General features: G+C 38.1%; 1 protein-coding gene across 2 annotated transcripts; it reads left to right on the top strand.

Annotated features, from left to right (window-relative positions):
• Positions 1-64799: 64799 nt before the first annotated feature.
• SLC38A4 (solute carrier family 38 member 4) lies at positions 64800-132617 on the top strand. Of its 2 annotated transcripts, none has more exons than XM_029204557.1 (16): positions 64800-64887; positions 102241-102470; positions 106833-106923; positions 107431-107546; positions 110545-110618; positions 111082-111174; positions 115343-115424; positions 115511-115593; positions 115694-115752; positions 116637-116912; positions 117044-117123; positions 118454-118554; positions 120287-120411; positions 127466-127610; positions 128475-128572; positions 130076-130435. In XM_029204557.1, the coding sequence occupies exons 2-16, from the start codon at positions 102352-102354 to the stop codon at positions 130175-130177; spliced, it is 1644 nt and encodes a 547-aa protein (XP_029060390.1). In that variant the 5' UTR covers positions 64800-64887; positions 102241-102351; the 3' UTR covers positions 130178-130435. The 2 variants fall into 2 exon arrangements, with proteins under 2 accessions (XP_029060390.1, XP_029060389.1); XM_029204556.1 differs by lacking the exon at positions 64800-64887 and adding an exon at positions 92796-92943 and having other exon boundaries at positions 130076-132617.
• The last annotated feature ends 11562 nt before the right edge of the window (positions 132618-144179 follow it).

The following is a 144179-nucleotide window of genomic DNA, read 5'->3' as shown; positions in this document are numbered from 1 at the left end:
AGAAGCAGAGAGGTCAGAAGAAAGCCAAGAAAATGAAGTGAAGAGAAGAGAATGAAGTGAAGAGAAGAGACTTCTCTTGAAGTCAAGAGAAGAAAATGTTTGAGGGAAAGTTACAGTCTAGAGAGTCAAGTCCTGCTGAAATCTGATGCAGGGTAAGGCCTGTGAAGTGTTCTCTGGATTGGCCATAAAGAGCGTGTGGGAGATCTTCCAAATCATTTTCAGGGGTGTGTTGGGTACAGCAGCCAGCATGAGGTGAGCGGGAAGTGAAGACATGGATGACTATTCAACAAATGGTGTTAGAAAACGTGATAACCTTCTGGGGAGGAAGAATCAGCACAGGTGGCCAGAGTGTGAAATAAAAACAAACAAGAAATAAATTCAAGTGCTTGTCCTCCAGGAAAATGTAAGAGAAGACTTCATTTGAAATGCAGCCAAAAGTTCACTGACATTTTCAGGGGTTGAAATGTGAAGAAAGTATTTTCAATACCAGAAAGGGCATGAGTAGAGTGTAACAACGGCAAAGGGGGCTATGTACAGGGGAGCTGTAGTGTTTTAGAAAAATTAGCTAAGATTAACCAAGACGGAGGAAAGAGAAGGAAACCTGGAAGTAGGAACACTGGTTAAGAAGCTCTCTTCCACTGCTCTTTTCACCGAAGTTTCAACATCTTCAAGTCCATGCTGTTTGAAAAGCATCACCACCACCATCGCCACCACCATAAAAACCTCTTCCTGCGACTCCATATTTTTCTCTAGCTCTAGCCATAGTCTCTCCTGTTCACAACCAAATGTTTCAAAATGCTTTCTACCCATGCCTGCTGATCTCCTTAAAGCTTTCCAGAGTCAGTTTCAAGGCCCTATTATTTACCCCAACCTCCTTCTAGATTTTATCTCCGAGTTCTTTTCCACGGAGGAAGAGGAGGGGAAGGGGATGTGGATTGTTGACGGTGCAGTCACTGTACATGCACAAGACAGGCCTCTGTGGTTCCAGCAGGCAGAGCCATTCTCTTGGCTCCCCTTGGCTGCTGCCCACCGCCCCCAACACCATTCCTCCCTCTGTTTTATGTGTCTTTGAGCTCCCATCCTCTCTCAATCTTCCAGACACTTTTTTCCCCAAGGTTGAGGTTTTAAGATGGAAGTGTAGTTGATGTACAATGTTGTGTTAGTTTCAGGTGTATGGCAAAGTGATTCAGTTATACATACACCTATCTATTCTTTTCATATGCTTTTCCATTATAAGTTATTACAAGATATTGAATATAACAGGTCTCTGCTGTTTATCTATTTTATATATAGTAGTGTGTGTCTGTTAATCCCAAACTCCTAATTTATCTCCCCTTCCCCTTTCCCCTTTAGTAACCATAAGTTTATTTGCTGTGCTGTGAGTCAGTTTCTGTCTTGTAAATAAGTTCATTCGTATCATTGTTTTTAGATTCCACATACGTGATATCATGTGATATTCGTCTTCTCTGATTTACTTTACTTAGTAGATAATCTCTAGGTCTATCCATGTTGCTGCAAATGGCATTATTTCATTCTTTTTTATAGCTGAGTAGTATTCCAATGTATATGTACCACATATTCTTTATCCATCTGTCCATGGACATTTAGGTTACATCCATGTTTTGGCTATTGGAAATAGTGTTTCCAGATACTTTTCAAACCTTTGTTCAATGCTAATTTACTTTCTGTTCTCTTTGCTAAGTTTCTCCCTTTACTACAGAGTCTTGGGAGGGTTCAGTTTTATTTTTGAAACTAGTCTAAGGGAATAGAGAAATAAAAAAGAAAAAACATTTTCCCTGCCAGATTTTTATTAGCATACCTTAAAATGAATTTACATCCAAAGACAAAATTTGTCTTTAAGTTATGATTTATAGCATATTAAGTGTTCCCTCCCTAGGCCTTTGCCTCTAGCCAAATGTTCTGATCTTCCCTTTCCTTTCTCCCTCTTTCCATTCAGGACTCTGCTCATATGTCACATCCTCAGAGAGCCCTTCCTTAATGATCAGCCTATCCCGGCCAGTCACTCTTCCATCACCTGTGTTTGTTGTCTTCAAAGCATTTATCATTGGGTAAAATGAGCTTGCAGGCAACTTGCCTCTCTTATTCATGGTAGAATCTCAGGAGCCTTGAATAATACCTGACCCACAGTAAATGTGCGATAAATATTACCTGTATAATGTATTGATTCAATGAAGTACATTCACAATGGTTGTAGCTTTTATTCTTGAAGTGAGTAATATCCTTTCCCTCCTTTCTCAAAAATTAGCAGAAAATGTAGTTTAAGTAGTTACTTTTAGGTCCTATTTGTGGAATTTAAGTCTTTGAAAGCTTCCATCATCATGTCACATTTTGACTCAAGGAACATTTACTAAACACTTACTAAGGGCGGGTGTGGTAGAAGACACAGAGAAGTAGGTGGCAGTCCCTTTGTTCTGCTGAACTCACGTGGCTCCCTTAGCCTCATCACATCAGGTGAAATGTTCTAAACTGGCCTCTGAGAGCTTCCACCGTTCCTTTCTATAATTTGACCACATAGCACTCTTCTTCAATGAAGCTCATAAATTAACCATTTCTACGCTTCTGTTGACTCCATTAGAAAATACTATTTTTCTACATAATCAAATCTTGGCCATCCTTCGAGGATCAACTCAAAACTCTTTTCTCCATGTGTTTTTCCCCAAATCCCAGCTTTCATTGTTATTCTTTGGCTTGGAACAATCAGAGTACACAGTCTGTCACAGAACTTCAAATTTGTATTGTTCACTCTTTCCTGTTCTAAGTCCTGACTCCCTGCTGGATTATAAGCTCTAAGAGGAGTTTACAGTAGGTACTCCCCCTAAACACTGATCCACTGAGTACCACCTGCTTAGTGACCTGAGATAGATTTAAAGTTCAGAATCATGTTCATGAAATAGAATGGAAAGAGATCCTGAGAACTCCTCCAGAAAATCCTATTCTGTTCCCCACCCAAGCTAACAAAAACTCTTTGCCATGGTCATACAAGTTTTTTCTTCCATTATAGACAAACATGTTACATTTGGGATGATCCGGTGACCCCGTATGTTCCCCAACTCTCTCCTTCTCCCATCCTCCAACATCCAGGGTCCGTATGACCAAGATGATAGAATCTTTGGAAGGATGAATGTGACAAGGTGGAGGAAGGGTGAGGAGGAAATGTGATGGTTTGTATATTTTTTCATTTAGAGAAATGTGGAGGTGAATTAATTCATCCACCCTGTGCCTAACTTCTGAAAAATATTTCAGTGGGAAGAGAAATGGGATTGCAACCCCTCTCATCTTTCACAAGTCAAGCACTGAATCCTGTGTGTGTCTGTGTGTTTTCTGAAGAAATGAATAAACATCGCATTCTTGAAAGAAAATGGTGTACAGCAGGACAAAATTTTGAAAAGATATTTAAATAGGCCTAAGGAAAAAATGGGCAGGATACTGTTTATTAAATTTTCTCATATCAACATATTAAATTTTAGTAACACAACCTCTCTAAACTGGTCTATTTATGGACCAGTTCAGGAATGCTCTGATTTGGCCCCAACTATCCAGTTCCTCAAATGTCTGACACTGATTCCACAGTCCACCCTCGGTGATACTGGAAGAACTGGACACAAGAGTTTCATTCGGAATTTTGTGTCCAGTTAATCCTATCCAACTTCACATCCCTGTCATGCTGCGTCACTGCGCAGATGACAAAACCCTTGTGGTCATCTATCTTCTTCCTTACTTCATCCCAAACTGCTGTTTTTCTCTCTTCCTACACAACCTTTGAACAGTCTCCTCCTACTTGAATCCTTGATTGTTGGGACAGGGGAGGGAGGGGAGGCTAAGAGCAAAGGTTCTTCACTCTCACTTTTGAAAGAGCTAAGGTTCTTTTCAATCATGTTACCATCTATGTTTATTTTTTTAATATCTTATTGTCACTATGATTAGACAACCACGTGTTGTTTCTAAGGCACCCATGACTATCTTAACCATGTCCAGTTTTCCTCTGACAAGTTTTTTCATTTTTGCCTTCCAAAAATGGAATCCTAAATATGGAAAAAAATAATTCTCAAGCTATTTTTCATACCTAAAACGATTTGAGATTTCCCAGATGGCCCCTAAAAAATTACAAACATTCGTTCTTTCACAGTATAAAAAGAAAGGTGCTGGAAATAACTAGGTTTGTTTGATGAGTTAAATGGGAAGAGTTGTCAAATCACAAGAGACACTCAGCCACCCTTAGGTTACCTTTGTATAGGTAAAATTTTATTAATATAAATGTATCAGAAATTGTATGCTTTATGGGACATCCTTGGTTAAGTTGTCAGTATCATCACCATCCACAATATATTTTAACCTTCAGGGATAACACCTATCAAAACTCTAGGAAATAGCTGTGTCATGTGGTCCTGTTTATCAGAGTCCTGGTACTGCTTTGCCTGATGACCTGATCATCCTCATTCCTACTCTCATCTTCCTGGATTTATTTTAGCTGCTTCAACTCCCATCTACATGCTAATACTCCTCTAATTTATATCTTTCTCATGTTTAAACATTGTGCTCATGTATCTTAATTTAAACCAAATCAATTGTTAAAATGTTACTCACCATGTTTACAGGTCAGAGATTCTAATTATCTGCACTTTCCATGCAGATTATAAGCCTTTATAAGCCTTGGTTTATTTTAAAATTTATTTTATGTTACAATTGATTTTATTAGTAAAGCTTTAAAAAGTTTTAATCTGTGTTAGCTCTGGGACTGACAAATGGATAATTATCCTATGAAAGCTGTATTGCAAATTCAAGGAGATCTTCAAGATATTTACTTGTGAAGCATTACACGTATGTTTTATAAGTGGCAGTCAAGGAACACACTAATGGTTAGGATAGATGTGTCATTTCTATAGGAAATATTTTATTTCTGAGAGACTTTGCAACATTTGCAATATGGTAGAGCAGGTGTTACCTATCATTAGTCCAAAAGTCTAAAATAAAAGGTATATTGCAGTAATGTTACTATCACCAACGTTATCATCATAACCACAACACATGCAGCTAGAATATCTAAAAAAATTTCTTCTGTTTTGAGAGAGAAGATGGTTGGGGGGAAAAAGGAGGAACAAGTAAAAGTAGAGTTAAAGAAGCAGGGAGATCAGTGAAAATACCAAACTGAGAACATCTGGAAGGTACCAAGAAGTTAGGAAGATGCACACAGAGAGACAGAGACAGAGAGAAAAAAAGAAAGTGAGAGACACTCAGAAAGAGGATCAGAGCACACTTTCCAGGCAAAGCCTCTTACATTACACAGGACAGGAATCTGGTCCAGAATTATGAGGTTCAGGAATTAGAAATCCACCAGGCCAATAAGGTCTTGTCAAAACGAGCAAGTATAAAATGAACTGGAAAGAAAATCTGTCCATATTCCCAGTTTGTATTAAGTACAATATTTTTGTCACCACATTTTCCCCAACATATTGAAAAAAATCAAATAATAAAGTGTTTAACAAACAGCTTCACATGCTAAAAACTTAATATTTGTGTCACATGTAAAACTATACAAAGCAAGTAATAACAGACTAGACATCTATACAGTGCCATTTACAAAGGCCAAAGTATCCTTCAGAGTTTAAGATTACCTTAATCAATGGAAGCTTCTCCAAACTTTACTATACACAAGTCCCTCTAAACTTGCCTGTGGTTTTGAAAATAGGCTTATTAGAACTAATGTGAACTACTACTTGGGAAATGGGTTATTATGTATACAAAAAAACCTCAATTTTTGAGAGACATTTTTAAGAAATGTATTATTCTACTAAAACTTGTTCTGGAATTGCTCTGCTTTTCTCCCTAAAAGTATATGCCAGTCACTAAATTCGTCAGCATTGACATTTTTACCACACAATAAAAATAATATTAGTCATCACTTACTGAGCACTTACTACGTGGCTGGTATTATTCTAAACTTTTCACACGTCCTAGCTCATTTAATTCTCACAAAAGCCAACATGTTTGGTATTATTAACCCCATTTTACAGATGTGGAAACCAAGAGACAAGCTAAATAATGTGCCTCAAGTTACACAGCTTCTGGTAAATAGCTGAGCTTTTGCTCCTGCTATAACCTATGCCTACAATATCTATTTTAGCATTTCTGCCCATCACTATCCCACTTATTTTCAAGGTCTAGTTCAAAAACCAATATCCTCAGTTATGTTCTTCCGACACTTCCACCGTTGTTCCCACGCCCAGGAGAATGAATTATCCCCTCTTCTCCCATCTTCCAGCACTTTGACATTCTTATAGCCTAACTTTGTCTTTACACTTTTGGTTTCCTCTAATACAGCATCTAGTAAAGCACAGAGCAGATGCTTCCCAAATGCTGCGTAAAATTATTTAATAAACTCTGTACAAACCCCCTCCAACTACATATAATTTATTTTTCCTCAAACCACCACATTTAGCACTTCTCTTATACAATTTAACCCTTTTTCTACTATTTTAATCCCTTACCCTTGTCCAGTCTCTTCTACAATTTATAAATTCCTTCATGTTATGGGGCCTTATTTGATTTACAACACATGAAATCTGCATACAAGGAATGTACTTGGAAAATATCTGTTGAAGTGAATGGATGGGAATGACATCTGCCCCTCTAAGAGCATTCACAGTCTTAAAGAGGTGTATTTTAAAGACTCCATTCCTTAATTATATCCCCCGAGTTGGATTCTTAACAACTTTATGCTCTGCTTTGCTGGATAATTACATGTATGTTATAATTCTGCCCTTTCTGCTTTAGATGAGAACCATGCTACGAGGTTCTATGGACATAAGAATTTTGACGTCAGTTAATAATGTGGTGACCAGAGACCATCTGAAACAGGAAACCCAGGAACCCCAGAAAATAGAAAGTGGGAACCTGGCCTGAGAAGCTCACTCTTCGTTTAATAAAAGAGGTTAATAAGTGCATAAGACTAAGAATGTAGGAAACCCTGAGAATGACAAGATAGGACCCTAACAAGGGCAGGTAGATAGGGATCTTCCAAGAGTGTGGCACCCAGGAGATTAAGGAAAGGGATCAGAAACCACTCCCCTCCCAGTTTGGGAGCTATGGAAGTACCCACGACCAGCAATTCAGCCAAGGCAGAGTGGACTTGGTGTCTTCAAATTCTAGAGCTATGAGAACTGACCAGCAGGGCTTGGCAGAGCCAGATAAATGTGTTAGCTCCCACGAAGGCCAGATTCTTTATCTTGTGATCTGTTTAGTTGGATAGGGTTTGTACCACAGAACCCCTCTTGTTGTAGTAGAGTTGACTACTCTGTCCATATGCCTGGAGTTAGAAAGGATGGGACATGATTGTTGATCTAAGGTAGTTTCAAAGATTTGGTTGAAGGGGAAGGGTTCTATTGTCCCTTAGATGTTGGTCTTGCAAGGTTCAGAGGGGATGGGCCAGCCTCTGTCCTGATGCCTTTCGTATCTTTAACGCACAGCCCCTGGCAACACCCCCCAGTAGATTCTCCAGAGCTGCCCCAGGATACTCTCACTCTATCTCAATTACCTTTCCACCTGGCAGCTCCAGGCTTTGAGATTAGCATGGAAACACTGTCCTCTTTTCTTTTTTCCTGGGCTTCATTCCAAGGTACACTTGGCTGTGCATGTGGAACCTTCTTCTGGTCATAAAACATATTTGGAAAGTCGGTGTTGGGAGAGTTCTTGTTTCTCATGGAATATCTTTTTTGCAAGGTGGAACAGTTGTCTTTGGATGGCAAGGAAGTCTATAAAAGGTCTATATATCTTGCAGTTAAGGAGTTTTTCCAAGATAATTCAGAATTAAAAGGAACTATTGCAGTTTGATTTTCTGTGTGACAGTGGTCTTCAAAGAAAAGAATATGTCTTTTCTATACTCTGTAAGATTTCTGGCAGCCTGTGTCTATACCTCACAGTGCTATAAGTTTTTTCAGTGCTATAATTAAAAATGGATTTAAAAATAGTTTATCCAAATTAATACATGCACACGGTTTAAAAACAACAAGCAGTATTAAAACTTTTTTATTAAAAATCAGCAGTTGGGGCTTCCCTGATGGCGCAGTGGTTGAGAGTCCGCCTGCCGATGCAGGGGACACGGGCTCGTGTCCCGGTCCGGGAAGATCCCACATGCTGCAGAATGGCTAGGCCCGTGAGCCACGGCCGCTGAGCCTGTGCTTCCGGAGCCTGTGTTCCGCAACGGGAGAGGCCACCAGTGAGAGGCCCGCGTACCAAAAAAAAAAAAAAAAAATTAGCAGTTGGTTAACCCACCTCTCCCTATCACTGCCCCTTCTCAAAAACTTTCAATTTCTTTAACGGTCTTCTGGGTTTTACCATCACATTTTAAAATTGTAACATCTCTTATCTTGATTTATTTCAACTTTAGCCAATATTTATTGTTGAGATTATTTAACTCTCTTACAAGCCTTGCCCCCTTAGCCACTTCCCCTTGCCCCTTCTCCCAAGCTTCTCCCAGCAGTATCACAATTTCTAAAATTAAATGATTAGTTCACGATTGCACTATTGTAGCTATGTAAACACTGCTGAGTCAAACGTTATAGTCTGATGTGTTTTCTTTTTTGTATAATAGCTCTTTAGTTTTCCTCCCCCTTTTTCGTAGTTTATTGTGTATCTATTCAGCTGTCCCATGAAATCTGTAAAATACTTATTAAATTATCCAAATACCTACATCAGATATTTATCAATTTTACAACTGCTCCCTGAAACTCATACACAAATCTTCATTCCTGAGTCTTCTTTTGCTCTGTTCCAGTTTTTATGAATTACTTTCTAGTCCTGAGTTGAGATTTCATCCTGGTTCTTCCTTTTTCTGTTTTCCTGTGTTGGACCCCTAGTTTCCTGCGTCATATAACTTCTTTCTTGGATTATTTCCTCATTTTCTAAAGCATATTCTCCAGTACATTCCTAAGAAAGGGTGCAGGGGTGGTTATTTTTCTGAGCCCTAGCATATCTAAAAATATCTTTTGCTCTCATACTTCAATGGTAGTTGGGCCAAGTATAGAACTTTTGGCCTAACGTCTTTTTTTTTCCTCAGATTTTGAAGATATTGATTCATTGTCTTATAGCTTTCAGTGTTACAAATGAAAGGTGAGATGCCATGCCATTGATTTTATACATATATCTCCACATACATACATATATACACATATATGTTCATATTTGTACATATGTTCACATGTATATATGTTCAGGGTGTTTAAGTCTTAAGAATTTTACACCTATATTTTTGGTCTTCTTTAATTTGAAGATGCTTTGAAATAAATTTTGAAAAAAATTGTTATTCAGCGTGTTCTGTGGAGTTGTCATTCTGGAAGCTCATGTACTTTAGCCATAGAAAATTTTCTTTCTGTTTCTATTTTACCTTCCTCTACTCCATATTCTCTGCTCTTTCTTTCTAGAAACATTATTGTTGAAATTCCTGGTTGATCTTCCAATTTTATCTTATCTCTACTGGATTAAAACTCTTTGCCTTTTTGTTTCATTTTTCTGGGATAGTTCCTTTGATTTAGTTGTAATTATATTTTTATTCGGGGTTGCTCTTTATTTCTTCACAGCAGCAGCTTGGTCTGCTATGAAAATATCAAGATGCAATATTTTCTCTTATCTCTCTGAGGATACTAATAAAATATGTTTAATTTGACCTTTTCTTCTATTTCTTATATTGTGTCTTTTCCTTCCAAGTTTTGTTTTGTTTTTTGTTTTTTTTGTGTGTGTGTGTGTGGTTTGTTTCCATTACTGTGTTTAATGTTGGAAGCTTAACACAGATGTTTGGTCGTCTGTGGCTGACCCTGCATGTTTTTCTAACAGCTTTGTTGACATATACTCCACATACCATAGAATTCACCCATTTAAAGTGTACCCTTCAATGTTTTGTAGTATATTCACAGAGTTGTGCAGCCATTACCACAATAAAGTTTAGAATATTTTCATCACCCCAGAAAGAAACCCTAGATCCATTAGTAGTCATTCCCCATTTCCCCTTAACCAATCTCTCCCCTCCCTGCTCCTGAGCCAGCTCTAGGAAGTCACTGATTTACTTTCCATTTCTATATATTTGTCTATCTGGGGCATTTCATATAAGTGGACTCAAAATATGTGGTCTTTTGTGACTGTCTTTCTTCTTTTACTTATGACATTTTCAAGATTCATCCAATGTTGCAGCATGTATTAAAACATCATTCCTTTTTATTGCTGAATAATATTCCATTGTAAGGATATACCATAAAGTGTTTATCCATTCATCAGTTTAGGGACACTTGAGTTGTTTCCACTTTTGCCAATTATGAATAATGCTGGTATAAACATTCCTGTACAAGTTTTTATGTGGGCATATGTCTTCATTTCTCTAGGGTTTATATCTAGGAGTAGAATTGCTGGATTATATGATAATTCTATGTGTAAATTTTTAAGGAACTGCCAGAAAAGATTTCCAAAGTGCTGCTGTGCCATTTTACATTCCCACCAGCAATGTATGAAGGTTTCCATTTCTCTACATATCTTCCAACTGTTGTTATTATCTGTCCTTTTGATTACAGTCATCTTAGTGGATATGATGTGGTAGCTTATTGTTTTGATTTGCATTTCTCTAAAGGCTAATGATATTGAGCATCTTTTCATGTGCTCCCTGAATATGTGTATATTTTCTTTAGAGAAGTATCTCCAGATCATTTGTCCATGACAAATGATTGATTACAATGATTATTTTAATTACATTATTTATCCTTTTATTATTGAGTTGTTTTTTTTTAATGTATTCTGGATGTAAGTCTCTTATCAGATACATGATTTGCAAGTTTTTTTCTCCCATTCTGGGTGTTGTCTTTTCACTTTCTTTATGGTATCCTCTGAAGCACAAAAGTTTTAAATTTTAATGAAGTCCAATTTATCTATTTTTGTTTCTTTGTGGCTTGTGTTTTTGGGGTCATATATAAGCAGGCTTTGTGTAACCCATGGTCATAAAGATTTAATCCTATATTTTCTTCTATAAATTTTATAGTTTTAGTTCTTACATTTGGGTCTATGATTCATTTTGAGTTTTCTTGGTATGAAAAAGCAGTCCAACTTCATTCTTCGCAGGTGGATATCCAATTGACTCAGTCCCATTTGCTGAAAAGACTTGTTCATCCATATTGAAAAGTGAAATACTAAAAGACTAATTGGAAGTGATGTGTGCCTGAGAGGGATTAATCAACTGGTAGGTTTTACTCTAGGGTTATTGGGCAGTGAATTAACCTTTTCCCTGAGCTTCCTAGATAGCTAATATGCAAAGATATAGCACTGTCTCCTTAACCCTGCACCTTACCTGTTGCACATGCTGCTTTCATGTCCAGAACATCTCTTGCTTAATTCTTCCAAAGAGTTAGTCTGTGATCGCTTAGAGAGAGGTGATGGGTAGGTGGTTAGCAGAAGGTTGTCACTTGTCCAGTGTGGGTTGGAACAGATTATGTGTGGGCATTCAACCACTTCCAATGCAGACTTCCAACTTATTCCCCTGATTTTAAACTTTTGCTATATTCACACCTTGGTGCATCCGAGTTCTGAGACTTTATTAGTTTCAGTGCAGCAAATTGGCTTATTTCTCATTAGTGCCCCTTTCAGCAGGCACTGCAGTGTTATCTTCTTCCACTCTAAGTCACTTACATGCCTCTTTTTCACTTTATCATCTGAAAGTCTATTGAAATCTTCTGTCTGCTGGTGATTTGTCTCCCTTTCTTGCTTTGCTCATTCATCATTTGAATGGTGTTCAGGAGGAAAAGAAGATAACCATTGATAAGTATGCCACGTTAAGCAGGAAATTTCTCTTCAGTTTTTACTGTGCACAGCTTTCAAAAGAGCTTCATTTCAAATCAGAATACTGCTAGTTTCAGTAGGGGAATCTAATTTAACAAATGTAAATTTACAGTTAAAGAAAGTAAGAGAGAGTCATCTTTCTAAATGACAGTCCATAGTCCATATTAGATATCATCCCACTGACAAGTGTAACCTCCCTTGATGGCAGCATCATGTCTCTTTGTTTCACCATTGAGTTCTAAGAGTTTAGCACAGTTTTTAATGCATAGGGAGCTCTCTGTAAATGTTTTGTAAGTGGATGGACAGATTAATGAGCAACCATATGACACTGATAAAAAGTTTCCAACTACCATGAGTAGCCTCCTGTTACATAGTAATTTTTTTCAGCACTTACAGCACTGAATTTGACTGACTTTTACATCCCGACTTGGGGAAGTAGATGAAGTATATTAATTTCTCAACTATAGCTCCAAAGCTAAACTGTATTTTGCTTATATGCAAGTCAGCACAGACTGATGAGGTAAAATAATTTATTCCTAGTTCAAAGAAATCTTACTTCAAAGCAAATTAAACTTTTAAATCAACCTTCCGACATTCTTCCTCCCACCAGTTCCAGAAGACAGAGTGTTATTTTTCACCAACATGACTTAAATTGAATTAATAAATTCAATCCATTTTGATGGTTAAAAGGTAATTAAGTTTATAACAGGATGTTAGTATATTACCATGCTGTTTCAAACTTATCTTTTTAGGCCTACTGAGACACATAGGAGATGAAATGAATATTCCTTTAGAGTGAGCTTTGGTTTCACTTTATTGTGAAAATTCTAAAGAGATATTTAGCTTCATACCACCTAGAGACATTTGTTCTGAGTCTAATATTCTTCTTGTATAAGGTCACCAAAACACCATGATAGCTGAATAAAATAATAAGTTATTTGAAGTTGAAGAAGCAGGAGAAAAACAGGCAGAGAATATTATAATATTATATGGTTATAATTTTATATGGTTTTACTCAATATTTTTACTATTTTTACCTAAATTTAATCTATTAATAAACTCTGGAAATGCAAAATGCAAAATAGGAGGTGTTAGTGATTTGGCTTCTCAAACTGTTTAGCTTGCTGAGAAAGTTGCAGGTAACTTTTAGATACAGCACATCTAAATTGTTCAGTTGGTCTCAAACCATTGCCTGTGTCTTGGACTGCTGCCTAGCAATTTCTTTAGGTTTGCTGAAAGGTGTTGTTTCTTGTCTTTTTAAGAATAGTTGAGACACAATCAAGAAAAGAACATGTTTCCATTATTCTGAAAAAATATAGAAGCAAAGTGTTTTTCCCTCTAAAGTGGAAAAAAGGGTTGTTTGATCTCAATCAAGGTCTATTTGATAATTATAATACAACCTATTTTGTTTTTGTTCTTGTTTTTTGGGCTTAAATCCCTTTGTAACTACTGGAACATACTGTCTTCATTATCATTAATTAGGTATTTAAAAATTAATGAACATAATTTTTTAAAATCTCAAATAATAACAATTTGAAAAGTCGTTTACTTACATTGCTTACACTATGATTATGTAAATATTTTGCTGGTAAAACCAAATACTGGAGTTACAGAGAGGTAAAAATATTATTGTCATTTATATTTTTCTAAAGAGAACCTTTAGAATCCTGATGGGTTCTCTTTTAATTTTCTCCTAGAGTCTTTGATTTCTGCATCATACTCAATTGTTGATGTTCCTTGGATCTCACGTTCTCCTGTTTTTTAGAATCATTTTGAATGTTTGTATGCCCCCCAAATTCATATGTTGAAACCTAATCCTCAATATGATGGCATTTGGAGATGGGGCCTTTGGGAAGTGATTAGGTCATGAAGGTGGAGCCCTCATGAATGGGGTTAGTGCACTTATAAAAGGGGCTCCAGAGAAGTCTCTCACCCTTTCTGTCACATAAGGATGCAGAAAGAAGTGACTATGTAAGAACCAGGAAGTGGGCTCACCAGTCACTGAATCTGCCAACACCTTGGTCTCGGACTTGGCCCCCAGAACTGTGAGAAATGAATGTCTGTTATTTATAAACCACCCAGTCAATGGAATTCTGTTATAGCAGTCCAAACTAAGACACATTTTATATTTTGTTGGTTTGTCTGTTTAAATAGCAATGGACACTAGACTTTCTGAATTCTTGCATGTCCAAAAATGTCTTAATTTTCCATGACCATTTGATTAATATTTGTCTGGGTACAGAAGTCTAAATCCAAACTTTAGAATTTATAAACCATTATTCTATTGCTATATATGAAACATCTGATACTAATCCGATTCACAGTACCCTGTAGCTAGTTATTTTTTCTTTGGAGGTTTTTAAGTTTTCTCTTTATCTCAAAGTTCTAAAATTTCTTAAATATGTATCTAGATATGTTTTTTTTTAAGTTATTATTGTTGCCACTTAATAGGGCTGTTCAAATCTTTCTTCAACTCAGTACATTTCTACTCTTGCTTCTCAACTATTTCCTTCCTTTTATTCATCCTCAAATTAGGTGGCTATTGGACTTCCTAAATATATCTTCCACATCTCTCAACTTATCTTTTGCTTTTAAAATAGATGATGCAGAACACTAGTTAAGAGCAAGGTCTTTGGAGTCAAATTCCCTGGATTTGAATTTCAGCTCTACCACCTCATTAGCTGTGTGACTGGGTATGTTTCTTAACCTCTCTCTGTGTATAATAATAGTTCTCAGCTCAGAGAGTTGTTATGAAAATTAACTATGTTATCATAACTAAAGAACTTAGAACAGTTCGGCACATATTAAGTGCTACTATTATTTCCTCATTGACTCTTTGCTCATATATTCTAAAGAGTTCCTTGAATTTACTTTCCATATCATCAACTTTCCTAGGTGTCTAATTCATTATCCAGACCACTTGTTAATTTTTTTTTCATTTGGGCAATGGTATTTTTAATTGCAATAAAGTCTCTCCCATTTTCTGATTGCTCTATTTTCATAGCAGCTTGTTCCCATTTTTGGCTGCAAAATCTTTTAAACATTTTTTTAAAGTGTAAGATCTTTAAATTTTTTTAAATTTAAATATAGTTGATTTACAATGTTGTGTTAGTTTTGGTGTACAGCAAAGTGATTCAGTTTTATATATATATATATATATATATATATATTTGTTTTTCAGATTTTTTTCCATTATAGGTTATTACAAGATATTAAGTATAGTTCCCTGTGCTATACAGTAAGTCTTTGTTGGTTATCTATTTTATATATAGCAGTGTGTATATTTTAATCCCAAACAAAGTGTAAGTTCTTGTTTGTTCACCAAGTTATGTCCTTTTCCCTAGAGTTAGTATTTCTTTTGTTTACCTTTGTGTTTCTCTTCCATGGTGTTGATTTTCCTTAAATGCCTAGTAACCCTTGATTTCCTCTTTATGATTATGATTACTGATCAGTACATATGCTGAGTTTGTTTTCCTGTGTAGCTGTGTTCAGTCTGGCTCTATATCAGTCAGAGTTCAAATAGGAAAACAGCAACCACACTAGCTATTTCAAATATTAATACAGGTCAAATTTAATACAGAGATTCTTTACAAGATTGTTGGAAATTCTGGAGATGCAAAAGATGGTAAGAAGAACTTACTCAAAGATTAATAACTATAGGAGATTGCTACCATCTCTGTGCTAAAGAGGAAAAACTTTACCCGAAGGTCAGGTCAGATGTGCTGATAGGGCTCTTGCTACTGGAGCCCAGCTGCCTGAGTAGGAACCCGGTAATTTAATCTAAATTTTTGGCACTGGTGTCTACAAACTTAGATGACTTCAGGGACTTGGCAAGCCCTATAATAGTTGAAGCAGGTGGACCAGTGGGCATGAAACAGCAAGGGTGGTACTGTGCCTAGCTGGAGAACGCACACCCAGCCAAAAACCCAGTTGCATATAATTTTTACAAAATATTTTGCTGTCTAACATGAGTTTGTTATTATTTGTTGGGTTGAATATTAGCAACTTGTATCCTACTTTATCATTTTGTTATAGTCATATATATAGCTCATTTTGGATCATACTGTTCTAAACATTCAGGTTTTTTTTTGTTTTTTTTGTTGTGTTTGTTTTTGCAGTACGCGGGCCTCTCACTGCTGTGGCCTCTCCCGTTGCGGAGCACAGGCTCCGGACGCGCAGGCTCAGCGGTCATGGCTCACGGTCCCAGCCGCTCCACGGCATGTGGGATCTTCCCGGACCGGGGCACGAACCCGCGTCCCCCGCATCGGCAGGCGGACTCTCAACCACTGCGCCACCAGGGAAGCCCCAGTTGTTTTTTATTCAGTGCTTTTGAGGGTATAGGAAAATGATTCTGTTCCTTTAAATACTTTATAGTCTGTTTTTTGTAGCCCTGACAAACATGAGCTGAAGTATCGTTATGATTTGGATGCTTTCCAGATATGAATATCACTTTTCAGACCATAAACGGAGTGATAGGATCCTTGGCAAATGGACTAGAACTGACTGAGCCTCAGAAGAACTGGCTTTATGCTGACTGACGCAGCGCAAAAAGGAAACAACAGAAAGTAAAGTGGACCTTGAATTGCTTGAATTTTTGATTCAAGCAATTTGATTCAATGATTGCTTGAATTTTCCCACATACTATTACATTTATGGCGAAAAAACTCCCACCAAGACCAAGAAATTATCTTCAATACTAGGAGAAAGGAACCAAGAGGTTTTTATGTCAGATGCATGCCAGGCACTGTACATGCATCATTTTGTTTTTCTCAAATCAACCGCATAAGGCAGGCATGTTAGCCCATGTTACAGATGGCAATCTGAGGCTTAGAGAATTTAAGTCCCTTGACCAGTCAAACAGCTATTAAGGGACAGTACTGCTATTCAAACAAATCTGCTTGATTTCAACACTCAGCTTCTTTCCTCTACACCATATCATCTCTTTATGAAGTCAGAAGTTGGTAAGACATTTCAGAAGACCCTGGGGGAAGTTTTCACCAAAGGAGCATTTTTGAGTGTTGTCAATTTCCCTCCACGATATGTTGAAAAAAATGTTATAAGTTTTAGATATTTTACTGGTTAGTTTGCAAGCAGAACAATAAATGGGTAGAATTATCCAACTTCACCTCCACTTAGACAGCTCTTGAGCCATCAGGCATTGAGGATCACCTGGCAGTCTTTGCCCCATTCCACAAATAAAGCAGTGATGACTCATGCACACAGGGTTGGTATTAAACCCACTAGCTCACACACGTACCCTGAGCTGTGGTCCCCAGTGAATTACCGTGTTTCTGAATGTTGACATCCAGCCACATCTAAAACCCCAGCTAGGAATAGAAGGGGACTTAGAAATCAGACACCACTCACTACTTCCAGAAACCTCACAGCAGTATAATGGAAAAACCAGATTAGGGCTTCAATAGGCAGCTGAAAGATTAAGTTCTGGGATGACAGCATGAACCAACATGAAATGTAATTGATCAAGGGGCAATTGATCCTGTGACTTGCAGTAAATGAGAGGCCTCTGGAAGCCTGGCAGTTCACGAACAGTGTCTGGTGGTATTCATTCCCATTTAAGAGCAAAATGTTGATGTGTTTATGAGCATATAATGGGCACTGCCTAGCACCACAAATTGCCACTTAGTGTTAACCTTGGGCTTTAGTCTTGCTGTGTGCTCTATGATCCCTTAATTTGTTAATTAGACCAGAACTGGCTGTGAGGGAGGTAAGTTAGTGCTGCCTTCTGCATCTACTCATAAGAGACTGGAAGTCAGTGACCACTGTCCTAAGAAGACCACAGCTCGACTTTTCCTTTGCCACATATTGTCTTGAAATAGTTGCACCTAGAAAGCCCTTCGCAGTTGCTAATGTTAACTAAAAAGATCCTAAATGGCTTCCCAACATCCTCTCTAATCCAGTGGTCCTCAAACTTTGGCCTGTCTCAGAATCAACAGATTACGGGGCTTCCTGTTCACCAAATCTAGGGTGAAGCCCCCAACTCTGCATTTCTAGAAAGTTCCTATGTGACACTGATGCTACTGCACTTTGAGCACTCCTGTTCTAACTGGATATGCCCAAGCCACCCTAGAACACAAGACTCAGGCAAGTCTTCAAAGATCTAGGCTTGCAGAAGCCCAGCACGGAGACTCAAGGCTTTGTGAAAAGAAACAATTTGGAAAAGCCAAACTCTGGTTTTTGCATTAAATGGAGGAAATCCACAGTGGCCGTCTAATTTAGTGGCTCTCAAAGTGAGGTTCCCCAACCAGAAGTATCAGCATCCCCTGGGAACTTGTTAAGAATGCAGATTCTCAGGCCCCACCCAGACCAGCTGAATCCGATATTCTACAGGAAGAGACCAGCAACCTGTGTTTTATACACACACCCCTGCCTGCCCCACATTCTCTATGAGAAAGAGTGGTATTTTTCTTTTTAATTGAAATTTTTATTGTGATAATTGTAGATTTACCTGCAGATGTAAGAAATAATAGAGGGAGATTCTTTTCCCAGCAGAAAGATGACACTTTGCAAAAATGTCATAACAAGTAATATTTCTTTAGCACCTTTATTGGAGTATAATTGCCTTACAAAGGTGTGTTAGTTTCTGCTGTATAACAAAGTGAATCAGCTATACATATACATACATCCCCATATCTCCTCCCTCTTGTATCTCCCTCCCACCCTCCCTATCCCACCACTCTAGGTGGACACAAAGCACCGAGCTGATATCCCTGTGCTATGCGGCTGCTTTCCACTAGCTATCTATTTTACATTTGGTAGTGTATATATGTCCATGCCACTCTCTCACTTTGTCCCATCTTACCCCTCACAATCCCCGTGTCCTCTAGTCCATTCTCGATGTCTGCGTCTTTATTCCTGTCCTGCCCCTAGATTCTTCAGAACCATTTTTTTTTTTAGATTCCATATATATGTGTTAGCATACAGTATTTGTTTTTCTCTTTCTGACTTACTTCACTCTGTATGACAGACTCTAGGTCCATCCACCTCACTACAAATAGCTCAATTTTGTTTCTTTTATGGCTGAGTAGTATTCCACTGCATATATGTGCCACATCTTCTTTATCCATTCATCTGTTGATGGACACTTAGGTTGCTTCCATGTCCTGGCTATTGTAAATAGTGCTGCAATGAACATTGTGGTACATGACTCTTTTTTAAATTATGGTTTTCTCAGGGTATATGTCCAGTAGTGGGATTGCTGGGTTGTATGGTAGTTCTATTTTTAGTTTTTTGAGGAACCTCCATATTGTTCTCCATAGTGACTGTATCAATTTACATTTCCACCAACAGTGCAAGAGGGTTCCCTTTTCTCCACACCCTCTCCAGCATTTATTGTTTGTAGATTTCTTGGTGATGGCCATTCTGATAAGTGTGAGGTGATACCTCATTGTAGTTTTGATTTGCATTTCTCTAATGATTAGTGATGTTGAGCATCCTTACATGTGTTTGTTGGCAATCTGTATATCTTCTTTGGAGAAATGTCTATTTAGATCTTCTGCCCGTTTTGGATTGGGTTGTTTTTGTTTTTGATTTTGAGCTGCATGAGCTGCTTGTATACTTTGTCAGTTGCTTCATTTGCAAATATTTTCTCCCATTCTGAGGGACAAAGGTTTATGGTTTCCTTTGCTGTGAAAAAGCTTTTAAGTTTCATTAGGTACCGTTTGTTTATTATTGTTTTTATTTCCATTTCTCTAGGAGGAGGTGGGTTAAAAAGGATCTGCTGTGATTTATGTCATGGAGTTTTCTGCCTATGTTTTCCTCTAGGAGTTTTATAGTGTCTGGCTTTACATTTAGGTCTTTAATCCATTTTGAGTTTATTTTTCTGTATGGTGTCAGGGAATGTTCTAATTTCATTCTTTTAAATGTAGTTGTCCGTTTTCCCAGCACCACTTATTGAAGAAGCTGTGTTTTCTCCATTGTATATTCTTGTCTCCTTTATCAAAGATAATGTGACCATATGTGCAAGGGCTTCTCTCCAGGCTTTCTATCCTATTCCATTTATCTATATTTCTGTGTTTGTTCCATTACCATACTGTCTTGATTACTGTAGATTTGTAGTATAGTCTGAAGTCAGGGAGCCTGATTCCTCCAGCTCTGTTTTTCTTTCTCAAGATTGCTTTGGCTTTTTGGGGTCTTTTGTGTTTCCATACAAATTGTGAAGTTTTTTGTTCTAGTTCTGTGAAAAATGCCACTGGTAGTTTGAAAGAGATTGCATTGAATCTGTAGATTGCTTTGGGTAGTATAGTCATTTTCACAGCATTGATTCTTCCACTCCAAGATCATGGTATATCTCTCCATGTGTATTTGCTTTAATTTCTTTCATCAGTGTCTTATAGTTTTCTTCATACAAGTCTTTTGTCTCCATAGGTAGGTTTATTCCAAGGTATTTCATTCTTTTTGTTGCAATGGCCAATGGGAGTGTTTCCTTAATTTCTCTTTCAGATTTTTCATCATTACTGTATAGGAATGCAAGAGATTTCTGTGCATTAGTTTTGTATCCTATTACTTTACTAAATTCATTGATTAGCTCTAGTAGTTTTCTAGTAGCATCTTTAGGATTCTCTGTGTATACTATCATGTCATCTGCAAACAGTGACAGTTTTACTTCTTTTCGATCTGGATTCCTTTTATTAATTTTTCTTCTCTGATTGCTGTGGCTAAAACTTCCAAAACTATGTTGAATAATAGTGGTGAGTGTAGGCAGCCTTGTCTTGTTCCTGATCTTAGTGAAAATGCTTTCAGTTTTTCACCATGGAGAACTATGTTGGCTGTGGGTTTGTCATATATGGCCTTTATTACATTGAGGTAAGTTCACTCTATGCCTACTTTCTGGAGAGTTTTTATCATAAATGGGCATTGATATTGTTGAAAGCTTTTTCTACATCTATTGAGATTACCATATGGTTTTATCCTTCAATTTGATAATATGGTGTAGCACATTGATTGATTTCCATATATAGAAAAATCCTTGCATTCCTGGGATAAACCCCACTTGATCATGGTGTATGATCCTTTTAATGTGCTGCTGGATTCTGTTTGCTAGTATTTGATTGAGGATTTTTGCAACTATTTCATCAGTGATATTGGCCTGTAGTTTTCCTTTTTTGTAACATCTTTGTCTGGTTTTGGTATCGGGGTGATGGTGGGCTCGTAGAATGAGTTTGGGAGTGTTCCTCCCTCTGCTATATTTTGGAAGAGTTTGAGAATGATAGGTGTTATCTCTTCTCTAAATGTATGATAGAATTTGCCTGTGAAGCCATCTGGTTCTGGGTTTTTGTTTGTTGGAAGATTTTTAGTCACAATTTCAATTGCAGTGCCTGTGATTGGTCTGTTTATATTTTCTATTTCTTCCTGGTTCAGCCTCGAAACGTTGTGCTTTTCTAAGAATTTGTCCATTTCTCCCAGGTTGTCCATTTTATTAGCATAGAGTTGCCTGCAGTAATCTCTCATGATCCTTTGTATTTCTGCAGTGTCATTTGTTACTTCTCCTTTTTCATTTCTAATTCTGTTGATTTGAGTCTTCTCCCTTTTTTTCTTGATGAGTCTAGCTAATGGTTTATTAATTTTGTTTATCTTCTTAAAGAACCATCTTTTAGTTTTATTGATCTTTGCTATTGTTTCCTTCATTTCTTTTTCACTTATTTCTTATCTGACCTTTATGATTTCTTTCCTTCTGCTAACTTTGGGGTTTTTTTGCTCTTCTTTCTCTAATTGCTTTAGGTGTAAGGTTAGGTTGTTTATTTGAGATGTTTCCTGTTTTTTGAGGTAGAATTGTATTGCTCTAAACTTCCCCCTTAGAACTGCTTTTGCTGCATCACATAGGTTTTGGGTTGTCATGGTTTTTTTTTTTTGCGGTATGCGGGCCTTTCACTGTCGTGACCACTCCCGTTGCAGAGCACAGGCTCCGGACGTGCAGGCTCAGTGGCCATGGCTCATGAGCCCAGCCGCTCCGCAGCATGTGGGATCATCCCAGAATGGGGCACGAACCCGTGTTCCCTGCATCGGCAGGCAGACTCTCAAACACTGCACCACCAGGGAAGCCCCTGTCATGTTTTCATTGTCATTTGTTTCTAAGTATTTTTTTATTTCCTCTTTGATTTCTTCAGTGATCTCTTGGTTATTTAGTAGTGTATAGTTTAGCCTCCATGTGTTTGTGTTTCATACAGATTTTCCTGTAATTGATATCTAGTTTCATAGCACTGTGGTAGGAAATGATACTTGTTACTATTTCATTTTTCTTAAATTTACCAAGGTTTGATTTGTGATCCAAGATATGATCTACCCTGGAGAATATTCCTTGAGCACTTGAGAAGAAAGTGTAATCTGCTGTTTTTGGATGGACTGTTCTATAAATTTCAATTAAGTCCATCTTTTTAAATGTATCATTTAAAGCTTGTGTTTCCTTATTTATTTTCATTTTGCTTGATCTGTCCATTGGTGAGGTGAGGTGTTAATGTCCCGTACTATTTTGTGCTACTGCTGATTTCCTCTTTTATGGCTGTTAGCATTTGCCTTATGTATTGAGGTTCTCCTATGTTGGCTGCATAAATATTTACAATTGTTATATCTTCTTCTTGGATTGATCCCTTGGTCATTATGTAGTGTCTTTGTTTGTCTCTTGTAATAGTCTTTATTTTAAAGTCTATTGGGTCTGATATGAGAAAGCTACTCCAGCTTTATTTTGATTTCGATTTGCATGGAATATCTTTTTCCATCTCACTTTCAGACTGTATGTGTCCGTAGGTCTGAAGTGGGTCTCTTGTAGACAGCATATGTATGGGTCTTGTTTCTGAATCCATTCAGCCAGTCTATGTCTTTTGGTTGGAGCATTTAAACCATTTACATTTATAGTAGTTATTGATATGTATGACCCAGGACCATTTTCTTAATTGTGTTGGGTTTGTTCTTGTAGGTCTTCTCCTTCTTTTTTCTTTCCTGCCTAGAGAAGTTCTTTTAGCATTTGTTGTAGTGCTGGTTTGGTGGTGCTGAATTCTCTTAGCTTTTGCTTGTCTGTAAAGGTTTTAACTTGTCTGTCGATTCTGAATGAGATTCTTGCTGGGTGGAGTAATCTTGGTTGTAGGTTTTTCCCTTTCATCACTTTAAATATGTCCTTCCACTCCCTTCTGGCTTGCAGAGTTTCTGCTGAAAGATCAGCTGTTAACCTTACGGGGATTCCCTTGTATGCTATTTGTTGTTTTTCGCTTGCTGCTTTTAATATTTTTTCTTTGTATTTAATTTTTGATAGTTTGATTAATATGTGTCTTGGTGTGTTTCTCCTTGGATTTAGCCTGTATGGGACTCTCTGTGCTTCCTGGACTATATTAACTATTTCATTTCCCACATTGGGGAAGTTTTCGACTATAATCTCTTCAAATATTTTCTCAGAGCCTTTCTTTTTCTCTTCTTCTCCTGGACCCCTATAATTCAAATGTTGGCACATTTAATGTTGTCCCAGAGGTCTCTGAGACTGTCTTCCATTCTTTTTCTTTATTCTTCTCTGCAGTAGTTATTTCCACTATTTTATCTTCCAGGTCACTTATCCGTTCTTCTGCCTCAGTTATTCTGCTATTGATTCCTTCTAGAGAATTTTTAATTTTATTTATTGTGTTGTTCATCATTGTTTGTTTGCTCTTTAGTTCTTCTAGGTCCTTGTTAAAGGTTTCTTGTATTTTCTCCATTCTGTTTCCAAGATTTTGGATCATCTTTACCATCATTACTCTGAATTCTTTTTCAGTTAGGCTGCCTATTTCCTCTTCATTTGTTTGGTCTGGTGGGTTTTTGCCTTGCTCCTTCATCTGCTGTGTGTTTCTCTGTCTTCTCATTTTGCTTAACTTAGTGTGTTTGGGGTCTCCATTTCTCATGCTGCAGATTCATAGCTTCCGTTGTTTTTGCTGTGTGCTCCCAGTGCATAAGTTTGGTTCAGTGGTTTGTGTAGGCTTCCTGGTGGAGGGGACTGGTGCCTGTGTTCTGGGTGGATAAGGCTGGAGCTTGTTTTTTTGGTGGACAGTACCATGTCCGGTGGTGTTTTTTGGGTGTCTGTGAACTCATTATGATTTTAGGCAGCCTCTCTGCAAATGGGTGGGTTTGTGTTCCTGTCTTGCCAGTTTTTTGGCATAAAGTGTCCAGCACTAGAGCTTGCTGGCCATTGAGTGGAGCTGGGTCTTAGTGTTGAGATGGAGATCTCTGGGAGAAATTTTGCCATTTGGTATTACATGGCGTCAGGAGGTCTCTGGTGGATCAATGCCCTGAACTTGGCTCTCTCACCTCAGAGGCTCAGGCTTGACAACTGGCCAGAGCACCAAGACACTGTCAGCCACACAGCTCAGAAGAAAAGAGAGAAAAAGAAAGAAACAAACAAATAAAGGAAGAAAGACAGGAAGAAAGAAAAGAAAGTTATTACAATAGAAAAAAATTAAAAATAAAAAAGTATAAAAGTAATAAAAAAAGAAAGAGAAATAAAGAAGAAAGCAACCAAACAAAAAACTAATCCACCATTGATAACAGTGCTAAAAACTATACTAAAAAATACCCCAAAAATGGACAGTCAGAACCCTAGGACAAATGGCAAAAGCAATGCTATACAGACAAAATCACACAAAGAAGCATACACATACACACTCACAAAAAGAGAAAAAGAAAAAAAAGTATATATATATAAAAAATAAAAAAGGAAGAGAGCAACAAAATCAATAAACAAATCTACCAATGACAATAAGCTCTAAATACTAAACTAAGATAAACACAAAACCAGAAACAAATTAGATGCAGAAAGCAAACCCCAAGTCTACAGTTGCTCCCAAAGTCCACCACCTCAGTTTTGGGATGATTCATTGTCTATTCAGGTATTCCACAGATGTAGGGTACATCAAGTTGATTGTGGGGATTTAATCCACTGCTCCTGAGGCTGCTGGGAGAGATTTCCCTTTCTCTTCTTTGTTCGCACAGCTCCTGAGGTTCACCTTTGGATTTGGCCCCGCCTCTGAGTTTAGGTCGCCTGAGGGCGTCTGTTCTTCACCAGACAGGACGGGGTTAAAGGAGCAGCTGATTAGGGGGCTCTGGCTCACTGAGGGGGCAGGGGGAGGGGTATGGAATGTGGGTCCTCTCTGTGGCTGCAGAGGCTGGCATCACGTTGCGACAGCCTGAGGTGCACCATTTGTTCTCCCCAGGATGTTGTCCCTGGATCACGGGACACTGGCAGTGGCGGGCTGCACAGGCTCCTGGGAGGGGAGTTGTGGATAGTGCTTGCACACACAGGCTTCCTGGTGGCTGCTGTGGCATTCTCAGCATTTCATGCCCGTCTCTGGTGTCTGCGCTGATAGCCGTGGCTCTCACCCGTCTCTGGAGCTCAGTTAGGTGGTGCTCTGATTCCCCTCTCCTCGCGCACCCCGCAACAATGGTCTCTTGCCTCTTGGGCAGGTCCAGACTTTTTCCCGGACTCCCTACCGGCTAGCTGTGGTGCACTAGCCCCCTTCAGGCTGTGTTCACACAGCCAACCCCAGTCCTCTCCCTGGGGTCTGACCTCCAAACCCGAGCCTCAGCTCCCAGCCCCACCCACCCCGGCGGGTGAGCAGACAAGCCTCTCGGGCTGGTGAGTGCTGGTCAGCACTGATCCTCTGTGCAGGAATCTCTCCGCTTTGCCCTCTGCACCCCTATTGCTGCGCTCTCCTCTGTGGCTCCAAAGCTTCCCCCCCGCCACCCACAGTCTCCACCAGTGAAGGGTCTTCCTAGTGTGTGGAAACTTTCCCTCCTTCACAGCTCCCTGCCAGATGTGCAAGTCCTGTCCCTATTCTTTTGTCTCTGTTCTTCCTTTTTTTTTTTGCCCTACCCGGGTACATGGGGAGTTTCTTGCCTTTGGGGAGGTCTGAGGTCTTCTGCCAGCGTTCAGTAGGTGTTCTGTAGGAGTTGCTTCACATGTAGATGTATTTTTGATGTATTTGTGGGGAGGAAGGTGATCTCCATGTCTTACTCCTCTGCCGTCTTGAAAGTGCCCCCCATAACCAGGATTTTAACACTGATAAAATATACCTATTTTGTTCAGATGTCTCCAGTTTTACTAGTAGTCATTTGTGTGTGTGTATTAAGCTCTATATAGTTTTTTCACCTGTTTGCTTTCATGCATCCCCCACCACAGGCACGTTCCAACACCACAAAGATCCTTCAGTTTGTCCTTTGATGACTATACCCACCTCCCTCATCCCTAACCTCTGGCCACCTCTAATCTGTTTTCCTTTTCTAAAACTGTCATTGTGAAAATGTTATACCAGTGGAAACATACTGTGCATAACTTTTTAGGATTGGCTTTTTCCACTCAGCATAATTCCCTGGAGATTCATCCAAATTGTGTGTATCTACAGTTTGTTCCTTTTTATTGCTGAATAATTTCTATGGTACTTATGTACCACAGTTTGTTTAATCATTCCTGGTGAAGGTCATCTAGACTGACTTCAGTTTTTGGCTATTAGAAAAAAGTGGCTATTGAATCATTCATATACTGGTTTTTGTGTGAGCGTATGTTTTCATTTCTCTGGGGATAAATACCCAGGAATGCAGTTGCCAGGTGGTATGTAGTTGCATGTTTAGTTTTATAAGAAACTCCCAAACTATTTTTCAGAGTGGCTGTTCCTACCATTTATATTCCTACAGCAAAGTATGAGTGATCTAGTTCTCTGCATCCTCACCAGCATTTGGTATTGGCATAGTTTTTCCTTTTAGCCATTTTGATAGGTGTGTAGTAATATCTCATTGGGGTTTTAATTTATATTTCTCTAAAGGCTAATGATATTGAACATCTTTTCATGTGCTTATTTGCTATCTGTATATCCTCCTCAGTGAAATGACAGCTAATTCTTTTTCCATTTTCTAATTGCATTATTTTGTTGCTGTTGCTGTCTTACTATTAAGTTTTGAGAATTCTTTATATATTCTAGATACTAAAGCTTTGTTGGATATTTGGTTTGCAAATATTTTCTCCCAGTCTGTAGCTTGTATTTTCACCCCCTTCACATACACTCTCATAGAGCAGTTGTTTTTAATTTGATGAGGTCCAATTTTTTCCTTTTTGAAAAAATTTATCCGTAGTGACCTTTTTTTTTTATTTGAGGTTTTTCTTGTTCCTTGAGGCAGACCTCTATCAGTATAAACTTCCTTCTTAGAACTGCTTTTGCCGTGTCCCATGGATTTTGGAAAGTTGTGTTCATAGTGGTCATTTAAAAAAAAATATATATATATATACATACATAGTGGCAAAATATACATGACATAGTGACTTTTTAAAACACAAATTTGGTTATGTTTCTTCCCTGTTTAAAATCTTTTGATTGCCTATTTCCCTTAGGATAAAGTTTAAAATCCCTAATGTGGATGAAAGCCCTCCACTATCCTGCCATGAAGCTACTCTTCTCTGCAATTTAGCCAAACAGGAACTACTTTTAATTCCTCTAAGATTGGCTTTCTCTCTCTTCACTCCTCCTGGGACCTTCTTCTCCTCTATTACCCTCAACAATTTTTTCCCCCAGATTTTAGCTGCTTTACGGTGGCATTACCCTCTTCTATTTCACAGCACAAATACAACACAAAGTGCTTTTGTAAGTGCCCATTTTCCTGCCTCCCCCATTCTCTAATCTCCTTGAAGACAAGAACTATTTATTCATTGCTGTCTTCCCATTGCCTGTCAAAATGCCCACCACACAGGACACTAGACCTAAGTCACTAAACCCTGGGACTGCAGCCCTCCCCACAGGACCACCCCACAAGAAAAGAAAACAAATCTAACCAAAATTTTAGCTTTGAAATGAGCATCACCCTCATCATCTCTGATCAGCTTTCAAGACATTCTGCAATTACAAAGCAGCCTTTATTTTCGAGCACTTGTGTGGCATGGTATTTTGGCAAAGTGTTTTATAATTAGCTCGTTGATTGCTTCTCAAAACCCTTAAGGAGAAATGTTCACCCTCTCTTAGAGATTAGGGACTGAGCCCAGATAGATCAGAAAACCGCATCTAAAGTCATGTGGCAAATCATTAGCTCTCACCACAAAGTGTCTTTGTCTCCTTGCCTTTGACCCTGACGTGTAACTGCTCACTATACTAGGGAAATCCACAAAACCCTGGGAACGTTCAGAGGGGGTTATCCAATACAACTTTCTTTTTTGGACGATTAACAGAAATTGAATGATGATTATTTTAAATGTCTGTTTGAAGGTATGAATTGAACAAATATGTTTTCAACTTTTAGATATGGAGCTAATATTCCTGTTTAAAGAGGTACTTTCATTATGAACCCTGCTCATCATTAGGTTACTGAATAGTTTCTGGTGTATGGAATAGACTCCACACATTAGTATAATCATTCCTCCAGCTTCTACAATATTGGAAGTAGAGAAAACTATTCACAAATGGCACTAGTCCCTTCTCTTTATTTTGCACAGTCTCATCTGGATCTCTTCTCTAGTAGTTGAGTGGAGTTAAAGACAACCCATTGTAAGCCACCCACATTGTCAGATCAATTTGAGCCTTCAGTACAGGTCCTTACACAAGAAGAAGGGCCTACTCGAAGGGAATCATATACAATAACGAAAATTCACGAAGACTGACTAGCCCATCCCCCATATAGCCTGCTATTTTAGTTCTAAGGTAGTGTATTCTGAGGGTCTACATGGCCTCCCCTGGGGCAGCTGTGGTTGGGACAAATGAATAATTAGGGCTTCTTCTTGGACCAAGGCTTGATTGCTGCTGCATCTCCATCCTTGTAATCTTGTCCAGAGGGAGAAGACATAGGGAACAGGTCGGTCTCAAAGCACCACCTAAACCAGTGAGCTAGATAAAACAGCAGTCCTGGCCTGCCCGGGGCTCAGGTCTCACCCCATATCTGTCCATTAGGGCAGGACTTGCTCATCTCTGGTTGATCCATCCCAGGGCTACTACATGAGGAACAGAAATTTACTTCTCATAGACTTTTTTCTCCTAAACTCACTCAGGTGCAGATTACAGCTATGCTCAATGGTTTTATTTTGCTTATGAATATAACACTTAACTAAGATTTAAAACATTTTTGTAGTCTTGTTTTGGTGACCAATATAAAACCATTGTTCATTTATTTCTTCAACATGTACTTACTGACTACTTCCTCTGTGCCAGGCACTGTGTTTGGCCCTAAGGATTGAGTGATAAGCAACATAAGCAGGGCTTCTGACCTCAAATCTTACAGTCTAGCAGGGGAAGAGCCTAATAATAAACAGTCCTGCAAGTGCACACATACCTCTTTAAAACCATCCTATGTATGCAGCATTGATTTTTTACAACACCATTTATTTTGAAACAGTTTCCTTAAAAGTACACACACACAAGACACACACATAGCACATTATATATAAAGCACTCTATGGCAGTGCACTGTGGATGCATGTTCCCCCCATGCTCAGTGAGAGCCAGCTCAATCATTGGAGCATGATTCTCCGCACCACAAAGACCTTCAGTCTGCATGTGATTGTCAGCACAGTAACATTGCATTGCCTATATCTACATGGAGCTACATTCTGCCAACCACTTGAATGAGCTTGAAATGGAATAATCCTCAGAACCTCCAGAAAGGAGAGCAGCCCTGCCAATACTTTCGACCTTGTAGGTTCCACATCAGAAAGCCAGCCAAGCCGATTGGATTGCTATGGAGCTGTGAAATGATAATTAATGTTGTTTTAAGGTGCTGAGTTTTTGTTTGTTTGTTTTTCATAAATTTATTTATTTATTTTTGGCTGTGTTGGGTCTTTGCAGCTGCGTGCGGGCTTTTGCTAGTTGCAGCGAGTGGGGGCTACTCTTTGTTGTGTTGCACAGGCTTCTCACTGCAGTGGCTTCTCTTGTTGCACAGCACAGGCTCTAGGCGTGCGGGCTTCAGTAGTTGCGGCATGCAGGGCTCAGTAGTTGTGGCTCGCGGGCTCTATTGCACAGGCTCAGTAATTGTGGTGCATGGGCTTAGTTGCTCTGGCATGTGGGATCTTACTGGACCAGGGCTTGAACCCATGTCCCCTGCGTTGGCTGGCAGATTCTTAACCACTGTGCCACCAGGGAAGTCCCTTAAGATGCTGAGCTTTGATAATTTGTTACAGCAAATTATTTGAACATTTTATTAGATAATTTGTTACAGCAGCAACAGAAAATGAATACAGGAGTAAGGGCATAAACACTAATCAAGAAATTACTGCAAAATTCTAGTAAGAGATGTTGGTGGCATGGTCCAGGCAACAGTATGGAACTGATGAGAAGTGGTGAGTCTGTGTATGTTTTTAAGGTAGAGCCTGGATGATTTGCTGGTCTGGTGTACAACTGAGAGGAGCAAAGTGTCCCTCCAAGGTTTTTGGTCTGAGCATTTGCAAAGATCATGTTTCCATTGAAATAGAGTCAACTGTGGGAGAAGCAGTTTGCAAAGATGCATTTAGCGAGGTCTGTAGGAAAAAAAATATACAGAGCTTTCTGAATTATGTTAAGAAGTTTTGAATATTACCTTAAAAATAAAAGAAGATTATTGAATACTTTTAAGTAGACAAAGTTTAGAATCAATTTGCCTCTTAGAAAGAGCACTCAGGAGCCCTTGTGGTTAAACAGATGTAGTGAGGTACAATCACCCAATATAAGTAGGTAACTTATACATTTAGGAAGACCAGCAAAGCCAGGATCCCCAAAGTGAGACCAAGGAGAGTCTCCTACTCATTAGAACAGAATTTCTCAAATGTAAGTAATAGAATGAGAGACTATTTCAAAGGAAAAAAGTGCACATGGGCTACCAGGATTTATTAAACCTATTTTAATTATAAAGTTATTTAAACATGTAATAAAACTAGGCATAAACAATGTATAATTATAGTTCTTATGGCTTTAAACGCAATACATTTACAAATTAAACACTAGGAAAAATATAACTCAAATTTAGAACATTAATATACTATTACAGAAGATGCTGTTTTGCAGAAGCTAAATTGCCAAAGCTTGACTTAGTAGTTGAAAGATGCAGCCTGTTTCTTTTTTTTTTTTAACATCAACAATATAAATGCCAGTGTCTGCTCTCAAATGTGTTGTAAAAAGTGATGTTATTAACATCAAAGCTCTGCTTGCTAGTTCAAGATAATCAGATATCATATTAGTCAAAATTTTAGCAATTTGCCGATCTTCAAATGACATTTTTAATGAGGCACAATTTGATAGCTCTGTAAAGTGTACTTACTGGCATCAAGATGATATAGCATTACAACATCTTAGAAATCATTATTAACCTGACATTAATAGGTTTATTGAACATTCTTCGTTATATATTTACCTCTACACCAAAGAACTATAGCAAATGGATACAAATAAAGGTGGAATTTGTGTAGTACATACAACACAGCACAGTTCCTTTTGAATTTAGCATACCTATATGAAAAGAAGACAAGGAGAGGAAAGTAAAATTACAAGGATTATAAAGAAAGAAACAAAACTGAAATCACTTGCAAATGATATGATCTTGTACATAAAGACTACAAAAGACATTTCAGAAAATTAGTAGAAATAACAAGAGAGTTTAGCAAAGTTGCTGGAAATAAAATCAAATAAATGTTGATTTGCATTTCACATACCAGCAGCAGTTTAAAAATAAAATTAAAGAGATATGATTAAAATAACATTAAAGAGGTACCTAATAATGAATATAACAGGAGATAGGCAAAACTTTTCTGGATAAATGTATAAAACTTTTCTGAATGATGTTTAAGGAGGCCTAAATAAGTGGAAAGATAGACCATGTTCATTGATTAGAAAATGCAATATTTAAAAAAGTTTGTCTCGCTAAATAAATTTAATAAAACATAATATATACCTAAAGTGTTTCTTTTGAAAATTGTTAAGCTAATTGAAAATTTTATATATGGAAAGGGCCAAGAATAATTAAGACATGTTTGAAGAAAAAAACAGGTGAGGGGTCACAACCAAGTAGACATCCTTTCCATAAGGCATTATCAAGCTAAAGTAATTAATACTATAAGGTATTGATGCAGGCATAGGGAAATAGACAAATAGAAAAAAATTAGAGACTCCCCAAATAAACCCATTAATATGTGGGCTGTTGTAATAAGACAGGGGTAGAACTGCAGATCAATAAGGAAACAATTTTTTTTCACTAAACCATTCTGTGCATTACTTAGCTATACTTTCAGAAGAAAATAAAGTTGGATGCATTTCTCACACTGTAAATAAAAGCAATCACAGATAGATTAAAAACTAAATGAGAAAGCCAAAATTATTAAACATTAAAAACAGAAGATAAAATACTTAATGACTTCAGCGTATGGGAGAATGTTGTAAATATGATATAAAAGCATAAAGCATGAAAAGTTGATGAGTTTAATTACATTTAAGAACACATGTTCAACAAAAGACACCACAAAGAGACTGAAATGACAATCCACAAACTGGGAGTGGGCATTGAAACTCATGTATAAAATTTGTAAATCTAGAGTTTCTTCTTACGATAAGAAGGACCCACATAAAAGGGAAGGTAAAGGACAGGGATGGGATAATTCAAAGATGGAGGTCTTTGGGAAGGCAGGAAAAGATCAGAACACTCAAGGAGACACTTGCTTTCGATAACTGTGGGAACACTTATCTCTTAGCAGAAAGGATGAAAAGAAGAAAGGAACAGACACAAGAATAGTTTTAGACTTGTTGGAGCAAAAGCGGGGGCTCATGAGTGATTCTTTGTAATTTATGAGGTAGTCATAAGATAGTCATGTAAGTTTAGGGAAGTCAGATGCAATGTTGAAGATGAGGGAAAAGCATATGAAACACTTGTAGAAGGAAGAATGAATTTACTTCCAGCAGTATTGAGGGCCAATTTGAGTTTGCTGATCAAGAGTATCTACAGCTGTTATTTTTCACAATTACATTTTTAAAATTTCTGGTAATGTTCAGTCTTTGAACACATATTTTGAGAATGCCAGTGATCAGATTTATCCAGAGTTGGGTTTTTCCAGGAAGGCATGACAGAATACTACTTATTTAGTACTATTTAAGTTTCAGGTGAACTTCCAAGTGTTTCACATACACTAAGATTTAATTCTCCTAACAACCCTATAAGTTGTAATACTAATATTATTCTCATTTTAAAGATGAAGCAACAGGATTTGAATTCTGACCAAGGGAATGAAGATTACCAGGGGAGAGAGGTTGTAGTGATGTACCAGGACATCAAGGCTAGATAAAGAGTTAATGAAGGTAGAAGGGGGGCTATGAGAGAAATGGGCATGGTCAATGAGTTAGAAGTCTGAATGAGGTTAAAATATTTCAGAGAGTTCTTGAGCAAAGAACCAGAAAGATATCAGGTTGTGATAGAAGAAGAATGTTAGAATCAGTGATTTCAGGGAAGGAGTGTTTCTGGTGATGACAAGGCACAGGGAAAAAGCAAGTGGGTGTCTGAGTTGAAGAAGAGGAGGTCACCGGAGGTCAAGGAACAAGAGATTGGGATGTTGGGTAGGACATCTTTGTGGGCATGGATGCCCAATAACCCTCTGGACTGGGGAGGAGAAAACTGTCAACAGGAGCTGTCTCAGTCAATGAACAAGTGTGCTTAGGAAGTTGTGAGATGCAGGTGATTAGAAGGAAAAAGGTGTTGTACCAGGAGAGCATGAGCCTCAATGGCAAGAGTTTTACAAGAAGGGAGGGAAACATTAATCTCGATGCAGGCCTGGAAATTATGGAGAGCAGCCCACCTGACTCTGGAGAGCACAAAAGGAAATAACCCCCATGTTATTGGGGGTTATTTCAGTGAAGGCTGAAAGGGGAGATAGTGCCACCTGGGGGTTATTTCAGTGAAGTCAAGGAGGTGGAACACATGTCCAGGAAAGAAGTTGCAGATCTAGGGAAGATTGGTGATTGCAGTGCTAGAAGTATAGAGGTCAGAGGTATGGGTGTGAGAGTGAGGAGAGGATCTGGGGTTCTGTGAACAGATAGGACACAGAAGGCAGCCTGGGAATGAGGACTCCACAGATGGTAGATGACCAGAGATGCCTGCATGCATTTTATGTGACCCACATAAACTCAATTAGAAGGTGCAATGGAGGAGGTGAGCACCTGGATTTAGTGGAATTTGGCTGTGTCCTTGAAGTAAGTCCAGTGACTACAGCGGGGACCTGGTGTGGCTTTCAGGATTGGTTTGTATAGTTGGAGAAAATGTGCAGTAATTGTGAGCCTGTAGTCTCCCAGTGAGGAGGGAGTGGGGTCTCCAGGTGGCCCACTTTACTCCTCCCAGGCATGGGCTCGTGTTTTACGTACTTTAAGGGGTTCTCCATGTACGAGCTGATAATGATTGTCCTTTCCTCCTTTCCCAAGGCAGGATAAGCTCAGCTTTTAGTGTATCGCATTTAAATACTAGAAGGTGAAACATTCAAGCCTGAGTATGAACACTTAAAAGTATACGTAAGCTAATTATTTACTCCGAGTTAGTAGATCAAGGCTAAATATTTGCTAGTTGTGTTATTTAGGGAGGGTATAATAGTCTTGTGGAAATGCCAGATAATATGACCGTATTTTTAAAAATTCTTTTCCATTATAAGTTATCACAAGATATTGAATATAGTTCCCTGTGCTATACAGTAAAAACTTATTGCTTATCTATTTTATGTATGGTAGTGTGCATCTGTTAATCCCATACTCCCAGTTTATCCCTTACCCGCCTTCCCCTTTGGTAACCATAAGTTTGTTTTCTGTGTCTGTGAGTCTGTTTCTGTTTTGTAAATAAGTTCATTCGTACTATTTCTTAGATTCCACATATAAGTGATACCATATATTTGTCTTTCTCTGTCTGACTTACTTACTTCACTTAGTATGATAATCTCTAGGTCCATCTACGTTGCTGCAAATGGCATTATTTCATTCTTTTTATGGCTGAGTAATATTCCATTATATATACATACCACACCTTCTTTATCCATTTATCTGTTGATGGACACTTAGGTTGATTCCATGTGTTGGCTATTGTAAATAGTGCTGCTATGAACACAGGGATGCATGTTATCTTTTTGAAACTAGAGCTTTTGTCTTTTCTGGATATATGTCCAGGAGTGGGATTGCTGGATCATATGGTAACTCTATTTTTAGTTTTTTCAGGAACCTCCATACTGCTTTCCATAGCGGCTGCACTAATTTACATTCCCACCAACAGAGTAGGGGGGTTCCCTTTTCTCCACACCCTCTTCAGCGTTTATTATTTGTAGACTTTTGATGATAGACATTCTGTCCAGTGTGAGGTGATACCTCATTGTGGTTTTGATTTGCATTTCTCTAATGATTAGTGATGTTGAGCATCTTTTCATGTGCCTCTTGGCCATCTGTATGTCTTCTTTGGAGAAATGTCTGTTTAGGAATATGACCTATGTTAAAAGGGGCATAACACTATGAAGAGGTTATGGATATAACTGGACAGTGTGGTAGTCTTACTATAGTAGCAAGAGTTTTTATTTGTAAGCAACAAGGCAAACTGATTTAGATAGAAAAGAAATGAAAAGTAGCATGGATACCTCAGGGACCTACGGAATGGAGAGGCAAAGCCACCATATGCCGGCAGAGCCTTGCACCTGCCAGGAGGGGCGCCTTTTTCTTCTTCACACAAAGGCCTCAGCTGGCTCCCAGAGGCCTTGGGCGAAGAATCTGATACAGGGTGACAGATCCAGACAATGCTACCGCTCCAGAGGGCTGGTCTAGGGATGCTGTCACTGGCACCTCCCTGAGCACTGCAGCCTGTAGGGTGACAGAGCAAGCAGGGCCTCAGCCCACACTACTGGCACTCCTTTTGCTACTGGCAGAGACAGTGGTGCCAGGGTGTGGCGATACCTGAGTTGCTTTTGGCCCTTGCTTCAAAGAAGGTGGGGAAAGCAAGTCCCTGACATATTCTGCTGTGATAACAGCAGTGCATGAGCCACCCACCAAGACCCAGGAGGTGAGAAACTTCCCAAACATGGGAAGAGACTCCGCTGGGCAGCTGAGAATGCCAGCAGTAACTTCTTGCTGTTTCCTGTCCTTGTTTGTTTCTTTTACCCTCTATTTTGACTTTACCTGGCATTTGAAGCACAGACAAATGAGATGGTGCCTACATGCAATAGAAAGTTACAGGAAGTCAGCACAAAGTTGAAATGGGGATCAGCCCATGGATAGTGAGGACTTAAAGGAGAAAAGAGTTTTCCACTAACTGTAGGGTGCTTTGGGCTACTGCTATGCATTCCAACACAATGGGTCACTGCGTGGTGCGAGGAGATGTGGAAACTGAGCTGTTGGTTTAAAATGAAAGCACTAGATATGATTAAGTTTAACTCCATTTCTTAGTGATTAAAGTTTGACCCTGTAATATTATTGCTACACACACACACACACACACACACACACAAAGATGGAGACTGCTATCTATATAAGCCTGTGTGTGTGTGTGTGTGTAACAGTATATATAATGTATATATGTAGCAATAACCATCATTGTAATCATTTTCTCTTCACTTTGCTTCTGTTTTCTCACTTTGCTTTGTATTTTGCCTCCATCCTTTTCCCTTTTTCCTCCAGTCCTATTGATTCAACTCAATCCCACAGCAACAAATATTTCAACCATCAGCTGCACATCCTTGATCCTGGCTCAGTTTAATTCAAGTCAATAAATATTTATTATTTGCTTATTATTGGCAATTTATACAGATGTTATTAAAAATTCAGCAACACATCTTTTTTTCTCTTTGTCTCCCTCTCCACAGCTCACAGCAGATCAAGCTGCCCCAGATAGATATCCTGTAAAAACAAATGAGATGAATGGAAGGATATAGGCAAGATACACACAGAACAAATGAATCTATTACCCATAAAATATCAGTAAAATACTTCCCTTTGTTGAGAAGTATTCTTTATTGTTGCTATTCTTTACTATCTGAAAACACCCTGATTTTAGTATACCACTCAACAGCGAAATTTAAATACGTTTAGAAATTCACTATATAGAAGATAAAACCTGTGGATAAATTAAATAAAGCACCCTTCATACAAGAGAAAAATGTTAGAGATGTCTGTTTTATTTTTAATTCTCTTTTCCAATATTCAGCAAATATATTATCATAAAATAGTGAATAATATTAAGGAATGTGCATTTAAGATTTAAAAAAAGTTCTAGTGCACTTATAATTTACAAGAATTTAAGATGTTATTATTTCAGTATGCTAGATACAACTGGAATTATTAGTGATACACTATGAAGCTTAACCAGGACTATGATGCCTATGTCCTGGGAAAGTGGTGTTCCAAGCTTGCTAAAGCCCAGGGGAAGAGAGCTGGCCCACCAACCAAGACTCAAGAGGTTTGGAATTACAGGTGACTCTTCCGGGTATTGTGTTAAACTCTAGTTAAGAACTGAATAACAACACGGTTGTGTTGCTTTTAATCTTACAATCTATCTTGTCACTTAACAGTCCTGAAGACATGGATGAGCTATTTATTACCAGTACAATTACTGTGAATTGAAGACATTCTTCAAAAAGAGATTATTGTTGACAGTGTTGTTAAAAAGAGAGCAATGACTAACAGGTTCTGAAAGAAAAGGGATTTGCTTTTTTTGAAGCAAATATGTGGCACACATGGGCAGTTGAAAATCAAGTTCTGGGACTTGAATTCGGAGACATTCAAGTAGAAAGTATGCATAGCTCTGCATTTGTTTACATACTCCTGGTCTGTCTGCTCCCCCTTTCCCTACAACTCCTCTTCCTAATTTTTATCATTTCTTTCAAGCCCTCTGCTCAATTCCATCTCCTTTGTGAGCAAATGACCATGCTTCTTACCTTTCAGCAAAAACAGAAGCTTTCAGAGTTGAACTCTCCCAGAGTCCCAACTTTCGTTCTGATATAAATAGGTGTCTGATTATGGGCATCTGTCCTGCTAGATAGAAAACTCTGTTAGATCAGGGATGGAGCCTGTTCACCAGTGTCCCCAGCACCCAGCTCAATAGAATGCTGTTGCCTAAATGAATGAACACAGCTCCTTCCTCTCATTTATAACTTTTTGTTTTAAAAACAAAAGTTTTGTTTTTAACATATATTACCACGGTTAAAAAAAAAAAACAGAATAGTACAGAATCATATTAGAGGAAATGTTAAAGTTACCCTCTCCAATAAATTCCACTAGCTCTCTTCCCCACCTCCTCTCCAGCCTTAGGAGCTAAACTTCCCCCTCTGCCCCACATTCTATCCTCTTGTGATCTCCTCTAGGAGGCACTTCTCCTCCACATGGACAAGTCAGGGAGGCGGGCTTGGCAGGGCACTTACTCATAGTGGCCAAGAGTTGCAACAGCTGAGGGTGATGGCAATAGTGTGGCCAAGGAGAGCAGTGGCCAGGTGCCAGAGAAGCTAAATCAGTCATCAAATCTTAAGGCTGAATCCAGGTGACAGAAAATAAGAGGCAAAGTAAAAGGTCAGGGGGATGCAGCAGGAAGTCAAGAATGTAAATGCAAAGCAAGATGAAGTGAGAGGTCCAGGGCCACATAGATGAATGGAGAAGGGATACCGAGAATGCGTTTTTAAATTAATTTGGGGGAAGTTTGCTAAGCAGTAAACAAGTAGGTTAATGAGGGCTGAGCTGGCACCCTGACACCTCTTCAGAACTTCAACTCTATTGATTATCCTCTCTTTCCTGGACATTGGACATCTCCCTTTCCTCTAATTTTCTTTCTCAGATTATAAATATGCTAAGCTTCTTTCACCTAAAAATGAAACAAAACCAAACCAGAAGACCTTTCTCTCAACCCTGTCTCCCCCTCAGACTACTCTGCCCAATCTCTCTTCTGCTAATTCTAGACAAATTTCTTGAAAGAAATATAAGGTCACTGTCTATGTTCATCACCCCACCCCCCAACTGCCTTACTCAATGGAGTTTGCCTTCCTCCCCAGTGCTTTGCTGAAAACCGTCTTGTCAAAGCATCGATTGCTATCATTAGATATAAATGACATGCTTTCAAGTCTAGTTGAATTGACTCCCTGAGGTCTGACTTTGTTGACTGCAGTCTCTTCATTTGGCATCTCTGACACTCCCCTCCGCTGATTCTGCTCTTCTATCTCTGGCTCATTTTTAAAATTTTCTATGTGAGACCCTATTTCTCCACTCACCTCTATCTCTAGTTGTCTATGGACATCAGGTAACATTGTGTGGTAGGCACCTGGCTATATGTGCCTTCCCATTCTGGGGCAGCTAACAGAGTCAGAGTGCTTGGGCACCACGCCTTGAAACAAAACCTGCTCTGGGTGATTGTCCGGCTCCGTTCCCCATTTACTTGCAGTCTTCTCTTCCTACGTCAGCTCAGTCTTCCTTTCTCTTACAGGAAAGTATTCTTGACTGTCATTTATCATATTTTTGTGGTTATGACTCATCGAGGACTTGCTATTTGCCAGAAACTTCACTGCGTACTTACTTTTATTTATTTATTCATTAAGTTATTTCTTTAGTCGGTAAGTATTTACTGACTCTTACTATGGTGCAGGCACTATGGATATATAATTTCTAGTTATTAAAATTAACTTAGAAGACAGCATGTTGTAGTTTTACAGATGATGAAACAGGCTGGGAATTGTCCTTGGCTAAATCTCTTGAGGCAGACCAGGCATTTGAATTCACAGCTCTTTCCATGTCACTAAAATATCTAAAAAATATTCTATCTTTCATTGCATATCTTATGCCAGGAGTTTTCCCTCCTCTGTCTTACTATACCAGTGGTATCATTAACCTATGGCCTGATGTTGTTTTTGAAACATAGGAGGGAGAGATTCATACCAATGAAAATCCAGAATTCCATAACTTTGTTATCAGCACCATCTCACTTGTTTCCACATGATCCAGACAAGGCTACCTATAATCAGGTAGCTTGAGAGTCACTTATTTATTCATGTTCTCGCAGAGCTTACAATATATTAGTAGAGGACAGGGAGATGGGGAGACAGAGATTAATCAATTAAGTGAATAAGAGAATATATTATAACTGAGAAAAGTCCCAGGAAGGAAAAGGGTACAGTTAAATATAAGCTAATAACAAAGAAACTTGACCCAGGTTGGGGTGGGGGGGGGATCAGAAAAGCTTTCCTAAAGAAGTGATATGTGAGTTGAGACCTGAGAGATGATTAGAAGTTAAGCCCATAAATGGGTGAAGAAGAGCACTTCAGGATGAGGGAAGAGCATACGCAAAGGCTCTGGGGGAGAGGAGGAGGTACAATGCTTTCAAAACCTAGAAGGCTGAGGTGTAGAGTGAGAGTAACAGAAAGAGGCCAAGAGGGGTAGCCTGGGTCAGACTATGCTCACCAGGCCATTCTTTTTAATCTTAAGAATCATAGTCTAACCTGATGGGATCTTATCATCAAATTTGTGTTCGAGAAGTTCACTCTGGCTACAGTGTAGAGAACCTTGCTGGAAGGGTCCAGGGAGGATGCATGGACAATAGTTAGGAAGCTACTGCTATCGTGTCAGCATAGATGCTTGGACTAGTGTGGTGGTCATGAAGGAAGAGAGAAGTGAGGCAATTTGATACATATTTGAATAGGTAGAATCAGTAGGACTTGCTGACAGATTAAGTAAGAAGTGGAGAATAAGGTGTAAGTGTTACATCCTAGGCATCTGAGATGCCTAATTGCATGAATGATGGTGCCATTTGCTGAGAAAGGGAAAGGAAGAAGTCCAGGTTTGGAGGAAATCTTGGGTTTGGTGGGTTATGTTAACATTGAAGGGTTCGTGTCATAATAAGATGGTTGCTGGATGTATGGGTCTGGAACTCCAAGGAGAGATCTGGGTTGAAGATATAAACTTAGGAGTCATCAGCAGAGTAGTAATCAAGCCACAGGCATGAATGAGATCAAGGAGGGAAGTACTATAGAGTGAGAAGAGAAGAGGCCTAGGACTGAAGCAGCCAGAATGCTTTCATGTAAAGGATTCACTTTCCAGTCATTTAAAGAATAAACATTCTCTGAAGAAATGTATGAGCTTCTTAAAATAAATTTCTCTTAACCATATTTAAAAATATTAACATCAATAAGAAGTTTGGAAAAAACCCTGCACCTCTGTGGCCCCAAATGAATCTGTAAATTTTTACTTATTAAAAAAGTTCCAAAGTATGTAAGATATCGGCACTTGTTTAAGTCTAGAGATGTATACATGAGTGTTTGTTATATGTCTCTGTACTTTTTGAATGAATGACATATTTCATAACTAAACAACAAAAAGTAACAGCAAAAAGTTCCAGGAAATAAAATCTAAGGCAATAAAAACTCAGGCCAGAAAATTAAACACCAGAAGCAGTTAAGGGAAAAATAAAGGATCATAGGTATTGCCAAGGAGCCTCTTGGCCCCAAATGGAAAGGTTTTAGTCCCAACCTAATAAGATGTACCATGAAAGATTCTGCTGGTATTTCTGTAGGAATTTCCAATATTATAGAAACCATAACAAATAAAATCTTGGCTCTATTTATATTTCTGAATAATGGGAAACAGGAAATTGGCCAACATTATTTGCTTTTGCTGCACATCAAAGTCACTAGTCTGGCTTAATGAATGGATGTTACTCCTGTGAGACTATATAAGCCAGAATATTATTTAAAATTTGGAAGCAAAGTGTGTCTGAAATAAGAGTAGTGATCCACAAGTGATCTGTAATCAGAAGTGGCTTTGTTAGTATAACAGAATAATGAAACCTCTGACTCCCTCCTCAGTACCATTTACTACTATAACTGCCAACATCCCTTCTTATTCACTACCCCCAAGAGAGGGTAAGAGATGATTTTAGAAAGGTGCTTTCTCTAAGAAATTACTCTGCCCCTATATTAAGGGATATATGGCTCAGTAATGGACCTGCTAAAACAATCTTGAGAAAGGAGAGCAAAGCTGAGGTATCACACTCCATGATTTCAAACTATATACAAAGCTATAGTAATCAAAACAGCATGGTAGTGGCACAAAAATAGGCACATAGATTAACAGAACAGAATAGCTCAGAAGTAAATCCACACGATGACACAGGAGCAGAGAACATAAGATGGATAAAGAACAGTCTCTTCAATAAATGGTGTTGGGAAAACTGGAAGTCACATGCAAAAGAATGAAACTAAACCACTATCTTGCAAAAATCAATTCTCATAAAAATTAACTCAAAATGGATTAAAGACTTGAATGTAAGACCCAAAACCATAAAATCCCTAGAAGAAGACAGGCAGTAACTTCATAGACATTAGTCTTAGCGATGTTTTTATGGCTCTGAGGCCAAAGGCAAGGGAAACAAAAGCAAAAATAAACAAATGGGACTACATCAAACTAAAAAGCTTCTGCATAGCAATGGCAACTATCATGAAAATGAAAAGGCAACCTACTGGATGGGAGAAGACATTTGCAAATCATATATCCAATAAGGATTTAATATCAAAAAAAATATAAAGAACTCATACACCTCAACAACAAAAAATAAACAACCTGATTAAATAATGGGCAGAGGACATGAATAGACACTTTTGCAAAGAAGATATATGCATGGCCAACAGGCACATGAAAAGATGTTCATCAGTAATTATTATGGAAATGTAAATCAAAACCGCAAAGAGATATCATCTCACACCTGTTAGAATGGCTATAATCAAAAAGACAAGAAATAACAATGTTGAAGAAGATGTGGCAAAAAGGGGAAATTCGTACACTGTTGGTGGGAATGGAAATTGGTGCAACCACTATGGAGATTCTTCAAAAAAATTATGAATAGAACTACTATATGACCCAGCTATTCCACTTCTCAGTATCTATCTGAAGAACATGAAAACACTAATTTGAAAAGATATATGCACCCCTATGTCCATTGTAGAATTATTTACAATAGCCTAGATATGGAAACAACCTAAGTGTTCATGGATGGATGAATGGATAAAGATGTGGTGTATATACACAATGAAATACTACTCATCCATAAAAAAGGATGAAATCCTACCATGTGCATTCATCCATCAATGGACAGTTAAGTTGTTTCCATATCTTGACTACTGTAAATAATGCTGCTATAAACATGGGGATGCACATGCCTTTTTGAATTCGTGTTTTTGAATATATTCCCAGAAATGGAATTGTTGAATTATATGTTAGCTCTATTTTTAATTTTTTGAGCATCCTCCACACTGTTTTCCATAGTAGCTGTACCAGTTTACAATCCCACTGACAGTGCACAAGGTTTCCCTTTTGTTCACATCTGCTCCAGGATTTGTTATCTCTTCTTTTTCTTGATGGCCATTCTAACAGGTGTGAGGTTATATCTCATTGAGGTTTTTATTTACACCCAATCAAATTTAGAACATTTTCATTACCCCCTAAAAGAAATTCCATACCCATTAACAGTCATTCATCATTTCCTCTCAATCCTAAGCCTCCATCCCCATCCATAGCCCTGGGCAACCACCAATCTATTTTCTCTCCACCAATTTGTCTATGTTTTGACATTTCATATAAATAGAATGCAGTATATGTGTTTTTGTAGCTAGCTTCTTTTACTTAGTATAATGTCTTCAATGTTCATCCCTGTCATAGCATATATCAATACTTCCTTTTTTTTGACAAATAATATTCCATTGTATGGACAGGCCACAGTTTATTTATCCATTTGTCAATCAATGAACATTTGAGTGGTTTCCACTTTTGGGCTACTACGAATAATGCTGCTATGAACATCAGTGTACAAGTTTTGGGTGGATGTATATTTTCATAGGAGTGGAATTGCTAGGTCATATGGTAATATTTTGTTTAGCTTTTTGAGGAACAGCTAGACTGTTTTCTGAAATGAAAAAGGTTTTATTTCTCTTGAAAAATATTTCACCTTAAGTTTTGAAAAATGGTTTTGCTGAATATAAAATTCTTATTTGACATTTTTATTTTTTGAGCACTTTGAGTATGTCATCCCACTGCCTTCTGGGCCCCATTGTTTCTGAACAATGAAGTTGGCTGTTAATCTTATTAGTTTTCTCATATAATGAATAGTTTTTTTCTTGCTCTTTCAAAAGTTTCTCTTTGTCTTTTGCTTTCAGGAATTTTACTGATATGTCTGGGTGTAGATCTCTTTGTGTTTATCTTATTGGAGTTTCTTGAACTTCTTAGATGTGCAGATTAATTTTTTTAATCAAATTGGTAAGTGTTCAGCCATTAATTCTGTTTTTTTAAATTATTTATTTATTTATTATTTATTTTTGGGTCTGTTGGGTCTTCATTGCTGCGCTCGGGCTTTCTCTAGTTGCGGCAAGCGAGGGCTACTCTTCATTGTGGTGCGCAGGCTTCTCATTGCGGTGGCTTCTTTTATTGCAGAGCATGGGCTCTAGGCATGCAGGCTTCAGTAGTTGCAGCATTCAGGCCCAGTAGTTGTGGCTTGAGGGCTCTAGAGTGCAGGCTCAGTTGTTGTGGCACATGGGCTTAGTTGCTCCGCGGCATGTGGGATCTTCCCAGACCAGGGCTTGAACCCATGTCCCCTGCATTGGCAGGCAGATTCTTAACCACTGCTCCACCAGGGAAGTCCCCAGCCATTATTTCTTTGAGTTTTTTTCTTTTCTTTTCTTTCTCTGCTCCTTTCTCTCTCTCCTCTCCTCTCTCTCTGATTCTTCCACTACATATAAGTTGGTGCACTTTAGTAGTATCCCACATTTCTCTGCAGCTGTGTTCATTTTCTTCATTCTTTTTTTCTCTTTGGTATTCACATTTCATAATCTCTATTGATCTGTCTTCAAGTTCACTAATTCCTTCTGCCAGTGGAAATAAACTGATGAACACTTCTATTGAATTCTTCCTTTCAGGTCTTTTACCTTTTGTTGCCAGAATTTCTATTTGGTTCTTTTGAATAATTTATATCTCTTTATTAATATTCTCTATTTTATGAGACATTATCATCATAACTTTTTTTCTTTAAACATGGTTTTCTTTAGTTTTGTGAATACATTTATAATAGCTGCAGTGCTTTTTCTTTAAACATGATTTTCTTTAGTTTTGTGAATATATTTATAATAGCTGCAGTGGAGTCTTTGTCTGTTAAATCCAACATCTGAACAGAAGTCACAAGTAGCTTCTGTTGCCTGCTTCTTTTCCTGTGTATGGGTCACACTTTCCTTCATCTTTTTTTTTTTTTTAACATCTTTATTGGGATATAATTGCCTTACAATGGTGTGTTAGTTTCTGCTCTATAACAAAGTGCATCAGTTATACATATACATATGTTCCCATATCTCTTCCCTCTTGACCTTCATTTTTATGTCTCATATTTTTTTGTATGTTAAAAGTTGGACATTTTAGGTAAAATTTGTAGTAATTTTGGATACTGTTCTCCCTTTGCCCTAGGGTTTATTTTTCCTATTGTTTGCTTGTGCATTTATTTAGTGACTTCACTGGAATATTTTAAATGAGGTCTATTTCCCATGCAATGTAAAGTCTCTGATGTTATTTCTCAAAGGGTTCAGTCTTGGGCAAGTACATATTCACCCTGGGAGTACAGTGCTTTTAACAGGGTTCTCTTTGACTGTCTTTCCCTGATTTCACTATTAAGTTGTCTGCCTCTGCTGGTATCATATCCAGATGTTAGGCTACACTAAGTGCTGTCTGGTTACTCTATTGTTTTGATGATGCCCTGGAGTATACATTGTCCCACAGTATGATCCAATTACATTCAGGCTCCTTTGCAAGGGTAGTCTTTGAAGCCAGTCTCTGAGGTTTTCTGATTCCAGAAGAGATCTTCTCAGTTGTCTCTTTTCCTGGTTCTCTCATTAAACTAGCTGACCTACAGGTTAGCTTGTTACTTCATAAAGCTATTAGCCTCTACTTAATTGCTTACCACAAAAACCTCCATTATTTCTAAGACTGCTTAGGCTTGAACTTCCCCAAAGTCTGTTTCAAATAAAATCAGTTCCTCTAGGAAGAGCTTTGAGCTGTTTTTATTGACTGCCTCTCTCTCTAGGCAAAATCTCTGAGTTCCTGCTCTAGAGCTGCAGATGAGATTAGCTGTCTACTCTCTGACTGGCACCCTTTCTTTATGATCGGGGTGCTGGGTGAAGGTGATAACCTCTCGTGTCAGCTTGCCTCTGTCAGTGTGGATCTTCTGCTCTCAGTTCCCAGTATTCTTGGTGTAACTATCTCTCTTATAAATTCAAGCTAGATGAAGGAAGGCATCCCTGATCTCTTGATTGCACTCACCAGGAATTTAGCCTCTGCAACCAGGAGCTCTGAGTGATGAGAAATGCTGGCAACCTGCCCTACTGGTGAGAAATTATATCCCTTAACTGAGATCTGAGGAGAGCTCCATTTTCTTAGCCACATCCCCCAGAGTGGAGCTTCCATTACACTGAGCTGGGGAGTGGAGGAGAGGATCATGGATCAAGAGCCACAGACTCTTGCTATTCTTACTCAAATTTAGTAGATTTTCTTGAGTAAGTAAGATTTTCTTTACTCGCTGTATTCTTTTAGGACATTTTCCAGAGACTTTAAATTGTTGTTTCTTTCAGCGTGTAATTGACATAAAAACAGACACATAGATCAGTGGCAGAAAATATATAGCCCAGAAATAAATAGATCCAGGCACCTATGATCAATTAATCTACAACAAAGGAGTCAAGAATATACAATGGAGAAAAGGCACTCTCTTCAAGAAGTGATGCTGGGAAAACTGGACAGCTACATGTAAAAGAATGAAATTAGAGCAGTTCCTCACATCTATACAAAAATAAACTCAAGATGGTTTAAAGACCTAAATGAAGACATGACATCATAAAACTCCTAGAAGAGACCATACATGAAACATTCTTTTTTTAAAAATTTTATTGAAGCATAGTTGACTTATGATGCTGTGTTGAAACATTCTTTGACATAAATAGTAACAATACTTTCTTAGGTCAGTCTCCCAAGGCAAGAGAAATAAAAGCAAAAATAAACAAATGAGACCTAATTAAACTAAAAACCTTTTTCACAGCAAAGGAGACCATCAACAAAACAGGAAGACAACCTACAGAATGGGGGGAAATATTTGCAAATGATGTGACTGATGGGGGGTTAAATGCCCAAAATATACAAACAGCTCATACAACTCAATATCAAAAAAAACAAACCATCCAATAAAAAAAATGGGTAGATGACTTGAATAGACGTTTTTCCAGAAAAGACATACAGATAGCTAATAGACACATGAAAATATGTTCATAACTAATTATTAGGGAAATGCAAATCAAAAGAATGGCTGTCATCAAAAAATCTACAAATAAATGTTAGAGAGGATGTGGAGGAAAGGGGACATTTATACACTGTTGGTGGGGATGTAAATTGGTTCAGCCTCTATGGAAAACAGTATAAAGATTCCTTTAAAAACTAAAAATAGTACTTCCATATGATTCAGCAATTCCATTCCTGGATATATATCCAGAAATAACAAAAACACTAATTTGAAAAGATACATGCACCCCAATGTTCATAGCAGCACTATTTACAAGAGCCAAAACAAGAAAGCTGAGTGCTTATCGACAGATGAATGGATAAAGAAGATGTGGTATATACATGTAATGGAATATTAGCCATAAATTAAAGAATGAAATATTACCATTTGCAGTAACATGGATGGACCTAGGCAATATTATGCTTAGTGAAATAAGAAAGATGAATACTATATGATGTCACTTATATGTGAAATCTAAAAAATAATACAAATGAATCTACATAAAAAACAGAAACAGACTCACAGACATAGAAAACAAACTTATGGTTACCAAAAGGAGAGAAATTAGGGGAGGGATAAGCTAGGAGCATGGGATTAACATATACAAACTACTATACATAAAATAAGCAATAAGGATTTACTGTATAGCACAGGGAGTTATACCCAATATCTTGTAATAACCTATAATGGAATACAATCTGCAAAAAAACTAAATCACTTCTTTTTAGATTCCGTATATAAGCGATATCATACAGTATTTCTCTTTCTGACTTACTTCACTCAGTATGACAATTTCTAGGTCCATCCATGTTGCTGCAAATAGCATTATTTCATTCTTTTTAATGGCTGAGTAATATTCCTTTGTATATATGTACCACATCTTCTTTATCCATTCCTCTATCAATGAACATTTAGGTTGCTTCCATGTCTTGGCTACCATAAACAATGCTGCAATGAACATTGGTGTGCATGTATACTTTCAAACTAAAAGAAATGATACAAATGAACTTATTTACAAAACAGAAACAGACTCACAGACTTAGAGAACAAACTTATGGTTACCAGCTGGGGAAGAATAGGAGGAAGGGATAGTTAGGGGGTTTGAGATTGACATATACACACTGTTATATTTAAAATGGATCACCAACAACTACCTACTGTACAGCACAGAGAACTCTGCTCAATATTATGTAACAACCTAAATGGGAAAAGAATTTGAGAAAGAATAGATACATGTATATGTATAACTGAATCACTTTGCTGTACACCTGAAACTATCACAACACTGTTAATCAACTATACTCTAACATAAAATAAAAAGTTAAAAAAAACCTAAATCACTATATTGTACACCTGAAACTAACACAATATTGTAATTGATCACATTTCTTATTCCTATTGACTCAATTCATTCTTATTGTGATAGATTAAACATGGTCTCAAAGTTCTGACACCTTTTTCGTTAAGAGGATGAGGGTCAGGTTTTGTGACTGCTTGACCAATAGAATATGTTGGAGGTGCCAATACTCCTTTTCTTAGGCCCTGACTTAAAGAGATTAGCATTTCTAATTCCTAACCCTTGGACCATTCACTCTTGGAAACCAGTCACCGTGGCAATGAGGACACTCGAGCAGTTCCATGTGAGAGGCCCATGTGGAAAAGAACTGAAGCTCTCAGACCACAGCTCCAGTTGAGCAACCAGTTGACAGTCAACACCAACTTGCCAGCCATGTTAGTGAGCTGTCTTGGAAGTGAATTCTCACAGCTGATGCTCTGTAGAGCAGAGATGAGTCATTCTTGCTGAGCAAATTCATGTGCAAAAGTGCCACCTGTCCCCAGTTCTCAATGTCATAACCAGGTTCCTTCTGCTCATGATCAAAGTGCTTCCTGAATCTCCTACGTCAGGGCCTCTCTCCACCCTCCCCACACCACCCCCTAGAATTTCCTTCTCAGCATCCCCCTTTTCTTGGTCCTCTCGCTCCTTCATGGAAGAAGCTGCATCAAAGATAATATAGTGAGTTGTCACCAGATCCTTTAAGTAATGTATTTGGACTGCCGGACCTGTCACCTTCCCAACACATCCCTCAGATCTGTCTTCTCAGCGGGTAAGTCTGGTCTAGATGTTCTCAATCTTAGCGGGAGTGAGAACCACTTGAGGAATTCATTAAAAATGTGGATTTCCCCTCATTCTAGAGATTTTGTTTCAGCAGGCCTGGGCTGGGATTAGGGAATTTTTCACAAGTACTCTGGGGAATTCCCATTCAGGCCTTCCAGGGACCCTGCTTTGCAAAGTTTTGATCTGATCCCAGGTCCCAGGCTGGTTGATCCCATCCAGCTAAAGTTCATGGACCTGGATTCCAAAGCCAGCAGGATCCATGTAACAGGTATGGACACTAAGATAGAAAGAACCCAATCTGTTCGGGGCCTAAGCCATTCCCTGACATTAAGTTAGGTTCCTGGGAAAGGGTGAGAGCTGGCCTTCCAGATAGACATTCTCTGAGCTGATATAATTTCAGGTTTTCAAGAGGTAGCACTGTGATTTTTAAACCTGGTCACACATTAGGATGACCACAGTTCAATGTTACCAAATCAACTTCTCCAGAATGGAGTTTGGGAGTTTCTATATACCCCATGCTCCAGGTGAATCTGGTATAAATCTGTGTGTGGACCTGTCAGTGATTAGAAACTATAAGCATATAGCATATTTCTTCCTGGTGCCTGGAATCCCACAATTAGTGATTCATTCCTTTGGCCTAAAGGTTGTTCTGTTATTCTGTTAATAGCAAACATTCCTGGGAAAGTAGGTCCCTTCAAGCAAACATTCCTGGGAAAGTAGGTCCCTGGGAAAGTAGGTCCTTATTCAGGAGAATAGGAACAATTAACGTTAAGCACTACCACATTGCTTTGGGGAGGGTATTGAGATATTTTCCAGCGATGTCTCAGATGTAACCATGAGGCTGGTTAGTTCTACATTCCTTCATACTTGCTCTCAACACTGTCCTCCACCTACCCCAACAATTATTCTCATTTAGAATAATTATTTTCACCTGTATGCTCCCCTCCATTAGACTGCAAATTCTTAAGAACAGAGAATGTCTAATTAGTCTCTGTATCTTAGACATTATCCAGCATGTTAATAAACAGAAGATAGTACCTTAAATACTCACACCTTAATGCCAGTGAGTTACAGGCCTTTTCCTCTGAGCAGGTTTTGACATGGAGAAGGATGAGAATGTGAGGACAAGGGGACCCCCCCCATCCCACGGGGCAAGAGAAAGCTGAAGACACATCAGACAGACAGACAGATGTCAAACAGTCATCTTTTGTGCTGAGGTCAGTTCTAAAAGGGTGATATCTCCTCCACATCAGGACGCCTCTTAAGCTGCCATAAATAAAGAGCTTAAGAGCTCTTTTCAGGGCTTGCTCACAGAGTGGGTGATTCTGAGGATTTGGGTTTATTTGATGCCTAAAGGTCTGCTTGCCCTAAAGAAGAACAAGCTTCTGATAAAATGAGAGAAAGGGCATTAAGTTTTGATGGGGTGTCCAGAGATTGGGATACTATCTCAGGGAGCAAAATAGGGAGTTTGCCTTCCTAAATGAATTGAATGCTCCTTGTTCTGCAAAAAATAAGAAATAGGACAGTGGACAGGCAGGGACCCGAAGACACTCAACAGGGGAAAGTAAGACAATGTATCAGTCGCATTCCATCCCATTTACTCCTCTGTCTAAGGCCAACCTAAAGAATGGGGACGCTGTGTGGTGAGCTGATTTTAAAGTGAGAGAAAAGGTGACAAAATACTAGTTTCATGAGCAGAAGACTCAATTTGATGAGGATGCTTGAAATTTACGTTTGGAAACTAACTGTAATGATCACCTTGACACACTTGTGTACTAGCTCATACCTTTGAAGAAGGACAGCCAAGTTTTCTGGTGGGATTTTCCCTTTAAGTTATAAGTGAAACTGCTAACATGAAAATTGGCTACATTAAAAAACCCAGAACCCAGAACCTGGGCTTGAGGTGTGACTTTGTCCTTTACACATTAAATATTGCAACAGGTCTTTCCTAACATACTACATGCTGCAATGTGTCAACATAAGTTTAAGAAAAAATGCAGGCACTGACTGTAAATCTCAGTTTCAAATTGATTTCCCCACTTGGTTGTTTGTTTGTTTGTTTCAGGTTTAAAGGAAACTCTCTCTGTTTCACTTACCACACCCTCCTCAAAATGATGGTACGCAGTGTCCCCAGGTTTGAGACTCATTCAATACTGTCTCACTCAGATGCTCTCTCCAGTTTACAGTCTGGCTTATTATATATAAGAGCCAGAACCCTTTTTTTACCTTGAACTCTATATGGTAGATTGAACTAGATTCCTCCCTCCCCTACTAGAGGGTCAGCAGAGGATCTGGTATGAAAAAGATTCCATCAAGCTGGATCATTTCTTCCAGAAAGCGAAGGGAGCGGCCTCTGATAACTACTATGACGTTTAATGTGATGTGCTTGGCTTAAAGCAGGACATAAAAAGAGCCAAAAGCACTGTGTTAGGGGCGGGATGGAATTCTCTACGATTCCTAAAGGATCAAGCAAAAAGAGGAGTAACTCTGGTTATCTCTAGTTGAGTAAATCATGTCTCTGAGAAGTGTGTGAATTTGCAGGGGACCTAGTAACAAAGACTGGCCAGCCCGTGCCTCTCACTGGTGGGGAGACAGAACTAGAATCAGGTACTTGCATTTACCCCATTTTGCAGAGAGGAGATTTTCCACCCCTGGAGAGACTGAGTGAAGAAAACTGAGCAGGGAAGGTATCCCTCTTGCTACTAAAGGTGATCACTTCACATGAGATGGATCCACCCATCTCACCATCTCATGAGCACAAGATCTGCCCTCTCTCCACCACAGGCATGGGCTTCTCACAAGCACTGGAATATGCTAAAGTCACTCACTTTCATCTTCATGACTCATTTCCTCAGGGAAATCTGTCCCTATGATCAGTGCATCCATCCTTCACTGCAGTCTTTGTCATTTTATGTTTATTAGTGTCACACTTTGATTAAAATATTTTCTCCTACTAAATTAGAAACTCCACAGGGACTGTGTCTGTTTTGACTCACCATTCAGTTCCTTGCACCTAGAACTTAGGAGGTACCCAATAAATGTCTGTTAAATAAGAGAATGAACAAATGCAGATAGGACTGGATTTTCTGAGGGAGGATATGGGGTCACCAACTTTAAATAGGGGGCTACCTGTAGGCAGGCAAAGTTCAGAGGGGAGAGATGTCTCAAGTGAAGGCAACATTTGTGAGGCTTCATGTCAGAGCCTTCCTTTGTTCAGTCAAATTAGTCAGAATTTCAACCTTGAACCATTTACCTTGGAATATCCTTTGGAGATGGACCTCACTCTTCAGAACGTGGCATGTTTACATAGTCCTGCATTAGTGGGCTATTGAAGGCTGTCCAAGCAAGATGACATAAAAGAGAAGGGACTGGACCTTCCACTTTGCTGAGAGCCTCATCAGAGAATGGGCTGTAAAAGCACTGTCCCCTTAGGTGGAATAGAAGGCAGGAAAAGCATTGGCTGCCTAGGTGGAATAGAGGCAGAATATCTCTTGGTCCGTGGCAGCTGCATGGATTGGCACAGAAAACCCCTGGAAGACTCAACACCTCCAATGTTCCACATAGGTTAGGAAGACTCCCCTTCCAGACTGAAGTAAGATAAGACCTCCAATAAAGCCAGGTTATAATTTTAAAACCAATGAGTTCGAGCCCTGGGGGCAGAATAGAGATGACGAAGGCTGCATTGGGTAACAGTGAGCCGTGATGTCAGCGGTTACATGCAGGAATGGGCCAGCGTGTGAGAGTGAACAAATATCTGAAGCAATAACATCAAGGGAGTTGTTGACAAGAAAATCCTAATAAAAGGAAGTGATAACATCAGGAAGCATAAATCCATTTTCTATTACTCTAGCCGTGTGGCTAACAGGGTCTTGGTGCTCTGGCCGGGTATTAGGCCTGAGCCTCTGAGGTGAGAGAGCCGAGTTCAGAACATTGGTCCACCTGAGACCTCCTGGCCCCACATAATATTAATAGGCAAGAGCTCTCCCAGTGATCTCCACCTCAAAGCTAAGACCTAGCTCCACTCAATGGCCAGCGAGTTCCAATGCTGGATATCCCATGCCAAACAATTAGCAAGACAGGAACACAACCCCACCCATTAGCAGAGAGGCTGCCTAAAATCATAATAAGGTCACAGGCACCCCAAAACATACCACCGGATGCGGTCCTGCCCACCAGAAAGGCAAGATCCACCTTCACCCACCAGAACACAGGCACCAGTCCCCTCCACCAGGAAGCCTACACAACCCACGGAACCAACCTTACCCACTGGGGGCAGACACCAAAAACAATGGGAACTACAAACCTGCAGCCTGTAAAAAGGAGACCCCAAACACAGTAAGTTAAGCAAAATGAGAAGACACAGAAATACACAGCAGATGAAGGAGCAAGGTAAAATCCCACCAGACCAAACAAACGAAGAGGAAATAGGCAGTCTACCTGAAAAAGAATTCAGAGTAATGATAGTAAAGATGATCCAAAATCATGGAAATAGAATGGAGAAAATACAAGAAACATTTAACAAGGACCTAGAAGAACAAAAGAACAAACAAACAATGATGAACAATACAAGAAATGAAACCAAAAATTCCCTAGAAGGAATCAATAGCAGAATAACTGAAGCAGAAGAACGGATAATTGACCTGAAAAATAAAATAGTGGAAATGACTACCGCAGAACAGAATAAAGAAAAAAGAATGAAAAGAATTGAGGACAATCTCAAAGACCTCTTGGACAACATTAAACGCAGCAACATTTGAATTATAGGGGTACCAGAAGAAGAAGAGAAAAAGAAAAAGATTGAGAAAATATTTGAAGAGATTAAAGTTGAAAACTTGCCTAATATGGGAAAGGAAATAGTCAATCAAGTCCAGGAAGTGCAGAGAGTCCATAAAGGATAAATCCAAGGAGAAACATGCCAAGACACATATTAATCAAACTATCAAAAATTAAATACAAGAAAAAATATTAAAAGCAGCAAGGGAAAAGCAACAAATAACACACAATGGAATCCTTGTAAGTTTAACAGCTAATCTGTCAGCAGAAACTTTGCAACCCAGAAGGGAGTGGCAGGACATATTTAAAGTGATGAAAAGGAATAACCTACAACAAAGATTACACTACCCATCAAGGATCTCATTCAGATTTGATGGAGAAATTAAAACCTTTACAGACGAGCAAAAGCTAAGAGAATTCAGCACCACCAAACAAGCTTTACAACAAATGCTAAAGGAACTTCTCTAGGCAAGAAACACAAGAGGAGGAAAAGACATACAAAACCAAACCCAAAACAATTAAGAAAACGGTAATAGGAATGAATATATCGATAATTACCTTAAATGTAAATGGATTAAATGCACCAACCAAAAGACATAGACTGGCTGAATGGACACAAAAACAAGACCCATATGTATGCTGTCTACAAGAGACCCACTTCAGACCTAGGGACACATACAGACTGAAAGTGAAGGGATGGAAAAAGATATTCCATGCAAATGATATCAAAAGAAAGCTGGAGTAGCAATGCTCATATCAGAAAAAAATGGACTTTAAAATAAATACAAGAGACAAATAAGGACACTACATAATGATAAAGGGATCAATCCAAGAAGAATATATAACAATTGTAAATATTTAAGCACCCAACATAGGAGCACCTCAGCACATAAGGCAAATGCTAACAGCCATAAAAGGGGAAATCAACAGTAACACAATAATAATAGGGGACTTTAACAACTCATTTTCTCCAATGGACAGAACATCCAAGATGAACATAAATAAGGAAACACAAGCTTTAAATGATACATTAAACAAGATGGACTTAATTGATATTTATAGGGCATTCCATCCAAAAACAATAGAATACCCTTTCTTCTCAAGTGCTCATGGAACATTCTCCAGGATAGATCATATCTTGGGTCACAAATCAAGCATTGTTAAATTTCAGAAAATTGAAATCATATCAAGTATCTTTCTGACCACACGCTATGAGACTAGATATCAATTACAGGAAAAAACCTGTACGAAATACAAACACATGGAGGCTAAACAATACACTACTACATGACCAAGCGATCACTGAAGTAATCAAAAAATACCAGAAACAAATGACAATGAAAACACAATAACCCAAAACCTATGGGATGCAGCCAAAGCAGTTCTAAGAGGGAAGTTTATAGCAATACTATCCTACCTCAAAAAACAAGAAACATCTCAATAAATAACCTAACCTTATGCCTAAAGCAATTAGAGAAAGAAAAACAAAAAACCCCCAAGTTTAGCAGAAGGAAAGAAATCATAAAGATCAGATCAGAAATAAATGAAAAAGAAATGAAGGAAACGATCGCTAAGATCAATAAAACTAAAAGGTGGTTCTTTGAGAAGATAAAGAAAATTGATAAACCATTACCAGACTCATCAAGAAAAAAAGGGAGAAGACTCAACTAACAGAATTAGAAATGAAAAAGAAGTAACAACTGACACTGCAGAAATACAAAGGATCATGAGAGATTACTACAAGCAGCTATATGCCAAAAAAATTGACAACCTGGATGAAATGGACAAATTCTTGGAAAAGCACAACTTCTGAGACTGAACCAGGAAGAAATAGAAAATATAAACAGAACAATCACAAGCACTAAAATTGAAACTGTGAATAAAAATCTTCCAACAAACAAAAGCCCATAACCAGGCGGCTTCACAGGCAAATTCTATCAAACATTTAGAGAAGAGCAAACAGCTATCCTTCTCAAACTCTTCCAAAATATAGCAGAGGGAGGAACACTCCAAAACTCATTCTATGAGACCACCATCAACCTGATACCAAAAGCAGACAAAGATGTTACAAAAAAAGAAAACTACAGGCCAATATCACTGATGAACATAGATGCAAAAATCTGCAACCAAATACTAGCAAACAGAATCCAGCAGCAAATTAAAAGGATCATACACCATGATCAAGTGAGTTTTATCCCAGGAATGTGAGGATTTTTCAATATACACAAATCAATCAATGTGTTACACCATATTAACAAACTGAAGGATAGAAACCATATGGTAATCTCAATATATGCATAAAAAGCTTTTAACAAAATGCAACACCCATTTATGAAAAAACTCTCCAGAAAGGAAACTTACCTTAACATCATAAAGACCATATATGACAAACCCACAGCCAACATCGTTCTCCATGGTGAAAAACTGAAACCATTTCCACTAAGGTCACGAACAAGACAAGGTGGCCCACTCTCACCACTATTATTCAACATAGTTTTGGAAGCTTTAGCCACAACAATCAGACTCGAAAAAGAAATAAAAGGACTCCAAATCAGAAAAGAAGAAGTAAAACTGTCATTGTTTGCAGATGACATGATACTATACATAGAGAATCCTAAAAATGCTACCAGAAAACTACTAGAGTAAATCAATGAATTTGGTAAAGTAGCAGGATACAAAATTAATGCACAGAAATCTCTTGCATTCCTATACACTAATGATGAAAAATCTGAAAGAGAAATTAAGGAAACACTCCCATTGACAATTACAACAAAAGGAATAAAATATCTGGGAATAAACCTACCTAAGGAGACAAAAGACCTGTATGAAGAAAACTATAAGACACTGATGGAAGAAATTAAAGATGATACAAATAGATGGAGAGATATACCCATATTCTTGAATTGGATGAATCAATATTGTGAAAATGACTATACTGCCCAAAGCAATCTACAGGTTCAATGCAATCCCTATCAGACTACCAATAGCATTTTTCACACAACTAGAACAAAAAATTTCACAATTTGTATGGAAACACAAAAGACCCCGAATACCCAAAGCAATATTGAGAAAGAAAAATGGAGCTAGAGAAATCAGGCTCCCTGACTTCAGACTATACTACAAAGCTACAGTAATCAAGACAGTATGGTACTGGCACAAAAACAGAAATAAAGATCAATGGAACAGGATATAAAGCCCAAAGATAAACCCATGCACATATGGTCACCTTATCTTTGATAAAGGAGGCAAGAATATACAATGGTGAAAAGACAGTGTCTTCAATAAGCAGTGCTGGGAAAACTGGACAGCTACATTTAAAAGAATGAAATCAGTACACTCCCTAACACCATCTACAAAAGTAAACTCAAAATGGGTTAAAGACCTAAATGTAAGGCCAAAAACTATCAAAGTCTTAGAGGAAAACATAGGCAGAACACTCTATGACATAAATCACAGCAAGATCCTTTTTGACCCACCTCCTACAGAAATGGAAATAAAAACAAAAATAAACAAATGGGACCTAATGAAACTTAAAAGCTTTTGCACAGCAAAGGAAACCATAAACAAGATGAAAAGACAACCCTCAGAATGCAAGAAAATATTTGCAAATGAATTAACTGACAAAGGATTAATCTCCAAAATGTACAAGCAGCTCATGCAGCTCAATAACAAAAAAACAAACAACCCAATGCAAAAATGGGTAGAAGACATAAATAGACATTTCTCCAAAGAAGATATACAGATTTCCAACAAACACATGTAAGGATGTTCAACATCACTAATCATTAGAGAAATGCAAATCAAAACTACAGTGAGGTAACACCTCATACCAGTCAGAATGGCCATCATCAAAAAATTTACAAACAATAAATGTTGGAGAGGGTGTGGAGAAAAGGGAACACTCTTGCACTGTTGGTGGGAATGTAAATTGATATAGCCACTATGGAGAACAGTATGGAGGTTCCTTTAAAAACTACAAATAGAATTACCATATGACCCAGCAATCCCACTACTGGGCATATACCCTGAGAAATACATAATTCAAAAAGAGTCATGTACCACAGTGTTCATTGCACCACTATTTACAATAGCCAGGACATGGAAGAAAACTGAGTGTCCATCGACAGATGAATGGATAAAGAAGATGTGGCACATATATACAATGGAATATTACTCAGTCATAAAAAGAAACGAAATTGAGTTATTTGTAGTGAGGTGGATGGACCTAGAGTCTGTGATACAGAGTGAAGTAAATGAGAATGAGAAAAACAAATACTGTATGCTAACACATATATATGGAATCTAGAAAAAAAATGGTTCTGAAGAATCTAGGGGCAGGACAGGAATAAAGATGTAGACGTAGAGAATGGACTTGAGGACACAGGAAGGGGGAAGGGTAAGCTGGGACGAAGTGAGAGAGTGGCATGGACATATATACACTACCAAATGTCAAATAGATAGCTAGTGGGAAGCAGCCGCATAGCACAGGGAGATCAGCTCGGTGCTTTGTGACCACCTAGAGGGGTGGGATATGGAGGGTGGGAGGGAGATGCAAGAGGGAGGAGATATGGATATATATGTATGTGTATAGCTGATTCACTTTGTTATATAGCAGCAACTAATCCAAAAATGTAGAGCAATTATACTCCAATAAAGATGTTAAATGATGGTTTAACTGCATTAAGAAATTTACTTAAATTTTAAAACAACTCTAGAATAGGTACAACTGTTGTCCCCAAATTACAGATAAGGAAACTGCAGCATAGGCAGGTTAACAATTTACCTAATTATTATATAACTAATAACTAGTTTTCAGCTAGTAAATATCAGAGTTGGAATTCAAACCCAGGGAGTCTGGTTCCAGAAATCAGAAACCAAGTGTTTAACGTTACATGTTCTATCTCTTATTCATTTGGAAAACATATATATATATATATATATATATATATATATAATGTTTATTTTAAATGTGGTCATTCTCATTAAACATGTCTAGTTTTTGGTGATAAGGTGTTTCATTTTATTTTTCCAAATAAAGGGAATATGAAGTTAAGTTTGACATGAATGAGTTTCTAGCTCTCAGAGGAATGTCAAAAAGGGGAAAATTTGCTTTTAGAGTAATTTGATATTTTCTGAAAGCTGCCAGGCTATTGCGTTACCTGCCAATGTCAAATCAACGTCAGTCTCTGTTCAAACACCAGTTGTGCAAACCATGTCAGCGTAGCTGGTAGCCTGGCAGACTCGATCAGTGATTGTCTCTCTGGGCACCAAAATTATAATTTGCCTCCTAATTATGGTACCTCTTAATTTCAGAGAAAAAATAGAAGATGGAAAACATCATTAGGGAAAACTCACAAATAACTTTATTTAACAACTAGCTCAGGCACAGTAGGGTTTGCTACAATATGTAAATCATAGGGGTATTCTTCATTTGTTCATTCACTCATTCAATAAATAACTATGGAGTTATGCTATGGTAAATACCAGGAACACTGATGAGAATGACACAGAGACTGGCTGCTCAGGAGTTTGAAGTCTAGTGGGGGCCCGACTAGTGTGTTATGATGTGCTTCTGGAGCCCAAATGAGGACAAGTCTAATGATGGGACAGAATGGAGAGAGCTTTGGGATCAGGTACAGCTGAGTCCTAATTCTGATTCTGCCTTTAGCAAGCCACTCAACTCATTCACTCTCTGTTTTCCCATCTGAAAAGTGAAGGTAAAAACACCGACCTCACAGGATGGTTGTAAATACTAAATTCCATGTCCAAAACATGCTAGTTCTTTTTTTCCACCCCTCTTCAAACTTCCCCACCACCCCATGTTCCCAGTCTACCAAGAAAAAAAAAAAATAGCTGGATGAGTTGGACAGAGTTTCATTCACTTGAGGTGACATGTGAGCTGGGGCTTGAAAGACTAGTAAAAGTGAAATTGACAGGCAGAGCTGGTAGCAAGGGCTTCCAGGAAGAGGGGACAGTGTGTTCAAAAGCTCTAAGGCGGGCTTCCCTCGTGGCGCAGTGGTTGAGAGTCCGCCTGCCGATACAGGGCACACAGGTTCGTGCCCCGGTCCGGGAACATCCCACATGCCGTGGACTGGCTGGGCCCATGAGCCATGGCCGCTGGGCCTGCGCGTCCGGAGCCTGCGCTCCACAACGGGAGAGGCCACAGCAGTGAGAGGCCCGCATACTGAAAAAAAAAAAAAAAAAGGTCTAAGGCATGGAAAACTTCAGCATCAGGAGCTGGGAGGCAGTGAGTGATTTAGAATATGGATTGTACGGAGGGCTGTAATTGACTGTCAGTGAGATGCCGAGAGCATCAAGCTGGAAAAGGAAGGTGGATCTGACTGGCCAGCTCTCTGTAAGCAGTGCTGTTTCCAGAACAGAGAGACAAAAGCTGACCTCCCTGGGGCTGGTATTGAATATTGACCACAGGATGCCCACTCTCCTCTCTGAGCTATTTCTCGATGGCACGTGGGTTCTACTCCCCTTTTCACCTCCTGGATGGGACTTCAGAGTCTAAAACCTGACATCCCAATCTTGGACTCTAGAGTTGGATCTTCTAAGATCCTAGATCTAGTTTGATATTCTTTTTTGTTTTGAGATCCAGTATCTAGTTGTTTCATCATGTGTGAAACTGAGACAGTGAGTGATCAAGTGTCTTTTTCCTAGTGCCAGTAAGAGGTAGTAGTTCATTTAGAGAATATAATACTAAAGAAACTCAAGCATAAGCATAATTCATGGTATGACTTGGTTTCTCACATAAATCAAATTCAAATTCATAGAAAAGAAAACTGTGATACTGACATTAGAAGTTTGTAGAGGCTCTTGTAATTATAATAAAAAGATAATTACTTTTATAGTATTATAATTATTTTAAAAATCATTATTTTACAGCTAAGCATGCCATTCACAGCTGGTGACCTTGTAGGAAGAAAAACAGCAATCAGTTTCAGTAAAGAAAATGCTTAGAAAAAAGGGAGGTGAGCTGTGGAAGGTCTAACATTGAATTTGAAGCCAGAAAACCTGGTTCATGCTCCAGTCTATCATTTATCAGCTCTGTGTCTTTGGAGAAGTCACTTAACATCTCTGAATCTCATTTTCCTCTCCCATGAAATGGAGAAAATAATAGCTACACGGTGTGTTTATTTTAGTACCAAGTGGCATAATATATGTTAAGGTGTTTTGTAACCTCAAGTCATTTTACTAATTTCAATAATTATTCATTGAAAAAAGAATCCATGTTAAAAGTCTACTATCAAAGGAAGAATTTAAACAAAAGTGTCTTAAAGTCACTGCAACAAACTTCACAATAAATCAAGGAACTTCATACGTATGATGGCAGGATAATAATTGTGTTTTATTTCCTTCCTAAGACATTTATTTATACTAAAATTTAGTAATGACTGTTCTCTGGATGATTAAACCTTAGAAATGTTTCTCCAAAAAGGGTTCATGGTGATAGAGAGATACTACATGCTCCATCCACCTTTAAGAGACTGATTCAAACCCCAGAGGAATCCCACAATAATTTTTAGCACAATGTTTTCCAAACTTATAGCCGCATGGAACTCTGTTTTCAAGTATTAGCTTTAGTTCAAAGGAATGTATTTTGGGAATATTTTTAATAGAGACTTAAAGCTGAAGCATCCATAACCAAACCAATAATTATTCCTGGGACCAGTGTGTTAATATAATTCTAGAGTGGAAAGCTTCAATCAATTCAACTTTGTCAAAATGGTAGAAATTCTAACTCTTCTGTCACCCTTTTTTCTCAGTTGCAAACATTTTATTTTCCTCCAGCACTATTTGAGTTTGTAGTACTGTCTGAAAATAAGTAAGGAAAACAATGTATTAAGGAATGCTCTACATTTTTCTCATTGAGAAACTGAGTCACTTAGAACTTAAGCCCATTGGTGAAGGCCACACAGTTGGTAGGTGGTAGCTCTGAAATCAGGACTCAAGTTGTCTGCTCCAGAGCCAGCAAATGTTCGGATGGTAAATCAAAATGTGTTTCACAGTGCGGTTTTGCAGAGATATTCATGTTGCTGGTTAGGGTTGCTTCACATTCTTTCAAACACAAGTTTTAAAGAAACCCTTGAGGATTGTTGGGTAGATCCAGCGTAGTCATCAAAGGCTCAAGTTTTTGATTGTATCACGGAAGACAAATGGCTTGCCAGTTATCTCATACCACCTGGACATTGCTTGGAGCTCTCCTAAAACTCTAAGGATATACAATAGCTACAAAAGATGACAAATTTGAATTTTGCTCAGCACTTTGTTGCTTTATAGATGAATGCAACTCATTTTATTTCAATCCACACATGGTTAAAATAAGTAGCACATATGTAGATGAACAACCTATAGTTCTCTAGTAAATTAGGCAATGAACCACTGCTTCTGAGCTTCTCGGTACTAGCTAAGATATGGACACCAAGAACTGAGTAAATAAATAAGCAATTCATTAAAAAGTTAAGTAGCTGCACAGTGAACTAGTATCTATTTTAGGATTACATTGATCCCATCTTCATTTATATTTTCTCTGGAATGGCTTTTTGTTTTAGAATCTTGGATTTTGCTTTTACTAAATCTCAGTTTAAGTAGAGAGAAATATATATCTATCGTGATCTCCCATTAATCCCCTCCCAATCTTACCAATTTTGACAATTTAGTAGTTTTATAAAAGATGCCTATATTTATTAAATAAGAATCAATGAAAAAGTGTGATAAAGATAATCTAGTTTCAACAAGTTTGAAGGGACCTCTAAATCATTCTGATGTATTCTAATTTCATAAAATGGAAACCTCTTATGACAAACTAAAGAGGTTTACCATATTTGGTTAGGCAGGGGATAATCAGCTTTCATAAAAAAATATTTCTTCTATACTCTGTTTAAATAGTGCATTTGTTTTTAGGTTTCAAAATGATAACTCCAGTGAAGGTATTCATCATATCATTCTTCTATTGGATTTGCATTGTTGGATGATTTTAGTACAATTTGACATGTGTGCATGTGTGTTAATGGAGTTTTTAATATTCCTGACTAATATACAACTGCATTATCCAGATGGATTTTTGTTCTTGCTGTTCTTGTCCTGTTTCTTAAGTGCTAATGTGCCGCTGATGTATTAGTTAATGGGAACTGTAAAATGAGATGGTTCTAGATATTCATGGTCTGAACAATGAGCCTTACCATTCTGAATAAAGTTAAATTGCATATGTGAGAACTTAAAAAGTAATTTGTGCTGCCTGATGAGTTTGTTAAACTGTGGGGATCGAGTCTCCATAGGAGAATGTTTTTTCCCTTAAAGAATGACAAATGAGTAGTAAATAAACGGGATGGTGAACATATATGTTACATGGGCTTTTTGGAAACAAAAATTTTGTTTAATGTCAGAAAATGGTGGGGAATTTTTTAACATCTTTATTGGAGTATAATTGCTTTACAATGGTGTGTTAGTTTCTGCTTTATAACAAAGTGAATCAGTTATACATATACATATATCCCCATGTCTCCTTCCTCTTGCATCTCCCTCCCACCTTCCCTATCCCACCTCTCTAGGTGCATCCACCTCACTACAAATAACTCAATTTCATTTCTTTTTATGGCTGAGTAATATTCCATTGTATATATGAGCCACATCTTCTTTATCCATTCATCTGTTGATGGACACTTAGGTTGCTTCCATGTCCGGGCTATTGTAAATAGAGCTGCAATGAACATTGTGGTACATGTCTCTTTTTGAATTATGGTTTTCTCAGGATATATGCTCAGTAGTGGGACTGCTGGGTCATATGGTAGTTCTATTTTTAGTTATTTAAGGAACCTCCATACTGTTCTCCATAGTGGCTGTATCAATTTACATTCCCACCAACAAGGCAAGAGGGTTCCCTTTTCTCCACACCCTCTCCAGCATTTACTGTTTGTAGATTTTTTGATGATGGCCATTCTGACCGGTGTGAGGTGATACCTCATTGTAGTTTTGATTTGCGTTTCTCTAATGATTAGTGATGTTGAGCATCCTTTCATGTGTTTGTTGGCCGTCTGTATATCTTCTTTGGAGAAATGTCTATTTAGGTTTTCTGCCCATTTTTGCATTGGGTTGTTTGTTTTTTTGATATTGAGCTGCTTGTAAATTTTTAAAATATAAACGGTTTTCCTTAAAACGGTGAGTGGTGCCTTAATGAGCAGAACTGAAATTATAGTGCGATTTATTATACCCTCATTCTTTCTTCATATATACTGAGGACTATGCTTACAGTGGAATCCCAGGAAAAAAATGACCACAAAAGACCCCTAGCCATGGTTAAGTGCTAGCAAGCTATCCTCTGCTCTGCTCTTGCATTAAGTGATTTTTACTGTGAATGACAGGTTTTTCGATTGTACCCCTTCCCCAAATGTTTTTTTTTTCCTTTATGTCAAGTTCAGGTTTGACATCCCCAAACCTGGAGGAAGTTTAGAGACACCTAGTGAAAGAAAGACTCTCTTACAGACTTCACAATGAGCACTGACAGGTATTTCTGTGTATAGGACAGATCCAATAAATGCAACCTTGACTAATGAAGAAACTTAATTGTTAAAAAAAAAAAAAAGCCCACAGAAAAGCTCACCTCACACCAAGATCTTCTCTGTTATCATGAACCCAAGAAAACTGGAGCAGGGGCTGGCAGGTCCCAGGCTTCACTCTTGAGGGACAGCTGGACAACTCAGCCCCACCTGGGAGGATGCTTTTGTTGACATCTCAGGTTGCCGCCTGATGATTGGTGGCTGGGCTGGAAGGGAGGGTCCACAGGAAACGCGACACTGGGGATGCTGCCCCCTATCACATGATGGAAATTTCCACTCTTTAGAAAGGCGAAAAGAAAAGAAAGAAGGGTCTCTCAATCCACCCTTTTCCCCGGATCCCAATCGGGAGAGGGAAGAAAAAGTAGGGTGAGTGAAGCTGTTTATATTTTCTGTTAGACTTAAAAGACTTGTCAGTGCGCAAACTTGTGGCTGGATCCCAGACGGAATGCGTGTGTGTGTGTGTGTGTGTGTGTGCGCGCGCGCGCGCGCGCGCCTGTGCGCATGGGGACACGCACACGTGTGCAGCTCGGTCTCTCACCAGTCTGGGGCTTTGGTCCGGCGCTGTGGCTCCTCATATCTTGTTGATGGCCCCAAATCCTTATCATTTAACAAAGGATCCCCTTTGGGTGCATTACTGCAAGTTAATGACCGGATTGACTAGAAATTAAGTAAGCCGGGGCAAGCAGAGGGAAAGGACAGAGGCTGGGAGAGATCCTGTGAATCCCTTTTCCAGGACAGGTGGCTGCCAAGGCTGCCTGGTCCTGGGGGGCGGGCAAGGGGTGCCTTGCGCTGGGGCGCCCACGCCCCCGGGCCCGGGATTCCCTGGGCGCTTGAATCTCGAGATGCTTGTACTGAGACCGCCATCCACCACCGTGGCCCGGCCTGCCTGGCCAGGGGCCCCGAGACCCCGCTGCAGGAGCTGGCTCTGCGTCAACTCGGGATCGCGCTGGCAAAGGTGTTACCCGAGTCGCGGGACCCGTGCCCGCGTCCTCAGGGCGGGGACATTGGGTGCAGAACCTAAAATAGACCCATCGTCGCTGACAGCTGGGCCGCCCAGGAGGCCAGCACGGTTCCCTGGGTCGGGGGTTCCGGCCCGGGGATCCGGCCCGGGAGGCTCCTTCAGGGGAGGAGGAAGTCGAGAGCAGCGCTGGGTCTGGGGGCCTTGGCTGCGGGCAGTGAACGGGTTCCAAGACTGAGCCCGAGGTTCCGAGGGAGGCATCGCGCGCCGTCGGACTGAGAAGCCTGAGGGGCGCTGGAAAGAAGGAAGGGGCGCCGCAGAAAGTGCGGGCAGGAAAGACGAGTGGAGCGGAGGGAACGCAGAGAGGACGTCGGGGAGGAGAGGAGAAGGAGAGAACGATAAGTGTCCAGACCCTGAGAGAGGTAGGAGTAGGAGGGAAAATGGAGAAAAGAGGAGAGAATGAATGAAAGGAAGGGAGGACGGAGACGGGAGCGGGGACGCAGGGAGCCCCCTGGGAGGGTGAGCTGAGAGCACCTCCGAGTCCGGGAGAGGAGAGAGATGGGTGCGGTGCAGGTAGGGGCTCTTCGCACAGGTGGGCGTGCGTCCTGGTGGGCGCGGGCTGGGGGTGGAGGCGCGGAGTGCGGAACTCGCGCGCCCCCCAGCTCCCCTGAGTGATCCAGCAGGGAGAAGTGGAGGGTGTCCCCTTTCATGTGCCCCGGGACCAGCCCAGGAGGTGCGCACCGGGCGGTTGACTTGGTTAGAGGAACGGGGTGAACTAAGCCGGGGAACCAGAGCCAGGGAGACTGGGTCCCTGGTGTGCAGGGCATGTACGGGGGAGTGAGGGGGCAAGATCTGGGGGCCTTGAGATACTTGGCGATGACCTGGAGATCCCCACCTGCAGTCCTCCGCAGAGCCTTTAAATACCTGGGTCTAGTTTCACCGGAGGAGGACGGGTTGGCTCTTGATGTGTATCTCTCAGTGCAAAAGGTGTATCTCTACCTGTCTAAGAGGGATCTGAGACCCTGAGAAGAGAAGAAAAGAGAAGAGAAGAGAAGAGAAGAGAAGGGGTAGCCTCTGCCCTGGAGGTGTAAGCAGACCTGGCCAGGCACTTACCTCAGCGGCCTCCTGGTCAGGTGCCCCATCCCCCAAGCTGCTGGATCTGCTTGCTTTGTTATCGGCTGAGTAGTGGTGCACCTTGTCACGCTTAAGGAAAGGAGGAAGTGGCCAGCCTTTCACCAGGAATGGTCTGTTTCCCAATTTCCTAGCTTCCTATATTCATCTTTATCTGCTTCCCAGCAGTGCAGACATAATCATTATGACTAAATTGTCTTATGTTGTAAAGAGAGCATCCTTCATCCAGATCACAATTTCCAAGGCCTGGTAGCTTGGATTTGTTTTAACTTTGATTATAACTTTTTGTAGACCTTAACTTTTGGGGGGAGGAGTTTTAAATTAGCCCATGGGTATTTTTTTTGTCCCCACTGCAAACAAGTCTCTAAGGATTGGGTGAGATTGGTGGACTCTCTCATATGGAACACAAGAAATCTCTGTGTGTGTGTGTGTGTGTGTGTGTGTGTGTGGTATAGTCTCTGAGATTCTAACAAATGAATCTACAGAAAATCTGTGTTCTGGATAAAAAGTTGTAAGAACAGAGACCCTGAAGAGAATATCTGATCTCCCCAAATTACAGATTACCATATGTGTTCAGAGACAGAAAGCTTCTATTGGTCTGATTTTATCACAAAACTTCAAAAAGCAGGAAGACTGGGGTAAAGGGATAAAAACCTTTCAAGCCTGCGGCAGGGATAGGAGGCAAGCTCTTCTGCCAGAGTATGCAGTACTAGGTGCTCCAAGGAAGCTAGTCTCTACTAGATTCATGATAATAATGCCTCACACACAGATATCAATGACTATATTCCTTATATGTTCCTAAGTGCTTCTTTTATGTTAACATTTGACCCTCATAACAGCCTTATGAGATAGATTCTATGATTCTACCCATTTTAAAGATCAAGAAATGGAGATACACAGTGTGGGGAGCACAGAACATCTTTGGAAGTTCTATTTGGACATTATTCTTAAGTGTAAAGAACAATTTTCTTTCACTTTGCACTTTATCATGGTCAGAACTGGACAGGTGACATCTAGGGACCCAAAACTGACTTCTTAGTCTATTAGAGACTAATCCTATCCTAAGAAAGCCAAAAGCATGACCGTGTACCTTAAGAATTAATCTTTGCCAGCCCCAGGATTGGATTGTTTTACAAGTGACATTTGAGAAATGCATAATATAGCTCTGGTTACCTTGTGAACTTTTGAGCTAAATGTCTTTCTTCTTTTAGGTCATTGTCTTTGTCCATTTCTGCAGTGTTTTTTAGGCATATATTCCTTTTTTCCCCCTTATCCTTTGTACTGACTTAATAATATTTTCTATTTTTTGTTTTCTTTTTTATTATTTTTTAATTTAATTTAATTTTTATTTTATATTGGAGTATAGTTGATTTCCAACATTGTGTTAGTTTCAGGTATTCAGCAAAGTGATTCAGATATATATATATATATATATATATATATATATATATATGTATATATACATATTCAATACATACATTCTTTTTCCGATTCTTTTCCTCTGTTTTAAATAACTTAAACCCCTCTTTTTAAAAAAATTTTTACAAATCCAAAGTAATCATTTCTATAAAAATCAAAGGTTTCATGGAGTTTAATGACTATTTACATATTTTAGTATGTATATAAATAGTATGACAATTCTGAAAAATGTGCTTCCATGTATCACATGAAACCATCTCACATGCTACTGCTACCCTGATGACATCTTGCAGGAAGGTGAGGAATGGAAGAAGGGGAGAGACAAAAGACAGGAAAGGAAGAGTCTTCCAAGCCAGACTTTGAACCAAGCCCCTTCCATGTGTAAATCACATTTAATCTTCACATGATACTCCATGGTCTAGGTGTTTGGTATCTCCATTTTACAGAGGAGGAAATTGAAGCTCAGAGAAATTAAGGGAAGAGTCAAGGGTCACAGAGCTAGTAAGTGACGGGGCTGGCCTCAGAAGTATGGTCCCTCCTGTGCCAAAGTTCCTGCTTCCAATAAAGACAGCAGTAAGATAAAGACTACTTGGAGAGCAAAAGCTTAAAGCAACAAGAAGCTCAGAGAGGTGGTACACAACAGAGCAGCCTGTGAGAGGTGGGGGAATGCAAAAACCAAATCACTTTCATGTGCCTGCTAACTTTCTGGTCTTCCTTCCACTCTGTTTGTAATGACTTAATTCTATTCATTCATTCCACAAACAACCATTGAGTATCATTATCCCCCAGAAAGCATATTAGGGAGTTTCTTTTATCCTTGTCTCCCTAACACCTAGCACAGTCCAGGGCAAATACTGGGTGCTCAAGAAATGTTTGTTGAATAAAGGAATTAGTCTAGTGGGGGAAAGAATAAATAAACAAACAGTTGTGTTAACAGCATGTGAAGGGCCAGGGGAAAAAGTCAGATTTGAGCACTCTGCCACAGAACCTGGCTTAGGAAAGGGGTCAGAGAACATTTCTAGACCGGATGATGCCTGAGCTGGGTTTTGAAGCAGAAATGAAAGTCAGCCAGGCAAAGAAGTGAAGGAAATAGGGGAGGATTCTCAACAGGAAGACTGGCCTAAACAGAGAAAGAGAGAAGGAGACATTGGGGAATTTAAGAGTTCAGTGGAGATTGCTGGGGGGAGGCAAGGGGGGTGGGGGGAGGTGTGGTCCGGAGGTCCTTGCATGGTTTCTCTGCAAATGTCCCACAGCTCTGCCCACCCCCCTTGAATGTTGGAAGTGAACTGTGCTAACAGGGAACAAAATAACTGAATACAGGAGTCAGCAATACATTTTATTATTTTATCATTTTATTATGGCCCTATAATAGAGAACTATAGTTTAATTTTTATAATGTTAGTGTTTTAAAACCTAAGCTCAAATGCAAAGACCAGACTTTGTTGTCCTCTGTATGGGAAAACCAAATTATTTTTCTTATGCTCAAGGGGATGTTTTATTTTAGCATAGGTACAATCTACGCAGTCATGAAAATGACTTCCAAACAAATGCTTTTCTATGTTTTTCTTAGGAGGTAGCTTGGGTAGGGGGGGGATTTCTCTCCTTATTTTAGTTTTTAATGGTTTTATTTTTTATTTTAGTGTGCTAGAGAAGAATCAGGAAGTAAAAATGTATTTTTAAAAAATGAGGTGAGAAGACAGTAATGAATTTCACCCTCTTATCTGCAAAGTAGACGTTTACGCTAGTTAAGAGTCTGGCTTTTGATAACAGACTTTGACAAACTTAACTCCCAATGTCTCCTCTTTCTTTAGGGATCTTTTATGCCAAGTTTTCCTTGCAGGCTCAGAGGTCTGCATGCCACGTCACCATTTCCACATTTGTAAAGCAGTCTCACTCATGTTGTCATTAGTAAGGGAATTCAAAGAGTAAATGAAACCTATAAATAATCCAAAACCTAACTTCAGTTAACAGATTAAAACCTCCACTTTTTAGCATTATGTCCTTGGGCAAGTTCCTTAATCTTTCTGAGCTTCCATCTCTTCATCTATAAAATCAGGATTATAATAGTATCGGCCTCCTGAGATTGTTATGAGGATTAAATGTGTTAACACATGTAAAATTCTTAGACTAATGCCTAGTATATAATAAACGTTCAACGTGTGAAAGCTCTTATTTTTAATGTTACTCCCCCTGCCACCCAAAGCACTATTAGAAATGTTAACAAATGTCTATACTAAGTGTTCTTTGATCATGTGTTTTCCTCTAACTGCCGTAACTAAAATGAAGGAAACGGAAGAGAGGAAATGAAAAACGGGCTAAATAATACTCATGCAGGACAGTCCAGCCCAGATAATATCATTCCCTGTATAATAAGATTGAAATGTTCCCTTGTTTCCTGTTGGCTATTCGCACCTATTGCTCCTGATAAATCTAGCATGTATCCATCATTAAAATGAACATCATTTCCGGTTCCCTTGTTTTCTCTCATATCTGTCTCATTCGCTCGCGGCTGTTGCCCTGGTACCTCACATAAGTGCCTGGGGTAAACAGACACTCATGCGTGTTTGTTGAATGAAGGAAGGAGGAAAACTGTCCTCCCCCCCACCTTTTTTTTTTAAACAATATTTATTGTTCAACTAAACACTATTTCATCGCCATGTTAAAGGTCTTTACAAAGTAAATCTGTATTGTTCATAGTCAATATAAATATTTTAAAATTAAATTATTTATTCAGTGTGCGTTGTTGCACATAATTAAGCATGCAGGCTTGGGAGTCAGGGAGTGTGGATATGAATCCCAGTGCCATCATGGAGTTGGGCTTCCTGGATTCAGATCTTGGCGCCATCCTTCCGACTTTTTCCTGGGTTCAAATTCTGGCTCGCTCACTTGCTATCTGAACCACCTTGAGCAAGTCGCTTAACCTGACTGCTTCATTCTCTTCATCTGTAAATGGAGTGAAACCATTCTTATTTCAGAAGGATTTTATGAGAATTAAATGAGTTAATATGTATAAAGCATTCAGAAACATACTTGGCACTTTGTAAGCATTAGAGGTGTTTGTTAAATTAAACAGTTAAAAGGAACCCCGGTTTTCCAGTTAGATATAATCACAAGTACTTACTTTATAGAATTAATTTGATGATACTGCATGGCACCTAATAACCCCCCCAAAATGTTACTGTTACTATTGCTATTATTGCAAATCTTTCTGTTTTGTGCTCTAAAGGAGTTGGAGCCCTGCCTCACCCTTTCCATTCTTGGTCCATTGGAAGTCTTATTGATTCTACCTTATTTCCTCCCCACCCAGTGTTTGTCCTGTCATTTTGCCTTGCGTCATTCGCAACTTTTACACCACATACTCCTCAGGACAAGGACTTTGCTCTTTGTTTTGGCATAATTTTATAACACTGGGTACACTCACACACTCACGGTACTATAAAAATGTTAAAGAAGAAAAGGAAAAAAGATGCAATTCACCAGGAGGCAACTTTGGCCGCCAGCTGATCAGGCTGTTTGCAGTGTTGGCACCCCATGCGGGCTGCCCAGCAGCATCTCCGGGGGTTGGCTGGTGCCTCGCGGGTGACGCTCGCGTCCTGCGGGGGCGTGGGGAGCATGAGCTGGGTCGCGGCGCGCAGGGAGGACCGCGGGAGGCCGCCGCCTGGGGACGCTGCACCGCTCACAGGTTTGCCTGCCGATGCTACGGACGGCTTCGCTAGAAAGACCAGGCTAGAGAGTGAGACGAACTTGGAGGGAGAAGTAGCAAAGAACTGAAAAAAGGCGGGGAGAGGGAGGCATTCGTTAAAGAGAGAGGCTAAGGTGGCTTTCTGTTTTGAGAAACGTTTCCTGCGTGCTACATGGGGCTACACGCTATGGTCTTATTTTCCGGAATTTTTCCAAATGGGAGAGAGGAATGTGGTACCTGGATGCAGAATGTTCCTGTAAACTAAAAGACCAAACTGCCCTTGATTGTTCGTGAGATCGAACTAAAGGGGTTCTTGTTTCCAGCCTTGCTTTGTGGATGTCTGGAAAGCAGTCAGATGGTTGAGAGCACTGCAGAAACAGAGGCCTCTGTGATGGTCCCGAGAAAACATTTCACCACGGTTTTATTCCTTCTTGCCTTTGAAGCAATTCTTTAGTGACAGCACATCTTTAAAAAAAGATCTGACACTTTTGGGGCATTGTTCTGCTATACTGTATTTATTCGTGCTGTATGGAGGAGCCCACACTTTTGGTTGACTTGTATATATTTAAACTTTTTATTTTAAAGTAATTATAGGTTCATAGGAAGTTGCGAAGGTAACACAGAGAGACCCTATATAGCTTTCACACAGTTTCCTCCAATGGTTACACGAGACATAATTTTCTTACAGTAGCAAGACCAGGAAATTGACATTGGTGCAATATGTGTATATAATTTCTGTGTCATTTTATCACATGCAGAGACTCATGCAACTACCACCACAACCAAGGTACAGAGCTTCCATGTCACAGAGGTACAGAACCTTTATAGTCACACCTCTTTCTCTCTACCAATGGAAACTAGATATTTTCCTTCTTTATATTTTTATCATTTTGAGAATATTACATAAATGGAATCATAGTGTATGTGATCTTTTGGGGATTGATTTTTTTCATTCATTCAGTGTAATGCTCTTGAGATCCATTCAAGTTGTTGTATCCATAGTTGGGTCCTTTTTAACTGCCAAGTAGTATTCCAGTTGCTTGACTATATTTACTGGTATATTTTTTCCTCTCAATTGCTATACTTATTTAGAACTTCAGTTGGATTAAAGACGTGCTGAAGGCACTTGGTAACGTGAAAAGTATGAGGACAAAATCTGACTGTTTTTCTCTTAAAAATGACATTTGTATGATAGGGCAAAAGGATGTATGAACTACATCTCCATTTAAAATGGAGGCCACTGGAGGGGTGGAAAGGAGGAAAGGAATAGATCAGAGAAAGTATGTTTTCAGACAATAAGGTATAAAATCTAGCACCTGTTAAAATTTCCACACCCATATAATAATGTATTCTGTGATTTTACCTTTAGTTTAGACAACTCAGATTTCTTGAAACTAATAAAAACAAAACCTCTGCAGTAGGAAACCCCCTGCTACATAGCTGATAACTCAGGGACAGACGCATGGCTGGAAATGCCAGCCAATGGCCCTTTAGTTTGATAGGGGTCACCAAGAGTCAAAACAGCATCTTTAGCCCCAGGCCAACTATCAAGGGTCCAGAGACAATCAGTGTTTACCCTACTCTGGCCTTTCATCCCACCTGTCAATGGGAGGAGCATCTCCTAGAGATCACTTAAGCCAGATTTTAAAAGAGGATGTTATCCTTCACCTGAATGTCCACAAACATGGGGAAACTGGACGCTGGTGGCTGTAGCTGGCTAAGGGAAATGAATCACTTCTGAATAGTATGGAGAAGAGATAGGCTTGGCCCCTCTGTCAGCCAGCTCCTATTAGAGAGCTCTCTACCCTGCAACACCACCGTACCCCCGAGCAGAGGAGAAAACAGAATATCCACTGCTCTCTGAAAGTACACATACTCCTTTAAGTTTTTAGAATTTCACATTTTGGAATTTCTGAGACATAACAATTCACAAAATAACACAAACTATCAGTCTCGAACACTGACTAGACTCAAGTTTAACTGAAGGCATTGCCTTAAGTCTCCATGTTAATGATTTCTGTTACCAGGGAAATATTCCTTATCTGAAACACTGCCCAAGGATGGAGAGTAGATATGGGATGCTGGTTCCAAAGCCTAAAACACAGAGAGGCTCGTCATAGGTAAAATAAGTTACACCTCCTTTGACAGGCAAATCTACTTTTCTGAATCTTTCAAAATGGAATATAATCGTGCTGTCTTTATGATTTATTTTATTTTGTGTAAATGTTAGATGCCCTGTGTTGATTCACAGGCTGTTCTTCTGGGTCCTATCTCCTGTGATTGGACCACATGGTCCCACAGCATGTGGTGGGGTAGATAACTCAGCCCTGTAATCTTGAAGGAGCCAACACTTCGCTGTAAATGGGGAGACTAAACAAAAGGCCCATTGAGTTTTGTTTACCTCTCTTATGCTATTGACTTATATGACTAACGATGACAGTCATTGGTGTAGGGGAACAGTGACATAAAATATAAGCACATACATAGACTATGGGTCTCAACATTGCAGGAGTTGTTTTTTAAGGTGTGATGGGAAGGTGTGTTTGTTTTCTGAACTTTTTCTATAAAGAGAAGAAATAGAGCTTTTCTGAAAGATAAATAAAATAGAAATACCTCATGTATTGTATCGATGTAGACAGAAATCAAGCATGAGCTGTACAATCACTTTCAAACAATTTTGTAACACTATAGCAGTATCAATACTTTGAAGAATGAAACCAAATCCAATGTTTTACATTACATTTTATACCAGAATTCCAGAAAGTTCAAACTCCTTAACCTGGCGGTCAAGGTCAACCTCAGCCAGACTGTACACAAGCATTCCGTTTGAGCTAAAGTAGACTCTAGTTGTTTTGATATTTCTGGGCCCAAACTTCTGATCCCATTTTTCCTGCCGGGAGCCCCCCTCCTCTCTCAGAAGCCTCACCATTTTTCCTCCATGACACCTGCTCTATTCGCCCCAACTCTCATGCTGAACCCTCCAGTTCAGTTCCATGACTTAAAGATGGGGATCCTATTAAGAATAGTGTCCAACACAGAGTAGGTACTCGATGGCCATGGAACTGGGCTCTAGACTTGGGGTTGTGAGTCCTGCTCAGCCAGTCCTTCACCAGCTTTGGTCTTTGGATAAATTACTCAATCTTTTTGAGCATAAGTTGCCTCACTTGGAAAATGGGGAGATAATAATACATACCCCAAAGATCGGGATATTACTGATTTGACACGTGTGAAGTGCCTGGCACAATGCAGGGCTGTAATGAATCTGATTATTACTAGTGAGAACTTAAAAAAAAAAGAGATTTCAGACTTTACAGAATTAACAGGATAATGGTGTGGGTGCAGGATGATGACCACAAAACTTGATTGTTTAGGCCTCTCAGTATCTTTCAACCCTAATTGTTATCATAAGAAGGAACAGAGTCCCTCTATGCCTGTCAAGGAAGAGAGAGTCTCCAACTGCCCACCCACTGAGACTGGACACAAACAGATGGAAACAATGATTCTTCCCTTCTTAGATCTAATAGAAATATGTGTGGCTTGGCACAGATTTTATTTTTGGTTAGAGATAATCAAGTGATGGATGAATTTCTATAAAGAAGGGAACAAATGCTAGATTCAAAGAGTAATTACAATAGTCTCATGAGGAATCATCTATCCTTGAAGCTATTTACAAATACAACCTGTAGCCTTAGAAAAGGGAAAATTTTGATGAATTAACTGGTTGTTTGAGCTACATAATACCAAATTACTAGATTTTCTAATACTTCCCTACAAACAGGTTGGTGTTTTACTGAAGCATGCCTTCAGTCAAATCAAGGGCATAACCATTAACACTTTTATTGGTTACAATGATGTCTAAACAAACCCCTTTTTTGTTTTGAATTACAGACCTAAAAAGGAAGTGTTTAGACCATAGCATGCAATTACAAACAGAACAGCTATACTTTAAATAAATAGCAAGGTAGATTGGGTTTGGGATAAGGGGGGCAGGCCCATAGAGATTCTGACTTTTTCCTGTTCCTGGGGCCACGCCTTAAATAATTACTCTTTGTTAAGTGATTTGTGTGCAAGTGTTTCAGAATAACACCCCCCTCCGAAGGTGTCCTCAAAATTAGGTGAGGTGCATATATGCACATGGATATATATATAAATTTCACAGGCACAGGGGAGGGAAATTTGCTTAAAAGTCTCGTTTGTCTAACTGATATAGAAAAACTCTGTTAAATGATTGGGGAATGGAGTGTTCTGGTTAAGAGGAAATTATACCTTCCATGGATTGGCAATTTTCAAAGAATTAGAACACAGCAAGATCCATTATCAAGTCACGATTTTATCAAATATAATTTAATCTTTCTACGTTTCAGAGTACCTTAGGCTCACCATTGTGAACTTCATCTGTAACGGCAAAACTCAAAAGTGCCAGTTAATAGAAATTTCTGGTTGGTTGAAGAAATTTATAGTATCTTCTTCTGCTTTCAAACTTTGGGGAGAAATATCAAGGAAAATACATGTAGTAGTTCTGAACTAGGAAATTTAACCATTTTTAAAATGGAAAATTTCTAACATATTTCAAAGTAGAGAATGGTATAATGTAACTCCATCTTCATTCAACTTCGACAATTATTAATACTTGTCTGTTGCATTTCATCTGTACCCAAGCCTTTCCTTCCTACTACCTCTACCATAATCATTACTAGATTATTTCTAAGCAATCCCAGTCATCATACAGTTTGATCCATACATGATTCAGGATGTATCTCAAAAAGATGTCTTTAAAAATAATTAAAATACCATCACACCTTAAGTAAACCAACATTTCCTTAATATTATCAAATATCTAGGCAGTGTTCAAATATCTGATTCTCTCCTCTTTTTCGTTTTACCCTTAGTTTGTCTGAATCAGAATTGAAACAGGTTCACACGCTCATTGGTCGATGTGTCTCCTAAATCTGTTTTTTTTCTTATATTGCCTTCATTTTTTTTTTTCATAAATTTACTTATTTATTTTTGGCTGTGTTGGGTCTTTGTTGCTGCACGCCGGCTTTCTCTAGTTGTTGCGAGCGGGGACTAGTCTTCATTGTGGTGTGCAGGCTTCTCATTGCGGTGGCTTCTCTTGTTGCGGAGCACGGGCTCTAGGCACACGGGCTTCAGTAGTTGTGGCACGAGGGCTCGGTAGTTGCAGCGCACAGGCTTAGTTGCTCTGCGGCATGTGGGATCTTCCCGGACCAGGGCTCGAACCCGTATCCCCTGCATTGGCACGTGGATTCTTAACCACTGTGCCACCAGGGTAGTCCCCTAAATCTGTTTGAATACATAGGTTCAACCATCCTTCATCTCTTTTTTTCTTTCCTCTTGCAATTTATTTGATGATGAAACCCAATCTTCTGTCCTATAGAATTTCCAATATTCTCAATTTTGTTGATTTATACAACCTTAAAAATGTCAAACTCTATAATTTTCTGCCCTCTTCAATCTAACCCTCATGAAATTGCTTCTGTTTTAAAGAAAAATTGCACCTTGTTGTCATTTCTTTGCCTGTTTCCTTGAGGATCCTCCAGCCTACATTTTGCCCAGTTTTGCACAAATATCCTTCCTCTTAGTATCCGTAATTTACCTAACGTTTCTTCATGATAGAATCTGGTCAACCTAGAGTGCACTTTCAGTTTGGTTTCAAAATGTGGACCGGTCTACTAACCCCGGTGCTTACTCAACTTTCTCTAAGATTGCAAGACATCACCAGTAAACAGTAGGGGTTGTTTAGATTTTTAAACTGTGCCACATGACTACTTTTTTAAAAAGTACTTTTCTATTACTGATATGCAAAGATATATTTACTAGGAAATTACATATTTGGGATTTGCTTTAAGATAATAGAGGAGGGGAGTGGTGGTTTGGAGGCCGTGGTTGATAACTGTTGAAGCTTGATAATGCACATGTGAGGTTTGACTATATTATTCCATCTACATTTGTATAAATTTGAAATTTTCCCTAATAAGAAATAAAAATGAAATATACTACATAAGCGAAGTTACATAATGAAACATTTCACTTTGGGAACTTTTATTGTAATATTTTTGCCCAGGACAATCAAAAAATCATGTCTAAGGAGCAATATACTTGCTCTTCTCATTTTGCAAGTCTGGTTTGCCTAAAAACAGTCAGTTTTAAGGTTAAAATAATCAGCATTAAATAATATATAAATAGAACGGGGAAATGGGTTGGAGTGATTGAAAATATGACTCCTGCAGAGGTGCTTCATAGGTTTTGTGATTTGTCTAAGCTGCCTTTTTTAAGACTCTAGGATGCAGAACCAATTGACACACCCCTGTGGTCTACCAATAGCTGACAAAAGACTCCCTGGAGAGGAATGGCCCAAACCATTTGACTATCCCATAAGAAAATATGCTGGGATGGATTTTGACAGTCATACTTACGAGCTTTCTCTGCTATTATGCCAGATGAACACCCAGGTTTTATTTTCCAAGGTGAAAGTCAAAAGCAAAACTTTACAAAAACCTATTAGCTTTTAACTCTAGTTTGGTTTCTCTTTATTCTGTTTAACTATTGACAAGATAAGAGAATTAACACCTTATGCTTACATTAGCTATATATACTAGAAAATACTTTTCAAAGGACATTTAGCTTCCATTAATAATAAATTTCTATTACTTCATTGGTACTACATTTAATTAATTTATTTAATAATAGTTAATTTTTAATTATAATCTGCTATGCAACAGCAAAATTTAAGATTCTAGAAACATTTTAGTGAGCAAAAGGTGAGAAGTCGAAATTTAATTGTATTTATCATCGTCAATTTAAAATGTGTAATAATATCAATGGTGATATTTTTACTTTTATGAGTGTAAAAATATTTTACAGATTCACTCAGGATTGGCCCCAACCCCGGAAACCATATCTTCTCTTAAGCTATTTAATTACTCAACCTGGAATTCTCCCATCATGGACTTTTCAGGAATTTGATCCTTTCAGCTGGTGAGAGGTTATTCTATACCCAGATCCCCCAATCCCTCAAACATGTATGTAAAGTATCGTGCAAAATAAAAATAAGGCGTTATATTTACAAATCATGTTTTTTATAAAATGGTAGTCATCAACCCAAACTCTTACATTACTGTGGTTGTGTCTTCTTTGTCAGAGTCACTGTCATACATCCAAATACCCCACACCTTTCAGATTTCTTTTGTAAATAATAATAATAATAGTAGCAATACTACTTAGAAACAGTCTAAGTATAATCTTTGGAAATATTCTTATGGTCCCATATGAAAATGTTATTACTATACACATTTCCATTTTGCAGAATATCTAATCTGGACCAGGACAGCGAACATAGTTTTGTATGTTTCTTTAAAAATAGTTCTCCTTATCTTAGAAACACATATAGGCTTTGTGTTGCAATGGTTGCTATGGCAAGTTTGTATGTTTTAATAAATACCAGACCAGAGTAAACAGACACCACAGCAGGCCAAGGTAGCTGGAAACATCAAGATCATGTCAGCATTTCTGTTATCAATATATATGTCTTCAGGATTTCCTACATGTGAAATGTTAACTCCAAAGCAAGTTAACACGAGACAATGAATGCTAATGTTCAAGAGACTGACTATTTTCAGAGGCCCACGAAAAGAAGCTATTTCTCCTGGGGAATCTGTGAATATTGCAAATAATGAAAGTTTGGGGACCATTCCTGGAATGTTTGCCAGTAGGCTTAGGGACTAAATTTGCCACCTGGTTTTCAGCCAAGAATACGGAATGAAATGTGTAAATTGGAGTTTAGTTAATACATGATAACTGTTCTTCTGAATCAAAAATAATCTACTGTTTAAGAAGGTTCTCATAAAAATATTAAGTTCCTAGGCTATTTTATGTGGTTCACCTATTTAAAAATATACAACCAACAACAACTATTAATATGTCTATATCTGTATCTCTATTACTATATCCCAAGCCCTGTTCTAAGCTCTGTACATGTATGATCCCACTTGCAGAAAAGTAAATAAAGAATACACATGCCTTCTTTAGTAAGTTACTATGTTCTGTGCAAAAATAAGAAAGGAAGGAAAGAAGGAAGGAGGGAAGGAAGGAAAAGGTAATAGAATAAAAAATAAAAAGTCTTAATTTATCAGTCTACTCAAGATATAAAACAAAGGTCATCTCCATTTGATTCATAGAGCTATATATAGAGAGCAAGATAGGTGCTTTCTAACCCTTTAGAATCTTTGAAAAGTTATTTCCTCCCCTCCCTCACCAAATCTACTCAGTATAGGCATACTGTCTCATGTACATCTTGCGTCAATTATTCTCAAATAATTTCAGTGGTCACAGCATAGAATAACTAAGTATGATTAGATGAGATAATGCAAAACTTTGAAAGAAAATTGTTTCTTAAACATTTTTGGTGGAAACTCATGCGCTAGGAGGCCATGTGACCGCATCTGTTTCTACACATTGAAAATGAACATGTACATACACCTAAACATTCCTCATGGGTAGATCTAAACTTGGTGATAATGCAAATAGAAACTGAATACTTTTATTTGCTGAAATCCTAGGAAAAAAAGCATAAAAAGAATCTCGCAGTTTTCACTCTAGCTGGAGTGAGAAGACATCTAAAAATGTGTTTCATCTCTTTGCCACATATTTCTAAATCCTTATATTAGTGCAATAAAAAACTAACTCTACTGGATATTAAAGAAATATTTAAATAATATTTCTTGTGACTAAAACATGACCAGAAAGCACTGAGTAAAATCCTTAGGGGATTTTTCAACAACTCACTGCAGCCTCATTTTTTCTATTTCATATCATAGTTCTTGTTCCTGTTGATGCTTTTCATAATTGGACATGGTACAGACAAAAATCTTGCTTACTTAATGATTGCCCCAGGAAAACCAGTCTACATGACTGCACATTGGACAATGAATAATGCAACAGATTATTTATTGTTATCCTACCACCAAATAGTGGGACCGATTTAAAAACAACAGCTAAATTTACATTATAAAAATTAAACAGGGTTGTTGAGACCATGATTCTTAGTAGTCTGGATAAGTATTAAGCCTCAAGATATCCATATTGATGTAATAAATATACTTAAACATTATTCTGTTTAGGATAAAGACAGAGACTGATGTCAGTATATTTACACTCATGTGGGAACAGCTCCGTAAGTCAGCAACTGGAAGACTAACTGTTTGAAAGAGGAGGAGATGGAAAGAAAGTAAAATCTCAGAGTGGACATCACCAACTTCTACCAGTATTATGTTTATTCCCGTTTCTACCCACAGCACCTAGGAAAAAAGTGGCCTGTTTCCCAAAGAGCATAAGATTATTTGATAAGAACACTAAAGATTTTTACATAATGTTGTTTTTCATTTCTATAAAACTTTCTGTTTGAAAACACCTGCATGTATGTTTCCTCATTTCTAAATTTCTAAGAACATTGGCCTGAATGTACTAAAAAAATTTGACACAACAGTCTTCTCAACTTCAACTCAAAATCTAACCAGTCTTATCTAGGTTAACCTCAAATGAATGAGAAGTAACATACGCACATGCTTGTAACTTCCCTGTATTTAAGAGGTGCAAAGATGGAAGCTGTGGGTCCTGTTTGATCAAGAAGTTGCCTCAAAGAGAGCCAGTCATCCAGTCACGTTGCCAGCTTATCCAGACACTGATTCATAATGACTGAAAAGGTCTTACCGTTGAATCAACTGATTCTGATTAGACCAAAACTATGTGGCTGGACAATTTGAGAATTAGTATGAAAATGCCAGCCATCTCAAATCCCAGAACATAAGCAAAAGGTGGACCATTTACTGTGGCATCTGGAACATGCGTCTTGGTACGTTTGGGGATCTTCGTGTTTTGCCAATCTCACAGAAAAAATAATCCAAAGCAAAGCCAAATCAAACCTCCCAAAATCTACCAGCACGTTTGCATGTTTAAACTCTGGCTCTGAGAGCGGGTTCAGGGGTAAATATGTACCATGGTACCGTTCAGCTTCACAGGTTGGTTGGTTAATGTTAAACAAACATGGCTTGCAAACCATGTCTTATTACGAGGTTGTTTTCTGAGATTCCATGGGTCAGGGTCAAAACCTGCCATTTTCTAGCTTTTCAACAGCGCTAATCAATAGTTTAACAGATGAAATAATAGTCAAATAAACAGTGACAATACACTTCCAAAGCAAAAGGTGTTGAAACCAGTTTAATTCTATGAGCAATTTTGCTAATGTTGCGTTACCCTTATAATCAAATAGCCATAAAAATACTTTTTATGTTTAGAATGCTTAAATATCCATTATCTCATTTTATCCTCACAGCCATAATGGTTCTTATTAGTTTTAATGAGAAAACTGAGTTCTAGAATATTTACATGCCTTTATCTACTTTTCAACAGACTTATTCAGTAGGTACCAAACTAGATTTTGAAGTTAGTGACAATTCCTTAAGTATACACATCTAACAAATACTTACATGTTTAAGATGTGTCAGATACTCTTCTAAATGTTCTAGAAATAGGGACTTAGTTAATCCTCATAACAGCAGGGTGAGGTAGGTACTATTATTATCTCCTTTTTACAGAGGAGGAAACTGAGGCATGGAGATAGCAAACAACTTGCCCAAAGTCAGATGGTCACTAAGTGGCAGGAATCAGATTTAAGTCTAGGTAGTCAAGGTCTAGAAGCTATAGTAGATTCAGCTCCACTGAATAAGACACAATGTCTGCTCCAGAGGACTCCAAAATCTAGAAGGGCAGACACATAGACAAATATGCTAGTACAGCATGTAGGCCTAATAGCAAAGCTTGTAGGAAGCAGAGATAACACAGAGGAGGGAGGGATTAATTCTACTTTGTAAAGTCTCTCAACTAATAGATAGCAGAATGGGGATCACAGCTGAATCCTTGAATTTGAACTCCAGAGTCAGTGTGCTCTCCATTTCATAGGGTAACTTCATGTTTAATAAAAGAATTTGGAATTACCGTGAGAAAATAACAATGCACTTGCAGGACGATAGCATATGAACCAATGGATAACAGCTGAGTTTTTTAAATAGGGGAGAAAAGTACTGTGGATCCTAATAGATATAATTATAAACATAGATACAAATCTCTCTATATATGTAACATAGAATATATAATGTAATATACATGTAGATAACCACAGAACTCTTGTGTATCTCAACTCAACTGTAAAGCTCTCCAGTTTCTCTAAAGCTTGTGGTCAGTCAGAAAAAACAGAGCCAGATGTTCAGAAGTAGAAGGAAAGCCTAAAGGGGAAAACCTGATGGCACCATTCTGGGTGTATAATAGGTGTTCAGTGTTTACTCCCTAATTGAATGATTAATTGATTGACTGATAGAAAACAGGAAAGGGAAAGAAAAAAAAAGACTAAAGGCAGTTCATTTCATTATTCACCTTTTAACTTGGTAAAAATTTTGATAAAGAGAATTAATTAACTCTAAATATTTAGAGTTATTTGAATATTTAGAATATTGGAATTTTATGTCAACATATCAGAATTTTATGTCCAATGTGCCTCTAGTGGACACCCACTTTGCTATTTCTTTGATAGCTATATAAGTGTGGCTACCATCTATTTACAGTTCTAAGTTTTGTGGTCCAAACAGTGGCAAAAGGAACTCAATGGGAAGAAATAAATAACAGTTTTGCCGGTTTGAACTATAGTCATGTTTATAAGTGTATTTTCAGCACATATGAAATCCTCAATAAATGAATGAATGAATTCCATTTGCTTCTTCCAATGGTCTTGTTGTCACCCAGGAATTATATACTTTTTAGAAGCGAGAAAACAAAGGCCCAGATAGCTTACCGAGTTGATAGTTCCACAGCTAGTAAGTGATGGAGTGAACCCAAATCTACAGAATCAAGTGCAAGGCTGAACGTCAGCATAACGAAAGAGGAAGACTTTGTTCAGCCATTCAGATTCTTTGGGTGTCAGAGGTTAGAGGGATGAATAGATACAGTTTCAACACAAAAAAGGTGAGCTCCTCTCAGACCTCTGAAAAAGCTGTTAAAAGCCTTAGGCTTCAAAGGAAATGTCCTTTTAAACTTGAAAAAAGGCCACAAGCAAAATTATTTTCATCAATATGATTGTCTTATGCCCATGTAAAAATCAAATCACCCATCATTAAAAAGCAAGTGTCAGTCTTCCAATTGTTATTTATGATACTACACTAGATACTATAAAAAAAGAATTAGAGACTATAGATGCTTGCAAATCAGGACATTAATATTACTGAGTAAATTACTCTTATATAATTTACTTAGTTATCAATCTTTACTTAGATGTATTTTTTAAATAATTAAGAAAAAATTAAATAGGTTGAAACTTAGATTCTAATTTAAAAAATAATCTTCAAATATCTAGGAATGTGGGACTTCCCTGGCGGTCCAGTGTTTAGGACTCTGCACTTCCACTGCAGGGGGCACAGGTTCAATCCCTGGTTGGGGAACTAAGACCCCACATGCCACGCAGTGTGGCCAAAAAAAAAAAAAAAAAATCTAAGAATAACTTAAGAGTCAAGATTTCTATAGTTAAAAATTCAACTCCTGTAAGTCTTGTAATTAACTCCTTAACTCCTTATATATTTTACATCATTTGAAGCAAAATACCTCATGAACCTGAATTTTTCTGTTCTTAGCCAAATTATAATACAACAAACCTGGTAGTCCAAACACAGAGCAGAGGCCCCAGCCCACTTAAACACACCAAGGATGCAACGCACTCAAGAATTGCCTCGTGCTGCCCCGGTGGTTATTACTGTTTGCAGTAACCTTAATTATCACTATTTCTAACAAAGCACATTTTTTTCACATAGCTGAAACTGTGAGCTCTATGTGGCATTGCTGGGCTGGTCTTCTTTTATGAACTCATTTGAACTGAACAGACCAAAGAAAAGACATGGCCCCCTGACCCGCTGTGATCCCACCAGTGACCTCTCCAGTCGTGTTTCTCAGCATTCCAGGAACAACAGGCAGCCAGGAGCAGTTTCTTACCTCTTCTCATGCTGTCCCTCTGCCTGCAGTCCACTCCCCATGCCATTACTCCTGGCCAGCTCCTGTTTATTCTTTCAGTCTGAGCCTAGCTGTCACCTTCTCCAGTAAGTCTTCTCTGTCCTTTTCAAGCTGAGTTGGGTGCCACACTTCTCCGACCCCTCAGTTCTCACGGGCATTTCACCTGCCACATTATAGCACCATGACTACTTAAGCAATGGATTCCCTGGAGATACCAGGGCTTCTTGAGAGCAGAGACTGGGTCTTATATGTTTTTGTCTGTCTTGCCTGAGCCCCTGCCATGAAGCCTGACACATAGGTGTTCAATAATAGTTATTGAATGCACAAATGAAGATGACTGCTTACTAAGCTGTAATAGAAATTGACTATCTCACAGCATTATGAGAAAACATTGAGGCTCCAAATATATTTAAAATACCATTTTTCTCAACAATATTTTGAGATCTCTTAGAGTACCTCTTGCTGATGGGGGAAAAAACAATCCATCCCTCCAGAACAAACTGGACATGTATAATTTCATCTAGACCCTAAATAACTCACAAGTGCCCATTCAGAATTGAAGATTTTTTTTAAAGAGAGTTGATTGTTCCTAGTCAAGCACCCAAAATATTCTCACTAAGAACAGAGGCTTAGCTAGTGGCTCATGTCTGGCATTGATTAACAATTGTTACAAAACCTAAGAGAGGAACTCTTTGATTTTGTTGCTTTTGTTTTTAATAATGTTTATTGGTTTTCTCATAGTGAAAGTAATCCATACTTTTTAAAGGTTATTTGGGGCTTCCCTGGTGGCGCAGTGGTTGAGAATCTGCCTGTCAATGCAGGGGACATGGGTTCGAGCCCTGGTCTGGGAAGATCCCACATGCAGCGGAGCAACTAAGCCCATGCGCCACAACTACTGAGCCTGTGCTCTAGAGCCTGTGAGCCACAACTTCTGAGCCTGCGTGCTGCAACTACTGAAGCCTGCACGCCTAGAGCCCGTGCTCTGCAATGAGAGAAGCCACCGCAATGAGTAGCCCGCGCACAGCAACGAAGAGTAGCCCCCCTCGCCACAACTAGAGAAAGTCTGCGTGAAGCAACGAAGATCCAACACAGCCAAAACTAATTAATTAAATAAATAAATTAAAAAAAAAAGGTTATTTGGAAAATATAGATGAGAAAAAAAACCATTATCAACATTTTCACAATCTGGAAATAACCACTCTTTGTATTTTGATATGTGTTCTTTCAGGCATTTTTCCCTTGGCCTGAAAAGGGAAATAGTATATTATACATTAATATATAAAAAATACATGTTTTTATATATTATATGTATAATTTTAAAAACAACACAGGGAGCATATTACTGTTAGATTTTGTATCTTGCTTTTGAAAACTTATTATAATTTTCCAATATCCTTATTATTCTTTGAATATTCTTTGAACACATCATTGGTAACTACTGCTTAATATTCCGGGAATGCAGCGCTCTATAAAAGGACTAATGGCTCCTTACATACAGCATGGGCTTTCACTTTACCATCTCACAATTGACTCTGAGCATAAGAAGGAACTACTGCATTTTAATATATGGCAGGATCCTCAATTAGAATAATTATTAGAATATTTCTTGTTGCAACCCTTAAATAAATTCTAAAGAATTGTTTTGGATGCACAGATTGAATCAGTACATTTAATAAAGACTTTCATTCAAAATTTATACAGTACCTACTATGAACCAGGCATAACCTAATATTAATAAGGTAAACAAACAAAACAGATTGCTTACAACTAATCTAAATCGGCTGTCTAGACATACTTGAATCCATCCCCAAACCTCGTAAATATACCATCTGCCCCTCTACTGCTGTCCTGAAGAATGAGGTCAAGACATTTACTTTTCCGAGTCAGCTTTCCTATATTTAAAGAAAGATTTGTGCTACCAACTGTAAACCCAGCCCTCCAGGAAGTATAATTCCTAACTCATGCAACACATAAAGAACAAAAAGTTCAGTGCATCTTGTCATGCTGGACACTGCTAACACCTGTAGCAAAGGACAGTACATCTGTCAACAAGCATACTGCAAAGAGCTCTGACCGCAACATGGCTGGGCCCTGGGGCTGCTTACAGCTCAGCGAGACAGAGCTCCCTGGGCAGAAACCTGCCCTCTCACTGAGGAGACCTGACTCAGGAAATCCTCTGCGTTCCCTGAAAAGTCCATTAAGAAAGGTCAACATCACTATTATATGTCTTATTCTGCTCAAAAATTCCTTTGAAGAACACTTTATGGTGGACTTGCATTCCTTATTTCAATATACTGGTGAGCCCACCTGAGCATATCTTTTGTTATTAGGGGCACTGATTCTTTTACAGGATGGTTTCATGTCATCACCTTTCCGGAGAGCCCCTTCCCTTTAAAAATTCTGCTGGGAGCTCTTCTGTCTCCTTTGCCCTCTCTCTCCTCCCAGTACAGCCAGGCAGCCTATTGGGTCCCAGCTCTAGAAACTGTTGGTTCTCTGAATTCAAGCAAGATGACACCAGATTTACAAAGTCCAATCACTGATGAAATTACAAAATCCAAATACACAGAAATTGTTCTGGAAGAGAATTTGCTTTGAAAGGAAAGGGATGGGAGGGACTACGAAAGAGAGCAATGGAAATGAATGTGCTGCTGCCCAAATAGGATGTAACTTTTTTTGTTTGTTTTTTTGTTTTGTTTTGTTTTTGCGGTACGCGGGCCTCTCACTGCTGTGGCCTCTCCCGTTGCGGAGCACAGGCTCCGGACGCGCAGGCTCAGCGGCCATGGCTCACGGGCCTAGCCGCTCCGCTAGGCATGTGGGATCTTCCCGGACCGGGGCACGAACCCGTGTCCCCTGCATTGGCAGGCGTACTCTCAACCACTGCACCACCAGGGAAGCCCAGGATGTAATTTTTAAACCATCAATTGCTATTAGTTAGAAAGGCAGTCGACTCAGTTTAGCACCATATTAATACTGTATTCTGTATGAAGAACTTAAATTAGCAACGTGATTTAGTTATTTAGGAAGTGTTGTTGTAATTTAATCATTATAATCATACATCTCCTAGCAGGGCTATTTTCTCAAGCAGGCATTTTAAAGGATAAGAATCATTCTTTAAGGCGAGCTTTTAAGAGCTCTCATTTAACATTTAGAATTTAAGTACATTATTTAAGTTATAATCACCCATAAGCCACACAGACCTTGTTATCCTTCTTCACCTTGGTGTATTTGCTTAAGCAGAAGCCTGGAATGAACTTGTGATACCCTTTTCTCTGCATCATTTCCATGTGGGATCAAGAAATGAAATGGACCAGAAAGATTTGAGTTGCTTGAAAGGCAAGATGGAGAGAACAAAATATCATGAACAGCATGAGCTGTCTTCTAACTAGTTTTTTTTTTTTTCGTCAGCTAAGGCTAAAAGGAATTTTCTATTTAGGTCTGTGGCCAAGTCAGTAATTTTGTCAACCTGCACCAAACTTGTTTGCTAATTTTGCAACACAGTGACTATTCAAACATTTCCAAAATGCTCCACTGTATAACTGTAAAGGTGGTTTAGGCTGGGCTCAAGAGAGGGGGATGCTGTCAACCGAGCAATTTCCTCAGCACACGTGGGTTGTTGCCCTTCTCTTGGTCAGGGAGGTTTTTTTTGAACAGAAAAGCAGGGCCTCTCCCAGGGGCCAGGGCTGGGCAGCCTCTTAAGGACTCATATTTGAGAGGGTCCCAAATTTAGACTTTTTGAAGTTATCATCAAATAAGGCTATTCATTAAGACACTTGTATTATATTTGTGTTGAGGTGTTATTTTGTGGAATAGGATCATTGAAAAATGTATGACAATTTAGAAACCCCGTTCAGGATTTTTAAAAAATTGAAAAAGTATATTTGGAGCCTCAAAAAATAGAAGTGGCCTAAGCTTCCATAGATATCTGAAAGACTCCGCTTAAGGGGAATTAGAAAATTTTTCATCTCTATTTCTATGTTTACAATTAATTTGGTATATGGCTTTTGAGGGTCATATTCATATTTTTCTTGTAGTCCTTCTTTCTTTTTCTGTAAATTGAGATTAATAATTTCATAACCATGAAGAAAGAGACCTATAGCATGCCTACGCTTCCCTCACTCTGCAGGAAGGACCTACGTGCTCAGGTCACCCCTAGGATAACATGAATTCTGCTCTTTGAATGATTTAGGAAGATTTCTGCAACATTTCTGTATGGTTTTTCTTCTTTTTCTTTTTTTGCGTGTATTCATACTAAGAGAGATAAGGTGAAGAATTTGGAGGGCCAAAGAGTGACATCAAAAAAGATCACATCACCCTAAGCCTGAAACCCAAAAGCCAGAGAGTAAATCCTACGTTAAAATGAAGTAACCAAAATCTTGTTTCTAACTGCGGCTGTGCTAGTGTTTTCCATTTCTAGAAGTGATTTGGTCAGACAGACGTTTACCTATAATACTATAAAAAAAAAAGAAAAGAAAAGTTGGATTAATGCACATTTTGTCCGTATTTGGAAGCACTAATATTGGCTGTTGGATGAGAACAGACCTATAATCTTGGAAACTGATCTACTATACCAGATTTTGAGTTTACAACTCTAAAGCCTGGATATGATAAAATTCTCTTCTTGGAAATTAAGACATCTTAAAGACACAGAAAACTTAACAAGAAACAGAAGCAAGGAAAAAGGTAGGTGACCTAAAGGGAAATTGAAGTAAGGGCAAAGAAAAGTAAGTGAATACAGATACAAAGGCGATACGAAATTATTAAAAATTAGGTCATTGTGTTTCTTAGTTGTTACTGTTGCTACCCATCTTCTTCCAATTTGACTATAAGCACATTGTATTGCCAAGTATTATTTTGTCCCATGACTGAAATTAGAAATTTGGGTACAGTCATGATGAGAACAAGAGGTTACCTTTCCCAGTGTCATTGAAAAATGCCATGATGATCTGGCTAAGGGATTTTTTTTTAATTGTTGACCAATTTTAACTTTATCCAGCTGGAACTTTCCCTTCGAAGAAATCGATGAATGTAGAAATTTGAAACAAGATGAGCAATGCTTTTAAGTATGGGCAAGAAAAAAACCTGATTCAATGCATGGATGTGATCTGAATCAGTTTATTTTGAGTCAGCAATTTTGTACTTTTAATAGATAACATATTGGGATATACATTCTAGGACCTTCTCTGTACTATTTGAAAAGAATAGCCACAGATTAATGGGAGGGGTCCTGAAATGGATGAGTTACCACCATATATTCTCTTTCTCTATGTAAAGGAATATGAAGATTTTATTGCAAGTTTCTTATTTCTTATAGAATGATCACATAAAATTCACAGCGTGTGTTGTGAGCTAGTGAGAGTGATAAATGGAAGCAGTAGTATAAGAAAGAGTCAAACTACCACTGACCCCACTTTAAATCCTTTCCATCTGCCTTCTCTTCTGCCATTGTTCTCAGACAGGCAAATAGCACCAAAGCTCAGCCATCAGCCAACATCCTCAGCACCCTTCTTGTCCCTGTCTCTAGCTCCACCCTATCATCCCATCTTATTCCCTTCCCTGCTGATTCTATGATTTTCTTCAGAAGCTTTCAAGAGATCCTGATCACAAAAATCTGAGTCCCAAGATTTAGCGCCTTATACAGCCTGGACTCTTCCGTTCTATTCCGTTTTGCTCTGAAAAGTCTCTGCTGCAGCCAGACTACTTTTCACCGTTGCCAGAATATGCTTTTACCATGTCTACAATTTGCGTCCAGGATGCCTCTCCCTTTCCTCTCTACCCGTTGCAATCTCACCTGGACTTTAAGGCCCTCTTCTAGGTCCTTAGGCTCCTTGAAGTCGTCTTGGATGGCCTCAGCCCCTGGGGACTTTTCATCTTCTGGAATCCTATGGCGTATGGTGCAATTCTGCTAATATTAATCATGTTATAATTTGGGAAGCCCGGTATCCCTTTAAGTGGACATATTTTACCGCCTGCAGACTACCCCCCTACCCTGACCAAGTTTCATATACCTGTTCTTGGTGGCACTTATATGAATTCCTTATGTGAAGGACTTGCTTCATTATTCACTACCCATATATTTTTCATTTTATTCATTTTTAAAAATTCTGTACATATTCTGGTCCATTACCTCTTTGCACAGTGATGCTTGAACCAAATCAGAACCTAACAGAATATGTAGCATTTGCTCAATCAAAAGAGAATAATCTATTACCAAATATATATGTGAAATCACATTATGATATGATTTTAAGAAATGTTCAGGACATGAAACTATAATGTTTAAGTCTGTATTTTCCTTATGAAAGGAAAGTTACTGTGAGTTTTGTCAAGACCAGACCATACATTTCTTCATTAATTTTTGCATGTCTAAACATGCCAAATATCTAGGGGAAAAATCGTTAAATAACAAAAACGTTCCTAAGTCATTTTAATTCAGCCAACCTTTGTCAAATTAGCTTTTGTATGTGTGTATTTGATTTTTGAGTCAATGTTAAGAAAGTTCTGTGATAAGAATTTTGTAATTAGAGTAGGTTCTAAAGAAATATGAAAAGACCCTTCATAGAAGTCTCTCATGTGTACTTTTAATTTTAATCCAACACGCTAATTTGCTATAATTATTTAGTGAACTTGAAGATCAGAATTATATAGAAGCCAAAGCTTAAAATTTTAAGAGAAGTAAAGCTGTAGGTGTTTATACATTTATCTCCACCCTATTTTATATGAAGATATAGTATGAAATGGATTTCCACTATTAAATGGACTTTTACTAGAATACAAGTGTTTCATTTTCTAACAATTAGTGCAGGTTTTTCCTTTCTTAATTTTATACTCATCTGGTAACTTTGCAAACAGAAGGAAATCTTAAGTTGGAAAGATTATAATTAAATGATGGAAGTAATTTGAAAAGGAATAGTCTTTAAATTTATCTGAAATTAAAATTAGTGTATTTATTATCATTTTTCCCCTAGACCATAATAATTTTTATCTGATAAGGCACAAAACTACAAGGTAGCTCTGAAAAATAAAGAAGCAGCTAACTAAAAGACAAATGAATGTAAACATACCATGATAAAGTTAATAGACCAAATGGGCACATTTAAAATGGAAAAGAGGAATGGATAACTGGACGTTTTGTTTAATGTTTAATGTCTTGCATCAACTTAAGAATTTCCTACTCAAAGAACAATGTTTAGTCGGGTTTTTTTTAGGAATAGGGAATTGACACAACTGTTGCAATCTAGCATTCCTTCTGATTGGTTATTGGATAGTTTATCCACGTTATAAATATTAAAAAGGCAAAGAACCCTTAATTCTGGATTGATTTTTTAATTTGTTTTTCTCACCTCACTTTCAGAAATAGTCTGCTTTATACATTTTCATAACAGAATGAATTATTTGCCAACATATTTGAACTCTTCCTCTAATACGTGGAAAGCCAAGCAGATTTTTTTGAAAGGGAGAAAATGTCTGTTTAGAAATTCTTTAAAAACTCCAAATAGTGTTTTGCTTACTCAGCACACTGCCTTTGAAATGGTAGCAGAGGTTGACAGGGCTTATGATTTCCAACCTCACGGCACCTTGAGTAACTTGGTGCTGTTGGGAGTGTCTGTTATTCTATAACATTTCCTCTGAATAAAATCGACAATTCAAAAGCAAATAACTGTTTTGCTATTCAATGAATATTTTCTATGCATTCTGATTACAATATTCATTAAGCAGTCTTACTCCGTTATTCTGGTATTATTTTACTTTAACTTAAGTTCATAAACCTGTTGAAAAATTAACATTTTGAGATTTATCAGTCAACCAACCTATAGAATCTTGATACAGAATGACACGAATCAAGAAAAAACTTTCAGTAAGTGAGTAGTTTGTTGCATAAAAGCCCAAAATCTAAAAGCAAATAGAAATTGGTGTAACTGATGTTTAATCCAAATGTACAACAGTAAACTGATTTAGCTTCTCTTTTTTTTAAGAGCTGACGCAAGTTGGACAGAGGGAGGTGTTGGGGTGAGAGGTGGTGGTGGTGATTGGCTTGTCTAGTTCACTCCCACTGGTCTTTAAATCATTGTCTAGATCCCCAAAGGTTCACATAAGTCACCTCTGCAACAGGGGTCTGCCATTCCAAACAATTCCGGAAAGATTGCACAGGACTGGATAAATTATTAAGGTAAAGCTGTTTTTACATGAATATTTGCAGTGTTAAAATAATGCTTCCTTTCTTCTTTTTATGGTATTGATTATTTATTACAAATTAAAATGTTTGAAAATACTACTTGGGTAACTTTTTTTTCTCTTTAAAAAAAGCTCAATTCAATATAATGTCAGACATTGAAATTATTTACCCAGATCCTGATTGCAGTTTTCTTTTGCAGATAAGTTTAGGTGGATAATAGAAAAGGGAAACATTGCAAAACCAGCAGGTAACAAGGGTTTAGTTATTTACATTTCCTGGTTAATCACTCTGAGGAACCAACTTAATTTGTCTTAGGAGGAAGTCTAATGTTTGAGAAGTGCATTCTCAGTGTTATAACATTAAAGGTTTTCTTTATCTTGAAAACAAAAACGCCCACAAAAACGTAGTCTAATCAAAGAAGGAACATCACATCACTGCAGCAGATGTGAAAGGCTAAATGTTTGGGCTGCATCACTGTCAAATGCAAAACAGAAGTTGTGTCTTACCTTGTCTTCTTATGTAACCATTTTAGTGAAGGAGTATTTTGCAGCAAACTTACTAGAAGGAACTGAGAGATTGCGTAGAATATAAGCAAAGCTTTGGATTTGGAAGGACTGGAATCATTAAAAATTTGAGCTCTATTCCTCAAATTTATTAATCAGATGGGGAGAATTCTTAATGGATTTAAGTACCCTTGTATTTTGAGCTTCTTACAGAATGTATGGTGATTATTTTAATTAAATGCACAGCTGATAACAAAACTGAGTGTTTTATAACTCAGTGAAAAATATTTGAAATTATATATATCATATTCATGGGCAACTTGTTGGATGAAAGAATTTTTATTTTTGATGAACTAAAGAAATTTAGGTATGTTTCCTGTAAAAGATGGCCATTTATTTTACAGACCAAGATCTTCTATTTGTTGCGATTTATATTTAGATAACGTTTTGCGATTTTCTGGAAAGTCTTTATATTTATACTCCTAGGAAGTATATCAGTAACTTCTAAGTACCGAGAAATGTAGTTTTGAGAGCTAAACTGTTGAGTTTTCTTTAACCATGTTATACAGTGTGCTTTATGGGTTATTGAAGCTATTATTTTTAATACATGAGTTACTTTAAAGAAAGTAAAAAAACTTATTTTCAGAAGAAAAGAAATAACTCTGGGGGTGGTCCAGTATCTATTATATAGAATGTAGACATTTTGGAACTTAGTGTATGCATAATTTATGACAGATTATTAAATATCATGTATTAACATGGATAGAACAAACAGTTCACTATGTTAATTTCATATATGTTACATATTGCTGTTCATTTCTGGAAACAAACTATTGTTTGGGAAAATAGGAACTAAAATTTATGCAGGAATTTCAGATATTTCTTAACATTTAAGATGACTAGAGAATCTATGTCTTTTTCTCAGAGCAGAGCTGGAAAATTTGTAAGCAAAATAATGTATTCAGATTTTATGAATAGTCCTTTATACCTCATCAAAGGGCTGCTTTAATTCTTATATTAACAAGCATGTAATATTCTTAGCAAAGGGACAAGACCTCAGCATAAGGTTATTTCTTTTAACTTTTCTAGTTCTCCCTTGATATTGTTTCTAAGCTATGTCTAAGTAGAGGAAGGGAATGAAAAATGCTAAACTATTATCACCAGCAATAGGAAGTAGTCAAGTGAATATGGTTCTGCTATTATTGGCAGTTTCTTTTCTAAGACGTACATCACACTGAATGACAGTGAAAGCTCTTATGGAAGCTAATTTCTGTGAGAAATCATGCCGTAGGCTAATAAGCTATCTGAATATCAATGTGTGACTAGAATGGCATTGTTGGGGAAATTGTTTAAGAGAATTTCACATAAAGGTAATTAGGTTTATTTCATTGTCAAACCTATGTTCATTTATCTAAGATATATTTTGGATGTGGATTTAAACCAGTTCCTCGGATGCAAGATAATTTGGCTTTTAGAAGCTGCAGGACAAGCTACTTCCTGCGCACTCAACCAAAGTGTAAACTCTGTCACCTAAACCTAGATTTCAGAGTAGATTCATCAGAACTGGGCTGGCATGAAAGACAAAACAAAGAGCGATAGTGGGAAATGCTAGCTCCTTTTTCACTTTCACTTATCGGGTAAAATAAATGCTTATAAATAATGCTACAAAGAAATGTTATGCATAATGTTTCATAACTAGAAATTGGCTACAAGGAATCAGCTATTTAGGACATCTGGCTGGCTTAATAAATATGATGAAACAAAGTCTTCCAAATGGCAATAGTGCGCCAAATACCTTTGTTTCAAGTTTTGATTTTGCGCCTTCATGAATGAGTGAAGTAAGATGGCAAGGCAGAAGACCACTGCACCGGAATATCCAGTCTGTTTCTGCAAAATCTCCTTTGCAGAGAAACTTAACATCATTAGCTAGAAAGGCTAGACTACCAAAAGTTCTGTCAAACCAAATGTGATTTCTCTTTTAGAAGAATTTTGAACATTCTTTGTCTAACAAAGCTGTTCTTTCTCTTGGGAACCAGAAGGGAACATTTCTATTTCACTTTGAAATATTAACCTAGAAAGCTATAACAAGAATGTGTACTTGTATTTATAAAGGAGATCATAAAAAGTTGCCTTGGTCTTAGGAGAATGTATCACCAGGCACTGTGCTAGATGATGGGAATATGTATATGTAGTCTACAAACCTGGCCCTGTTCCCACCTTCATGAAATTTTTTACCTATTGGAGGATACAGTTATTTATCAAATAATCATACAACTAAAAATGTAAGTGTTTTATATATGGTGAAAATAGTGTAAGATTAGGTCTCAATTTTTTTATTTGTGAAGGAGTACCTACCTTGCTTACAATGTTTGTGAGAGTTTGAGAATTGTAAGGTCCTCTAACTGCCTATGGTAAATTATATGCGTGTGTGGATATTCATATGAAATACTATACACATTTGCATGCAGATGTAGGCAGTAATTAAATTCTGATGATTGGGAGAGGGAAGAGGGATTTAAATTTATTGAGAGCTTACTACAAACCACACTTTGCCATGCATAATATCATTTAAACCCTCACACTGCTTTATTCTCATTTTGCATATGGGATGACTTTCGTCAGAAGTTAGTTAATTTGGTCAGGACTTACAACCAGTTCTATTTATCACCAAAGCCAGATTTTCTGTTCCTGTCTGGGCTTTAGTTATCTGTAGTAGAGACAACAGCACAGAGGTGGTGTAGCATAGAGTATGCTCAACCCCTCTGGACTTTCATTACCTCATCTGTAAAATGGGAATAAGAACAAAAATAGTACCTACCACAGTAGGATGCTGTGAGAATTCAATGAGTTGATAGATGTGAAGCCCTTGTAATAATGTCTGGCATGTAGTAAGTACCATAAGAGTGTTTGACATGTTCTCTTTTGTTTTTAACCCTGGGATTAGCATTGCTTAATGTGAATGAAATTAATGAGGTTCCTATGAATAAGTACAGTGTGAAATAGACTTTAGCTGAAATCCCCAGGACTGCTGACATGTATACTCCTGTAATCCCCCAGAGGGATTGACTAAGCAAATCATGGCATGCAGGAGGGGGAGATCATTCCAGGCACAGCGACCTGAATGTGCAAATGGCCTGAGGTGGTAGAGAACTTGGGAAGTCCCTGAAATGGAAAAGGAGGCCAGAGTAGCTAGTACAGTGAAGTGGGGAGAGTGTGGAAGTAATGAAGCCAGAAGTGGAGGGACCATGTGGAATCTTGTGGGCATGCTGAGAATCTTAGACTTTATCCTAAGAGTAAAGTGAAGACAATAGAAGGTTTTATGCAAATGAATGACATGACCTAAGTTTTATTTTTAAAAGATCACTCTGGATGTTGTGTGGAAGATGAATGAGGAGGGAGAAAGTAGGCAAGAAAGGACTCAAGGCATCAATTACAATTGTTGCAATTGACAACGTAAGAAATGATGGTCGCTTGGACAAGACTGATGGTGTAAGGAAGGGAAAGAAGTAGCCTAATTTGAGAAATAATTTGTTTGTAAAATCAACTAGACTTTGGAAAAGGCTGGATGTAAGGGATAAAAAAAATTATAATAGAAGACTGATATTTCTGATTTGAGGAGCTGGATAAATGGTGACAACATTCTTTGGAGAGGAAATATTGGAAGAAGGGGAACTATCGCAAGTTAGATTTTTAGACACATTGAATTTAAACTACCTTTGAGATATGCAAGTGTATATCTGGACACTTGGAACTGGAGATCACAGTAGAGGCCTGGGCCAAAGCTGTGACTTGAGGAATCCTTGGTTTATGAAGCTTTGAGAGTAGATTAAAATAGGGGGCTTATGACCTACCATTGAGGGATTCAAAGAATGAAACTTCAAACAAAATGGTACTTTTTAAACGAACAAAAGTTCTGTAAAATAATAGCAGTGTCAATAACAAATGGAAGTTTTAAGAATTCCTAGAAGCCAGGAAGCAGATAGGGCCGGAAAACCTGTGAAAGAGAAAAGGAACCGGGGTAAACCAGGTAAATGGGCTTTCTCCAGAAGGACCCAGTAGTGGTTCCAAGTTAAGTCAATATATACAAAGAGGAGGCGTGAATCACCAACAACCATTGACCAGGTGTTCATCAAGGAGCCTTGGTTTGGACTCTTGGTCTGTTTGGGCTGCCTCTTTTGCCCAAAGGATAAGGATAATCTAGTCTGAAAGAGAGCCTGAGAATGGACTCTATAATAAATACCAGGGCCTCCACAGCAGGCAAAAAGAGATAACAAGCAGGAATGGAAGCTCCGTCAAAAGGGGAAAATACATCACTGTGTTTTTCTTCCAGAGGCACCTCGCCTACAGTGCCAGCTGTGTCTGTGAGTAAGGTCCTGCTGGTGCTCTGCACACAGACCGGGTGCATAGACCCCACTTACCCAGGACCCACAAGGGAGCAACCCATCAGTGTAATGAGCCTGCAAGATTTCAGGGAAACCCCAAGGACTAGCTTTCTAAGCTCACCAATATATTCTTCATTCACAAATATGAACAGACAACCTAGGATCTCTAAGAGTTTAAGAAAAACCAGGCATATGGAAGAGAAGGGCCAAGATTAACAAACAGAATAACTCCAGGAAAAAAGACATAATTTAGGGGACAAAAAGAGCTTTTGGAAACTTCTAATCAATAGCCTTAGAAAGGGTTGAGTAACTACTGCAACTGTAAAACAAACAAAAAAAGATGTTATGAAAAGAGAGGAAGAGACTGAACAGATTCTCAGAAATTAAAAACATGAGTGTGAAAAATAATTAGTGGGCAGGTTGAAAAGTAAAATGGGTACAGATTAAAAGTAAACAATGTTTTTCTACTCTACTCTTAATACTTTCTTCTGATACCAAAAGTATGGGTTCTTCTCACACTGACAAATTCTCCCACACCAGCTGGGAGTCCTACAGTTCAGTCAGTTCTGACACTATTTCCTGGAATCAACATCAGATCCCACAGGTTAAGAGCTCAGTCCCACAAGATTGCCTCCACTTCAGATGCAATAGCAAGTCCAGACCTCCCGTACTTCTGGCCAGCCGGCTATAAATCAGATTTAATAATTTTCTAGAATTGCTCACAGAACTCAGGAAAACAGTTTACTTACTAGATTACTGGTTTATTATAAAAGGATATAATTCAGGAACTGCCAGATGGCAGAGATGCATAGGACAAAGTATGAAGGGAGGGATCTCAGAGCTTTCATGCCCTCACCTGGTGTGCCACCCTCCTAGCACCTCCATATGATAACCAATCCAGAAGCTCTCCAAACCCCTTTAGTTAGGATTTTTTTATAGAGGCTTCATTAACTAGGCATGCCTGATTAACTCACTGGCCATTAGTGAGTCCCCACCCACTCTCCTCTCCCAGGAGGTTGGAAGTGGGGCTGAAAGCTCCAACTGTCTAATCACTTGGTTGGTTCCCCTGGCAACCAGCCCCCTCATCCTTAGGGGCTTTACAAAAGTCACTTCATTAAGGTAAACTCAGGTGTGGTTGAAAGGGTCTTGTTATGAATAACAACAACAACAAAAACTCCTTTATCATTCCAGAGCTATTTCAGGAACTGGGGACAAAACCCAAATATTAATTTATTGTATTACATTTGGAGCTCTGTGCCAGGAATGAGGATGAAGATCAAATGTATATTTATTATTATATCACAATGTCACACAACTGAAGATCAAATTTGTTATTTTGGACATTGAGGAACTATCCCTGAACACTGAGTAATAAAGAGATGGGAAATAAAGAGAAAATCTTGGCAATAGAGATCAAGTGGTCCAATACATGACTAATACAAGTTTTAGAGGGAGGAAACAGATTTAAAATAGTAGAACATTTTCATGGTCAGAAGAAAGACACAAGTCTTTTCAATGAATGGTCTCTCCACGGGCGGTGTATGATGAAGCTTTAAAACTACTCACATCTAGTTACATCCTGGAGAAATTTCAGATTGTGATAAGGATCCTAAAACCCTCCAAAAGAAAAAAAGTCAAAGGAATGAGAATCTCACTCATCAGTGGAAGCTAGAAGTCAAGAGGAAAATATCTTCCACATTATGAAGGAAAATGATTTTGAATCTAGAATTCAAACAATCAAAAAATTTGAGGGCAAAATAAAGACATTTTCCAACATGACACAACTCAGAAATTCTGTTTACAAACATGGACCTATTGTGTGAAAAAAAGTTATTCAAGGCAGTATTTCAGCACAATGCAAAATGAATTGAAGAACGGAGATGGCATGGCATTCAAGAAACATTGGCAGCTGAACAAGACCCAGAGGATGGAGGAGGAAGCCGTTAAGAAAGTAAAAGAGCATGGATAATTTGCATTCAAAGTTTTAGTAATATAGGATTATATTTCCTTTATTATGTAGTCAAATATACTGTAGGTTCTTTGGGCATACTATTTACACAATCATAATGTTGTAAATACTGATTATTCATTTTCAGTGTTCAGAAACATCCTTTAGATAAATTATGATTTGTTTTACAGAATAGGATGAAATTATTATGCATCTTAACATTGTAGAAGTATTTCATGAACTGAAACAATTAGGAGGGTGGGAGAAGGAATTAGGAGTATAGAAAGAAGTATGCTAATTTCCTTATCCTTCCTAAGTGTCAGTCTAGAGTTGATAAACCAAGTCAGAGAGGTTTTAGTGAATAATTTAAATTTAGAATGACTAACTTTAAATGAAGAACTAAAAATAGTAACTGTCGTTAGTGATTGCTACTGGGAAGTGAAACTGATACTGTGTGGTGCTGAGAGAAGCCTTTGTACTCAATACAAGTTTCTCTTTTTTTTTTTCGGGTACGCGGGCCCCTCACTGTTGTGACCTCTCCCGTTGCGGAGCACAGGCTCCGGACGCGCAGGCTCAGCGGCCATGGCTCACGGGCCCAGCCGCTCCGCGGCATGTGGGATCTTCCCAGACCAGGGCACGAACCCGTGTCCCCTGCATCAGCAGGCATACTCTCAACCACTGCGCCACCAGGGAAGCCCTCTCTTTTTTTAACTGTATGTGTGTCTTACTTCTATTCTCTCTAGTGCTTTTAACATTTCTCTCTTCATCTTTGATGTTATACACTTACACTACCTCATATTAAAGAATATATTCATTTTTCTTCCTCTTGCTTGAAGTACTGTGTGTTTTTTTAAATCCTGAGATTTAAAAATTTTTAAATTTAAATCCTATCTTTCTTTAGCTCCCAACAATTCTTTGCCATTATGTCCTTTTGGTCTCTCCCTAGTCTCATAATTTTCTCATATTAGAATAACTATTAGGGTATGTTTAACCTTCTTTTTCTCATTTTTCTTCCCCATGTCTCTTAACTTCTTTATATTTTTCTTTCTTTCTTTGTGATATAATCAGAGTGATTTCCACTGATCTATCTTCCAGTTTCATTACTCTCCCTTCAGCTGAGTTTTTTATATGACTATACATTTTATTTTTAGAATTCTTTTTTTGGCTGTTTCCCAAACTAACCTGATTTTTTTTTTTTACCATGTTCTTAATCTGTGGATGTTATTTCTTATTTTGAATCTTTTATTACTTTTTATTATATTAATTTTAAAGTCTATTTTAAGTTACCTTGCAGTTTGTAGTCACTCGGGTATGAATCTTATTATTTCTTGTGCCTGCTGACACTCCTAACGAGTTTCTGTGTGTGATATGTCACTTTTGTGATTTGGGGTGTGAGCTCATGTTGAGTGTGAGTTGTCTTTCACAGATGTGCTGCTGCAGCCCTGGATTGTGGAGGCCTTCTCATGTGGCTGTTTCATATTTGTCAGGGGATTTGTGGATTCCATGAATTCTGGAGCAATTTTTATGTTAGTTTCTCTACTCAGGATTTCCTTACCAAATGGGTAGTGCATGTTTCAGAACCACACATTCCAAGAGTAATAGTGTTTCTCCCAATATAACGCTTCAACAAGAATTTCAATAGTAAAAATTTCAGAACATTACCATTAATAGGTTCATAGCATCTTTTAACACAGTGCCAGTCCACCCCTTTTCACTTTACAGTTGAGGAAAATGAGGTCAAAAAGTTAAATAACTTGTGCTGAAATCCAATAAATTAAAGGCAGAGCAGAGCCTAAAAGCTGGACCCTTTTCTTGTTAAAGTGCATTTCAACTTTATATAAATGGTGACTGAGGCTGATTCAAAGACAAACCTGTACTTGCTTTGGTTACTATTCTTAACTTTGGCTTCATGATCCAAGGGCCTGGAAAGTGGTTCCCTGAGGCTGATCCTACCCTGTGTTGCATGTTATCAAGCATTTTGGCGGTGTTAATTCTTTCATGCCCAATTAACAAATTAAAGCAGTAATTTTCTGCGTTACTGCTGGTAGAGACACTGGTAGATTCCGCCTTGGCAGATCTTCCTTTATCAACAGTTTACTATTGTCGCCCTTTTAAGTCATGCAATCTGCTTACAAATAGCTAAAGCTTCTTAAAGACTGCTGCCATGTCTTAATATTTTTTTTTCTTCCTACAGTGACTAGCAAAGCACCTGCCACACATAGGCATTCTATAAATACCTGCTGATTTGGCAATTTATTAAGAATTTTCCTTTTTCTCTTCCATTTTCTTTTTATTTTTGTATTGGGTAATGGAAGCTTTGGGGACATGTTTATGTGAAGTTTTTAGGAGTTTACTTCCTTTCCATGTTTTTACAGAGAACATACACAAATAGGTGACTAGTGTTCATTTATCTAATTTAAAGTAAATTATAATGATTTATTTTGTGTTCTGTGTGCAGAACAGAGTGTTCTGAACATAACTCCAAGTAGAAGAGCCTCAAGCTGAAGGTACGGTATCTTGTTTACACTGAAGGAGCTTGTGTGTGGACAAGAAAGCGCTGACAGCTCAAATGGATCCCATGGAACTGAGCAATGTCAACATCGAACCTGATGATGAGAGCATCAGTGGAGAAAGTATTCAAGATAGCTACACCGGGATGGGAAATTTAGAAAAGGCAGCAATGAGCAGGTATGGGGTTAAAATAACCAGGTTCCATGGAAAAATAAGAGACATTTATGGACATGGAAAACAAGGTTTTTGTTGGGAAAAATAGGATTTATTACCTATTTGAGAGATAACAATGACTTTGATGTTAACGCATCAACTCTCTGATCCTGAAGTACACATTATTATATTATTATTGTATGTCAATCCTTTGTGTGATTAATTTAGAATTACAGTTACAGTGTTCTTGTCCCTATTAATAATACAGAATAATTTAAATGATATTAGCCTATCACTTCTGTTACCTTTTGGACTATTCTCTCAGACTCCTCTTCCTCTGACTGCCCTGTAAGTGTTGCTACGTCTCCAGAGTTCTGCAGGGATTCTTCTCTGGCTAAAAGTGTCCTATGAGCAAGCTTATTCACAGCCATCAGGCTTCACCCACTGAACATATGCCATATCTTCCGCCTGTTCCTCTTCTATTTCAACTCACAGATGTGTTTACTACACATCTCTACTGGATGACTCATGTGTCTGAATTGTCTCATTGATAAAGTCAAACCTGTAATGTCTAATATTGAACTACTGCCGTTCCCTTCAAACTCTGTCCCTCCTCAAGCAAACCCATCTTGGTGAAAGTCATCACTATCATTCAGGAACTCAATCAAAGGATGTTTGGTGTCAACTTTGACTCATCCTTTCCCCGAAACTGCACATCCACTGTTCGACTATATCTGGTTGGGTCTACCTCATTAATATTTCAAACCTACCCACTTGTCTGTACCTATTCTATTGCCGTCTTATTACAGGCCCTCGTCATCTGTCACCTGTCTACTAGAACAGCCCTGATTTGTCTTCCTGTCTTATATTTTGCTCTCTTCCAGCTAGCCCTGCACATCCCTTGCAAAAGTTATCTTTTACAATTGCAAATTGACTTATGTTCCATCCCTGGGTAAACCCTTTCAGTGGTTCCCCATTAGCTATAGGAGAAAGATTGGACTATACATACATTGCTTGGCATATAAGGCCTTGCATGATCTGGCCCTCATCTAGCTCTCCTGTCCATCTCTTGCCCTGCTCCCTGTTTGTACCCTCTTTCCTAGCCTTGTTGAGCCACTCAGAGCTCCTGTTCCTTCGTTAACTCTGTTCTGTGTGCCTGAAATGCCCTTTTTTTTTTAGTATTACCCACTCACCTTACCCTTTTTCTCTATTGACTGCACTCATCCTTCAAGACTCAGCTCAATGTTAGTTCTCCTGTGAAGCCTTCCCCCAGTTAGAAGTGACCACCCCCTGCTTTGCGTAACCTCTCCCTGTCCAGATGTTCACGATGCCACTACAACATGTTAATGGTACTGCCTGGTACATAGTAGCTGCACAACTGTTATTTGATAAGTTTATTAATTTCTCACAAAATATTATATAACACAAATTATGCACGACTTAAGACATTCAGAAGTGAATATTTGACCAAATCTCAGTCTGAAGCAGAGAATATTATCCTCAAACCAAGACGTCTTATTGCATCCACAACATCCAGGAAGGGTGTCGGGAGGAAGCACTGCTCTTCCTCCAAGAAGCCAGCGCAGTAGTAAACGTTAGTGTTGTCAGACGAGAGAGACTCTGGAGATGTAAATATGATGCTTTCTAGTTAGGTGACCCTTGAGGAAGCACAATGTAGCAGAACCAGGGCTTTGGAATCTGCAGAGGAGTTACCTGATCTTGGAGAAGATAGTTATCTTCTTTGAGCTTCAGTGGAAAATGCAGAATGGCAAACCAACGCCTACTTTGCTGAGGATTAAGTGGGTGCCTTTGAGATAGGTGATACTCTGTAAACTTTTCTTTTTCCTCCTCCACTTCATCACCCTCAGGAAATTGATCAAATCTGAGGGCTCTTTTGTTTCTGAGAAGGATGCACACAGATATGAGCTCTGTGGAGGTGGCAGAGCTGAAGGGGACATGGTCCTAAGAACAGTCCTACAGGACATTTGGTCCTCTGAAAGCCGTCATGGAAAGAGCAAGAATGCTTTTGTTAGCTTCAGATAATGTGTTCTGGAACACTTACAGTGACCTAGCTTGTAACTCCTGACTCAAGTGGGTCATCATTTTGCAATTGTATGATCACTTTAAAAAGATGGGTTTTGTTTATGTTTGGATAGATCTCTTAAATGTAAATTTAGAGGGAAGTTCAACATAATACATTTATTTGGAATCATTATACTTATGTTTTCAATATATGCTGGGTTTGGTATTAAATCATTGAAGACACTGGGGACATTTCTTGTATATTTTATGCAATCTTGGCATGTTTTATGACTACAACTCATCTCATGCCAAAATAAGATCATGCAAATGCCTCAAAGGAGAAAGTCTATTTACTTTCACATTTAAACATTTAAAAATTACTCATGGACTAAAGGATTCTAACTTATTGATTAAGGTTAAAATAGAACATTGGACGTTCCAGAGTTTAAATCTAGATGACACTTTTGTTTTTATAATCGTTAGGTCCATTTGGGGCTCCAGTTCATTTTATGGTCTCCGTTTCCAACTATGAACATTGTGTACCAGTCTCCACATAGCAAGTATATTAACTACGGACATTAAAATAAAGCACAAAAGGGAGGGGGAGTGCAGAAGTGCAGAGGTGGAAGAAGGCAGCATCTGAGGGCATTATACTTCCTTCCAGAAATAGGAGGAAAATGACAGGATATGTTCCTAACTTGTACACCATGAGGTTCAAGAAAATCCACTTCTTGAGTTTTAGAAAAGCACACAAAACTTTATGATTTTGTCTGCTCGTTCTATCTACACTTTATATTGTTCTCTATTCTCAAAAAGTAACCTTGTTATCCTTCTTTCTCATAAGGTATATTCAGAATTAGCTTCTATTATAAGAGATCATTTGTACAGATCTAAAATAATTATTTTCCCCTTTTATATTTCTAAGGGTTATTTTAATAAAATACTCTCCAATCATTTTATTTTACTTTCTCATGCAAGAAATGCCCTAAAATTGCGATCTATCTAATTATAAAGCACTTTTAAGAACTAAGCATACATATTTGAGCATTTCCTGTAACAAAAAGAAAGCCTGTGTGATAGTTTGCAGTGTCAAAATGCAGTGGTGGGGCTGCCCTGATGGGGCTTCCCTGGTGGCGCATCCCTGGTGGCGCAGTGGTTGAGTCCGCCTACCGATGCAGGGGACATGGGTTCGTGCCCCGGTCTGGGAAGATCCCATATGCCGCGGAGCGGCTGGGCCCGTGAGCCATGGCCACTGAGCCTGCGCGTCCGGAGCCTGTGCTCCACGACGGGAGAGGCCACAACAGTGAGAGGCCCGCGTACAGCAAAAAAAAAAAAAAAAAATGCAATGGTGGCAGCTGAACTCATTAGTCAAGCCTTTCGGAAATGTGACTGGTACTAGATCAATACCCTCAAAACCTCTGGCACAGAGCTCCAGGAGCCGACCAGTACTGTCAGGGGATGTGCAGCTTCCAGCCTGTACCAAGTAGACCGCAGTCATAATGTTCCATGGATAGTGACATCTTAAAGTCCTCCCAACTCTTCTACTAATTCATTGGATTTCTTTAATGTTTTTCTTAGTTTCATTCATTGTCTAACAATTCAAGTACATTTTCAGAGTAATTAAACTACACACACTCACACACAACCAAACACAGCACAGAGCTACCATCCAACTCCTTTCCAGCAAGGGATATGTGTATAAAAAGATGGAACCAAAAAAGAGGAAAATACCAGCTACAGTGCCCTGCCCAGGTCTCCATGGCACTGTGGGAGACCCTAGACCTGGGATCTGGTGCGTCTGGATACACTACCTCACTCTTCTGAGCCATAGTCGCTGCATATTTAGAGCAAAGACATGGAAGTTTCTCTCACAGAGACATCTGAGCATCAAGTGAGATGGGATCACATTGTCAAGGCACTTAATAAATATTTACTGAATTAATAAGATCCTCTGATCATGGTGTATTAGCAGTTGAGAAAACTCAGTCACTACTCTGTTCCCTTTCTTTGGGAGGGCTCGAAATGGCAACAAAATTCGCTCTAATTATTCTCTCTCTCTCTCTCTCTTTTTTTTTTTTTTTTGCATAGTCAATGTGTGAAGAAGAAATGTGGCTTATAAAAGATCCCAACTAAAAAAATATTTTCTTCCTTCATAACTTTCTCCCTCCCTCCCAAAGTATATTCATAAATGGGGCTCAGTCATTGGTCTGGAAGGAACAGTAGTATGTGGAGGAGAAGGAAAAAAAAGTCTGTCTTGTTTTTCCTCTCCTAATTCAGTGACAGATCACCCGAAACATAAGTATAACTCAGAGCATTTACCAGATGTTTTTACTGTCTTCTTTTCCTGTGTGTGTGTGTGTTCAGTCAATTTACTAATGAAGATGCTGAAAGTCAGAAATTTCTGACAAATGGATTTTTGGGGAAAAAGAAGCTGACAGATTATGACGATGAACATGTAAGTGACTTTCTGCTCTCTGGCAGTAAACAGGACTTGAGGATGTCTGATCTAACTGGGTCTCTGTGCGAAAACAAAGTGACTGAAATTTTCCAAGCCTTGATCAGCACATTCTCTGTTTATTCAGGCCCTTACTGGAATAAGGGCTTGTTTTTCCTGTTCGCCATATGGCTGCATAAATCATTTATGAAATTTATTTGTTTTTTGGAGAAATCATTCTAACCCAAATGTAATCTGCAATCCTACATGCTTTCCCTTCTTTATGTTACTCAACTTGTATTTTTTATTTTTACTGAGACCCCTGCTTAAATCAAGTACTACATTCCACTGAAAATTATACACTTTTATTGAAGTTGAGTCATGACTTTTATTCACTGTGATTTTATCTTAATCTTCCCTATTGGATGGTAGTCTCCTCCAGTAAAGATAATATAGGATAAGAATAATCCAAAAAAAGCTTCGTCCTTTGGCAAATATTTGCTTATCACGCATCCCTTTGTCTTCAAGCATCCTGGAACCACCTCCTTTGGAATGTCTTCATTCAATCTGAGTAATGCCATCATGGGCAGTGGAATCCTGGGCCTGTCCTATGCCATGGCCAACACAGGGATCATCCTTTTTATGTAAGTGAATGGACACATCTACACTTGGTTCAAAGCCCATGCATACCTGGTGCCCTTTCAATTAATCTGAAGTTTGATCTTTGTGAATAGGAATAATCTGAGAAAATATTAACATATTCTCTTCCTTTTAAATAAAACAACAACGAAAAGTAATCAGAGCAGTCTAATCATCATACTTGTTCAACCAGCCATCCCTAACCAAACGGCAGAGAGTTTATGTGCCCAGTCCCCCAAACTGCTGGAACAGCCCTACCAGTCCATAGAAACCACTTTACAAAGTAATTCGTTATAAAATAATTTGGTGTTTAATAATTTAAAAGATCTTTCCTGGCAGCAAATCTGACTTTATACACACTCTTAGGAAAAACATCCCTTCCCAAACCAGACCTACAGGGTCCTGCATGCCCTGGTCCCATCTCCTGTGCCCCTATATACAAGATATACTGGGCACAGTGACCTTCTCTCCATCCCATGAAGGTGCCATTCCCTCTCACCACAGGTCCTTTGCACGTGATCTTGGAACCTTCTTTCCTTTCCTCTTCAGCTAGTTAACTCCTCATAACTCAGCTCAGCCTCACCTCAGTTATGCCTTCCCCCAATCTCCGTGACTTGGACAAACCACCTTATTAGACACTCATCACAGTGTTAATATTTTAGTGCGGTCGTCTGATTCATTTGGTTAATGTCTCTCTCCCTTGCTAGACTATCATCTCCAAAGGGTTGAGCCCATGTCTGTTTTTACTCACTGCACGTCTGTATCCCCAAGACCTAGAAACAGTGCTTGGCGCAGAGATTTTTGCAGAGTGGCCAAAGTTTATACCTAAACCAATGCACTTTATCCAAACTTGGTCAAATGCTGCCTAGTGGTAGCAGCATCACATAGCCAGCCTGGAGGATGGACACCACATTGTCTGTGACAGACAGCCACAGACATCTGCGCATTACGTACAGCCTGGTATTTTCAAAGACACAGTTGGTGGCAGTGAAATGCTTCACAAGAATAAAGTCTAATGTTAGTCAGGCATCAGTATGAATGCAGATCACAACCCCTAATGCAGTGCTGGAGTCTTAAATAACTGTCTAAGAATGCAACATTTATGTTATAAATATATGCTATTTGTGTTCTGAATATCATTTATGATTAGGTAATCACACAGCTATTTGAGGGCTAAGGATCGGGCTGAACTATAAATATTTATATCGTGTCAGTGCTTTGATTGAACTGTTAGGTGTCGTATTTTTTAGCTGAATGGCTTTTGATATCAGCTTTACTTTTCTAAGCCATGTTTGAAATAAAGTAAGTTTTAAAAATTTTCTGACTCCTAATGGCTAGAGGTATATTCATATGCATAGTTGTACACTTTTATAATGTACACTATCTCTAAGACAAAAGACTGCCTTCTCCTTACTAATTACACATATCATTAAAATTAATTAGGGGGCTTCCCTGGTGGCGCAGTGGTTGAGAGTCCGCCTGCCGATGCAGGGGACACGGGTTCGTGCCCCGGTCCGGGAAGATCCCACATGCCGCGGAGCGGCTGGGCCCGTGAGCCATGGCCGCTGAGCCTGCGCGTCCGGAGCCTGTGCTCCGCAACGGGAGAGGCCACAGCAGTGAGAGGCCCGCGTACCGCAGAAAAAAAAAAAAAAAGAAAGAAACACTCCCCCCAATCCTAGAGTTCATTTTCATGGCAGGAGAATATTCCACTTTTAAAACTGAAAGCCTCATTTCAGGCCTGTAAACATTTAGCAGATTAATTTGGCCAGAACAATTACATAGCTAGATATCATGAGGTGTGTTTTGTGTATCCAAGTAGCCCAAACTGGATTCAGCAATCTCCCTCAATTCCCAACAAGTGACACAGGATTTCATCGGTGTTACTTTTAGTATTTTCTGCCAAAGCAGAAAATGCATTTAGAATACAGGGTACGCTTATTATTTTTCCAGGGAACAAAATTATATAATCTGAATTACATAATTCTTTAAAAACAGGTCAATTCATAACATATATGGAAAAATGTATGAATAAGACATTGATTAGGCAGTTCTGGTGAACATGTTTTGTGAAAAAAAAAAACAAACAGTACAATAGAGCTAGAATAGCTATAACATTTGTAACTCGGTCTAAATCTACATTTGTAACATTGACTTCCCAAGGAATTACCAAAGAATTAGATCAATTGAGGGGAGACTGTTTGGTATGCTCTCATCATATTAAACAAAGGATAAGGTTTTTTTTTTAATTTCAGGTAAAGTTTAGTATTGTGCATTAATTTATTATATAGATGCTTCTATCTACACTCTTTATTTTTGCTGTCCAATTCTTGTTTTTTGGAGAAGCATTGATCACTGTATACATAAAGAAATCATATATGCCTGTGGACATGTGGAGGGTCCTGAACCAGAAATGATTTTTCTGAATACAGCAAAGGTTTTCCTGCACCCTAGACTTACCTTTCTCTGTTTTCTCTATTATACAGGCAATTGTCAGACCCTCTGGTTCACACATCTGATCACTGTCATCTAATATGCAGACTCAGTAGTAACGGAGCTCAGAATTTGCTTTGACTTCTGTATTTCTAGATTTTAGATTAATGTTTAGTCAGGTCATTGAATAGCCCTTCAATTATAAATGTTCATGGGAATATCCCGCAGATATGGTGTACATATACCCATATGCTGAGTAAGTATTTGCTAATTTTGCTATGCATTTAGCATCTAAGTTATAAACCAGATTCTACTACTGGGTAGAATCTAAGACTAAAAAAGTTACGTTAGGAACTTCCAATAGTACGTTTTGGCCCATAAAATAAAGCCAATTCCAGTTCTGGGACATTTAAGGGCATTGGTGGAGTTCTGAAAAGAATTTTTCAGCTTCCCCCAAATCCACATACTCTTGGAAAGTTAATGATTGAAAAGACCAGTGTAATAATGTAACATCTAATATTACATCTTATTTTTTATAGAAACATTATCGTCTCCTCTCTATTCCCTTCACAGAATCATGCTGCTTGCTGTGGCAATCCTATCTCTCTATTCAGTTCATCTTTTATTAAAGACTGCGAAGGAAGGAGGTATGCCACTCCCTAGACCTAAGACATGCTATTTTGATCTCATTAAAGGGTATTTCAGCCTTTAGCTCTATACCTATAGGATGGTGTTGGTCAATTTTACATTTCATTTTCTTCTAACCCCAATCACATGGTCTCTCCATGTTTTTAGTTATCTGGGCAAGTGAGGCAAGTGAAAGTCAACCTGCTCAGGTTCAAGCCAAATAGAGAAAAAGACTTTTGGTGGATGATAGAAATAACAGTTCTGACTTGCTGCCTGGAGCCAAGATGAATGAAGGCATCGCTTCTTGTTTGGAGAACATTTACCATATTTTGTAATGGCTTTTGAGATTGCGTATTTGGGGTTTGTAATTTCTATATGGTGTTTATTTACATGTTTGAGGCTCCAGTGGAGAATTACATAGAAATATTTTAGTCACTAAAACAGTTTTTTTAAAAACAAGTTTCTTTTCATTTTTGATTATAGGATCTTTAATTTATGAAAAACTAGGTGAAAAGGCATTTGGATGGCCTGGGAAAATCGGAGCATTTATTTCCATTACAATGCAGAACATTGGAGGTAAGAGGATCTGGCTTTCAACAAACCATTTAAACTTTCTAAAAAGATGTTCAAGAAATAAGAAAACTCAATGGCAATGAACAGGCCCTTTAAATACAGAAAAATAGCTGTTTTATCATTTTTAAATTTCAAAAGTAGAGTTTCCTAAATAGATTTGCTCTTTAATTGCTCCTTAATCCCTCTTTAATTGAAAATAGCAATATCTAAGAAATGAAATACTATATAAAACCCTACCAAATAAATTCTAGAATTAAAATATAAAATAAAACCTTTCTTGATTTCAAATGGCTTTAATTATTACTTTTAAAAGTTAAAGCATTAGTGCTTATATCTGTCATTGCCCAAACAGTTGATGTGTCACATGTATGATTGAGTTTGTTTCATAAAAGGGAAAATTTAGTGTCTGAGGCACATAGCCAAATTTTGGGGTCCTTGAGACACAGCCTGCACAGAGCCAGCCCACTGTAGAGTATCCCTAGAAATTATGCTAAGGCAAAAATCTGGCTAGGCATCGGAAGCATTATAAAGCACAGATTTCTTGGTTCTACAGATTCTTTTAATTCCTACTGAATGATCCCTTCCAGAGGAGAGCCGAGAAGTACATTTTTTTACTAGTGTTCCAGGTGATATGTATGTCCACCAGCTTCACTGGTCCTATCGTGTCTTTGACCCTCAAAAGGCATCTTGACCCATATTTCAGATGTCCTACTGGCTAAGTCTCCTTGAACGACCTGGACTATATCACCACATAGTAGAACTTATTTCCTCACCTCCTACCCAGTCCCCAAACCTGTTATTCTATACTTCTGTTCTTTCATCTCAGTGAACAATACCAGCAGCATCCAGTTTCTTAAGCCAGCAATCTGGGTGTCAGCCTAAACTTTTCCCTCTCTCCCTAACCCTGACAATCCAATCAACTACCAGCTTTTATCCATTCTTTCTCTTATTTAGCCTTTGAATCTCTCCTCTCCTTCTAGTCTCGCTATCACACTTCAGGTGATTACTATTTCTGCTCAGACTTTTGCAGTAGACATCTACCTGTTATTCCTGTATTTAGTTTCCCCTCTTCCATCTGTAATTCATCTTCCAAATTAACTTTCTCAAATTCAGATCTACTCCTGCTTCTCACATGCATAAACTTCTTCAGCATGCCCTCATGATTTTCAAGATAAAATTTAAACTCTTTAGTCTGACATATAAGGGTTTTCATCATCTTTCCTTTGCCTACCTTTCTGATACCTTTCCTACAAACCCCAATCTCTCTCTCTCTCTCTCTCTCTCTCTCTCTCTCTCTCTACCTATCTATCTATCTATCATCTGTTCCCTATGTGTCCTGTGTCATACTATAACAAACTATATTTAGTTCCCCTACTTTTACAATCCTCCAGACCTAACACATACACATTCTCTGGCTCTCCCTCTCTGTTTGCTCCATGATCCATCATTCTCTAGGCTATTAGGTATTAGCTCTTCTGGGCTCCCTTAGCCTTGTTTGTATACATCTGGTATGTCACTGTTTTTTAAAAGACATTTTAAAATCCATGAGTAGAGAATAGACTTTTGGTGCCTGATAACACCTGAATTTGAGTTTGTTTCTGTCACTATCTATGACCTTGGGAAAATCACTTTACACCTCTGAGTCCAATTTTTCCACCTATGCAATTGAGGGTAAAAGTTCATCCTCACAGTGTCATAATAATACAGGTTCAGTACATGGACCCTTCCTCTCCAGTTCTTGGATTCAATATCCATGTCACTGGAGCCCTCCTGGTTGTTTTAAATGGCACTTTTATAATTATAAGACAAATATATGCTAATTGTGAAAAACAAAAACATTACATAAATATATAAATTACAAAGAAATGTTTATGTAAATCATCCTTAGAAAAACCCATGCCAGGTTTTCCTCTATGACAAATTTAACAAATATATTGTTACTGTTAAAACAGGATCATCTTCTAATACTGATTTACCACTTACTTTTTTTATTTAACAATATGCCTTGAATGTTTTTGCATATTACTCTTTTTAATGGCTTTTGAGCTTTCCATTGTATAAATACACCATAATTGGTGTACTGAATCCCTTGATGAACAGTTTTGGATCGTTTCCAGGTTTTTTACTATTGTAAACAATGCTGCAATAAACTTACACAGAGATCTTGCAAGGAGGTCATTCTTCCTGATTAATAAAATCACTGGAATTATCCAGCATTTCTAGAATGCAGCAGTTTCTTTAGTAACCTTTATCCAACTATACCTGCTCCTGATAACGGCTAGTTGGTAGGCAGATAAATAAAATCAGTCATATCTTAATGATTTGTGTTTATGTCTTTCATATTTTTTGTATAGTAAGACTACAGTCCTGGGTAGAATTCGGCAGTAACACTGGAATTGTTTCATTCATTTTACTGGCATTGGGTCCCAAGCATATAAGTCCCCCATTCCCCACCAAATAAACTGCTTTACATTTGGTTCAAATTCTCAGCCTTACCAAGATTTAAAATATCAAGCCTTTCATAGGATCTCTTCATAGGTGATCTAATATACTTGTTTGGACCACTGAATTAACTGGACATACACACGCTTAGCCCTGAGCCCAACAGGCTGAGTGGCAACAGCATTGTCTATTGTTCCAAGTATAGCTACTATTATGCTTCTAAACAATGGAATAAACTATAACATGGTTTCTCAGTCAAGCCCCTCACCCCACAGTGTGGCTTTAAGGGAGTGAGATGAAATTTCATACACCTTTCCTGAAAATCTCTCACTTTGGTTACTCTATGTGATTAGTGGTTATTGTGGCCTAAAAGAAATCACTTGTATTTCTGTATTTAGCAACTCCACATTTAGAACATTTAATTTTCTCAATCCCCTGAAAAATTAACACTGACCATTAGCAGAATAATGTTGACATTACCCAGACAGGTCTGGATCATTCTGAATTTTCAAAGACCAAACACATTAACAGTGGTGACATCACTGAGAGTCAGCAACTAATAGCTCTAAAATTGAATGGTACCTCGCTGAACCAGTTAATCAGAAATATCTCCTCTGTTTACCCTCTGTAAGATTTAGCTTTAGCCAAGGTCTTTGTAAAGATTAACCAAGTCATGTTTACGGAAGACACATCAGGTATTGTAAAAATCATTTCATTTCACAATAGAGAAGACACACTGGCGTGAAATCAGGGATCTTATGTTTTTGATGTGGTCTGTCATTTTCAAGCTGTGCGATCTTGGACACATCAGTTAAGCTCTCAAAATTTTTATATCCTCAGCTGTGGAATGAAGATGATAAGATGCACCTTGCTCTTTCATGTGGATTTTCAGCTGATCACATGCAGAACTAAACAATGTGGGGAACTGTTATCACCGTTATTACTTTCATTTGAGATTAAGGAAATATTTTTAAACTGTTAATAGTTCGATCTGCAACTTAGATATCTGCTTCAAATGTCTGTTAGCAAAAATTCACCAGAAGGATGTAGCACACACTTAAACCTTGCAATGCGAAACTTGTCAGTTTTATTTTCAATTGAGTCTTTTGATCACGTGTGAAATAGCAAATTAGTATTATTCTTCACTGAGTGGTTGGACTTGAGAAAGGGATGTTGCATACATCCCTACAATTGTAGGCAAAATTGTATGTTATGCATATGTATGCATAACTATTTTTCCAAGGAGAGGGTTTATAGATTTTATAGATCAGGTATTCAGAAGAGTACATGATCACACATACATCACTTATCTAGACGTTCAAGAAATTTTGCTACTTTGTATGATTTCTTATTTGGACAAAGGATATAGAAAAAACTTCATTGACAAAGGTTAGAGAAGCTATCCTCTCTTGTACTTTTTTTTTTTATCAATCCAGTATGACTCCAGGAAAAAAACTTTGAAACTGTAGCTTCACTGAAAACCTCAGAGCTGGATTTAACACAGAATCAGCATTGATACTGTTAGCAAAGGTCCATAGGCAAGAGCCAAAGGGCCGAATGTCCATTCATGAGAAGAACTTGGAAACAGTACAGAATACATAGTGGGTGGTTTTTCTTTCGCTTTGGGAATTACTGAGAAGGAGGGGTGTACCAAGGCCTGGACTTCTCACAACTTGCCTGTGACTTTGGTGCCGTGCCCACCACTAAGCTCTCACGTCTTCCATTTTAGCCATGTCAAGCTACCTCTTCATTATTAAATACGAACTACCTGAAGTAATCAGAGCGTTCATGGGACTTGAAGAAAATACTGGGTATGTCTTCTGCTCTCTTTGTAACATCAAGAGCCTCATTCTACTTGGTCTTTTCTGATCCTAATATTCTGGTCTCTCTTTTCTAGAGAATGGTATGTCAATGGCAACTACCTCGTCATATTTGTGTCAGTTGGAATCATTCTTCCACTTTCTCTTCTTAAAAATTTAGGTAAAGTCATTTTCCATTTTTATTTTCATTTTGTATTCCAAGAGGTAAGCTGATTGTGGATGCCACATTCACCTTCCGGAATTTCTCTGCTAACCCCTAGGTTACCTTGGTTATACCAGCGGATTTTCTCTTACCTGCATGGTGTTTTTTGTCAGTGTGGTAAGTGATTTTTGACATGATCCTTGTAACTTGGTAGGGGTGTGATGCTTTCAGTGCCTGAATTGGTGTCCTCATTTTTGTTCAAGCACATCATTAGCATGAAATAGTTCTTGCATCACAAACAATTTCCTTGTATTCTAATTTGGAATGAGAAAAGAACAGTCATGAGTTTAAAAATAGTTGAGTTAGAATGTCAAGACTATTGCTAACAGTATGTTCTAGGCATACTGAATGCATATTTGGACGAAAGGAACACTTCAAGCAGAAATGGGACAACAACCCAGTATTTAGACAGGCGGAGGAAAAAGAAGTGAAGAGTCCCAGAAGATAAATGAGTAGGCTGTAGAATTAGCCATATTTACATGAATCAGCCATTTTCTCTTACTCATTCTACCCATGAAGAGAAGGTGACCACAGTGGAATTAAAGAAAGAAATCCTCTCCCCACCCCACTCCCTCTCCCCTCCAAAAGGGGGGATTTATGCTAATATCATGAACGCCAAAATGTATATAGCATTTCCCCAAAGAGGCAAAGGAGGAGGGGGGAATTTCCTGATGATCCATATTTTCATTAGTTTGAAGACATGAAAGAGATGCAATGTAGCAAGAAAATGATCATCTTTCTCATGGAAGAGTATGCATGAAGTTTGGGATAGATTCACGCAAAATACTGTCTTGTTGACTCTAAGGGAGAGAGTTGCCAACCATAGTTCCAACTCCTTACATCAAACTGAGGCTAGAGGGAGTCTCCGCTGTCCATTAGTCTAAAGGGAATCCTCAGCAGAGTCCCCTCACCTCTACCCCATAAACCACCCACAGGGATTTTTGTTTCATTGTTTCCTCAGAAGACTGACTTGTTGTTGTTGTGTTAATGACCGGGTCTAGGTGATTTACAAGAAATTCCAAATACCCTGCCCTCCGCCTGTTCTGGATCACAATGTTGGGAATCTGACATTCAACAATACAGTTCCAATGCACGTGATGATGTTACCCAACAACTCTGAGAGTAGTGGTGTGAACTTCATGATGGATTACACCCACCAGAATCCTGCAGAGCTAGATGAGAAACAGGCCAAGGGCTCTATTCATGGCAGTGGAGTAGAGTATGAAGCACACAGTGATGACAAGTGTCAGCCCAAATACTTTGTATTCAACTCCCGGGTAAGTGAGAGGTCTAGGCTTCTAAGAGCCTAGCAACGTGGCCTCTGAGTTTTTATCTCACAAGCTGAGATGGCCTGGGGTAGCTCTCTGCGTTGAAATGCTAAACATGCGGTGTTGTCTTTGTTTTTCAGACGGCCTATGCAATTCCCATCCTAGCATTTGCTTTTGTATGCCACCCTGAGGTCCTTCCCATCTACAGTGAACTCAAAGAGTAAGGCAGCCATCATTTTAGCGTTCTAATTTGCTTTGAAAATGTGCTCTATTTTCAAAGGTGCTTTATACAGAAGCATAGTTTACAGCTTTGCCTTCACAGGAGGTTTATGCTATAACCACTCATCAGTAATGTGCTTTTAGCACAAAGGTGTGAATCAGCCCCCTCACTGCTTCCTTTTCTCCTGTTCCTTCATCCTAAGGAATCAGGGGAGGGGTTCAGGACAGAGGGAGGATGAGCCAATGTCTGTTAAGGATTTTGGCAAGCATGGGGAATTTGAATTTGAATATTGGTGGGAAGAAGTGAGGTCACCTGAACTGGAAATGACCCACACCCATGAAGACCAAAAATTATGATTAGGGTGGCCTGGCTAAGCCACTGATGTCACCTATGGTCAATCTTTAACCCTTGCCTAGAAGACATTCCACCACTGGGATGTGCCAGTATCTGGCCTTCATAGTCTAATCTGTATAAGGGAGACACTGGTTAGACAATCTTCTTTCTTCCAGCTGATATTCTATGATTCCTTAATACTCTTTTCCCTTTGAGGTTGTTAACATGCCCTTGGGGATGAGTGGGTCTGAGCCCACTAGAGCAGCTTCTTCCTTTACCCTGAGGGGAGGTGGTCCTATAATTCTCATCTTCTTTACCCAGACATCAATAACCTCAGTCTTTGTTCTCACTAAATAACAATAACTTGCCCCATGTATTCCGATTTACCTCTTAAAAAACTTATAGAGCACTTTCAATTATTTTGATGTCTTTGATTTACTTGGAAAATCCCATGTAGCTGTTACTCTACACTTGATCTGAGCCGAAAGACAGAGAAGTGATAGCAGTTACCCCAGTGTCAGCAGCCAGGTGCCTCTAGAATGGTTTTCAGAAGCTGTCCAGGTAATGATATCAGGCTTCAGGTTGTCTGGACTCCTGGGAGTAGTGCTTTGCAGTTTCTAGTGGATTCTGGTCCTCAAATCTATCTCACTATGAAATATGAAGTCTTTCTACATTAGGAGCCAGTTTGACCTTTGTGCTAATTACGTTCTTAAATACTCAGTAGACAAGCATACTTATCAACATAAAATAAACTGATCCTCATATAGGAAAATAGTCCTTTCTAAGACTAAAGAAGTAGCATTTAAGAAAAATGGAAACAAGTCCTCCATAATTCCCTAAGGCAAATTTAAATAAGCTGTGTTTCTGCACTAGAAATGTGGTTTTATAATGAGTAACACAGGCACACATTCTTTTATTATTTTTAAAATTTTAATTGTAAGCAGTGATATTTTCATCTGTTCAGAAAACCAAAGCTCGGTGTTCTTTTTCTTTTCAGTCGGTCCCGGAGGAAGATGCAAACGGTGTCAAATGTTTCCATCACGGGGATGCTCGTCATGTACCTGCTTGCTGGCCTCTTTGGTTACCTAACCTTTTATGGTAGGTCACTCTGTCAAAGTCATTTTCTTTGTGCAAATCCTAGTTGGACTGATCATTAATCCGGGTAGGTATACTTCTTTTAATTACTCTCAATAAACAGCATGACCTGTAGGTACACATGCTCAATTAACATGCTATTTTAGTCTCATCATTTGACCTAAGAAAATGGAAACTGAACCAGGCTGCCTAACAGGTTATAATAATTTGTGAATTCACACATATTTTGTAAAAACCGTCCCTCTAATTTAATTATTTTCCTTAGGGGATAGAGGATATTTCTTTGGCTTGATTTTCTAAGCCATCTAAAGCTACATACATACTGTGAGAGTGAATCAGATTGCATGTTGTAAAGCTCTTTTAGTGGAGTAACTAACTACCAAGCAAATGGCAGAAAAACTACCAAGTCCTTGAGTTGGAACCTGCTTCTTGTTTACCAGTCAAGTCAAATCTGGGGGCTTAGAGCATTATACAAATTTTCTGGATTATCTCATTCCATTCTGCTATAGTGAATGGTTTCCTAAGAAAAAAGGACATGACAGAATTCCTTTCGATCTGGGGACGTACTATCAAAAAACAAAGTGACTATGGCCACGTTTGATTATGCCGAAAACATATCCTCTGTGGCATCTTAACAGGACACAAAAGGAGCAGGATTGTTCTTCTCTTCGACGAAGCATCGCCCTACAGACAAATTTCAGGGAATCAAACATTAACACAAATCAATGTTATCAACATAACTATGTTTTTAAAATAAGCCTCTCTAATATTTTGCATTTTTTTTCCCCTGCTGACTTGGTGAATTAAATTGATTGCAAGACAAATTGGGTAGGAAGAGACTGGAGGGGGCACCATTTGCTTGGTTTTTTTTTTTTGTTTTTTTTTTTACTAATATTTGGCTTTTAACCAAGCACTGATTTAGATTGGGCATTAACTCTTCGCTGGTTGTAAATTAATGAAAATTGGGTCAATGCCTTTGAAAGTATTTTTAACCCCCTTTGTCTGATTTTGAGGGGAGTAGTGGGAAAATCAGAGTACATCTGATTCTGTAAGCATTTCCTTGTCATTTATGCCTGGAATTCTGAAAGAAGTGTGTTTTCCAGGAGGGCAGCATCTTAATCTTATAGCTTAAGATTCATTGGGAGACCCTATAACAATCATACTAATTCATCTTTGTTACTTAATCAATGAGTCTCAACTCAGTGAGACAAACAAAAACTTGAAAAAGCCCAGAAGTATGTCTGTCAGTGTCATGATGGAGTCATAATGGTTGTGTTTGAAAAAATGTTAAAGATCATTTGTCCTAGGGTTTCCATACTGGGTTTGGAGAAGCTGCTTCGGGGCTCACTGGGCAGGTGAGGGTGGAGGGAGGTGGCAAGACGTGAGGGACAGGCTGATGAGGCTTGGCTGTTTCATCCCTTTCAACCAGAAGACCTTCAGCCTGTCCTCTGTTTTGTGGTGCTTCTGTATAGCAGAGAAAGATTTATCACAATGCAAATGACCTAGAGAAGAGCCTTAGCAATTTTATATTACCTCCTGCAACTTTACAAGCTTCAGGGCCCCTTTGTTCATTTGAACAAAGGTCATATAGCTCATAAGCTAAGAGACAGGATAAAAACAGAGGTGTTTGGATTCCCAGACCTGGGTTCATTCTACTATACTGTGTTCCTTCTATAAAACATTGTCTTCGGTAAGCAGTGCCGAAGTGAACTCATTCTCCTCTTCCTCTTTGCAGGAGAAGTTGAAGATGAATTGCTTCATGCTTACAGCAAAGTGTACACATTTGACACCCCTCTCCTCATGGTACGCCTGGCCGTCCTGGTGGCTGTAACACTAACTGTGCCCATAGTGCTGTTCCCTGTAAGTATATGGCTTTGGTGAAAGAATCCTGCTTGACATCACAGATTAGTACATATGTTCTGACTTGATGTTGATTTAATTATAATGCAATGCCCAGGAACATTATTTTTTTATATAGCAGTTTGAACCCACTTAAAATTGACTATGTAATATGTAGACAAAGCAAGTGTTCTTTTTATTTAAAAAATTTTTTAAAATTATTTTTGGCTGCACTGCGTGGCTTGCGGGCTTATAGTTCCCGAACCAGGGATCCAATCCATGCCCTTGGCAGTGAAATAACAGAGTCCTAACCACTGGAAATACTTGCTAGAGCAAGTATTTTTAAATGTTAAGTACTTTTTAAATGTAGGGGGAAAATCACAAAATTTATTTCTATGTATTTGTTTGTTTTACAGCTTTATTGAGGTTGAAATTAATTTTCTAACATCTTTATTAGAGTATAATTGCTTTACAATCGTGTGTCAGTTTCTGCTTTATAACAAAGTGAATCAGTTATACATATACATATGTCCCCATATCTCTTCCCTCTTGTGTCTCCCTCCCTCCCACCCTCCCTATCCCACCCCTCTATGTGGTCACAAAGCACCGAGCTGATCTCCCTGTGCTATGCGGCTGCTTCCCACTAGCTATCTATTTGACGTTTGGTAGTGTATATATGTCCATGCCACTCTCTCACTTTGTCCCAGCTTACCCTTCCCCCTCCCCGTATCCTCAAGTCCATTCTCTAGTAGGTCTGCATCTTTATTCCCATCTTGCCCCTAGGTTCTTCATGACCACTTTTTTTTTTTTTTTTTTAGATTCCATATATATGTGTTAGCATACAGTATTTGTTTTTCTCTTTCTGACTTACTTCACTCTGTATGACAGTCTCTAGGTCCATCCACCTTACTACAAATAACTCTGTTTCATTCCTTTTTATGTCTGAGTAATATTCCATTGTATATATGTGCCACATCTTCTTTATCCATTCATCTGTTGATGGACACTTAGGTTGCTTCCATGTCCTGGCTATTGTAAATAGAGCTGCAATGAACATTGTGGTACATGACTCTTTTTGAATTATGGTTTTCTCAGGGTATATGCCCAGCAGTGGGATTGCTGGGTCATACGGTAATTCTATTTTTAGTTTTTTAAGGCACCTCCATACTGTTCTCCATAGTGGCTGTATCAATTTACACTCCCACCAACAGTGCAAGGGGGTTCCCTTTTCTCCACACCCTCTCCAGCATTTATTGTTTCTAGATTTTTTGATGACGGCCATTCTGACTGGTGTGAGATGATATCTCATTGTAGTTTTGATTTGCATTTCTCTAATGATTAATGATGTTCAGCATCCTTTCATGTGTTTGTTGGCAGTCTGTATATCTTCTTTGGAGAAATGTCTATTTAGGTTTTCTGCCCATTTTTGCATTGGGTTGTTTCTTTTTTTGATATTGAGCTGCATGAGTTGCTTGTATGTTTTGGAGATTAATCCTTTGTCAGTTGCTTCATTTGCAAATATTTTCTCCCATTCTGAGGGCTGTCTTTTCAACTTGTTTATGGCTTCCTTTGCTGTGCAAAATCACAGCAAGATCCTTTTTGACCCACCTCCTAGAGAAAGGGAAACAAAAACAAAAATAAACAAATGGCACCTAATGAAACTGAAATTAATTTTTAAGCTCAAATTCAAAAAAGCAGATCTTGAGCTTCTCTCTTGTGGATTAGTAGAAATGAGTAGGAATTCATATAACTTCTGAAATTTGAAAGCCGAAACCACATTCACTTTCAAATCATATTATATTTTCAACACAGTTCTGAAGGTATTTCATTTTCTCCCCCGATTTTATTGTGCTACCTAAACAATCAAAAGTCATCTTATTTAATCTGATTTCTTGAAGGCTAATGAGAAGGAGATTCATGTTAAGTAAATTACACACTAGAACCAAATTTCTTGAAAAATAGTCATGTTATCCATCACGTCTCTTCTTCTACTGCCCCCAAGACTGACACACACCCTCTTGTCAGACTCGTACTAGGACGGTCCCTACATGGCATTTTCCATTGGCGCCAGTTGTTCTGGGATCACAGAGCAGGGCTGGTCATGGAGACTTGGGCTGCATGAGTTAAAATCACCACCTATGGATAAACAGAAGTCTGCACTTTCCTGCCAACTCTTCTACTTTCATAAGCACTGAATTTACCATTCATTTTAGGGGGGAAAATCAGTAGCCAGCACTGTCCTGCACAGAATATTCCATACAGGGCCAAGTAGATGAGGACTGCTCATATAATGACACTGCGGTCACTTTAAATGCAGCTTGTGTGCTGAATTATTTTTTGGCACATTCCTTTTTCATGAGTGCATGAAATCAGATCCTTATTACTATGGTGGCCAAGAGTTTACTTTTAAATAATGTCTTGCCTCTCATATATCTGAAAGTATTTCAAATGTTATGCACTCATCTTTAGCCTAAAATCAGCTCCATTGTGGGGACAAGGCAGAAGACAGCTGTAGACAGAAAGGGTACCATAGGGTAAAATTTCCAAGCAAACAGCATCGCCAAGAAAAGAATATCTGAAACCCTTCTTTTTGTGTGTAAAGATATTACTGATTAAATTCTGGCACACAGTGGGCACTCATATCATTGTTGAATCAAAGCATTTTGTAAAAGAAATCTGTTATGTGCTTCTGTATTGCTTTATTCATAAACCCTAAATACAGTGCTTTCAAGCCGTGGTCTCAAGAGATTAATGGACTTGGCTGTCGTTACTCAGCTAGTTGTTAATAGTTGAACTAATGCATTGCTCACAGCATGACACTGATGGCTGCGGTCATGATAACACGAAATGAAAGTCAACCTTTCATTTAGTGATGACCATTTCACTTTGACATTAACAATCCAGGTTGTCCACAGAAATTCTTCCCTTGTATAACAGATCAGGCAGTGGCATAAATCTGACCACCAGGAATGGCAACACATTTCCCATTAGTTGTATCTCCCATAGTAGTTTGGAAACATTTCCCATCCGATGCCCATTAAAACCAAAATTGACCATTAGAACCAAATTTCAGAAAACTAACTAACTGCTATCCTCCATTATGTATTTAAACTCAACATTAGCATTTATGAAACATTTTGCATGTAATTCTGCCTCACCCCCTACAACGTTACATTGAGATGGTATGTTTGATTGTCCACATTTTCGCCTGAAGGTAAGCCGTGTGCACAGTGACTGGCACAAGATGAGCTCAACAAGGTTTGCTAAGGAAAATCGTCTCCAAATGAATCTTGCCCTTTCTTGAGGTGTATAAACTGCCCTTTCTAGCAAAAGCATAGATTCATCCCCTTGCCAACATTTGCCATGAACTTCAGTTTGGGTGAGGATCTTAGCTATTTGAACCAAGCTTCCATGGCTTTGATGGATGACATAAAAGTAGGTCCAGCCTCCCTGTCCCAGTCAAGTGCCACAAGGCTACATTCAGACACTTCTCTCCCAAAGTGATAGAAGTTGGTTGTGATGTATTTGTTTGTTTCTTACAGTTTAAAACCAAGATTTTCCATGTGTCCAATGCTGAGTCAAACAGCATGGTTCTCCTGACAAGTTTCTTTGAATTAAGAAAACTCTTGACTAATAAGTTTATTGACTTTGCTTTGGTATCCCCCCATACAAATAATAAAACAAACAAATAAAACCTAATATGTATTAGGTTTAATCTGGATTAAAATATATCAGTTTTAGGTATTATTTTGTATTCTCCTATTTTCAACAAATATGTTGGTTCTTTTTCTTAAGAGCCCAAGAAGAGATGACAAGTGTTGTTGATGGTGGTGGTTGCTTTTTCCTTTTATCTCTCCATTTATTATCTTTCTTTTCTCCAGACAGGTTAGCTTTTTCCTTCTTAGAAAGTGCACAAAGTAAGTGCTTGAAGTGTTTATTGAGCAATAAATAAATAAAGAGAATTAAGACTCTAGCTTTTTCACAAGCCACTCAACACTGTTTTGTCTTTCTTAGTAGTGGGAGGAGGTGATATGGAGTGGGATGTCTATTACGGGACTGCACCTCCTTCCCAAGGACGAATAATGCCATTTTCAGCTTCTGCTTCCCTTTATGCAGAAAATGCACACATTACCATGAAAAACAGAAACCCCAATAACCCTAATGTGTTTATCAAGAACACACAAACTCAAATTCTACCTACCGCACCTTAAAAAAAAAAAGGAGATCGTGTCTCAGATTCTTTGGCTACTTCCTCTTCATTTTATTTTAGTAAAACCAATCTTTTCACTTATGTTGCCTTCAGACTTCCTGTTTTGAAGTGAATATAGATATAGGCCTAGAAATATGGCAGATGTTGCTATGAACTGGAATAGAACAGTGATGCAGAGGTATTTGCTACACCCTTGTCCTACGCAATCCTACTGAAGTATGGTTCACTTCTCAGCAACAGAATGGATTTTTTTTTAGAGTGCAGAACTAAGGCTCCCGATTTCTACTCAACCTCCACGTTTCTGACCTCACATTGAGTCCCCACTTTAGAACACAGCACGTCCTAACACGCTCCTGTTCAGAACGCTGTCTCCGGAAATAACAGAGGTTTTCTCTAAAACTGCATGGAACTTTTCTAGAATTATTCACGGGGCTGTGGCTGGGGACTTCCCCACGCACAGCATCTGACCCACATTTCCAGGTTCTCATCAGCTTGTGTCAGAGAGAAAAGGGCACTGAGATAAGTGGGGCAGAAGGCAAGGCTTTCTGGGTAATAAGTCAGAGTCACCTCTATCTTGACACACAGGTAAGCAGAGCTGCTGGGGACCTCGCAATCCCAGGCTCACTCCTCAAGGCAGCGTTTACACATGGAATGACTAGCAAGTTTCATTCTATTCTTTTCCACCAACTACCACCATCAGCAGCCTTCCATCTCCCTATTTTCCCTGTTGCCCATTTTAGGAATGCATTGGCAACTCTAAATGCCTTCAGTTCTGTTTGGGATTTTGTTACTCCTTATTCATTCTGAAGAGCAAGATTTCACCATTTACTTCAATCATTATTCCTGTAAACTTTCTATACTATTACATCATTAGGCCAAATCTCAATCTTTCTGGGAGACGTGAGACCTTAGGAAACTGTATTTATTTACATTCAGAGGCCCTGTACAGATAGGTTTGCCTCTAACTCAGCTTATAGAATTAAAGGCATTATTTCAACAAAGGGCTAAAAAAGCACATACATGTGACCCCTGCCTGAAAATAACCTGTATTCTACTTGTTTATGCTATAAGTTTATCACTTTCAGACAAATAGTTCCTTAAGCACTATGTATGAACCATAGAAAGCTTATTTTAAGCTTATTAAGTTTGGACAATATTGAATAAGCACTAATTGTAGGACATAAAGGAGAATTTCCAAGCTGCTGGGGAAAACAAAATCAAACCATTTGTTTTCCTCAGTCTACTTTTCAGAGTGAGATTCATAATTTTCACTCATCCAGATTTTAAAATCCGTTACAAACAAACCGTTTCCAGAGACTATCTGGCCTTGCCATTCTGGAAGTGAAATTGCCTTTTAAACCTAAGCAGATGGCTTTAATTTTTGGTGCACTGGTATGAAGAGAATGTCACATTAGACACTGCAAGCAATTCAGCTCAAAGTTTTTGTCATTCATATGTGTGTTTCAAAATATATTTTACATTTTCTCTCTTTTAAGTGAATTCCCATCTCCACACCATTAAGAGACTTCAGAAGCAAAATTTTAAAGTGAAAATCAATCCTAGCATTTCTAAAAATGGGAAGTTCTAGCTTAACTCAAGTGCTCTCTTATTGAAAAGCCAATAAGTGAATTCCACTAAGTCTAAAAGTGTCCTCTAAAAGATTCAAAAGATAAGAATATTTCCAACTTTGTTAAGCTGTTCAAACATAAATGGCACTCCCTCCCTCTACCCACAAGGATCTTTTTATCCAGTTACATCAGGGTAACTTGAGCAGGTGCTACAACTGGAGCCTCTCTTGACCCTTCCCCTACTTATTTCAGCTGCTGAAATAGGGCTGAAATCTGTCAAGGATCTCAAAGGGAGGAAAAAGTTCTGCTCTGTTCAATTTAAGTCAACATTTATTGAGTGCCTCCTGCATGCAAGACACTAAGGTAGAAATGAGGAATGTTAAGATTATTAGGTCTTGTTCTTTGCCTTTTGTGCATTTATAATCTATACTTGTGGGGAGGTGAAAGGAGTGAACACAAAATATGTCATATTTTTTAAAATATCAGGCGGCAAAAATGGTAAATCAAATGTAAAATTAAGAAACAACAGGTTTGTAAAAATTCTGTTCACAATCACATACAAATAAATTCAGTGCTTGCCCTTCATACTTAATCCAGGCTGATGAGACATGATTAGAAATCAACAAGGGTTTTATTGTGTCTCTGAATTATATATCTTATCTGTTCTTTTATCTCTTTCTGACTGAGATTATTTTCAAGAAAATAATTCTGAAAGCAGAGAAAGGGAGCACAAGATAGATCACCAAGGAAAACGACACGTTCCCAAACATCAAAAATCAGCATCAAACTTACACAACAATATGAATGTACTTAATACCACTGGACTGTACACTTAAAAGTGACTAAGATGGTACATTTTATGTTATTTTTGCTTTACTGAAATTTTTAAAATTTGAAAAAAAATCAACATCAAGATCTTTTCTGGGAGAAAAAGGAAAAACAAAGAAAATGCTTTAGAGGGGTGAGAATATTTGAAACAGTAGATAAAGTTAAAAACAAAGCAGTGACAGGGGATAGAAATAAATTAGGAGTTTGGGATTAAAACATACACATTACTGTATATAAAATAAGTAACCAACAAGGACCTGTTATATAGCACATGGAACCATACTCAGTATCTTGTAATAACCTATAATGGAAAAGAACCTGAAAGAGGAAAAAAAAAAATATATATATATATGTATAACTGAATCACTTTGCTATGCTCTTGAAACTAACACAACATTATAAATTAACTATACTTCAATTAAAAACAAAAACAAAGCAGTGACCTTGCCTTTGCACTTCCTTGCTGTAGATTCGTACATCAGTGACCACACTGTTATTTCCCAAAAGACCCTTCAGCTGGATAAGACATTTCCTGATTGCAGCCATACTTATTGCACTTAATAATGTTTTGGTCATCCTGGTGCCAACGATAAAATACATCTTTGGATTCATAGGTAAGCTTCAGAAAGGTTTTTATCTAATCAGCTCAAGCTGTCCATAAATGGAGGGAGCCAGTGATGGGAGGTCAAGCATCCCAGTCCATCTCAGGCTCACAGAATTCCTAGTAGTCCAGCTGGTCACCGTCCCTCCCTCCCAGGCGACACTGGACGTTATTCATGGGATCAGAAAATGTTAGTGCTAAAACCTACTTTACAGGTCATCTAGTCTAGCTGCCTTTTCTGACAGACAAGGCAACTGAGCCTCATAGAAGTCAAGTCATATACCTTGAAGTGAACCCAGGATTTGGACCTAGGTCTTAACTCTGCATCAAAGAGGAAGGAAGATAGATTTTACCTACAGGATGCCCTCGTAGGTCTGTGAGTATCAGCTGAGCCTTAAAGGATGTCTTTGGAGGAAGAGGAGGTTGACTTTGTAAAGCATATTATTTCCCTTAACTGGGTGGCCTTGTAATATATTTGATTTTCCATTCTGCTGATTTGAGGGTTTACTCACATTTTAAATACAATATAAAACTTTAAAAACTCAGGTGTAAGCAACTTGAAAAGTTAGAAGTGGATCAGAAGGGTGTGTGATGAGTTCAGCCTTCTTAGTATGTGTTTATGTTACTAATTTCCTATAAATTTGTAACATTCAGCCTTTTTGTTATTATATGTGATGTATACTTACTAGCCAGCTATGATGTTAGGTGCATTTAAATTTTATTTATAAACATACCTTCTTTGAATAAGCATCCATGAGCTTATAGAGCTTTTCGTGCTTTGATTAGGGTCGCTTTAGATTTGGTTTCTTTCAAGTGTATGCCCTTGGGTCTCTGCCCTGCTGAGTAAGAATTTGACCTGTCCGGTGTCTCTCCTCAGGGGCTTCTTCTGCCACTATGCTGATTTTCATTCTTCCAGCAGTTTTTTATCTTAAACTTGTCAAGAAAGAACCTCTTAGGTCACCCCAAAAGGTCGGGGTAAGTAAGATTCGCAATCTCTCCCATTATAACTTGCTCTTTGACTACATAGAGTAAACCAGGAAATGCATGCACACAGTTCCAAAAAATGAATTGATGCACAAGAATCAAAAATCAAAGATGGGCTGGAACTCTCTGGTGGAGAGAAAGGGGGCATGGATTTCTGTCACTCAGATGATTCCAGGACTTCTTCTCTTCAAATATTAAATGTCTTGTGCTGAGTCCTTCCTACCTGTCAAATGCTAATGGAGTTTGCCCACAGGTTTCCATATATTCCAGTTTCCACCACCAAGCTATTGCTGCATTATCCGCCGGAAATTATGCAGAAAGGAATTAGGCTCCCTAGCAGTGTGATGAAAAAATTTAAACATTTTGGTCATATTCGTTAGGTTTGTAAGGCCAAAAAAAAAAAAAAAAATGTTGCTTCTGTTTTCCCCTCCTCAGTGTCTTGTTGTTCCCTGGTGTGGACTAAGAAATAGAACCATTCATTTTCCAGTTAATCTCTTATAGTATAATTTACAGTCTTATTAACCTAGGGAGTATATATTTCTTTCCCATGATAGTACTGCAAAAATATATACTAGAAATAATTGTTTTTCCAATATTAAATATTATCAATGACTGCTTGATAAAGTCTTGTATTAAGGCTTGAGTCTGACTGACTGACCCTGAATTTTGCCTGGGAATCATTCTCCTCTCTGGATGGTTCAGGGACTTTGGTATCAAAAGCTCCCCCCATCATCTTGCCCCATAATTTCCACTCTATGTAGTCCATTCTGCTTGGACTTTTACAGCAGTGTGACCTTGGCAAATTACTTGTCTTTTTATTTTCAGTTTGACCAGATATAAAAGCGAGTAAAATTATCTACTAGATCCTTTCTAGTAAAATAAAATCTTTAGCTGCTCTTTCCTCATATGTAGAATTAGGAGATTGATCTGTGTGGTAATATATAAGGCTCCTTCTAGTGTTAAAATTATGAAATATTTGTATATAATTATATGTACATGTATATATATGTGTATATATGTAATTACATACACACACATACACTTTGAAGTTTTTTTCAAGGAATATGCATGCATTATAGTAGGCTTTTGTTTTTGTTTGCTTTAAAAAATTCAATCGTATCATACATACCACTCTTTTATAACCTGACCCTTTTCACCTAAAAGATTGTGAGCGCTCCCTAGGTCATTAAATCTTTTTCTATTGCTTGATTTGTAATGATTACAGGGTATTCCATCATCTTGATGTACCAAATCAATTAACCATTTTTCTATTTTGAACATTTGGGTTAAATCTCACTACTACTGTATTCACCCTCTTTCCCCAGCTAGGGTTCTAAATTGATTGAACTGCTAGGCATGGACATCTAAGCTATAAGGATAATATAATTCAATATGCAAATCAGATGACTGCCTTAAGTAAGCAACTTATAAAAGCAAACTGTACTAAGGAAGTATAGTTTCTGTGTTCCCTGACAAGTTCTCTCTGACTTACAGGCTTTAATTTTCCTTGTGGTTGGAATCATCTTTATGATTGGAAGCATGGCACTCATTATAATTGACTGGATTTACAATCCCCCAAATTCCAAGCATCACTAACCCAAGGAAAAATACTGTATTTTCCTGTTGGAGATAGTTGCAAACCCAAAGACTTTTGAGTTATCTCGATTGGAATGTTATTCACAGGAAATAACAGGAAGATTCCAAAGATGTTTACCAGCAATATCACCAGGCACCTGCAGAAGAGGAAATCATCATTTTCATCACAAATGGCTGTTTATGTGTTTAAAATCTGTGGTGCACACTTCTACCCAGGTTTTACTAGAGCAGTGTGAGATGATGTATTTTTGCTTCTGCACAAGCCGAATAAGGGTAGCTGCATGATAATACCCTCTTCCCTCTCCTCCCACCTTCTCCCCCCACAAAAGTACCAAATTCCTGTATTCTCAGAACATCAAACAAAAATGCCCTGGTGGCAAAGCTATTACTATTTAACGCCTTCCCTCAATCTTGCACCAAATACTCTGGGTGTATTTAATAACAGAGGCAAAAGGCATGTTTTATGAACTGTCTCTGTACGGTACATGAGACACCAGGCTAGAACATCTTATGGTCAACACTAAAGGAATATTTTGCCCGTCCTGTTTGTGACATTGAATTAGTGACTTCTTCATTCAGTAGATCTTTTGTAAATGTTAAACCATCTTACGAAACATAGAGAGGGGCTTTATTTAAATTATAGAACAACAGCAAAACAATGCTTATAGCTAAACTGCGTGTTCTGGAAGCATTTATCAATGGTATTCCCAATCCTCTTGTCATAGTTTTGTCACTGAACAATGCCCTCCCTCTCGTCTTCCATTCTCATTCAGAATTTTTAGAAGACCAGGATTCACGTGGAGCTACACTACCCAGTATTGTTTGATACATTTTTATTTGATAAACATTCAGTGCAGGAAACTGTGATTGCTATATGTTTATGTATATAATCTTATTCTGTAGTCATCAGAATTTTAATGTATGGTACATTTGATTTTTATTTTTTACATGTGTAGTTTTCTCTCTTCACAGTCAAACATTTATATTATTGGGGATGAGAGTAGGGAATTAATTTGATGGGCTCAAAAATCCATGTGTACGTATCTGTTTATTGGGGATATTTTAAATTTGAAATCTGAGTTATATAGTTCAGTAATGCTCTTCTTCAATGTTTACAATATTATCGTAATCATCTAGAAGAAAGTAAGTTCCCTATTTGCAAATAATTATCAATACTAAGGTGGTTTTTTTTTTTTTTTTTTTTGTGCGATACACGGGCCTCTCACTGTTGTGGCCTCTCCCATGGCGGAGCACAGGCTCCGGACGCGCAGGCTCAACGGCCATGGCTCACGGGCCCAGCCGCTCCGTGGCATGTGGGATCTTCCCAGACCGGGGCACGAACCCGTGTTCCCTGCATCGGCAGGCGGACTCTCAACCACTGCACCACCAGGGAAGCCCTAAGGTTGTTCTTTTAATTTAGCAGGTCTAAAATAGGATTTCATTCAGTTTAGCTTGCACAGGTATTTGCTGACATTCATTTGCTATTTAATACAATATTGACCCATTTTCTATAAAAATAAAAATGCTAACACTACAAAGAGATGTAAATGATTATTCTTGCTCACTTCTACAACATAGTTTCATGAAATGGATTTAAAATTAAGTATTCATTGCCTAGAATTTCTGGAGTTTGCTCCTTTTTTTTTCTCAATCAGTATCAAGCACATTTATTGTATATTTTAGTACAGCCAAGTATGAAATATAGGTATATATAAGTATGATAAAATTAAATCATATTTCAATAGTTTTTGCTGGAATGTGCCTTAAGTAAATATATATTTGTTTTCTGTATTATTTTCTAGAGTCATAATACTGTAAAATGGTGCACTTTGTTAAGGAAATTGAGCATTACTAGAAACTATCATAACTTCTGACATACTATTATTGGAAAAAATTTGCCAAATAGCATTTTTAAGATATATTTCTATTTTCATTCATCTAAAGAGTGTATCAAAATAGAAAGTGAAAAAAGGTACCTTCTGAGTGTTAAAAAAAATGTTTGGTCTGAATGTATTTAAATGTAAATAACAAAGATTGATCCAAAAAATTGAAAAACTGTAAAATCTGTATATATTTTGAATGCTTTACATTTGAAATGACTGACTTGAAAATATCAACATGTTTAATTATATAAATATTCAAGAGCAATACTACAGTGCCAAATAATAAAGCACCATTTTTTTCTCACGGCCTTTTTCAGGATCATAGATCTCATAGACTGCAGGGCAGACATACATATGGCATCTTGTACTGGTTAATTTAGCCCCATTTAAAAACAGATGAAAACTTTATTTTCTTATTTCATTTATAAGATGGTTCAATGTATTGGGAGGCTTTTTTATTACAGAAAGTGTATATTGGTATATAATAAATGAACTTTTCAAATGGCTATGATGTAATTTTCTTTCTATTGTTGAAGGCTGTGAATTATTTATACATGAAAAAACATTTTTAATCTAAATATTGTCTCTTTTATTTTGGTATATGTTCCCTTTTTTTTGTTACTCTTGACATATAACTAACATTTATAGCTTTCAAAAATATAGTTGCCATCTTATTTTGGCAAAATACACAGCTAATTCTAAATCATTCTTATTTTATATCATCCTAGAATGAGTGTGGAAGAAATGACTCTTTATGGTGAATTAGGGAGAATTCATTTGGGATGGAAAAAGAGGGACTAGAAGAAAGATGAAAATAATAAAATAAAGACATGGAAGATTTGGGACAAGGGAAAGCAACATGGGAGTGATGAGGATTGGGTAGAAATGGACTAGTAGTGGGATTGACAGGTCATGTGCTAAGTTTATGCTTAACTTTCTAAGAAACTTCCAAGTAGGTCTCCAAGGTGGTTCCACCATTTTCATTTTCACCAGTAATACATACAAGTTCCAGTTGCTCCACATCCCTGCTGACATTTGACATTGTCTTTTGTACTTCAGAGCCTTTCAAGTAGGTGTGAAATGTTATCTCATCGTGATTTTCATTTCCATTTCCCTGATGACTAGTGTTGGACACTTTTCATGTATTTAATAGCCATTCATCTATCCTTTTGTAAAGGGTCTGTTCAAATCTCTTGCTTATTTTTAAAATTAAGTTGTTTGTCTTTTTATTGTGTATTTGTCAGAGTTCTTTATGTATTCTGAATACATGTCCTCTGTCAAATTGCAAATATATTTTCCCAGTCTATGGCATGTTTACTCATTATCCTAAAGGTGTTCTGCAATTCCTCTCTTACTGGGATAAGATTACTTGGAATGGTATTATCATAATTAATTTTTAGATTTTCAAATTTGGAGGGTAAGAGTCTTCTTTTCTTTCTCTCTCTCTTTTTTTTTATGTTGGTGTATTTTTGCCTTGTAGTTAGCTTTATTTAATGTATGCTAATTTAGTTCTTGTTTTATACAGCTCTTTGATTAAAAATAACTTTTTCTAAGTCACTTTAAATCTTCATTAGGAGGCCCAGAACTACCTAGATAAGCCCAGAACATCAAAAATCCTTTCTGGCTACTTGTAATCAACTTCATTAGTTCTCTCATCCCTTGTTACAGGCACATATAGAGGAAATGAGAAATTATTTCATTTGGTTCTTATTTACCAGCTTGGAAGTTCTGCCATTTTCTCTGCATTTTCCTTCATGTGCAGAAGCAGTTTGCATAACCTTTGCTTCTGTAGCATGCATCTTCATGACTGTCTTTTCCCAATAAAAAAATTTGTACTAATTATTACTGTTGAAGAAACTGATTTTTTTAAAAAGTTAAAAGAAAACTTTACACCACACATCAAAATGAAAAAATTCAATATGGAATCCAAAACATAACCAGGAGACATTTTAGGAAAAACTATTTGATAGCTGCATGTGAAAGTAAAACACAATGGAAGAAATCACAAAGGCAATGATGAATACACATAACTACACAACAGTAAAAAATAATTCTGTACATTAAAGAATAAACAAAAATAATAGCTACTACAAAATACAGACCAATATATCCTTAATGTATGACGATAATACAAATTAATAAGGGAAATACCAAGAATCTAATAGAAGAACAGGTAACGGTCATGAAATCACTGACAAGAAATGGATGGTGAATGAGTATTTACAAATAGTATGACCTCGCTATGAATCAAAGACAGGCAAGTAAAGACATAATTAAATAAAATTGCTTTGCCCGTCAGAGTACTAAGATAAAGAAAAAGTAATATTCTGTCCCGGTGAGTGTGGGGAGTGGATCACTCTCATTCTGGTGACAGAAATCTTTGTTTTGCTAATCTTATCTGGAAAGAATTCTGACCATACTTATAAAGATCCTCACAAATGTTTGTAGTAGTCAGAATGGTCCCCCAAAGGTATTCACACTCTAATCCCTGGCACCTGAAAATATGTAGGGAAATGGGACTTGGTAGATATAACTGAAATACAGATCTTAAAACAGGGAGATTATCCTGAATAATCTAGTAACATAAGCCCTTAAAATCAAAGAACTTTCTTCAGCTAAAGTCAAAAATATTCCAAGTGTAAGAGGGACTCAACTTGCCATTGATGGCTTGAAGATGGAGGAGACCACATGGAAACTGTGAAAAAGAAATGAATTCTTCCAACAACTTAAATGAGCCAATAAGATGATTCTTCTCTGAGCCTCCAAATAGGAGCCTAGGGCACCAACACCTTGATTTGAAGCTTGAGAGACCCTAAGCAGAGTACTCTGTTGAGCCAGCCAGGCTTGTGACCCTACAAATCTGTGAGATAATAAATGTGTCATTTTAATCTGCTAAATTTGTGATAATTTGTTATGGCAGCAATATGAAACTACAAAATTCAATGTTCTTGTCTTTTGATCCACCAATTTCTTTTATAAGAATCTATTCTCAGGAAATAATCAGAGAAGTGAATTGACTAATATGTACTCATGTATTCTTTCAACATATAATGGGTTACAATTTTGAAATACTCCAAATATCCAAAATTTTGGAATGATTTAATAAATTCTAGGACCTTCATAGGCTAGAATATGACACAGTCATTAAAAATGTTTTTGAATAATCACCAATGAAACGAAAAACTATGGTATAATATTAAGTGAAAAAAAAAACAAGAATAAATGCTTTCTTATCCCAAGTTTACATATTAAAACTACATGGAATAGAAAAAATAGGCATAGAAAAAAATGAAAGAGACCTAAAATGTTAAAAGTAGATATTTGTAAGTAGTAAAATAATTAGCAATGTTAGTTTTCATCTTCATATGTTTCTGTTATTTTCTAAATTTTCTACAAAGACTATATATTCCTTTTATTGTTAGGAAAAACTTTTCAGAAGAAAAAAATTTTCTATTTATATTTTCTGGAAAAAGAATGAATGCATACTGCCAATTTCTATATTTTCAGCTGAGTCTAAAGGCAGAATTAAATGAAATTGCAATTCACAATTAGGGAATAGTCATTGATGACTGAAGCAGAACCTAAAAGGATGGGGCAGACCATGGCCAGAGGTGGGGCTGGGACAAGATAGGGATGACATGAAGAAAATGGTGGAGCATAGTCAGTAGACCAGGATTTGAGTCCCATATACATGTTTTGGTCAAGTCATTTAATTTTATTGAGCTTTAGTTTCTTCATTTTTGCTGGAATAATTTCTGTGTAATGCAATTCCCAAGATCATTTAGCTTGGAATTGTTGGAAATGTCAGAAGATTCTTTCTTGAACATAGTCACAACTCTAGTTCAAATGTTTGGCAATAGTCACGAATAAGGGATGGAAGAACTCTCTCCAATGGGAGAATTCCAAAACATACCATGCAGCAATGATTTCTGCAGCTTGGTCCTGGAAATGAGTAGATAAGTCAAGTGTTTCTGAAGAACACTCTGCCTTGCCATTCAGGCTGAATAATTTAACAGGTAAACATCTACTCAGTGAGGAACATGTGCCAGATTCCACACTAGGTACAAGAATACAGAGTAGTCCTCATCTTTAGGGAGCTTATAGCCTAGAGGAGGGAGCACATGTATACAGATAGTTACAATATAAAATGGAAAATTCTTTAGTATATACCCAGGATTCCCTGGAACTACTAAGGGGAATGCCCACGTCAGCCTTGGGAAAGAGAAGTAGTCAGGGATAGCTGGCAACAGATACTCCATAAGCTAAGTCCTAAAGTACACATTGGAGTTATCAGGTAAAGAGATGGAGTACAAGAGCAAGCATTATGCACGAGAACATGATTCCTCTCTTTGACCACTCACCTCCACACACACATATATGCGCACGCTTTCCACATACTCTGTAGTAGATTTCTTTTGCTGCTATAAAAAATTACCATGGGCTTCCCTGGTGGTGCAGTGGTTGAGAGTCCGCCTGCTGATGCAGGGGACACGGGTTCGTGTCCTGGTCCAGGAAGATCCCATATGCCACAGAGAGGCTGGGCCCATGCGCTATGGCTGCTGAGCCTGCACATCCAGAGCCTGTGCTCCACAACGGGAGAGGCCACAACAGTGAGAGGCCTGCGTACTGCAAAAAAAAAAAAAAAAAATTATCACACACTTAGTGACTTAAAAGAATATATTTTATTTTCTTACCACAGAAATAGCAGGGATCAGTAGAAGCCCCAGCAGAGTCACATAAACCAAGCAGAGCAAATAAAACAACAAAGATTCTTAACATTAAACTGTACTTAGTACTACAGCCACAAAGTAGGCCAGGACCTTTGTGTCAAATCTAAACAGAGTGACTGCCTGCTACAGTAAAAAAATTAAATAGAATGTCTGATACACAATTAAAAATCATCTGTCATACCAAGAATGAAGAAAATTAAAATTTGACTGAAAAAGATAATCAACTGATGCTAACACTGAGATGAATCAGATATTGGAATTATCTGACAAAGCTTTTAAAGCAGCAATCATAAAAATGCTTCAATGATCAGTTATCAACTTCCATGAAATGAGTGAAAAAAATAGAACATCTCAACAAAGAAACTGAAGTTCAAAAAAGAACCAAATGGAAATTATAAACTGAAAAATGCAATAACAGAAATTTAAAGAAAAATACATTGGTTGTTCTCAGTAGTAGAATGGAGATGATGGAGGATAGAATCAGTGAACTTGAGTAAATATCAATAGAATTCACCTAATCTGAACAACAGAAAGGAAGGAAAGAGACTGGGGAAAGAAAGAAAGGAAGGAAGGAAGGAAGGAAGGAAGGAAGAAAGAAAGAAAGAAAGAAAGGGTGAGAGAGAGAGAGAAAGGGAGAGAGGGAGGAGGGGGAGGGAGGAAGGAATGAAGGAAGAAGGAAGGAAGGAAGGAGAAGAGAGAGAAGGAGGGAGGGATGAGGGGAGGGAGGAAGGAAGGAAGGAAGGAAAGAAGGGAGGGAGGGAGAGAGAAAGAGAGAAGGAAATAAGAGAACTGAGCTGTGAACATATGTGGCAAAAACAAACAAAAAAGTCAACATTTGTATTATCAGAATCCTAGAAGGAAATGAGAAAGAAATTGGTGCTAAAAGACTATTTGAAGAAATAATGACTAAATATTTCCCAAATTTGGTGAAAGATACAGAGCTACATATTTTAAAAATCTCAGTGATACCCAAAGGATAAATCAAAAAATGTCCACACCAAATAGTAGTCAAACTTCTAAAAACTAAAGATAAGGAAAAAGTCTTGAAAGCATCTCAAGAGAAATAAAATGTTATCTATAGAAGAACACTAATTCAAATGTTTGAGGATTTCTTATCAAAACATGTGGCGATCAGAAAGAAACAGCACAGCATTTTTCAAGCGCTGAGAGAAAAAGAACTGTCAACTGCAAATTCTATATCCAGCAAAACTATTCTTCAGGAATGAAGGGAAATAACTACACTCCCAGAAAAAGGAAAACTGAAAGAATTGTTGCAGACCTACTCTTAATGATTGACTAAAGAACATCCTTCAAAAAGAAAGTAAATGATAAAAGAACAGATGTTAGAGCAACAGTAAAGAAGAAACAAAGGAAAGACCAGAAATATGGATATATACAATAGACTATTCTTCTCTTCATGAGTTTTATAAATACATTTTGTGATTGAAACAAAAATCATAATACCATCTCATACTCAAGGAAATAATTTTTTAAATGGTGAAGGTAACAGAGACCTAAATAGAAGTGAGGTCTTCACAATTTGCTCAAGGTGATTAAATGTTGATACCAGTTGACTGTGATAAGTAACATATGTATACTGCAATACCCAGAGCAACCACTACAAAACTATCCAGAGAAATATGTTCAAAAACACTATCAATAAACCAAGATGAATTCCTCAAAAATGGTTAACCCACTGGAAGCCAAGGAAAGAGAAACAGAATAATGAGAACGAGAAGAAACAAAAAGAAAAGAAATAATAAAGTGACAGACTTAAGCAATTACATACCAGTAATTACTTTAAATGTAAATGGTTAAGTATACCAATCAAAAAAAAAAAGATTAGAAGAATGAATAAAAATTATGACCCAACTCTATGCTGATAACAAGAAACTTGCTTCACATTCAATGACATAGATAGGTTGAAAGTAAAAGGGTGAGAAAATATATACAGGCCAAAAATTAATAATAATAGAAAAGCAGGAGTGGTTATATTAATATCTGATAAAGTAGACTTCAGAGGAAAGAAAAGTATTAGGGACAAAAAGGTGAGCCTTTGTCCCTATCATGTAAATAAAGATAAAAGGATCAAACCAGCAGAAGTGTGCACACACCAAACAGCAGAGCCTCAAAATACGTGAAGCAAAAACTGACAGAGCTGAACTAGAAAGATGAATCCACAATTTAGTTTCAGATCTCCACATTAATCTCTCAGAAACTGATAGAACTACCAGACAGAAAATCTGCAAAGATAGAGATCTGAACAACACAATCAACCAAAATGTTCTAAATGATACACATGGAACATTACATCTCCAGCAGCAGAATACACAGAATTTTTTCAAGCACCCATGGAACATTGACCAAGATAGACCATATCATGGACCATAAAACAAACCTCAACAAATTTAAGAGAATTAAAATCATACAAAGTGTGTTTTCTGACCATTACGGAATCAACTAAAAATCAATAACACAAAGTCACGGAAATTAAACAACACACTTCTATATAATCCATGGGTCATAGAAAAAGTATCAAAGGAAATTTTAAATACATAGAACTAACTAAAAATTAAAAAAAAAACATATCAAAGTATGTGGGATGCATATAATGCAGTGTTGAGAGGAAAATTTATAGCACTAAAATGCTTACATTAGAAATGAGGAATGGTCTCAAATCAATAATTTAAGTTCCTATGTTAAGAAACTAGGAAAAAAAGAACAAAATAAATCAAAAGAAAGCAGAAGGAAGAAAAGCAACAAAGGTAAGAGCATATATCAATGAAACTGAAAATAAGAATAGAGAAAATCAACAAAACAAAAGCTGATTCTTTGGAAAATTCAAAATTGATAAACTTCTAGCAAGACTGACAAAATAAAAAGAGAAAAGAAAGCATTGTGTTTTAGTTTAATTGACAGCAATTTTCCTTTTCTAGTGGTTCACAAAATAATGGTGCATCTTAAAATTTAAAAACATCTTAAGTTTAACAAAATATACTTTTGTAAAAAAAAAAAAAAAACCCACCTTATTAACATTCTTTGGTCAAGAGTATATGGGGTCTATTTTTTCTAGAGTTCCTGTGCATGGTAGTACAAAATGGTATGGTTACTATCACCATGGGCTACTTTAATTCTAGAATGGTATTGTATATGTGTGTGTGTGTGTGTGTGTGTGTGTGTGTGTGTGTGTGTGCTTTGGAGGCAGGATGGAGGGGGCCAGGCCAACCAGAGGAGGGTTACAGAAGGTGACGAGCTCACTGCAATCTGAATTTTTTCTGAATCAGCCTAATTTTGGTCTAACTGGTTAACTTAGTAGACTCCTAGGAAGAAAATATTATATTCATTTTATTAAAGGGAAATTGAAGTTCCAGGAATGAAGGAATAATAGTGAAATGGTCTCCACACTGCACTTGGCCTTCTTGGCCTCCGTAAGTCCCAAGCCTGGCTCATGCAGTGTGTAGTTCCAGCAATAAGCCTCTTAGACAAGAATCTTTACTCTTAGTTTGACATTAAGGGTAACTGTCACTAAGCTGGAGTATTTCCACCAGCCCTGTGGGTGCAGGGAGAAAACCAGAACCCCAGTTCTCCCCTGTTCATAGCTCAGCCTCCCTGGCACAGGGTCATGGAGCATTTTATCAGGGTTGTTTGTGAATAAGCTGCATGATATTATTTTATGGTCAGGTTCCTGGTATTGTTATCTCAAAGGAAAACTTGACTGTTCTCCATAAAGTGATGGGCTTATTTTTTCTGTCATTGACAGGTTTTTAACTTAAAATTTTGGAATCAACAAGTTTTACTTGGTGAGTAATACATTGTCTAAACCTGGTCTGCAGCCCAAACTTCTGTTCCTAGATGGGTAATCAGCATTTCTTTTAGCCTATGCTAACTCAGCAACTTAAAGAGAACCAAAAACAGTTGCCATTTTGCATTTATCTCTTCCTAAAGGTACAAATCTTAGCCAGCTGCTGATGGGTTGCTGGATGAGTATTGCTGCTGCTGAAATGACAGTAGTCTTCATCTTGCTGTGCAGGAAAAGGAAAAGAAGAAGATGGACTATTTCATAAAATAATTATTTATCTATGAAGGATGCTCATCACGTAGATAATTTTCTATTTGATAATGTTATGAAATGAAGTACTATTTAGAACTTTATGTAATTATTTTCACTACTTGTTTAGAATAAGAGTTAACTAAATTAAATTATTTTACTTCCAACTCCAATTCTGCTGATGGGAGAGTAGAAAAATTGAGACGTGAGGCTTTGGAGGCTTGAGTGGTAGTTACCACCCCCTGCCAGGGGATCCTGGGAAAGCCCCCTGTATCAAAGCCTTACCATCAGAAACACAAATGACCTGAAGCAGATCCTCCCTGGGCACCCGCTGGGTCTACAAAGGCGCCTTCAGCTAGAGGAAAATTTAGAGGAAAACTTACCAAGTGAAAGTTGCAAAATTGCTGTATTCCTGTGATACTTTCAAAATCTCCTTGAAAGACAGATTGCCCAACAGTTTGGGCAGAATCTTGCATTAAAGTAGAGGGCCAGGACATAGCTTCCTGGTTTATGCAACCCTTCACATCCCAGTCCCATGTATCACTCATCAGTAACACACACACACTGCAGTGGACTGAATGTTTGTACCCCTGCCAGTGTCATATGTTGAAGCTCTAACTCCTAATTTGATGGTATTTGGAGGTAAAACTGTTGGGAGGTAAGTAGGTTTAGATGAGGTCCTGAGGGTTGGGCCCCCATAATGGGACTGGTGTTTTTATAAGAAGAAGAAGAGACCAGAGTGTTCTCCCTCTCTCTCTTTATCTCTCTCTCTCTACCTCTCTCTCTCTGCCATGAAGAAGCAGAGCCATCTGCAAACTAGGAAGAGGGCTCTCACCAGATACCAAATCTGCAGATACCTTGATCTTGATTGCATGGGAGACTATATTTATAAAGCAAATATTCACAATAATGAGAAGATAAGAGGATAGAAAACCACTTAAGCAAGACCCTTCTGAAATAAAAAGTTGCTTTTGGATTAGTTTGTCCTGAGGTGTTTAAAACCATTAACTTTATGTAACGAAAATTCTCCTGCTCCAAATAAGGTTAAAGCTTAGAAATTTGAGTGTTCCACTTTTGTTTTCATGATCTTGCATCAAAAGATAACATTAGTATTTCTTAATTTTCATATATTAGTTCATTTGGAATTTTGATATTTTGTAACTTCTCCTTAATGCTCAGTGTGGTGTCACTGCCATGAAATTGGAAGCATGCACTTAGAACAGCAGGGTGAAGAGTTATCCTGTAACACAGAGGCTTTTTAAATTTAGCTTTTAGCAAGTTAAATGACTAAGGATTTAAAATGGAAAAGCAGGTCAAAACAATTTCTTGTTGCTGATTTTGTCACCATGAATACCCACCTTGTATATTTTTAGCTTTTCAGAGCACACTCACATACACAAGATAATCTTCAAAAGAAGCTCATAATCTCATGAACTACATAGAGGATTCCATAGGATTCGTTTTCCAAACATCCTTTGACTCCTTGAAGGAATTTTGTAGGAAACTGAACTACCAGTCAAATCTGTATTGCTCAATTCCTAAATGTCAGCATCAGAATACCATTGACTTTCCTGTGTAACAGTCAGCATTTGTTTAAGCCTTTGGTATCATGCTGTGCCCACCCTGCCCCTTCAGAAGCCCCACAGAGTCAAACTCTCAGCCACCCTTCCTGTTCTGCAAACCTGCTGTTAGAATAGGGTCTGATACTGGTCAGTTACAGCTATGGCTAAATTTAAGCCAGTTGTTTCCCTCTTCCTGGAGTATTTACCTATAAAGCTTCTCTCAAACTGAGATTTAAAGCTCTGACATTTTTTGTTGCGGTTAAAAACACACCTTAACCATTTTTCATCTTGCAAAATTAAAACTCAGTACCCATTGAACAATCCCCCCACCCTGGACACACCCAGCCCCTGGCAACAACCTTTCTAGTCTCTGTTTTTAAGAGTTTGTCTACTTTAGATACCTCATATAAGTGGAATCATGCAGTATTTGTCTTTTTGTTACTGGCTTATTTAACTTAGCATAATGTCGTCGTAATATTATTGTAGCATATGATAGGATTTCCTTCAACATTAATGAGTTAGAAATTTAAAAAACCATAGAATTAGAGACATAATTAGAAAGCAGTAAATAGAAGTACATAGTAAGAGGTGTTGTATGGGCAACTTTATCAACCATAAAATCCATACTGTTCAGATTGGGCAAACCTTCCTTGAGATGAGAATAGTTGGAGAATTGGTGTGCCTTAAAGTTCAAAATGGATGAACTACTTATTGTTTGCTCCTAAATATCATAGAAGGGATAAAAACCAAATCTTTAGAAACACTAGTAAACCAGAAAGCTGACTTTAGCAGACCAGAATATTAAGGAATTTCTGTATGATATAAAGCAGATGGACTGGACTTTGATGTTGGCAAAACATAACAGAGTTTGGGAATCTGCTTTCCAGGCCATTGCCTATAGCATTTGCCCCAGTTAAAGTCCTAAGAACACCTCTCTAGACAATAGGTTTACTCGTAGAGAATGCCCAACATGAGCCCAGGGGCTGGAGAGAGAGGTAGTGTAATGTCCCAGGTCACTTCTGGCTTCTCTGTGGACATACAGCCTCACACTCAAAAGATAACCCTCTCTGGACTTCAAAAGAAGCCCACTTATCACATCGGACAACTCACTATAGAGCCAGATCCCAGCATTTGATAAAACAGAAACAAAGCCAATAAATGGAAGAGGCAGAAGAATTATCATCAAGGGAAGCAAAATTAATGCAAGATAGTAAATGAATCCTAAAAAAATCTTTACAGAAATGTTTTCTGAGAATTCAAGAAAGTTATATCCACTAAATGAGAAGTTTTTAGTATGAAACTTAAGCATGAGAACACTAAATAATTCTTGGAAGTTAAAAATCTGGTAGCTAAAATGAAAACTCATTAGAAGGACTGAATATAGGAACGGGGAGGACTAGAGACACACTTAGCATCCTGGAAGCTTAGGCTAAGGACTTTTCCAAGAACACAGCTCAAAAAGAAAGAAAGATGAAAACCATGAAAAGTTAATAAACTTGGAGCTGTATCCAGATAAATATACATCCAGATATTTTACCCAAGAAAATGAGAACAGAGAGCATGGAGGGAAAAATAAAATCAAAGAAATAGTAGAAGAAATTTCCCTATGCTAAAGAAAGACAAGTGTGTTCAAATCAAAAGGGCTCACTGTGGGCTTTATGCAAATATTAACAAACAACACATTTTGGTGATTTTCATGAACTCCAAGGATAAAAGGAAAATTCTACAAACTTTTAAAGAGAGAGAGAGAGGGTGGAAGGAAAGGAACGTTGCAAAGGA

Source organism: Monodon monoceros, unplaced genomic scaffold, assembly GCF_005190385.1.
Source record: "Monodon monoceros isolate NGI ecotype Baffin Bay Population unplaced genomic scaffold, NGI_Narwhal_1 Super_Scaffold_6, whole genome shotgun sequence".
Classification (NCBI taxonomy): Eukaryota; Metazoa; Chordata; class Mammalia; order Artiodactyla; family Monodontidae; genus Monodon; species Monodon monoceros.
Note: the sequence above shows the minus strand (reverse complement) of the source record. Positions and strands in the feature narration are given on the sequence as shown.

Excerpts from the sequence above, each read along its gene's own strand:
- SLC38A4 (XM_029204556.1), top strand. The coding sequence starts at position 102,352 with ATGGATCCCATGGAACTGAGCAATGTCAACATCGAACCTGATGATGAG. Across the intron at positions 116,913-117,043 it reads ACTTTGTATTCAACTCCCGG|ACGGCCTATGCAATTCCCAT; the intron begins GTAAGTGAGAGG and ends TTTGTTTTTCAG. Across the intron at positions 118,555-120,286 it reads TGGTTACCTAACCTTTTATG|GAGAAGTTGAAGATGAATTG; the intron begins GTAGGTCACTCT and ends TCCTCTTTGCAG.